Source organism: Momordica charantia (genome assembly GCF_013281855.1).
Source record: "Momordica charantia cultivar OHB3-1 chromosome 1 unlocalized genomic scaffold, Mcharantia_2.0 BLBB01000001.1, whole genome shotgun sequence".
NCBI classification, from domain to species: domain Eukaryota; kingdom Viridiplantae; phylum Streptophyta; class Magnoliopsida; order Cucurbitales; family Cucurbitaceae; genus Momordica; species Momordica charantia.
The window spans coordinates 13776705-13918426 of record NW_028275157.1 but is presented as its reverse complement, the minus strand read 5'-3'; the positions used below and the strand labels follow the sequence as shown (position 1 = coordinate 13918426).

At 31.8% G+C, this 141722-nt stretch overlaps 17 protein-coding genes and 2 non-coding genes across 32 annotated transcripts in view; 13 read left to right on the top strand and 6 right to left on the bottom strand.

The window, feature by feature from the left end:
* Positions 1 to 4702, bottom strand: part of LOC111013859 (protein EMB-1-like) — a 5046-nt gene extending 344 nt beyond the window's left edge. Inside the window, exons 1-2 of one of the 3 annotated variants that reach the window (XM_088122291.1) lie at positions 4526 to 4702; positions 4190 to 4376 (exon numbers count right to left, since the gene is read on the bottom strand). In XM_088122291.1, the coding sequence (XP_087978417.1) occupies positions 4190 to 4376; positions 4526 to 4640 (302 nt within the window). In that variant the 5' untranslated portion in view covers positions 4641 to 4702. Of the gene's footprint in view, positions 1 to 489; positions 889 to 3938; positions 4377 to 4525 lie in introns of those variants that run through there. The other 2 variants (XM_022288389.2, XM_022288376.2) reach the window with 2 other exon arrangements.
* Positions 4703 to 8211: 3509 nt separating this feature from the next.
* LOC111013849 (metallopeptidase M24 family protein) lies at positions 8212 to 13111 on the top strand. Of its 2 annotated transcripts, XM_022288378.2 has the most exons (10): positions 8212 to 8292; positions 8417 to 8534; positions 8678 to 8762; positions 8845 to 8994; positions 9082 to 9235; positions 11784 to 11999; positions 12088 to 12224; positions 12307 to 12398; positions 12496 to 12675; positions 12784 to 13111. In XM_022288378.2, exons 2-10 carry the CDS (start codon positions 8444 to 8446, stop codon positions 12867 to 12869), a joined length of 1191 nt encoding a protein of 396 aa, XP_022144070.1. In that variant the 5' UTR covers positions 8212 to 8292; positions 8417 to 8443; the 3' UTR covers positions 12870 to 13111. The 2 variants fall into 2 exon arrangements, with proteins under 2 accessions (XP_022144070.1, XP_022144071.1); XM_022288379.2 differs by lacking the exon at positions 8212 to 8292 and having other exon boundaries at positions 8299 to 8534.
* A 13573-nt stretch (positions 13112 to 26684) lies between these two features.
* Positions 26685 to 30745, top strand: LOC111013786 (pyruvate decarboxylase 1). The gene is made up of 6 exons (XM_022288309.2): positions 26685 to 27291; positions 28023 to 28189; positions 29043 to 29693; positions 29941 to 30058; positions 30145 to 30333; positions 30486 to 30745. The coding sequence occupies exons 1-6, from the start codon at positions 26767 to 26769 to the stop codon at positions 30654 to 30656; spliced, it is 1821 nt and encodes a 606-aa protein (XP_022144001.2). The 5' UTR covers positions 26685 to 26766; the 3' UTR covers positions 30657 to 30745.
* Positions 30746 to 35323: 4578 nt separating this feature from the next.
* LOC111013814 (pyruvate decarboxylase 1) lies at positions 35324 to 38831 on the top strand. Its single transcript, XM_022288330.2, has 6 exons — positions 35324 to 35791; positions 36499 to 36665; positions 37325 to 37975; positions 38065 to 38182; positions 38293 to 38481; positions 38578 to 38831. The coding sequence occupies exons 1-6, from the start codon at positions 35378 to 35380 to the stop codon at positions 38743 to 38745; spliced, it is 1707 nt and encodes a 568-aa protein (XP_022144022.2). The 5' UTR covers positions 35324 to 35377; the 3' UTR covers positions 38746 to 38831.
* A 13889-nt stretch (positions 38832 to 52720) lies between these two features.
* Positions 52721 to 57207, top strand: LOC111013816 (pyruvate decarboxylase 1-like). The gene is made up of 6 exons (XM_022288332.2): positions 52721 to 53218; positions 54247 to 54413; positions 55542 to 56192; positions 56302 to 56419; positions 56502 to 56690; positions 56951 to 57207. Exons 1-6 carry the CDS (start codon positions 52805 to 52807, stop codon positions 57119 to 57121), a joined length of 1710 nt encoding a protein of 569 aa, XP_022144024.1. The 5' UTR covers positions 52721 to 52804; the 3' UTR covers positions 57122 to 57207.
* Positions 57208 to 65691: 8484 nt separating this feature from the next.
* On the top strand, positions 65692 to 69124 carry LOC111013817 (pyruvate decarboxylase 1-like). The gene is made up of 6 exons (XM_022288333.2): positions 65692 to 66283; positions 66836 to 67002; positions 67409 to 68059; positions 68141 to 68258; positions 68338 to 68526; positions 68828 to 69124. The coding sequence occupies exons 1-6, from the start codon at positions 65726 to 65728 to the stop codon at positions 68996 to 68998; spliced, it is 1854 nt and encodes a 617-aa protein (XP_022144025.2). The 5' UTR covers positions 65692 to 65725; the 3' UTR covers positions 68999 to 69124.
* Positions 69125 to 72124: 3000 nt separating this feature from the next.
* On the bottom strand, positions 72125 to 73059 carry LOC111013818 (transcription factor bHLH140-like protein). The gene has a single exon (XM_022288334.2). The coding sequence runs from the start codon at positions 72992 to 72994 to the stop codon at positions 72368 to 72370; it is 627 nt and encodes a 208-aa protein (XP_022144026.2). The 5' UTR covers positions 72995 to 73059; the 3' UTR covers positions 72125 to 72367.
* Positions 73060 to 81872: 8813 nt separating this feature from the next.
* Positions 81873 to 85546, top strand: BAG4 (BCL-2-associated athanogene 4). Of its 7 annotated transcripts, none has more exons than XR_002601756.2 (7): positions 81873 to 82408; positions 82910 to 83208; positions 83295 to 83474; positions 84165 to 84378; positions 84666 to 85055; positions 85153 to 85256; positions 85349 to 85546. XR_002601756.2 is itself a non-coding variant. In XM_022288370.2 (4 exons), exons 1-4 carry the CDS (start codon positions 82186 to 82188, stop codon positions 84363 to 84365), a joined length of 903 nt encoding a protein of 300 aa, XP_022144062.1. In that variant the 5' UTR covers positions 81874 to 82185; the 3' UTR covers positions 84366 to 84611. The 7 variants fall into 7 exon arrangements, 2 of the variants coding, with proteins under 2 accessions (XP_022144062.1, XP_022144063.1); XR_015791563.1 differs by having other exon boundaries at positions 85335 to 85546; XR_015791564.1 differs by having other exon boundaries at positions 85150 to 85256.
* Positions 85547 to 86353: 807 nt separating this feature from the next.
* Positions 86354 to 86426, top strand: TRNAK-CUU (transfer RNA lysine (anticodon CUU)). The gene has a single exon. It is a non-coding gene; the product is annotated as a tRNA-Lys (tRNA).
* Positions 86427 to 89306: 2880 nt separating this feature from the next.
* Positions 89307 to 91323, bottom strand: LOC111013845 (myb-like HTH transcriptional regulator family protein). The gene is made up of 5 exons (XM_022288372.2): positions 90735 to 91323; positions 90377 to 90453; positions 90244 to 90280; positions 89988 to 90099; positions 89307 to 89884 (listed from the first exon to the last, which is right to left on the bottom strand). Exons 1-5 carry the CDS (start codon positions 91003 to 91005, stop codon positions 89578 to 89580), a joined length of 804 nt encoding a protein of 267 aa, XP_022144064.2. The 5' UTR covers positions 91006 to 91323; the 3' UTR covers positions 89307 to 89577.
* Positions 91324 to 101501: 10178 nt separating this feature from the next.
* On the top strand, positions 101502 to 102968 carry LOC111013819 (uncharacterized). Of its 3 annotated transcripts, none has more exons than XM_088125357.1 (2): positions 101502 to 101936; positions 102438 to 102968. In XM_088125357.1, the coding sequence occupies exons 1-2, from the start codon at positions 101642 to 101644 to the stop codon at positions 102833 to 102835; spliced, it is 693 nt and encodes a 230-aa protein (XP_087981483.1). In that variant the 5' UTR covers positions 101502 to 101641; the 3' UTR covers positions 102836 to 102968. The 3 variants fall into 3 exon arrangements, with proteins under 3 accessions (XP_087981483.1, XP_087981479.1, XP_022144027.1); XM_088125353.1 differs by having other exon boundaries at positions 102300 to 102968; XM_022288335.2 differs by having other exon boundaries at positions 101592 to 101936; positions 102360 to 102968.
* Positions 102969 to 104521: 1553 nt separating this feature from the next.
* TRNAS-CGA (transfer RNA serine (anticodon CGA)) lies at positions 104522 to 104603 on the bottom strand. The gene has a single exon. It is a non-coding gene; the product is annotated as a tRNA-Ser (tRNA).
* Positions 104604 to 104695: 92 nt separating this feature from the next.
* LOC111013852 (plectin-like protein) lies at positions 104696 to 108701 on the top strand. 3 transcript variants are annotated; one of them, XM_088125971.1, is made up of 6 exons: positions 104696 to 105043; positions 105213 to 105355; positions 105459 to 105559; positions 106062 to 106135; positions 106221 to 107713; positions 108205 to 108701. In XM_088125971.1, exons 1-5 carry the CDS (start codon positions 104878 to 104880, stop codon positions 106328 to 106330), a joined length of 594 nt encoding a protein of 197 aa, XP_087982097.1. In that variant the 5' UTR covers positions 104696 to 104877; the 3' UTR covers positions 106331 to 107713; positions 108205 to 108701. The 3 variants fall into 3 exon arrangements, with proteins under 3 accessions (XP_087982097.1, XP_087982093.1, XP_087982091.1); XM_088125967.1 differs by having other exon boundaries at positions 104697 to 105055; positions 108245 to 108701; XM_088125965.1 differs by having other exon boundaries at positions 104697 to 105055.
* Positions 108010 to 110420, bottom strand: OSH1 (gamma interferon responsive lysosomal thiol (GILT) reductase family protein). Its single transcript, XM_022288381.2, has 5 exons — positions 109983 to 110420; positions 109532 to 109597; positions 108623 to 108760; positions 108435 to 108527; positions 108010 to 108340 (listed from the first exon to the last, which is right to left on the bottom strand). The coding sequence occupies exons 1-5, from the start codon at positions 110271 to 110273 to the stop codon at positions 108179 to 108181; spliced, it is 750 nt and encodes a 249-aa protein (XP_022144073.1). The 5' UTR covers positions 110274 to 110420; the 3' UTR covers positions 108010 to 108178.
* Positions 110421 to 113588: 3168 nt separating this feature from the next.
* Positions 113589 to 115513, top strand: LOC148213305 (uncharacterized). The gene is made up of 2 exons (XM_088121949.1): positions 113589 to 114210; positions 114572 to 115513. Exons 1-2 carry the CDS (start codon positions 113688 to 113690, stop codon positions 114631 to 114633), a joined length of 585 nt encoding a protein of 194 aa, XP_087978075.1. The 5' UTR covers positions 113589 to 113687; the 3' UTR covers positions 114634 to 115513.
* Positions 115514 to 120307: 4794 nt separating this feature from the next.
* On the top strand, positions 120308 to 121906 carry LOC111013836 (uncharacterized). The gene is given in 3 exon segments (XM_022288358.2): positions 120308 to 121223; positions 121225 to 121368; positions 121559 to 121906. Coding segments are annotated over 3 exon segments (948 nt in total). The 5' UTR covers positions 120308 to 120620; the 3' UTR covers positions 121760 to 121906.
* A 59-nt stretch (positions 121907 to 121965) lies between these two features.
* On the bottom strand, positions 121966 to 124353 carry LOC111013838 (uncharacterized protein At5g01610). The gene is made up of 3 exons (XM_022288359.2): positions 124062 to 124353; positions 122863 to 122917; positions 121966 to 122560 (listed from the first exon to the last, which is right to left on the bottom strand). Exons 1-3 carry the CDS (start codon positions 124146 to 124148, stop codon positions 122190 to 122192), a joined length of 513 nt encoding a protein of 170 aa, XP_022144051.1. The 5' UTR covers positions 124149 to 124353; the 3' UTR covers positions 121966 to 122189.
* Positions 124354 to 130943: 6590 nt separating this feature from the next.
* On the top strand, positions 130944 to 131918 carry PYL4 (PYR1-like 4). Its single transcript, XM_022288391.2, has one exon. The coding sequence runs from the start codon at positions 131119 to 131121 to the stop codon at positions 131743 to 131745; it is 627 nt and encodes a 208-aa protein (XP_022144083.1). The 5' UTR covers positions 130944 to 131118; the 3' UTR covers positions 131746 to 131918.
* A 7857-nt stretch (positions 131919 to 139775) lies between these two features.
* Positions 139776 to 141722, top strand: part of TBL34 (TRICHOME BIREFRINGENCE-LIKE 34) — a 2641-nt gene continuing 694 nt past the window's right edge. The window contains exons 1-3 of the mRNA XM_088117229.1: positions 139776 to 140524; positions 141201 to 141397; positions 141616 to 141722. The exon at positions 141616 to 141722 is cut by the window's right edge and continues 55 nt beyond it. Of these exons, the coding sequence (XP_087973355.1) occupies positions 140021 to 140524; positions 141201 to 141397; positions 141616 to 141722 (808 nt within the window). The 5' untranslated portion in view covers positions 139776 to 140020. The remainder of the gene's footprint in view (positions 140525 to 141200; positions 141398 to 141615) is intronic.

Here is a 141722-nt window from a genome sequence, read left to right as displayed (position 1 = left end):
TACGTCACATCAAAGTTAGAAACAATCTCCTTTTGTTAGTAAATATATGAGACTTTCTGAGGGGTTATATGGAGTCAAATCTTAGGCCATGTTGATTTGTCAAGGTTGGATTAGAAAGCCACGTCAGCATCATTTTAAATATTTTCAAGTGTTGAAATAGAGAAACATGAAACCATTTTTGGTATTACGAAAGTATCATACCTCTCTCAATAAATCCTACATTTTGATGATATCTACGTCATTTTTAATGTCATTTTTAATATGATGTTGATATGACAATGAAATAAATGTATCAACATCATTGACGTAATATGATGTTAATATAATGATGAAAGAATTGCTGAATATCAGCAGTAAATATACTGCTAATATGTTTGAATATAATAAATAATAAATAAAAGAACTGTTAATATAGGCAGTAAATAAAAAGAAGTATGAAATCCTGTAATATTAGAAATATAGAATGTGGGAGAGTCGTTAAATCGACACCTTCAGCAAGGTGTTCCTGAGCTTCGAGACTCTTGCCCCCAGTTCCACCAGGGACGACAGTCTCCCCTTGCCTGGCCCTGGCGTCGAGTTCACACCTCTCCTGCTCCGACGACATCTCTCTCTTCCACCCTTTGGAAAGTTAAAACTTAAGCTTCACAACAGAGAATAATATGAAATTCCTACGCTCCTCTCCCTTCGACGCAATGGTTTGGTTTATATAGGAGATGAGAAATGTCTGTCTATGAGAAAAGGGAAAATGGACACTTTGGGTGCCTACGTGGCAGATAATGAGCTGTAGAGCACTCCTTGGCTGACACGTAGGTGATTACTCAGTCAAAAAGATTCTCACACCCACTGTCCCGAGGATGACACGTGTTGAGGGAGAGATTACCTGGTAGGGGTTCCAAATCCAACGTATGCCGACCCATCTATCAACTTTTGTTTTCAACTTCCAGAACTATGCTCAACTTCTCTCATTTGCTAATACTGATACCTGTTCTTTAAGTTTAATATAGAGTTGGGATAATATGAGGAATTTTTGGTGTTAATATATTTAACTATGTTATTGCTCTTTGCTACCAATCAATGTGCTGAAAGTTGATTATATAAAAATTGAAAATTATATAGATAATAAACCGGCAAGTATTAACATAATAATAGGTCTATAATTTTATATTAGTAATATATAATATGGCATTATAAAAATATGAAAACAATAGCGAAACCAACCCGTCAAAACGAGCATAGCTTAGCGGTGGTATGCAATCTGAAGTTGTATGAATAAGTCCCTTGTTACTATTTTTGAATTATAAATTATAATTGTTGAATTTTTCGTGCAATTATTAAATTCAAAAATATATAAAAGTATTTTCTTGTGGAACTTTGAACGTCATGATTAGCCAACTCTTTTAGGAGTGTTTGGGATGTAGGTTCGACATTTGTGACTTGGACATCTCCGAGTGTTGTATAGCCTATATTTGGGGTACATGATTGTGTAGCTTGAGCTTGGATAATTTTGTTTTTATTTAGTGAATTGTTATACACTTTGATTTTTTTAAAAAAAAACTACTCTTTGAAATTTTTTTTTATTTCCTTTAAATTTGGTATTTCTTAATTTATATATTTCCTAACCTCAGTTTTTTTAAATTTTCTTCATTGATTGCCAAACAAAAATTAGATTATAAACTCACAATCAAATCCTACCTTCGCAATAATTCGAAGCAAAGTTTAACATTGATACCATATGTTCAACAAAATGTTTAATTATAAAAAATGTTTTACAAAGTTATGTTATAGATTAGGTGGTCCACATTATGAGTTATGACATTGTAAGTATATAGCGGTAGATGGAATTTGAAATAACAATTTCAATAAAGCGGACTCTCAACGACAAAACTTTAGCGACACCAAAGAAAAACATCGTTAAATATTAAGTTTTAGCGACACCTTTTTAAAATGTCTCACTAATAGTGACTTTCAGCAACATATTTTTAAAACGCGTCGTTGAAAGTTAGGCTAATATTTCGGCAACACACAAAAACTAAAAGTCATTTAATATTTAAGTGACATGATTTAAAATGTGTCGTTGAAAGTATAAGCATGTACTTCCAATTTGATGGGAAGTCAAAAGACATAGTCACCTTTTGCACATCAACAAATAAAATGTTAACTGCGACCAGACAATCATCCAATATATCATGCTAGGGATAGACTCAAGTTCTATGAACACTTTGTCTCCTCCGGAATTTGCTCCCTCTCATCATTGTTGGAAGGTCACACTGCGATCTATTATAGCACCATTGTCTGCAATCGCATCTTTGTACGTACTGGCTACTTCAACAAGATCTTCAAACGATGATCATCTCCTCTTGCTTGATATGGACATACCTGCACTGCCCATTCTTGTACTTTCTTGACAAGTTAAGTCATTCTCGTGGAAGAAATATAGCTGCCTAATCTGATGTTTAAAGTGTGGTGATTGAATTTCTATTCTATAATCCCTTTTATTATGCTATCTTAAGATTAATTATGTGCATGTGGCAATCAACTCATGGGTTTTATGTCCATGTCTATACGTGGTCCTGAAATAAAATACCTCGTATATGAATCTTACAATTGCTTCATGAAACTAATTCCTACCTACCCCTAAGGTTTTAAATGTCGATGTCGATGGAAATGTCGATTTATCCCTCATGTGATTGTCGAACCCACGAAAACATGGATATGTTGATAGAAATGTCGACGTGTCAACCGATATTTAGAACGACGCCTACACCACAAGTATATTCCAACTATAGCCTACTACTCGGGAAACAATAACATAAGAGTGTCCTTCCTATGTGGGTCGGTTGATACACCCACAGTTAGCAAGTTCTACATCGGTTTGGCCACCTAGGACGACCTTGTACGCATTGTAAGCATCCTCTTTTTCCGCTAATAATGCCACATAGGACTTGTGTGTACTGCCCCACTAAACCCATAAACTTGATTGTGACATCCATAATACGTCTCGTAAATGATCTTGAACGACAAATATAACATAGAAAGTTGGTTTATTCTTCATAACCCTAATATAAAAAGTAAAATCAGTTTAAAACTAAATTTTATTAATTATAGAGATCTTTAGACCCAAAAATAAATTTTATTAATTATGGTAGTTTTCTTATTATACAATATTATCAAAGTTAAAAAGCACTTGCAAAATTAGCAAAAAAAAGAAAAAAAAATAATATAGTTATTTGTAAAATTTGGAGCCCCAACTAATGCCAAATATAAAATAAGTCCAATTTACCCTCAGCCTCTCTCATTTTACCTGATAGTTATTAAACCATTTAATTTATTACCATTTAGTTTATGATATACTATTAGGATACTACCTCAAAGTCATATTTCATATTTTATATGCCTGGTAGTTATTATACCATTTAGTTTAATGATATACTAGATACTACCTCTACCTCAATTTAGTTTATAATATAAGTTATACAATTTAGTATCTGATATAAATCAAAATCATACCATTTAATCCCTCAATTGATATATTGTATATTATTAAGTCATTGATGTATCAAATAATATATTATTTGATTACTGATATGTATGTCGACACATACATTTTAACATATCATTGATAGACGTAGTTATATGAATTTTATATATTCATATACCTGATCATTTAAATATTGATATCACCTATACATCATAGAAACTTTTTCGTTAATACAAATAAAATTATTCAAAGAATTATAATATATATGGACATTTTATCGAAATGAAATTATTCAAAGAAACTTTGTGAATTTTTCTAAACGTTATACTTACTCTCTAAAATAAGCCGTTTTTGGTAGTAACTCAATTTAAAATCCCACGAATTAAAATCGCCACGACAGTAGAAAACTATAAAGAAAATTAAAAGAGAACTATTATATTAGATACAAAGAGTCAAAGCCTTGTTCTACGACACCATACATCAAGATAGCCAAAACGACCAATAAGAGGTCGCCGGCCGACGTACACACCACCAAAAAGGAAAAACAAACAGAACACAAATTACAAAGCAACCCCTAATAATTTACATAATACCAAAAGTACACACACCCAATATATATATTATTCAGGTACTTCCGAAAGGACGACGGCTCGAACCGGGTCATATTTGAGCAGAAATCCGGTTCAACGGTCCTTGTCCTTGGTCCGGAACTTGGACTCGTCGATCTGGATCCCTTCCTCGTTGGCCCGGTCGGTGCCGAGGCCTCCTTTGCGGCCCATTTCTTGGTAGCCCTCGTGGCCCATCTGCTCCCTCCGGGTCTCTCCCCCGCGCTGGCCCATCTCCTGATACCCTTCGTGGCCCAGCTGCTCCTTCCTCGTCTGCCCTCCCCGGCTCCGCCCTCAACGTACACCCCATAAGCATAACACACAAGTTCAATAATAAAATAATAATAATCATTAACTAAAACTGATAATGATGGATTAGATAAATTTAATTTAATTATTATTAGAATAATAATCGTGAACTTGAGATTTGGTAATTAATTACCTTCAGCGAGGCGTTCTTGAGCATCGAGGCTTTTGCCGCCGGTTCCTCCGGGAACCACCGTCTCTCCCTGCTTTGCTTTTGCGTCGAGATCCGCTCGTTGCTGTTCCGATGCCATCGCTTTTGTTTTGATTTACCACTACAACTGGGAACTGGGAACTGGGAACTGGGAAGTGTGAAGATATTGGCTGAAATGGATCGGAGTTGTGGTTTTTATTTATAGGCGCAAGCAGGAGCGTGGGAAGGGGTTTAAGAAACGGACACGTAATACGGCAAACGCGGCAATTTGGGGTGCAATTGGACCAATTTCTCTCATGCACTCTCTCCACTCACGACACCTGTATCCTTGGGTTTTTTTAAGTACTACTTCACACAACATGCAAATTCACCTGTGACTATTAATCGGTGTTTATTATCTATAGAAATATTATGTCTAAAGCGGACAATAATATCATAATATTTTGGAGATACTTAAAATTATTTGGGTGGGTGAGTCTTAGAAAATAATAGTCGTGGAATGATTATAGTTGAGCTCTATATCAAAAAGGCGGTGTATTCTAGAGAAGAGGAGTTAGACGAAGGGATGATTATTTTAAAGGAGGCTAGATAGTACTTGAGAGAATTGTTGGGAATACAACCAAAGGCCCGACTTAAGTAAGAGAAAAATCGTAGGTATATAGACGAGGGCATTTATTTTCAATTGCTATGAGATCTTATTGGTGAAACATAAGTAAAGTAGTCAGGGTATTAACATTCATATAAAGTTACATCTTAAAATCAATGAGAGAATCAAAGTAGCCCAAACCTATTATAAAAATTCTTATTATATTTCTTATCTTATCGATGCGGGATCCTTAATAGGTTATATCGAAAGCAACAATATCATACCATTATAAATATATTTTAGGTACTTAGAATACATTATTCTTAATAACATGGGCTCTTCAATAAGGATCTAAATATTCTTCGTTTTTGTCGGTTTAATTTTTTGTTGTGTATGCTCGTATTCTATATCTTGTTTTGTTGTTGTGTTGTTTTTATGGTCAGATTTTATGGACCCTTTGTCTCGCTTGATCGTCTCAACCTTTTCAATTTACTTTCCCTACAAATGTTATGGTTAACTACTAATAAAAATGCCAAAGCATAAACTGGGGTTATGACATATATGATTAAAAATATAGCGGGTCAACATGAGATTCCTACACATGCTAGCATGTGGTAAGATATTTACATATGTCTGTTCCATTTGATTAGGAGTTTTTACAAAAAAAAAAAAAAAAAGGTTGGTAAGATCTTTTTTTTTTCATTTTTTTTAAGTACGAATTCGTGGGGAGTAGAGAAATTTGTAGATGCCTTTTTTGTTGTTTTTTTCTTTAATTACATCTCGTTATAGATTCGTAACTTTTTGAAATTTTGATCAATAATATATATATAGATCTTAATTAGTTAGAGGGTTCACGTTGGCAAATATATTTTGTTATTACTCATCATATATATGTACGCCTTAATAATTATATTAATAGAAATAATATTGAGAGGTTATATAGATTCGGCCATTCCATTTTTTATTTTTGAAATAAATAGGAGTGATGCATCAAAGAGACTCCTTATATTATTTTGGGGGAAAAAAATGAGGAATTAGATAAAATTGAGGAAATGGAGGTTAGATTTGTAGACTACTGAATATCAATTTCGAGCTCAATTAAAGAGGATGAGGTATGACACAGAAAAGTAATATTATTTATTAACGTCTCAATGAGAGTATTAGAACAAGAAAGTGGTGAATCAACATTTCAATTTTTTTTTAAATTAACATAATAAAATATATATCAATAGAGACATGATATTAATGATAGTAATAATTTTTAATTTATTTTAGAAAAATGAGATATTTATTTGTTATAATTATTTTTATTTTTTATAATCTTCTAAAAACACCATCAATATCAATATTTGATCGACATATATATTTTTTTCGATATTTTTGTAATTTTGTTAAGTAATATTTTAACTTTAGGAAGTCAAAATATGGAACCATACAATTGAAGACTTTACTGGGGAGAAATATAGCCTGTTTGTCTCTTTCGGAGTATTTTAAAATTTCAAATAATGTTATAAAATATGTTATAAAATTTTACTACAATTTAATTAAATAATAAGTGTACCCAAGTCTCCGTCATAGGGTGAGTATAGGTGGATCGGAGTCGATTTTTGACCAATCCCGACATCGAAAATCGATATAGTCGGTTTCCAAGAAAACGATGATTTTTTTAATCATTCTTACGCCGGCCGGCCGATGGTCGGCCGGTCGGTTTTATCGGAAAACCAACACTTAAAAAAATTGAGAAGGGATGCGGGTCGTAGAACGACCATGAAGTGGATGCACGATGAAAACTAGAGAATGAAAAGAGAGGAGAGTTCTTGAGTAGATGCGCCGCTGGAGAGGAAAAGAAAATGACGAAAGAGAAAGGCAGAGAAATGGGGAGGAGAGGAGAAAAAGAGACAAAAGAGAGGAAAATATAAAATAAAAACAAATTATAAAAAAGGATACGTGCCTCTAAACCATTTTCAAAGCTGCCATTCTTTTTTTTTTTCCTTCCTTATACTAATAATAACAAGTCGGTCGGAAAAGATTTCCGACCAAACTGATCGACTATATCTCGATTTTTTTACGTAAAACCAATTTTGATCGAAATTTTAATAAAATCGATCGATCGATGTCGGTTCGATTGGTTTTGATCGATCGGATCGATATTTCGATTTTCAATACTCACCCCTACCAAGTTGAGATAGGAAAGAAGATTCTTTTAAATAGGATTTTTCAAAATAATAATAGAGAGTTATAAATTTTTAACACCCTCAACTCTATAAAGTTTTATTTTTATCCTTAAAGTTTTTAAATTTGTTTAAAAACTCTCCCACCTGTTTTTTGGTTAAAATTATGATGGAAAAGTGACGTGACAGTGACTTGTAAAATAGCGGTATCCGTGGCAATGATTTCAAAATTGATTAATGTTCCTTGACTTTTAGGATATATTTCAATTATATCCTTTATCAGCTAAAAAGTTTCATTTTAATACTAAATCATTGAAATTGTTTTAAAACAACCCCTTCATTAGATTCTCTTAAATTGAAGATATATGATTTAGTGGTGAGTTAATATTTAAGGATGAAAGTTATCTTCACGTGTTCGTTAATTCTTTTATTTGTTATTCTCCTCATTTCTATGGACCCACACTTTCAATCAACTCCAATTTTTAACAAATTTTATTTCATAAATATATACGTAACATTTATTTTTCAACTAATTGCCGCATCATATTTTTGTCTTCATTTTAGATAGATAAACTGATTATACTGTTTTGAATCATTTCATGTGTAAAATGAAACTTTTGAAATGAAAATTAAATAATTGAAACCTACTATAAAGATCAGAGACATAATTGAAACTTGTCACCTATACTACGTGTACCACTATTTTACAAGTTAACGCTCCTTTCTTTTTCCATCTTCATTTTGACGAAAAAGTTGACGTAAGAGTAATTGTGAAACAAATTTAAAGTTTTGGGTAAAAATAAAAATTTTAAAAGTTTAGGGGTAGTGTTGAAACCTACCCTAAACTCCAAGGATATTTGGTATAATTTTACTTAATTATTTTTAATAAATTAAAGGAAAGGGAGAACAAAAGTAGGAGAAGAAAACCCAAAACCCTAGCGGGCCTAACCAGCTCAAAACTATTCCTATATAAACAAACGCGGCCATAGAAGAAGGTAACCCTAGTTTCTTCTCTGCTTTCTACTTCGAGAGTTACAACTCCCTTCAATTACCTGCGTTTTTGTTGAAATTTGCTTGTAAACTTGGAGTTATTCTTCCTGAATCTGTCGTCTCTGATAGTTGAAGAGTTTCTGAAGCTCAAAAGCAATGTCGGACGATGAAAGGGAGGAGGTGGAGTTGGATCTCTCCTCTCCGGATGTTGTCACGAAGTACAAAAGTGCTGCCGAGATCGCAAACAGTGAGTTCTCTCTCTTTCTGATGAAATATTTTCCGTTCGATATTTTCCTCAATAGCATGTCAAATTCAGCTCGCGGCTTAATCTCTCAACTGTTCTGATATGTGGATTATGACCTTGTTGGTGGAAACGTAAAAATTTTGCAGAGGCATTGCAGCTGGTGATATCTGAATGTAAACCTAAAGCAAAAATTGTTGACATTTGCGAGAAAGGAGATTCCTTCATTAGAGAGTAGGTTTTAGAATTAAAACTTCAATTTTCTCCCCTTTCTTGCTGATCGTATTTTGTTAAGTATTGTTGTTTGAATGTGAAGGCAAACTGGCAACATGTACAAGAACGTTAAGAAGAAGATAGAACGGGGCGTTGCCTTCCCAACTTGCATCTCTACTAACAACACAGTTGGCCACTTCTCACCTCTGGCTAGCGACGAGACAGTGATGGAAGAAGGAGATGTACTGAAGATGTAACCAACTTATACATTGATTCATTGCTGTTTTTCTCGTGGGGTATTTAATGACGGCTGATTGATGATGGGTTTTTCTTACGACAGTGATTTGGGGTGTCACATTGATGGGTTCATCGCTGTAGTTGCTCACACTCATGTTCTGCAAGAAGGTCCGGTGACTGGAAGGGCTGCTGATGTTATTGCAGCCGCTAACACTGCCGCTGAAGTTGCATTGAGGCTTGTTAGGCCAGGGAAAAAGGTAATAGTTCCTATTACTGCTGTCCGGAACCCGTGCTGTTAGGAGAACTCATAATTCAGAATTGGATGTTTATATATTATATATGTTTTAATTTCTAAAATCAATATTCATATGCATCAGAATTACCATCCCTGTTACTTGATTTGCAGAATGATCAAAGCAGTGGTTGATCATACTAGAGATTATGCTGATTAATTGTTTGGATTAGAAACAATTGATTTAAGCTATCATTGTATTTACCTTGCAATGTGCATCTCTCATTCCTTCTGATCGGTCCCTATATGATGAACTTTGTCTTAAGCTATGGTTATACACTATGTGAAGCTTTTGTCATAGTTACTCTGATAGGGAATAAATTTTCCAATATGGTTGAAACTTATTCAAACTCGCTTTTGTGAGTGAGGCATTGTTTAAATAATTGGTAGTTTTGATCATACAGCTGTAAACTTGTTTATGTTCCAGTTGTCATAGTGGTAATTGTTAATCAGAATTTGAAAGATTCATCCCCCTTAAGAGTACACTGGAATATTGGTGTAGTGTTTGAGGAACTCTTTCGAATTGTCTAGTTTGTGGGAAAGAGATTTTGATGTTCTACAACATCAGTGGCAACTTTGCCGAGGTGATTAGTTACTTGTTGATTACCTCTTTTCCCTGTTGCCCATATTTAGTTTGGTCATTATTGGGATGTTGTAGGTGGACATACTGTGTATGGCTGATGCCTATGTTCTCATGGACCCATATTTTTTTGATAGAAGTGTCTACTTTCTACTGTTTTAACGATTGTAATTTATGCCTAGTAAATACTGTATGATTGATGCTTTTGCTCTCATGGACCCTAATGGGACAGTCAAGTGAAAGCATTATTGTTTTTGGGTGAAGCTCACAAAACATACTTATGGTTCAATGATCTTATTTGTTTTGACCATCATGTCATTTTAAGTGAATTTGGTTGTTTTCAAGTTATATGATTGATGGTTGAAAATAATTTGAATTATGTTTCTGATAGAAATTAAGTTAATTGAAGCAACTATTTTTCACTGAACTGAATAATGAAGGCAACTTTGCCGAGGTGATTTGATACTTGTGGATCGCCTCTTTTCCCTGTTGCCAATATTATGCACGGTCAATTTTGGGATAATCATTGGAAGGCTTGCCATGATGCCTATGATCTCAGTTGTCCAAATTGTCGTACAATCATTTTCATGATAATCTCTTGTGATGTTGTGAAATGGAAGTATGTTTTCTGTAGAAATTAAGCAAATCAAAGCAACTATAATGCACTAAATAGTGAAGGCAACTTTGCCGAGGTGATTTGAGACTAGCGGATTGCCTCTTTTCCCTGTTGCCAATATTGTGCAGGGTCAATTTGGGATAATTATTGGAAGACTTGCCATGGATGATCCCTATGATCTCAGTTGACCAAATTGTTGTAGAATATACATTGTCCTGATAATCTCTTGTGATGTAAAATGGGAAGCATGTTTTTTTTTAAGAAATTAAGTAAATGAAAGCAACTATAATGCACTTAATAATGAAGGCAACTTTGCCGAGGTGATTTGAGACTAGTGGGTTGCCTCTTTTCCCTGTTGCCAATATTGTGCACGGTCAAATTTGGGATAATTATTGGAAGACTTGCCATGGATGATCCCTATGATCTCAGTTGACCAAATTGTTGTAGAATATACATTGTCCTGATAATCTCTTGTGATGTAAAATGGGAAGCATGTTTTTTTTTGTAGAAATTAAGTAAATGAAAGCAACCATAATGCACTTAATAATGAAGGCAACTTTGCCGAGGTGATTTGAGTCTAGTGGATTGCCTCTTTTCCCTGTTGCCAATATTGTGCACGGTCAAATTTGGGATAATCATTGGTAGAGTGGCCATGGATGATGGCTATGATCTCAATTGTCCAAATTGCTGTAGAATATACATTTTCATGATGAACTCTTATGTTGTCTGAAGGGTGGGTAGAATCACCTTGGCATTCTGCCAAAATTAACAAATAATTTGCTTTCTCATAACTTTTGAATCTCATTTAATTTAAACTTCAAAGCAAGCTATGATTATGCTGATAGAGCTTTTTGTTAGGGGTTTAAGATATTCTTTTGAATCTTTATTTTCCTTTCAACGTTTGTTCCCACAACTTCTTTTTCAGCAAAATGTTGTGGTAATTAGTATAATTTATCTCTGCTGTGTTGTCTGACAGCCCTATATGATGAATACTTTATGAAAGCTATGGAATGTATATTCCAAATGAGGCTTCTTGTCATAGTTACTCTGATAGGACATGTCACTTTTGTGGACAATCTATCGGTTTTTCCCATATTTATTGACTCCATAAGTAGCTTTCATAACTTGGGTAATACCAAAAGTCATTGATTAACACAGTTGCTTCTTTTTTGTTTTTGTTTTTTTATATATGTATAAAAATTATAAATGCCTGCTTTCTTGTGGGTTGTATTTTTTTTCGTACTTCCATTTGATGCTTGACTGATTTCTGTTCGAAAGCTTTTATTGATTGATTAAACCAAACCCCTTCGATTTCAGAATAAAGATGTAACCGAAGCCATTCAAAAGGTTGCTGCTGCTTATGATTGCAAAATTGTTGAAGGTGTACTTAGCCACCAGCTGAAGCAATTCGTGATTGATGGAAACAAGGTTATTCTCAGTGTTTCAAATCCAGAAACAAGAGTTGATGATGCAGAGTTTGAAGAAAATGAAGTTTATGCAATAGATATAGTTACAACCACAGGTGAAGGCAAGGTAATAAAGTTCTTTAAGTTAATCAACTGGAGTAATGTATCTTAACTTCTTATCATGTGATACTAAATATTTCTGAACAAATTTGCAGCCTAAGCTGCTGGATGAGAGGCAGACCACTATATATAAGAGAGCTGTGGACAAGAACTACCACTTGAAGATGAAAGCATCTAGGTTTATTTTCAGTGAAATAAGTCAGAAATTTCCCATTCTGCCTTTCACTGCTAGGTTGGTTGTGTTTTGACAATGAATATTTTTTGGAAGGCATTTGCTTCTGCAATTCTGAAGCATAGGTTTAACACCTTAATAGGGCCTTGGAAGAGAAAAGAGCTAGGCTGGGACTAGTTGAATGTGTTAATCACGACCTATTGCAACCGTATCCTGTCCTCCATGAAAAGCCTGGTAGGAGTCTTTTCCTTCTTTTAATTATATCCATTTTTGTTGTGTGTCCTTTGCATGGTTATTTTCTTCTATTCTCACGGTAAGGGTTCATTTGCAGGTGATTATGTTGCCCACACTAAATTTACGGTCTTACTAATGCCCAATGGATCTGATCGAATCACCTCTCATGCTCTGCAAGAGCTTCAGCCCACAAAAACTATAGATGATCCTGAAATCAAGGCTTGGTTAGCTCTTGGAACGAAGTCGAAGAAAAAGGGTGGTGGGAAGAAAAAGAAAGGTAATGTCAGGAGTCCACACTAAGAGTTCCATACTGTTTCAAACCATAATTATAAGAGGATGTATGGTTTATAGTCATGTTGAGCCAAGTTTTCTTGACGCCTTTCAGGTAAGAAAGGCGACAACAAACCCGATGATTCAAGAGAGGCTGAGCCAATGGATGCAACTACAAAAGATGGTGCATCGCAGGAATGAGTTACTTCTTTTGCACTGCTCTCTCCCATCCATCCATCTTTTCAATTTTGGCACTGTTTTTTTCCTCTTTTTTATTGTATGTTGATCAGCCTTAATTATGGATATCGTTAGCCTGGCTTAGTATGGGTTACCAGACATCAAAGGAATGCCCTTTTTATTACTTCCCCATGTATCATCTACATATTTTTACTGGCAAAGTACACAATTTAGCCTAATAAACACGCCTTCGTACATTATTTTTATTGGCAAAGTTCATTACAGGAACTGAATAGCCAGGTTGTTTTGGATAAGAATCTTTAATATTCCGTTGAAACCCAGTTAAAAACTAGTTAAATTTGAAGGTATGGCTCTAGATTTACCAAGTTTTGTTGTTCTGTTTATCGAATTAATTACTGTTTTGGTTGCTCAGCCTCATCAAAGTATTTTCTTAGTTGTAACTATTTTAAATACTTACTTTAAAAATGTTCTCGGCTTTGATGTTTTATTCTGTACTTTTTAAAGTGATTATTTTGATTTTTAATTTGTAAAATTTTAATATAATTTTGTATACGGTAAAAATTTTTTAAATACAATTTTATAGTTACATTTTAAGAAATTTATTAATTGAAATAATTAAAAATATATGGTAGAAAGAAAATCAAGAGGCTAAAATATTTTTTTTCCCTTCTAATATAGGGACCAAATAAGGAGTTTAGAAATATAAGGATAAGGATTAAAATAGAAAAAAAGTAAAGTATAAGTATCAAAATGGTTTCCACCTCTTTATTGTGTATATACAAAGAAAAACTTTTTATTTTATTTTATTTAAATAACAGCAATGGTCAAGGAAAGAGTTAGCTTCCAAGGGGCTAGAATTCCTAATTTTGCACAGATCGTGGGTGGCTTCCTCCAACCAATCTTTGGAGCATAATTTTTTTTTTTGCACTTTGCAGATGTGTATGGGAGTTTGAACTAACGACTTAAAAAAACATCTCTATTATTTAAAGGGGCAACTTGAGATATGGCAAAAAAAAAGTTAGAAAAATAAGCACACATTTTTTTTTTTTTGCAAAAAATGGAGCCCACGTTCTAAATTACAAGTATATCTTGCAGGTCCGAACCAACAATGATTGACTTCTGATATACTAATGATTGACAGATATACTCCTGAAATATATGTGATATATGTTTGATATACATATGGTATTAAATTGATTTACTTCTTATATAACTATGATATCTACTGCTATAGGTGACATAGAATTGATTGACTTCTTATATACTATTGATTTACTTATGATATAACTATGATTGACAGATATACTACTAATATATATGTGATATATGTTTCATATACATCTAATATGAAATTGATTTACTTTTGATATAACTATGATAGATACTATTATAGGTGATATAGAACTGATTGACTTCTGATATACTATAAACACGAAAAATGAAATAAAAAAACATCGTCGAAAATGTTGATGTCGTTCGTCCCAAAAGACAACATAAACCAACGCCAAAAGTATTGTCTATGGAAAAACGGAAAGCTTCAAAGATATTATCTCCGAAGACACGACAATCACCAAGAACGAAGATTGATGTTCCAAGCTTTTACCTAAAGATTATACAAGAATGAAACTTATGCTTTTCTAGACTATTGGAACTTATGCTTCTGGAACTTTTGCTTATTCTTTTATAGAATTTTAAGAATGACATTGTTAGTCTACTTTTGGTTTATGCTATTGGTTCGTTTTGATGTTTAAACCTTTAAGTTTTTGGTTGAAGGACTTTGCTGCTGATTTGATATTGATGTTGATACCCAAGAATGATGTTTAAACCTTTTAAGAATGACATTGTTCCTGATTTCATTTTGATCTTTAAAACTTTAAATAAAACTTAATTGTACTACTGATATATGTATGATGTATACGTGATATATCACTGATATATTATTGATATACAGAAAAACCCTAAGTTTCTAGTTACCTCTGATTTCTAATTAATTGCTCATTCATCTTCTTTCCTTCGATTTCTCATTCACAGCAAGTTCGAAAATCACCATTGACGTTCACATTCACGTTCCTTTCAAGTTTTCTTTCTCATTTTCAGTAAGTATCAATTTTTTTTCTCATTTTCCATGAATGCCAATACCTACTGATTTCTAATTGATAAAAAAAAAAAACAGAGGTAAAATAGTGATTTACTATTTTACAACTGATATAGAATTGATTGACTTCTGATATACTAATGTTGTCAGATATACTCCTGATATATATATGTGATATATGTTTGATATATAATAACGAAAAGAAATTGAGAAAGTTTACACGCGATAACTGAAAAGGGTAATTTGGAAATACTGAAAATTTTAAAATCAAGATTTTCAAAAAAATGTTATATCTGAAAATATGAAAAAGGCATGCTATTTTGTTAAATATAGAAAACTTATATGCTACCAATTACAAATCCCCTTATTTAAATGTCTATTTGAAAGTACTTTCTTTCGAAAATGAACATTTTACTTCGGAATATTTTAGTCTTTGATTTAAAAAAAAATCTTTCAAAACACAAATTAATTACCAAAGACGTTGATATTAATGAACTTATTTTTAAACGAAACAAGGAAATAATTGATAAAATATAGGGCAAAAAATGTATTTTTGAGGTTTGAGATGTTTGGTCCCTGAAGTTTCAAAATGAATACTTTTGGCTCTTAGGTTTGAGGTAGGTGTTTAATTGGTCCATGAAGTTTCAAAATAAACACTTTTGGTCATTGAGTTTAAGGTAGGTGTCAACTTGGTCTCTAAAGTTTTAAAATGAACAATTTTGGTCCCCGAAGTTTGAGAAATAGTTCTAAATGGTCCCTGATTTTTTTTTACTGTTAATTAACTAATATTAAAATGACGTGACAAATTAGAATTAAATTATTTATTGTAGTTGCTGATGTGGCAAATTATATTGATTAAATAATATATGTCTGATATATTATTATTATATTGGAAAAGGGTAGGAGAAAGAGGGAGGAATAATTGAGGAGAGGAGAGATAAAGTACCATCACCTACACATATATCATTTAATAAATATGATTTGCCACATCACCAACTACACTAAATAATTTAATTCCAATTTGTCACGTCGTTTTAATATTAGTTAATTAACCGTAAAAAAATCAGGAATCATTTAGAACTATTTATCAAACTTCGGGGACCAAAAACGTTCATTTTAAAACTTAAGGGACCAAGTTGACATCTACTTTGAATCTCAAGGACCAAAAGTGTTATTTTGAAATTTTACAGACCAATTAGACACCTACCTCAAATGTCAAGAACAAAAAGATTCATTTTGAACCTTCAAGAACCAAGGACTAAGTAGATACCTACCTCAGATCTGAATGACCAAAAATATATTTCGCCCTGAAATATACAAAACGGCCCTTACGTTTTTGTTTCCTTAGGTCGATGTAATAATTTAGGAGTTGTTCTACCACCCACGAATAAAATATTCCAAAGCCACGTCCGCAAAAAATATTTTTTAAATAATAAAATCCAGGAAACTTAGAAAATAATATAACAAAAAGTAAAATTGAGCAGAAGCATGTGCACGACTTCCTTGACGACCAGAAACACGTGTTTCCTGCTGTTTTTTTCTAATTTGTCTTTTCTTTTCTTTTCTTTTCCGAGTGTCCGTGCATACTCATATTTCAATTAACAATGCCGGTAAATAAATATGAATTAATTCTCAAGATAAGTGATTATTACAAGGATTCAATCAATTCCTTCCTCCTCCCATCATCAGCCTCCTAGAAAATATTGTCCAATAAAATTGTACCCTAACATTGAAGTTTTATCCATTCGAAAATTATACTTGGACCAAATGTTGCAATGTTTATAAGTTTTTTTTTTCTCACAAAAGAAAGTGAGCCACATGAAGACGAGGGAGAGTTGTGGCGCAGCCTTCTTCCAACCACACCACCTCCTCTCCCATTGTCTCCATCGCCATCTTTACTAGTTTGTATGCAACTGCATTATCTTTTTGTAGAATTAAATAATGTGTTCATTTGAAATGTAAACTTTATATTTATTTTTCAAAACTTGTAAATATTAAGTTTTAGTCAAGATTTTAAATTTCGATATCGATAGAAATGTCGAGGTCTCAATTTCATGGAAATATCGATATCAATGATATTTCTGTAAAAGTTAGAAAAAATAAAAAAAAATCGTAAAAAATATTTAAATGAACAAATAAACATTTTCCTATTTCTAAATTAGTTAAAATTATATGGAAATGTCGATGTCGAACCCATGAAAACATGGATATGTCGATGCAAATGTCGATGTGTCGACGGATATTTAAAACAATGGTTTTAGTGTTTTTTGTTTTAATATATTATATTTTATAATATGAGAGTGGTTTATTTTATAAAGTGTTTTTATTTATCCAGAATTATAAAGTCTCAGAAAGTATATAATTACGTATGATTTAGCAATTTTGTTATGAATTCAATGTTTGTTTGAGAATAATTTAGAATTGTATTATGATTTTGAGAAATATTGTTTTCGAAAGAGTGATTTTAGAATGGTTTGTGAAATTATTGAGTTTATTGCTAAATTTGGGTTTCAAACTACTATATTTGTTGAAACCAAGTGATTACTGGTATGATATATGGATGTGTTTCTATAATATATTCATACAGATACGTCTTTGAGACCCCTTTAGCTCTACGCACTCATATGACCAGAGTTACTATGCTTCGTGTTTGAGGTTACTCGAATCTAAAGATTTTATCTATTGTACGTATTGAGATTACTCTATATGTCTGAGTACATATTTTGATGCTGAGTTTCAATAGTCCTTGTTTTGTACAAAGGTAATTACAAGTTTCCTATGAGTAAATTATCTTGAGTTATTAATTGCTTTTATTCTATGGTGTTTTACAAAGCTTTAACTCATGTTCATGAAAATAGTTTTTACGACATTATTTTCTTATTAACTAACTATTATAGTGCATTATTTATTTTTACGTTGTGTACTTTTGGTTTCAAAGAAATAGTTGATCTAACTTTTTGCATATCATTTGATAGGTACATATAGTTTGACTTGTCAATAGTTTAGGTAATACCTTTTGGCTGCATTGTATACTTAGAATGTGGGTAAGAGTTTATGTATATACTTTTTGCAATGCATTTGGTGGTTGTAAAGTTAAATTTCTATTTAGAGTTTAGAAGAATAGATTCCATAGTTAGTACGAGATGATTGTCGGCACAATTCATCTCTAGCTAGTAAGATATTTTGGGATAGGTCACGCTAGTTTAGAAATTCAAACAAAATATTTTCATTCTAGAAAAAAACAAATGATTTGAAAATTGAATAACATTAAGGTTAGTGTACTAAAATATAATTAAATCACGAACTATATCTTTTGTTCATTTTTTTGTTTAGTAATATTTTTGTCAATTTTGTTGTCGTGCACTTTAAAATTTTTTGATTTTGTTCCATATAATTTAAAATTTTCAGTACAACACGTTTCATATAATTTAACTTATCAATCTAAATTAATTAAAAAAAAAAAGAACTTATCAATCTTAAAATCTGTCATCTTCTACAACAAAAAACGGTCTCTGATGATTGAAAATTTTAAAGAGATGATTTTGATGAGTGTTTTAGGATACTAGTAAAAATGTGATAAGCTATCATCTTTTTTTTCTTCCCTATATTAATAAAAAAAACTACTAATATAAAATTTAACAATGAGTTCATAATATATTAACAAAATTTGAGATAACAGTAACGTATACTAATACGACACTATTAGTATTATAGGTTAAGAATCCGACAGAATGTCCGATTGTTAGTTATTCGTATTGTGTCAAAGGTTAAATTGTCGGGTGCATAAGATTGAGAGTAAGTAAGACCTTCACCAGGTGATTTTCACGTCTTCCAACCTTCTTCAAGACTATTTTTAACTCGAGACGAGACTATTTTTAACCTACAAGTTATTTGAGTGACATAACGTTAGCAGCCAACCATTAATTTCGAAAATGGTTAAAACTAATAATTTTTGGTATGAAGACATTAGAAATTTTAAAAATATAAAGTTACAGCTATTACACATAGCAAATATAATATGCCTAATCTATAGTATATATAAAATGTGGGATGAGGAAAAACTTCTATATACCATTTTTGCCCTCTCATTATAACTCTCTTCACTTCTCTTTTGATGGCAATTGTGTCATTTAAATACAAACTTTTTCTCTCTCAATTTATCTCTTCTCGATCCCATCTCTCTAAATTCCCCTATTTTCTCTTATTAATCTTCTCTCTCTTAATTATTCTTTCATTAACTTTATCTTTCTCATTGATTTTTTTTAACTCCTTTCATCTACCACATACCCTCCCCCAATCCTTTCATCTTCCTAATCCCCTTCCAATTATCACATACCCTCTCCCAATCCTTTCATCTTCCTAATCCCCTTTCAATCCATATATAAATATGTGTTCTCTCTTTCTCATGCCAACCAATAATCAAGAGGTGGTGGATGGAACAAAGTGGAAAATTTTCCAAGTGGTGTGAAGGTATGAAAATTGCTCTCTTGCTTTAGCAACGACAACAACAATGCACATATGGGTGATCGAGAGGAGAATTGATAGTGAAGAGAAACCAAATTAAAGCTGAGTTGATGACATCAGTTCACCTTCCCCAAATTTATCATTGTTCAGATTGAAATAAATTCTAGAGTACGATGTGTCGAGATAGTGGTCGATGGAATCGAGATAAAGTAAAATTCGATTATTCTTATAATTTGGATAATAAGAATGCTTATGAGTTTGATTTTTATTTATTTATTTTTTAAACTGATGCTTTTGATTTATATATGTGAAATGTTGTAATTATCTTAGGGCAACAAGTTTTATCCCTCTCAATATCATCAGGTTGGATCTTTTAGGGTTTACTCTTTCTCTCACTCTTACCTTTCTTTTTCATTCTAGAATGAACAAACTCAATGATTTAACGTCACACAATTTAACAAAATAAAATGTAAGATAATAATTTATAATCAAGAAAATTAGAGGTAAATTAAGAACGTTCATTCATTAAAAAAAAAAAACTTGCACGTTGGTGTTTTTTCATCTTTGTTACACTTTGTACTTACTTTTCATGCTAATCTTTCATCATCTTCTTTTATTACAACAATATCATACCTTGAATTTATATTTATATATAATCACTTTCTTTCTTTAAAATGATAATATTATAAACTTAAAAAACACTATTTATTTTACTTTAATTTAGAACTACAAGATTCTACGTGCAACGCACGTGTTTCTTACTAGTATTATGAAAGAGATCATTCAAAATTTATAAGTATTTACGAATCTGACATGACATGTCATATGGAATTCAATTATTGAGTTTATTTGTTCAAAATTATTAATTATCAATTTTTTTTTTTTGTATTTTGTGCAAAAATTTCATACAAAATTATTCTAAAAAAATTCATGTCTCATTAAATTATTATTTATTAATATATTTAGACATATAAACATGTACGAGAATTCTATTAGTCACTTGAAATTGAGTCTATCCATTAACAAAATATGACTCACATATCAATAAAACTCATTTATTCCAAGTAACATATCTAAGTGACATGCTTATGTGTCTGAATATATTAATAAAAAATAATTTAACGAGAAGTGAGACTTTTTTTTTCTTTTTTTTCAATACAACATGTGAGTAGAATATTTGAATAACATGATTTGTTAGGTGATAATATATGCTTTGATTAATTCAGTTATATTCATGGTTTTAAATATCCATCAACCACGTCGACATTTTCATCGACATATCCATATTTTCATGAGTTCGACATCGACATGAGGGGTAAATCGACATTTTTATTATAGTACAAGAAAATCGACAAAATATGAAAAATATAAACAAAATGTCACTGATATATACATAATATTAATATTAATTATTTTTAACTAATTTATAAATAGAAAAATGTTTATTTGTTAATTTAAATATTTTTTACGAATTTTTAATTTTTATAATTTTTACATAAATATCTATCGACATCGATATTTTGTCGATATTTTGATAAAATTGAGGGTTCGACATTTTCATCGACATCGACATTTAAAATCTTGTTATATTCGAATTGGAGGTATGTCTAAATACATTGAAGGTAGATTTGAGAATCTAAACAAAGAGTTAGGTATAAAAAAAGAACAGATATATATATTTATTTATTTATTTTTATATAGCTACATGCAGAAATGAAGATTTCAACCTACCATATTTAAAAGAGAAATATATGTGTTACCCAATTTACTATAAAGTTTTATTTAAACTTCTATGTCTAGAAAGTGGTTTTTTTTAATTACTATTTTTGTTTGTTTGTTTTTTTTCCTTTTCTATTTATGGAGTAAATTATTAACTTCGAAATCTGTGATACCGAATCTCTGACTGATACTGATAGGGCGTTGCTGTCCTCAACTTGCTAAACGTCGCAGCCTTGTGGTAACTTTTATTTCACTTTCATTTATTAAAGCAAAAAGTTTTAACTATTTTAATTTATTCTTTGAATTAAAGCTGATGTGATCTCCCTCCAACCATTTTTGGAACTTTTATATTGAAACCATTACATTAAATATTTTTCGATTGATATTTTTATGTATTATGCGATATCGACATGAGAAATTCCTTGTCGGGTAAGTTCCGACCCGCACGAAAGGCGTAACTCCGCTTCCTTCCTTATTTCACTTCTGCTTTAGGGACAACCTATTTCATGGGTTTCTCACCCTCGAGTACAGAGCTCTTTCCTTTCGGACCTCATGTGGATCTAGCTTTCAACAGCGTAGAACACGTTATGAGAGATGTTGAAGGGGGCTGTCGGTTGGTGGATTCTCCGAAATCACCTCTTGATCTTGAGAAAAAAAAAGCCATCCTTCAATCAAGGCAAGGGGGGGTCCCGACCCACAAATGAATAGGAAGCGAGGCGAGGGTCTTTCATTAAGGAATAGATCTATATTTTCGTTATATTATAAAAAAATTTATTAAATACAAAAATATCAACAAAATATCACTAATGTATATAATAATATTAATATTAATCATTTTAAACTTATTTATAAATAGAAAATTATTTATTGTTAATTAATATCGATATTTTCATGAAATTGAGATCTCGACATTTCAATCGACATTAATATTTAAAATTTTGATTGAAACAATGAGGTTTAATATTCAAACTATGGCTATGATCTCGTATTTATGAATAGGGTGAGGTGATTAAAAGTGAATGGAACCTTATTCAAACATTAATAATATAAGATTTTTTTTATACGATGTAACCATGTTTAATTAAAAAGTAAGATAGTATAATAATAAAAAATGGATACCTTTCAAATTATTTAGTAAAATAGGACAGATTATTAATTTTTTTTTTAAAATAAATAGGATAGATTTTTTTTGTTTTTATTCAAATGCATCTCTATATATTTAAAAAGATAACGTCGGCAGTTCACGGCTTGTGACCCACGAATGTCCAATGCCTCTCTTTTTTCGCATTAATCCAATTTCTCTTTTTCTACAGTTTTTTATGTTGTGATAAAAATTCCATTTGCTATTTTTGTTTCTTTTTTGTTAGTTATGTTTAATTTTTTGTTATTATCTTTTTAAAACTCATTTGCTGTTTATTATGCCTATTAAAATTAGTATCACAACTCTTCTTCTTGAGATAACAACGCATTTGTTTGTTTATTGATATCAAGTAAAATCTAATCAATATAAATATTTTCTATTCTAAAAATAAAACAAACTAAAAATAAAAATTTTTATAAAAATTGGGAGCTTACTTGAAAACCTGTCCTTTAAAGTTTAGTTCTAAAATCAAAAGTTGAGAGATTTAGTATATATGTTTTCTTTTATTGAGAGTGAAAATTTTAATGTGGTTGATGGGCGAAAAACGTGATGTGGTTGATGGCGAGCTTTAGAGAAATCCACGTGTCATTCGGAACGAGTTGTCGTCAGACAAATAAGGCCTGCAACAACATCCTCAACATTGGTGCGATGCGCCTCCTAAATGATTCTGACGCTCAAGTTAGTAATCAAAGAGAAATATAGTAGAGAACACTTTAGGAAATTAGTGAGAGGGTGTTGCAGTACCTTGTGGTGGTGGTGCTTCTTCCTTTCTATAGGTGCTTATGACCGACAAGGGAGGACGTTTCGTATGTTGCACAGTGGGGGCTGGTTGTTGTACGATAATTAAACGGGCAAGTGAGGACATTCCTGGAGCACAACGATTATCGTATTATTACCCGTTTGTCTTTCCTACAGATCGCATCCGCAGGTCGCTGCGGTGCGCCTCCCGTACAACGTAACAAACGTGGTTGCACCCTTGTTAGATCTTATCTTAAAAAAAAGTTTTAGGTGAAACGAAATAATTTATTGTTTTAAATATAATATATTAAATCTAATTTAATAAGTTAAAATAAGTTGTAGACTCTACCGAACCTAAATATGTTTTACGAAATTTAATTCGATAATATATTTTGTCATATATAAATTGTGGTCCACAAGATTAAAAAAGAAAGATCAACCAACGCCAAAGCAAACATGACTCAGCGGTAATTCCAACCATGAGGTTGTGAATTCGAAAACAAACCAATTGTATTAGAGAAAAGAAACTGTGAGCTTGAAATGAGTCTCTTCAAGAGTATATTACACGTTAATGCGTTCAAAGTTAACTTTTAACACTAGTCAACATTAATCTAAATTCTTAAATTTATACTAACTTACACCAATAAAATCAACATTTATCTATAATTTTAAAGATGTCTTAGAAATGATCATATCAATTTTTTTTTTGTATATTTTCAAATGAAATATCTCTTACATAAATACCATTAAACCAGACAGTGATATAAACGGGAAAAAATGAGAATTTATAGACATTTAATTTTAAGGAGACAATATTTAATTGTTATGGTTTGATTTATCTAACTATTTTTTCTTGTAATAATAAAAATAATTTAAAATTTTTAATATTTATTTTAATATTAATATATTTCTTTAGTGGGTTGAAGAGATTGATTTTCTGAGGTCCATAACTTATGTAAAAATGTATTATTAAATTAAATTACATGAAATATATATATATTTAAAAAAGAATTGATTCGGTGGAGATTAAACCTTTTTAGAGGATACATTATTAAATAAAATGTGGTGTATTGTATTTAAAAGAAATTTTGTTGGGTCTAAAATTATTTTTTAGAGATATATTCAGGTAAAACTAAAAAATAAAAAATAAGAATAATTAATATATATATTTATTTCTTGCTAAATAATTTGAAAGGAACAATTTTAAACTCGAGATCTGACCAATTACCATTCGGTCAATTCGATTTGAGGCCACCACTTACTTCACTATTATTATAGAGATATGGAGTTCGAGACAAAGAAAGATCAAATTAAACGAGCTGTCCAATGAGAAATTTCGACTAATTACTAAATGTCACGTGACAAAATTAAAATTATATTTAGGATCAATAATAAAAGTACACGTGTCCTAAATTAATTTTAAAATCGACGAATCTAATCATGTCACGTGAGCTCACAAGCTCTCGAATTAAAATTCGCATCTGAGACAATTAATCAGAGGATCATACATTAGAGATTGTAACACCCACATACATAAATACAAACACAAGTTCATTAATTCGGGTTTTCTCTTATTGAATTTCTCGTCGAACAGGAACATATTAATTTTTTCTTTATACTTTATTAGGAACCGTTTTTATGCTATTAGTCATTCTATTAATTCTTCCAAATATGAACCACCAATTTACCAATATCATTAACCACGTAATTCAATGAGAGGGGTCAAAATTTTATGTGGATGGCTTATTTTGCTTCTTTTGCCGGCAAAGTGATGCACACTTTTACAAACCTTCCATTTCTCACCAAACATTTTATAAAATTTATCCGCATTCTTTAGCAACCTATCACATCTGTCTTTTCGTATGATCATTTGCCAAATATTTAGCTCCACAAAAAGTTATTATTATTATTTTATATAAAATTTAATAATTATGGAGAAATTGACGAAAGTAAATTTAATAATTCTTTAGCTCCACAAAAAGTGAAGTTGGATATTAAGGATGAAAATACTTAGCTACAAATTGGTCAGTAGAAGATTTCTGTTGACCACATTCAATTTTTTATAAATATGAGAGGTAATGTAGGTAAGGAAAGAGGAAAGAGTTATTTTTCTTTTATTTTTAATCCAAAAAATAAATAGTTGTAAATTCTTTTATTTTTTTTATTTATTTTTAGTGTGGTCAGCTAATCAATATTGCTAAGTATCGTTCATTAACAAGTATGAGCGGGTTTCTTCTCTTGAGAAAGATGGATTGATCAAGCAAAGCAAAAGATGTAAAAAATATGGTGTGTGAAGTAGAATTAGATACATTTTGAGGATTGAGTTTTAGGCAGAATGGCAGGCTCTAGCCCATTTGTGGTTCAAGAGCCAGAAGCAAACAAGTTCTAAACGGGGGTGTGTGATAAACATCTTTCATAGTACTCTTGAGACACATTTTTGATAGGATAGAAGAGGACGATTCAATGAAGGCAGACTCCAACCTACACTAATATGAAGACTCAGGGTGAACAACCAATTAGCCTACTAGATTGAAACTACTTAACTAGAGGAGTTGAGACCACGCCTAGGACAAGACTTAAAAGTATCGAAAACATGTGGTGTCATCACCAATACAAGCATAGTTCAACAGTAAAAATATATACTAATCCCTTTGAAGTTTGAAATTGAAAGTTTTGAATGAAAATTGATAAACTTGATGAAATTAAAAGTTTACTATGAAAATTGATATAACTTGTAAAATTAAGAGGGGAAGCTAGATTGAATTTTCCTAATAAAAAAAAAAGAAAAGAATTATATGGTCTGTGCCATCTCACAGACCACAACCATTGAAATAATAATAGATGTCCTATTTTTTATCTAGCTATCTTAGAATTTGACATCTCAATAACAATTTAATCACGGAGCCTCTTTGGTAAAGTTCCGTTTCTTGTTTTTCCATTTTCAATTTTATTAAAGAAATCAAAGCATTTTACAACTATTTATGTTTGTTATTTCTCTTTTTTTAGAAATATTCTCAACATTGTATAGAAATTTCGAAAGTAAAAAAAAAAAAAACAAGATTTGTTTTTGTTTTCGGTTTCTAAGGATCTGTTAGGTTGAAAACTTGAATTCTGTTTTTTTTGTTTTCAAATATGCCTTTGGCAAGATTTTACATATTCGTTTTTTAAAACTATTTTTCGGATTCTTTGATCAAAAGAGTAGAAATTCTGAAAATGATTTTTTTATGTTTTCCATTTTCAAATTCAGAATTTGAAATTTTTAAGATCCAGAATTACATTAAAAATGATAAAAACTTGGATAAATATATTACTTCATTTATAAACTCAGTTTATCTTTATTAAAATTAAAATATGTAAAATATAATATATTCTAAATTATATAACCTTCTAAAATAATAATTATACAAAATTCAAATAAATTAATTAATATAAACTTAGATTAAACTAAATATTTAATTACTAAACACCTCTTGAACAACTTTCTAAAACTGGGATTCAATTACTAAATCTGCTACCAAATACATATAATTTTTATTGAATAGCTCTGTGATTACCAACCAACCAAATGCACCCTAATTTATTCCAAAACATAAACAAAAATATTATTTTATAAGTTTCTTAACTTTTGTTGATATATTCAGCTATATATCAAACCATCAATCCGTTGTAGTCTCTTGAAATAATTTATCCCCCATTTTCCCATTCACCTTTTTCGGCAGTCGCTTCCTCCTGATTCAACAGCCATGCCATTGCCGACGAAGCTCGAAAATGGCTTCCCCACAGAGACACCCACGCCCAAGCCTCTAACTAATGGCGCAGCAGCACCCACAAATAAACCCATTCAAATTCAAACCCAATCCCCACCCCCATGGACGCTCGGCCACTACCTTGCCCGCCGCCTCGTCGAGATCGGCGTCGGCGATATCTTCTCCGTCCCGGGAGATTCCAATCTCCTGCTGCTCGATTACTTCGTTGCGGAAAAGGGGCTGAATCTCGTCGGCTGCTGCAGCGAGCTCAACGCTGGGTACGCCGCCGACGGCTACGCCAGGCGCCGCGGCGTGGGAGCCTGCGCCGTGACGTTCACGGTGGGCGGGCTGAGCCTGATCAACGCCGTCGCCGGAGCTTACTCGGAGGATCTTCCGGTGCTGTGCATTGTGGGTGGGCCCAACTCCAATGATTACGGGAGCAAGAAGATCATCCACCATACAATTGGGTTGCCCGATTTCAGTCAGGAACTGCGCTGCTTTCAGAATGTCACGTGCTATCAGGTACTACTACACAACTTTACACCTGATTTCGGAAAATGATGTAACAAAAATGTTTTTCTTTTGTTTTTAACGAGGGTTGTCAAGTATTTAATAATTTAATAATGGTGAGGATAAAATTAAGCTGCTGAGTATTTTTAATTTCAAAATGTATCAAAATTAAGGAAAATATACTTCGCTAAACAATGAATTTTGTGCTTACCATCATTATAATGTTTGACAATTAAGAGAAAAAAAATGTAAAAACAGATTTTTTTCTTTTTTTACAACAATTAATGAGTTGTCAAATATTTACTGGTGTTAAAGACAAAATTCTCTCATTACCATTAAGAAGCTGAGTATTTTTCGAAAATTAAAGGGTAACATTTGGCTCTTTACTAATGAGAAGAAACCTTATCATTACCGTCATTAAATGTTCGACAACTAAGATAGAGCCATGCAAAACAATGAACTTTTTGAAAAAATAATAAGTTGTCAAATATTTATCTGTGGTAAGGATAATGTTCGAGCTAAATATTTTCCATAATTTAATGGAAAATACTTGGTTCCTTCGCTGTGAGGACCAAAACTCATCCTCACCACCATTAAAAAATTGACAACTCATTTATTTTTATAAAACGTTTCTATTTTTGCATTTTTCTTTTTCAGTTGTCAAATATTAAATGATGGTGAAGACAAGATTGCTCATGAGTCAAATATTTTCCAAATTTAAATGATGTGGTTTTGGTGCTTAGGCCATTATTGATAATGTCGAAGAGACGCAATGGGAGATAGATAGAGCAATTTGCAAGTGTTTGGGAGAGAGGAAGCCAGTTTACATAAGTATTTGCTGCAATTTGGTGGCCATTCCTCATCCTTCTTTCTCCATGGAACGCCTCATCCCACTCTCCCTCCATCCCAAGTAATTTCTTTTCTCTTCATAAACCTATCAAATTTATATGACCAACACTAAACTCTTTGAAAAATTAATTTTAAGCTTTATTAGGAGTAGACGACTCAATTTAAACATTTGAAAGTAGTACTTAGATGTAAAATAAAATAAGTTTAATATATATCAATTAAAAGTATTATTTTAACCTATCATATGAACTAAAATAGTATTTTAATCCACAAATTAAACTAGAGGAACTTTTATGGAATGAAAATGATTATTTTCTTTTTCATAAAATTTGATAAAAGTTAACTTCAAATCACAAAAATGATTGCTGTTTAGATTTATTGGAACTTGAAAGACTATCAAGGTACATGAATCAATATGATATTTTAACCAAATTTTTAACCAGTCTACAAAATTAACAACGAGAATCTATCAAACAAAATACTTAGCTCGACCAATTTCAATAGTCTCACTATTAAATGTTTGACCATAGAAGGGAAGAATTAAAAAACAGAGTTTTTTTTTTTTAAAAATAATGAAGTATCAATTTTATTTAATTCTCACCAATAAAGAACTAATATTTTCCCGCTATTAATTTGCGACACTTATTTAAGTCATCATTGAAAGTTTAAGTAAAAACTTAATGCACCTATCTAAACTTTAAAGGTAAAAATTGACTTTTTTCACTGGTTTTTATTTTTTATTTTTAAACTTTCATTTAAAAAATTGGTTAAAAACCTTCATTATTCCTTAAACGAGAGAACATATGTTTAGTACCAAAAGTAGAGCTACATTATATATATATATATATATATATATATATTTAAAATCATCTTATTTTTTATTTTTTTTTATATTATGTTGAATGATTCCACAGGCAAAGTAACCAGATGGGTTTGGAGGTAGCGGCGGAGAAGGCAGCTCAGCTTCTAAACAGTGCCGTAAAACCAGTGATGGTCGCCGGAAAGAAGCTTCGACCCGCCAAAGCCCAAGCCGCGTTCGTGGAGCTAGCCGACGCTTGTGGCTACGCCGTCGCCGTCACGCCGTCGGCGAAAGGCCTCTTCCCGGAGAACCACCCACATTTCATCGGAACTTACTGGGGAGCAGTCAGCACCGCCTTCTGCGGCGAGACGGTGGAAATTGCCGACGCCTCCATCTTCGCCGGCGCCACTTTAGACGAACTCGAAACCGTCGCCTTCTCGCTTACGTACAAGAAGAACAAGGCCATTATTGTAGAGCCAGAACGTGTTGTGTTCCCTAATGGGCCCAGTTTTGGGCCCATTTTAATGAAGGACTTCCTTCGGGCCCTAGCCCAGCGTCTCAAGCCCAATCCGACGGCCTACGAGAATTATCGCAGGATTTATGTTCCGGAGTCGGGTCCACTCCAATCGGAGCCGGGCGAGGCCTTGCGGGTCAATGTTCTTTTCAAACATATCCAGAAAATGTTGTCGAGTAACATGACTGTGATTTCTGAGGCCGGTGACTCTTGGTTTCACTGTCAAAAACTGAAGTTACCGAAATCATGCGGGTAAAAACCAGATTCTCTCTTTTATCTTAATTTTGTATAGCAATTTTATTTTTAATTTTCTGTTTTTTCAATTGAAACCAGACTTTAAAAACTAAAAAAGGTAATTTTTGTTTCTGAAAGGTAAAAGTACACTAAAGAAATTGTGAGCAAACCACTAATTTAAAAATATAAAATTATTGAAAAATTTTAACTTTAGGATTAAATTAGTATTTTGAGTGTAGTATAAAGTGACATTGAAGAAATGTAGGTATGAGGTACAATTGCTATATGCATCTATTGGATGGTCTTTGGGTGCGACTCTTGGATATGCCCAAGCTGCACCTCAGCAGCGGGTGGTTCTTTGTATCGGTGATGGAAGCTTTCAGGTACATTTTTATTTTATGTAGATTTAAATTTTATTTTACTTTATAAATTTCGATATTTGAATAAATTGAATGATTATGGTGAGCAGATGAGTCCACAAGATGTATCGACGATGTTAAGGTTGGGACAAAAGAATATAATATTTTTGATAAATAATGGTGGATACACCATTGAAGTAGAGATTCATGATGGCCCTTACAACGTCATCAAGAATTGGGATTACACCGCCATGGTCAATGCCATGCATAATCAGGACGGCAAATGTTGGACTGCCAAAGTAGGATATATATTCCCGACATCTTTTTACTTTTATTTTCATATAAACGCTCTAAAAAATCGAAATCAAGCATATTATATTTGTGAGGTTTTGTTTTTATTTTTTGATATGCTTTTTAATTTGTTTATTGTATATTTTGGGTTCGTGTTTAGGTTCATACGGAAGAAGAATTGGTAAAAGCAATTGAGACAGCAACGAAAGATCGAAATGATTGCTTATGTTTCATCGAAGCTATTCTTCATAGAGATGATACTAGTAAAGAGTTACTTGAATTTGGTAGCAAGATTGCTGCTATTAGTTGTCGCCCTCCTAGACCTTTATGAAACAAGAACAAAATATTTTCAACTCTTGAATGATTAGATGTGTAATATTATCTTAAAATTTCAGTCCATGTTTTCGTTTTGGTGGTTCATATTGATTATGGTAGTGTTTTTTTAGTATAATTTGTATGGAGGTTTCGAACTCTCAACTTTGTGTTTGGATATATATATGTCTTAATCATCTGAGCTATGTTCTGGTTGGCATATTGATTCTGACAGTTAATTCAACTTTTATCAAGTTGTAAATTTGATATTATATATGAAAAATTGGTTTCTCATTTACACATCTAGTAAGCCCTCAAACCACTAGATTGAATTGACCAAATCATCATTTTGATTTGTCAACTATTTTCAGCCTCTCCATGATTTCACTTTATTTATCTTTTTATAAAGGAAAATATATTGGTCGAATTTCGTTTCAACTCTCAACTAGAACAAATTTAACTTTTGCCTACGCAAACATTTGTCACCATTGAATCAGAAAATTGTAGTAAATCCTTTTTCGATGAACAATTTTGCCACAATAGGACTATCGGGGGAGACTATTGCTAACAAAAAAAATTAGGTAGACCTGATCACATATGTCGAGAGAGACTATCGCAATAGGACTGATTAAGAAATTTGTCATTCATCGTAGAGATGGTATATATATGCCTATTAAACAAAAATTGTCGGTATATGTAGATCTATGCTGATGAAATTTATTTCATCAGCATATAAATAATTTCACGTGAATGGTAAATAAGTTGAAAGAAGAAATACAGCTCAAGAGAGGAAGTTGAATATTAGAACAAAAATATAAAAAAAGATATGGCCACATTAATGGGAGAATAACACATGTTTGATCACAAAAATGACCAAGCTTGCGAACCTCGATTCGGACGGAAGGATGATCTTTAGAACGAGTTCAAACGTGCTGAGCAGGAGACCTGCAAAAGAAAACACTCCGACGTCCAAGTCAAAAAAAATCTGAAATGCATTCAAGGGTAAATACAGTGTTCGCATACCTAGGATAGAGAAAATGGTCTCTATATATAAACAAGGTATCCAACATGATTCCCGACAAGACCTCAACGGCTTTTTAAGGTAAGCGTGAATCACGTCATGCTGTGGTGGAGTTTGTCGGAATATGTGGCTGAACAGGACACATCCAGATCGGTTAGACCAAAGAATGAGGACGGGGCCAAAAGGAGATCTTGGTCGGCTCGACCATCATGGGCGTCGGCTTGATAGTCAGTCAAAATACCAAGGTGATAAAACTTGACTTCATAGACTTAAAGCCATGTGTAACTTTCTCCTCCAATCAGAATATGCCATGTGTGAGGTAAAAACTCACCCCAATAGCATACATCACCATTAACCTCCTTTGGGTGAAACCAACCTAGGTTTAAGATACATTTTAGGTCCACGATCAAATCACACTAAAATAAATTAAATGTGCGAATATGAGTTTAACTCAGCGTTAATTGACATTTGTCTCTAACCAAGACATCATGAATTCAAATTTCTGATCCCGTAATAAAAAATAAATTAAATATTAAAAGCATTATAAAAAAATAATCATTTCTAGAGTATTGAAAATAAGATCAATGATAGTAATTGCAGAAGATGAGGAGGAAAAGGAAAAAGGCCTCAGGCTGAAAAGGTATTTTTGCCGAAGAAATGAATGTGTCGAGAAAAACATACCAACCGTTGCATTTTTATATTAAACGCTTGTTTTAATATTTTTCACGACGAAAAAAATATCATCCGCAAAAATCCCTTATTTCATTGTCATTAATTTTCGTGCTTTTACAAAAATTTAAATTTTAAAAGTTAATTATGGCAACAAAATTGATTTTTGTCGAGTAATGTGACAATGGTGACGAAAATGAATTTCGTCGGCAGAAGTTACTTTTGCCTGGTGACCATTACATTCTGCCGCCAGAAAATTATTTTTGCCTAACATATATAAATTTATCAGAAATTAATTCGTCATCAAAAACAAAATTTTTTGTAGTGCTAAAATCAATCTAATCGACCCATAAATATGAGAGGTTGTTTGTTTTGGAAAAAAAGGTCGTCAAAAACAAAATTTTTGTAGTGCTAAAATCGATCTAATCGGACCATAAATATGAGAGGTTGTTTATTTTGGAAAAGGAACCCCATAAAGATAATTATATAAATATCATAAAATAAATATGTATTTTTAAATTTAATAGAAAGCTTAAATTTTTTACAAAACAGCCTAATTCAAATCAAATTAAAATATTGTAAAACAGGTTAGTTTTAACCTGAGTGTTATATTTAAAAAAAATAAAAGATTTACTATATATTTGTAATATCACTTTTTTTTTATAATAAATCAAAGCGATATAGATTTATGCTTTTCCATCCTCGAGGTCGGAGGTTAGATCCCCACCTCCTTAATTTGTTGTACTAAAAAATATATATTTATATTTATATAATTAGGTAATGCCTATGTGTAATTAATACCAACAATAAATAATGTGTCACTCTCGTGTAGTTTGGACCAAGAGAGAGCACACAGTTTATTCATTAATTCGCCCACCTAATAAATTAATGGTAGAAATTACTAATGTGATGATTCAAATTACACGGCACCACGTATGATTTTTCTAACAACATTTTAATTTTTAGGGAAAAAAATCAAAATTTACAACTTATAAATTTTCAATTCCATGGACCTTAAATTTATATAAATATGTTGCATATTTTATTTTTTTATATAATTTTCACTAATTCGCTTACTAATCTTAACGAAAAGTAATGGTAGAACTAAAAAAGCTAATTAATTTAATGCAAATAAAAATTTGCACATAATTAAGTTTGATTAATATATAAAGTCCTATTAAATAACTTCGCTAATAGCCTAGTTTCTCCCGCCGGAGTTGCTCCGAAACCTAAACTTCACACTTACAAATTTCAACCAAAAAATTTACTATATTTGAAACTTATCAAATTTCGTCCCAAATATATATATATTTTTTCAACAATCCAAAAGATAAAAAATTGTAAAATTAATAAAATTTATTTTTAAGGGTTAAAAAACTCTGCCTGCACAACAATCATCTGTTCCGTTAATGTGATTTATTTTTAATAACTGAAAATGATTAATGCGAGTAATAATTTAAACATTAAATATGAAGCCAAGAGTCAACGATATGTTAGGCTTTGCTTAAAAAGATTGCTAAAAAATACTTTCAAGATTTACCATTAAAGGTGTGGTATGAAATTGACCGACTTCAAAAAAAGATAGCATCATTTCGTTCTTCTAAATTAATGAGTTTTTAAAGATTTATAGGTTGGATTTGGTAAAGATTAAATCTTAAGTAAAAATTGTTTTCTTTTTCCTTCTTTCTTTTTTTGATACATGTTTCGGTCTCAGCCTTTAATATAAATAGAGGTATTTTTTTTCGATTTATTTTCTATTGTTTAAAAAATTTCTATTTTTTAATCCTCCTTTATATCTTAAAATTTTAAGTTAACTCCTCAAGTTAGTCAATATTAAATTTGTCTGACGATAAAGTTACATATAATTCCTCAGGAAACGACTGCGCAGGGGCTTGAACAGACTTCCCGCTTTGATACTATCTTACAGATGAATAAACCACCACTTAACCCAAAAACTTTAAGCTGATGGATTGAGTAAATTTAATTAATTTATATGGATTATAAAAAAGATAAAATGGTCAGTTTCTTCAAAAATCATATCGTCGTCCAAACAAAACCCACCCTGGGTCAAGTTAGAGGTCATGGAACTAAAATCGATTCTCATATAATTTTTACTGCGATCATTGAATTCTTGATTGGAAAACACATCGAATTTAATTCTAAAGATTGGTTATTGGGTTTCCATCCAGGGCGAAGTTGAGAAAATCTAGATTATGGGCAGGGATAGTTCCATTGATTCCGACGATGAAGATGAAAACGAAGCCATGTCTCGGGAGAATGTTCTTGTAGGAAGCCATAGCGAAGACGAAGGAAGTGGAAAATGAGTAAATGCTAGAAGAATTGGACTAATTTAGATTTTTTCTTCCAATTTATTAAGTTTGATGATGGATTTTGTAGAGGGAGACGGATGAATTTTGTAGATTGAGAAAAGGAGATGAAAAGAGGAGATTAAAGGTGTAGGTGGAGAGAGAAAGAGGAAGAAAGTGGGAAGAGAATGAAGTAAAATGACACATATAAGTTTAAAAAAAAATAAGAAAAATACTTGGCTCCTCACGAAGAAGGAAGAATCTTATCCACACTATTTAACAACTACGAGAGAGAAATGCAAAAACAAAAAATGTTTTTAAAAAAGAATGGGTGGTCAAATATTAAATGGTGGTGTAGACAAGATTCCTCGTTAGGGAGAGCCAAGTATTTTCCAAAAAATAATATAAATTTAATAAATGACATCACATCAGCATTCTGTTGGCCAAGTCAGTATTCCATTAGTTGAAGTTTGACTTCAGAGACTTTTTAGAATCATTTTCAAAAGGTCGGAGACTAAATTATCATTTTTTGAAATTTAGTAACGAATAGAAATCTTTATTCAAAATTCAGGTACTAAACAAAAAAAAGTCTAAAAGTGCATTTTATTTTTTATTTTTTGCAATCAGAAAAGTAATTACATTATTTGCAATAAAATATTAGTTTTTGGCTGTATTTGCAAACGGCCTTTCTTGTTCCTCTATAAATTTATCGGACGGGTGCCTTGTGACTACGAAGCCCCAGCTATGGCCACCGACGCATCGACGCTAGGCCACTATCTCGGCCGCCGCCTCGTTGAAATCGGCGTTTCCGATATTTTTGCCGTTCCGGGAGACTCCATTCTTTCACTACTCGACTATTTCGCGGCGGAGCAAGGCCTGAATCTCGTCGGCTGCTGCAGCGAGCTGAATGCCGGCTACGCGGCTGATGGCTACGCCAGGCGCCGCGGCGTCGGAGCCTGCGCTGTCACCTTCACCGTCGGCGGCCTCAGCCTGATCAACGCCGTCGCCGGAGCTTACTCCGAGGACCTTCCGGTGATTTGTATTGTGGGTGGGCCCAACTCCAATTATTATGGGACTAAAAACATTCTCCACCATACCATTGGATCCCCCGATTTCAGTCAAGAACTCCGCTGCTTCCGAAATTTTACCTGTTATCAGGTTGTATTAGAAGCCCCCAAAAAATGTTTTAATTTTTTAGAAAATTTTCAAACCACTTATTATTATTAAATTAATTTTTTTAATGTTTTTAATCCGGACAAACATATTTTTTACCCAATTTAACCAAACACTACGATTCCTATTTCTATTTTTATTATTATTAACAAGCACTTTTCATCATTCATGAATTCTATAAAAAAGAGTACCTTAGCTTTAGTGCATCATTAACCAACAATAATTAAACATCCTTCTCAAGAACAATTATGGATATGCATGAAAGTAAAACTAACATCCAAAACTAAAATAGATTTATGTAGATCTATAATCGGGTGGACGTGTCTCTTTATCAACTATGTAAATAGTGTTCGATTGGTAAGGAATGCAAACAAAGTCGCATGTTGGTTGGGAATGGATAATATCCGTGGTATATAAGAATGAGATCTTAATTGATATTACGTCTTTTGGGTGAAATCAAAAGCAAAATAGTGAAGTTATGCCCAAAACAAACAATATTATATTATTGTTCAAACAAGAGAGTATCGAAGTTTAAGAAGAAATATCATATAGATCATCAAAACTAAAGAACATGTTTATAAAATTATCGAGATATAATAATTGTTCTTTAATTTATTACTCAACGATGAATTAACATAAAATTAAATATTCCATGTATTGGTTTGTTTTTGGTCTTGTTGTGGTGGTGTTAGGCCATTATTGAGAGTGTGGAGGAGGCACAGTGGCAGATAGACACAGCAATTTGTAAATGTTTGGAAGAGAGCAAACCAGTTTACATCAGCATTTGCTGCAATTTGGTCGACATTCCTCATCCTTCCTTCTCAATGCAACCACTCATCCCACTCTCCATCTCTCCCAAGTAATTCATTTCTCTATCACATCAATCAAAAAGAGCTACTTACAAAACATATAATATATCTTTTAGTTATAAAATAGTTTTATCTATGAACTAACAATTTAGTCTATTTAATCTTTTAATTTGTAATAATTTTGTCATGCGAATTTAAATTTGTAGTAATTTAGTTCCTACACTTCAATATGTAATCATTTGGTCTGTCTAATCCAAAACTTATTACAAGTTAGTCCCATAGTGAAAAATATTGTTGAAATTTAATGAGGTTTGGTATATATAAACTGATAAACCGATGAGAATGACCAAATCAATTTATTATTACAAACTACAAAGATTAAGTCGTTGACTAAAATTTTACAAATTTTAACCATCATAGGTGGTCCGTGGATCGAAATAGACTAAGTATAATATAAGAGAGAATTAGTTCAAATCCTATGATGAATATTTATTTTAGAAAGTAATTTTTATATGTTTCCTTAGAAACAAATGTGGTAAGGTTGGACAGTTGTCCCTGAGAGATATCAAAAAGAAAAAAAGGAAGTTACAAATTTTAAATTATAATGAATAAATTGTTACCGCATAAACTAAATATTATAAAAATTTTGAAATTATTAGTTAAATTAAATGGAAGAATAGGGTATTAATTTCTCAGAACGATCTCACAGGGAAAGTAACCAGATGGGTTTGGAGGTGGCAGTGGCCCAGGCGGCGGAGCTGCTAAATAGCGCCGTAAAACCAGTGATGGTCGGCGGGAGGAAGCTGAGACCCGCCGGAGCCGGGGCGGCGTTCCTCGACCTCGCCGACGCTTGTGGCTATGCCGTCGCCGTTACGCCGTCGGCGAAAGGCCTGTTTCCGGAGACTCACCCTCACTTCATCGGAACTTACTGGGGAGCCATCAGCTCCGCCGTCTGCCGCGAAACGGTGGAAATAGCCGACGCCTCGCTCTTCGCCGGCCCCAATTTCGACGACGTCGAAACGCTCGGCTTCTCGCTTGCCTACAAGAAGAACAAGGCCATTATTGTAGAGCCCGAACGCGTTGTGTTCCCTAATGGGCCGCGTTTTGGGCCCATTTTAATGAAGGACTTCCTTTGGGCTTTGGCCAAGCAACTGAAGCCCAACCCAACTGCTTATGAGAATTATCGCCGGATTTATATTCCGGAGTCGGGTCACGTCCAGTCGGAGCCGGGCGAGGCCTTGCGGGTCAACGTTCTTTTCAAACATATCCGAAAGATGTTAATGAGTGACATGACTGTCATATCTGAAAGCGGTGACTCTTGGTTTCACTGTCAAAAATTGAAATTACCACAATCATGCGGGTAAAGTAAAACCCACTATCTTTCTTGACATGTAAATATGCTAAATAGTCTTTTTAACATTGAATTATAGAAAAATATAAATATTGCAGGTACGAGGTGCAATTGCTATATGGATCAATTGGATGGTCTCTAGGTGCAACTCTTGGTTATGCACAAGCCGCACCAGAAAAGCGAGTGGTTCTTTTTATCGGTGATGGGAGCTTTCAGGTCTAATTTATTCTAGTTTAGCATTTTTTTTAATGTTTTATTGAAAAAATTTATAAACTAATTAAAATGAAAACATATGTAAATGATTGATCATATTTGCGATGGGATAGATGTGTCCACAAGATGTATCGACAATGTTAAGATTGGGACAAAGAAATATAATATTTTTGATAAATAATGGTGGATACACCCTTCAAGTAGAGTTTCACGATGGTCCTTATACTGTCATCAAGAATTGGGACTACACTCTTCTCGTTGATGCTATGAACAATCATGTTGGCAAATGTTGGACTACCAAGGTAAAATCTCAATATTTTTTTCATATATATATAGTGGCATTACTTTATATTTTTAATGAGTTATTTTTTTTATAAATTTTAAATTTTTATCTCAAGGTTGAAACGGAAGCAGAGTTAGTGCAAGCAATTGAAACATCAATGAGAGATCAAAATGATTGTTTGTGCTTCATAGAAGCTATTGTTCATAGAGATGATACAAGTAAAGAGTTACTTGAATTTGGGAACACCCTTGATGCTATCATTAGTCGTCCTCCCAAACTTTAGGGAAAAAAAAAGACTCATCAACTATATCGAACCTCACAATATTGTGTCAATAAAGTAACATGAATTATGTCATTCCCGTTTATTCATGATGTTCGTGAACATGGTTAATATTCACTTGTTTGATTTTATTTATTAAAAATAATTTATTTAATTGAATTTATATTATTATGTGCTTTAAATTTATAAAAACAACTCGTTAAATATATTTTATTATTTATAATTAGTTTAAGGGTAAAAATATAAGATTAAGAGTAATTATTATTAATAAAATAAGTTAAAATAAAAAAAATGTATGAAAGGTCTAAAATTAGTTTGGTTTATATGTATAGCTATGCAATTTTTTTTACATTGATAAAAATATATTCAAATATAAAATAAAACTTAAATCCATCTATAATTAAATTTTAAATTGCTACTAAAAAAATTAAAATTAATTTATGTATTTATAATTTGTCAATGTTTTATCATTTCCTCCATCATTAAAATCTTCTTAATTAATTATTTTCTGGTTTGTTATTAGGATATATAGGTTTAAGTTTCTTAATTATTTTATTAACTTTTATCACATACAGCTTTCAAATTGGTGTGGAAATGAATTGAAGACACAAATTTATAGTTGAAGAGAAAATAAAAAAAATGATAAAATTTTTTAAATTCCAAAACTTTCACATCATACAATTAAATATAAGTATATATACAAATATTTATTTATATAATTAATTTATGTATACAAATACAAAATTTTTTACTTTCTACAAATTTTCACATTCCATGCATTTAATCTATTCATTTAATCTATTTGAGTGTATATAAATTGCATTATCTTATATAACGTTTTTAACGAAGTATAGGTTACATTTTATTATTTTTAATATGTCAATTAAAAATATATAAGTAATTTTATATTTCAATTTTGAACAAATTATTTCACCTAATTTAGGTTCATCATTTTTTATTAAAGTACAGTGTTTATTTATTTAAAATTATAAAGATTTTTCAACCTTTTTTTAATTATATATTGATCAACTCCAAATATTGAAAAATTATTTTACTAATTTAATTTCATATTATAATTATAACTATTCTTTGAAAATTCTTTTAACTGCTTGGGGAATGAAATGACAAAAGTTTTGTGTATTCCAACTTTTTATATTACGAATTATTATTGATAATTGATTAATTAATTAATTAAAAATCTTTTAAGGAATTGATTTACAAGATTATATTTCTTTTTTCTTTTTCTAAAAACGGCACGTAAGCTTGTAACTGTAATCAATAAGTTGTCGTTTTTCACCAAACGTTTTAAATTAAAAAAATATTGATTATAAAAGAAAAATGAAAAAACAATAATAACAAAAAAAAATTCCAATATATCGTAGGTAATAGACTCGTTCCTTAAAATAAATTTGATCATTTTATAATTGATTGACCAATAATAGAAATTGTAATGTTGCAAGCCTAAGATATTTAGATATCTTCCCCATTTGGAGAGTTTTTTTAGAGTAATTATTGAGAGCACTAAATATAAGAATAAATGGAATTTGAGTTTTTAAACAAAATGATGGAAGAAAGCTCATCTACATTAGAGGACAAAAAGTTTCAAAACGTTAGAAATTCTATCATAAAATATAATTAATATAAAATTTTAAAAAATACGTAAGAAAAATCTTTCCATTCCAACATTTTACATTCCATAGGTTAAGTATTATTGATAATTAATTATTAACTAATTAATTTACTATATTTATAATAAAAAACTATGTGTAGGTTAGCTTAACAAATTATTAATGCATTTTTTTAATTAGAAATAAATCGTTAACTAATTAAAGAAAGATAATAAATAATTAATTAGGTAGTGGCATGTCTAGCCATTTATAAATTGAGAGAAGCTCATATTAGTCCAAATATATTTTTCTAGAAAACCTTTTTAATGTAACTAGTCAACCATATATAATTAAATTTTGTAGTTCTATTTTAAAGTATAAAAATATATTTAAAAAAGCATTACAAATTATAATATAAATTATTTTATTTGATAAGTCTTGAATTTTAAGAAAAAGTGTTTACAAATTGTGCATGTTTAGTGTTTTCTGAAATTAAATACGTAGGTTTCATGCATTGAATCCGGTATAAATGAGACTATTTCTTAAGAAAGATTTGTACACTTGGTTGAGGATAAATAGATGGAATTATGAGGAAATATATATATTTTATAGGGAAAAAGGAAGGAAAAAGCAGCAATGCACCTAGATGACACAGAGGCTATCTTAAAAGCTAGCAGCGATGCGTCTAGCGCATCGCCAACACTCCAGAACTTCAGCAATGCGCCTGGCGCATTCTCCACCTACAAATAAGGATGTTTGTTGACCGGGCAGTTGGAAGAAATCTCAACCCATCCCTTGATCCGTGCAACCAAATCCTGTTAAGCCCCATTGTAGCTCCTCCAATCAAATACCCAAGATTTTCTCCACCAACTTGCAAGGTTTGGCTTATAAATACCAAGTTCCATCAAGCTTCAAAGGCATCTCACTTGACATTTAAAATTCCAGCTTGTTTCCTCTCTAGAATTTACATTTCTAGAATTTGTTTTGTCTTTAATTTTGCTCAACATTCCTTGAATTATTTTTATTGCAATTCCTTTTGTTGTTATCATTTTCTTTAGATTTTGGTTCTCGATTTTAATTTAGCTATTGTAATTACTTCTTAAATTTAATATGATATTTTATTTCAATCCACTTCTTATTATTTCTATTTTTCATGTTTTTATGAGTAGCTAATTTGTTTTTCCAACCCTCTTCGACTTAGTTTCCATCATTTTAATTACATCTATCAGATAGCACGGCGTTTACGCTCAAATTGCTTATCTTGATTGAGTTAATTAATCTAGTTGATTTTATTTGTTGGCCACTTGTTTAAATTACAACAGTTGAGTTTAATTCTGAAAAAGTTAGAGTCAACGGAGTTCATCGAGATAAAATGGGAAGTTACCTAGACATAAGAACTTAAACAAGATCCTAGACATAGACTCTCTTACCCATTAAACAAGCGCTATGGAATAGGAGTTGAACCAGTTTGCAATTAGAGAGTAAATTTAGTGTGAGATTCTGATAGGTGTAATTCAATTCTCTTCGAACTAGTCAGTAGTATGAGGGTTGGTTTCAAAATTATATTATTTTCGTGTGTTTTTCGTGTTCAACCAATCTCACCAATTTTTATCACAAACTCGATTGCTCATTCCAAAAATTTGCAAAATCAATTTTAAAAGAAAACTAGTCCATGTGGAGACGAACTTGGAATATTTCCAGATTATTACTTGACAGTGTGCACTTACACTCGTCCCTCTTGCTATGTAAATATTTGAAATAATACAAAAAAAAAATTCTTGATAATACAAATTTAAAAAGACAAATAGGTTGATTACATATGTATTCACCAATAATCTTTCATATTTCTAATAATCAAATATAAAATTATATTGTTTCATCAGAAAAATGATCAACTCCGCGAACATCGGCTAGCATGAGTTGGACAGTGAGCTTCAAATACTAGGCAGAAGACCTGCAAAACAGAGTAAGCACTCCGATGTCAAAGTCAGTGAATGTCCGAATCAAGTCGAGAGAGAGAGAATCGAATATTCGCGTACCTTAGGATGAAGGAAATGAACTCTATTTAAAGAGGAAGTCTGTGACCGTGTTCACGACAAGGCCTCAACGACTTTTTAAGGTAACTATGAAACACGGCGTGATGTCACAAAGTTTGTCGGAGAATAATTAAGCTGAGCCGAAGTAGAGGAAATCAATTCAATCGACTGTTTGGGAATTATAATCTAACTATTTGGTCGGCTCGGCCGCTTAGTTGCTCGACTCGACATGAAAGATCAAGGTCGAAGTAGAAAACCTTTGATTTCAAAAGAAGAAGCCACATGGATTTTTGAGTATCCAGTCATGACATGCCACGTGTGAGTTGAAAAATCACCTCCAACATAGATATTTATAATTGTCTAGATATGTTATTATTTAAATTAAAATGTCACTTAAATGATTAATTAAATTAAAAATATATTTATTTAAATAATACAAATTAGAAAATTTTAAATAAAAACTCAGACTCTTTCATCCTCCTCTCACTCTCACGTGATCCTCTTCAATCTCCCTCTCTTTTAGCAATTAAGTGTCACTAACGTCCTCCTACAATACAATAATCTAATTCTCATAATCTTGATATTCTCTTCTTTTGACTCTTCAAAAAAACAAAATATATATATATATATATATATATATATATATATTGATTAAAGGAGAAAAACATATATGAAAAAAAAAGAATGGAGAAATAACTTTTTATATAGTGGTAAGAAATAATGAATTATCAAATTTTTGAAAATTTCTTATTAGTTATAATTAAAAATAACTCATAAAGTTTTTTAATTAATTTATAGAAATAAAAGAGACAAAATTTCACCTATTCTTACTTTTTATTATAAACTATTTATATTCTAACTTTTAAGTTTAACATTTATTAAATAATAAAAATTATTTTATGAAAAAAGATTAAACTCAAAAGAAAACTAATGAAACAAAATAGTTGGGAGAGAGAAAGTTAGTTAAATGGGTGGAGGAAGAGAAGGTGAAGAATTAAAATTTCATTAATAATTATATCATTAAAGATAAAATCATTAATTTTATAATTAATTTTTAGGAATAAATGGATAATAATTATTTCAAACTCTTCAGGATCGAATTCACAACCTCTAGATTTGAGATATATATCAATTATCGCTAAATACACATAGCTTGAGTTAGACATATGTTTACTTTGTTATCGTGAATAGTAAATATAAATCTTCCCCTCTTCGTATGTATTCTAATATTAAAAAATGTTAAATATGTATTTTAGTTTTTAGTGTTGAAAATATAATCTCAATTTAGTTTCTATATTATCGTAAAAAAGAATTAATTTAATCATTACATTTTCCAAATTTCAATTATGTCTTTTTTTAAGTATAATATGGTGGGGGGATTCGAACTCATGATTGGAGATATATACCAATTATCGCTCAACTATGTTTGCTTTAACAATTTCAATGATGATGGTGCAACGGGTGAATATGAAAATTGGATGAGGAAGGCCAGAAAATTTTCCAAGTTCTCCTCTCAATGGTTTTTTTATCCCTCTCTTATAAGTTAGATTTCTTTTTTTAAACAAATTGATACATCTTAAACGCCTTTCTATAAAACCATAGGACATGTCGCTTTTTTTCCTTTTTAGATTTCAAAAGTTTACAAGTTTAAATTCTATTTTTGTTCTTGATTTTTAAATTGATTCTACTTTAGTTTATGTGCTCTCTAATTTTCTACTTTAGTATAATTTTTAAAATGTCAATTTTATTTTCTGAATCTTTGTACCTTTTTATTCCTACTGCTACTCTTGGATTAAAAAGATTTGTCTAGTTAATCTAATGGACCAATATATAATTCATGTTAATATACATTTGATTTGAAGTCATATTATATAAACAATTATTTGAAATAATTATATGTCAAAGCGAGTAGCTTAACGATAATTGACATAGATTAAAAGTGCTCTTCAAACCGTGCTAGATAGTCATCCATCACACGGCTCTCAAACCCAACCAGTGGTCTATCCATCTTGAGAGTGCAACTTTCAATCAACCTCAAAGCCCTGCAAGGGATATGAAGCCCTTTTCAATGTCTTCCCCGATGAATGGGAGAAAGACATACGTGGATTAGTACAATTATTGCCTGCGTAGTATTGGGTAGTTGGTCAGGTAAAGGTTGACCAAGCCGATGACGTTTAGTTGGGGATTCCAGCTTTTTACTTTTCTAAAAAAAATAAAAGCTTTGACCTACCCCCTAAGCAGAGATGCAATCAGTGCCCCTATCTTTGAAAGGAATCCCTAATACATGTCTTTTTCAATCAGGTTCTCAAACCAATCAGGGAACTTCAAAAGACTAAATGATTGAGTCCAAAACTATTTCTGGCGGAACCTTCCGAGTTTTTAGAGAAAAACCACGCTGCATTTTTACGAGAGTAGTTTCCCATCATAGGACTTTCCATCTATAGATTGAGCCATTACCATGGAGCTAATTCGGTGGCTCAACCCAGCATTCATTCGCAAATCGGTTTGAGACATAAAGAAATAAGTAATAACGAAAGAGACATATCAGAATTCGCTCCTAGCTAGTGGAACAAGAAAGGGATAAGCAGGTTCATTTTACCATAAAAGCATAAAGAAGGAAAGAAAACTGTTACGAAGTAAGGTCAGCTGGTTAAGGAAAGCTCAGGGGCCTTTTTTTGCTCGTTAGCGCTTTAGTTTTCAATAAAGACGTTTAGATTGTGAGTTCAATCTCTCACCCACATGTTGTACTAAAAAAATTGAAATAATTACATAACTAAACTGAATGTAGTGACGACCGAAATATGAAGATTAATTTTAACTAGTTTATTTAAGTTACTCCTTTTAGTAATATTTATTTATCTTTAAAGTATTACAAATTAACACAAATAGTGCAAATTTAAATTTAGTACCTTTTAAAATGGTGGGTTAGTATTTCACATTTTCATTAATTTGGTAACTTTCAAAATTTAGGTTATTGGGATCTAAATATTATTTTAATAAATAATTCAACTAAACATAAACTTACTAAATCCGTTTGAGAATTTGGATTTGATACTAGTGAATAAAAACGAAGACGTGAATATAGTGAATGAAAACATACATTGTTTGAATATCATAATCTAAAAACAAGAAACTGAATTTAGATGGTATACCAAACTAGCATGATACTCCAGCGCTCCCATTATATTTCTGTTCTTTTAGTAACACTTTATCGAATTGAATTACGCTACGCTGAACATAGAGTAAGAATTTCACAAGAGAAAGTTTCACACTGAAGGTAAGATGTTTGTATTTTACTATACTATGATGGCACTCAAAGACCCTATTTATACAAAAGTGTATCCTAATTTTAGAAGAAAAGAAATCTAAACTTAACAAAAATATTGTAACAAAAATCCACAACAACTTTTAACCATACATATTCTTGTTTTGACTATGACTTGGTGTGTGGCTTCAACTTCCTTGCTGAAGTTACATTAACATCCCCGCAAACGAGCGGGTAGGTCAAGCACTCCGATTTTGGATCGTAGTAGGTGGAACTGAGAGTGAGTGAGTGGTTTAGTTAGGCAATCGACTAGTTGATCAACAGATGTTACATAACGAACTTCAAGAGCACCGTGTAACACGTGATCCTGAACAAAATGGACATCTATTTCTATGTGCTTGGTTCGGGCGTGGAAGACTAGATTAGTTGCTAGAGCACCAGCACTGATATTGTCACACCAAATAATGGGCGGAGAACTAACGTTGAGACCAATTTCACCAAGGAGTTCATATAATTTCAGCGGAAGCATGAGCAAGAGCACGATATTCGGACTCAGTGCTGGAGCGAGCAACAGTCGTTTGTTTCTTTGACGACCACGTGACAAGAGTGTTTCCAAAGAAAACACAATAAGCAGCAATTGATTTGCGATCATCAATGTTTGATGTCCAGTCTACATCAGAATAAGCTGTGAGAGAGACCGTGTCATTTGGTTGGATGTGGAGGCCCATGTCTTTTGTACCACTTAAGTAGCGTAACACCCGCTTCACAGCTTGCCAATGTATGTCGGTGGGCTGTTTGAGAAATTGACTCAGGTGATTAACGATATACGCGATGTCTGGCCGAGTGTTGGTGAGATATTGAAGGGCGCCAATAGTGCTCCTGTACAAAAATGGATCACTCATGGGTTCTCCATCAGAAATTGACAAGTATTTGCCCAATACAGTGGGGGAGGGAGCTGGCTTTAAACCCTCCATATCCAGGCTACGCAACACGTCATCTATGTATTTTTCCTGAGTTAAAAGAACTTCGGAAGGGAGATGAGTGACCTGGATGCCGAGAAAATAACTTAGCAAGCCAAGATCTTTCAACGCAAACGTTTTATCCAATGTGGCAACAAGACTGTCTATTAAAGCAACATTATTTCCAGTGACAATGACATCATCGACATAAACCAGCAGGAGGATGATGGATGGACCTTGGTGATATATGAACAAGGATGTGTCTGATCTACTGTTGGTGAAGCCCCAGGAAAGCAAGGCAGATTTGAGAGTGACATTCCAAGCTCGAGGAGCTTGTTTGAGGCCATAAAGTGCTTTACGTAGTTTGCAGATATAATTCGGATATCTGGGATCTGCATATCCTGGAGGTTGGGACATATAGACATTTTCATCTAACTTGTCGTTGAGAAAGGCATTGTTGAAGTCAAGTTGTCGTAGGAGGCTGTGAGTTATGGGTGATAGGCAAATTTGGTGGGCGTGGTTGAGAGGTGTTTGATGGTGGGTGAGTAGCAGGTTCAAGAGTAGGCAGGCTACCGAACCATGTGTGAAGGTTTGGAGCAGCGGTAGAATGAGATAAAAAATTGTCAGACACAGTGGATTGTTGAAGACTAAACCCAGAAGCAAATGGATAATCACCTTTATTGAATTGAACATGTCGTGAGATGAAGACTCTTCGTGATAAATCATAGTAGTAAAATGATTAAATGCAGAAAGTGTGTCACTTTTTAACTTCAAATGATAAATCCATACAAACCGACTATGGTCATCAAGAAAATGAACATATTATCTATACCCATCAGACGACATAACAGGTGCAGGTCCCCATTGATCAGTATGCACTAACATAAATGGAGCAGTAGCTCGTGAACTAGATAGAGGGAAAGTCAGACCATGAGATTTACCATATTTGCATGTTTCACAAAAGTTGACATTATCATGAACTTTCACGGGCAGATTACAACGTTTAATTAAACTTCAAAAAACTTGAGAAGACGGATGTCCAAGTCGACGATGCCAAACGTCCTTGGATACCACAACATTTATACTATTAGACGATTTGGGAAGAGACACATAACAAATAGTTTTATTAGCAGCCTACTCCAAGCCACAGTCAACTGGAGTCGAAGTACTCCCAGTGACTACTCCAACTATATTGAGGCGGTAAAGTCCATCTCTAAGAGCCCCTTTCAGCACCACCTTGCCCGAACGTATATCCTTTACAAGACAAGAATCAGCATGAAATTCAAGGTATACGTTATTGTATTTAGCGAGTTTGGATACGCTAACTAGATTTTTAGCTATGTTAAGTACGCACAACACATTTTCAAGCATGATCAACCCACCGTCAGAAACTAAACAGGATTTACCAACATGAAATATTTTTAATTTATTGTCATTACCTAGTGCAACTCTTTCCATACCTCCATATTCAGTAGGTTGAACCATACTGTTGTAGTCTGCGGTGACGTGATTTGAAGCACCACTATCCACATATCAATTCAAGTCTACCACTGTTTCTGGATTGGCCAAAAAAGGATTGTTATTTTGTGTTGCTGTGAAGGCATAAGATGTACCTTGTCCAGGGTTGTTGTTAACCCCCTGGTTAGAGTCGTCGTTGAAGTTTTTACCCTGACTTTGTGTATTGTTCCTGTACTCCTTATCAAATCGATGGTAGCACGTTAGTGCTGAATGTCCAGGTTTACCACACACCTGACAAATTTGTCGACTATTGTTGTTGTTCCACCATCCTCTACCTCGATTTCGACCACCCCCCGACTGTTATTGAATGGTGGCCGAGAGTTTTGATTTGGACGTTGGTTTCCACCACTTACATTTCTGCTACTATTAGCCATATTCACAGAAACAGGGTTGTTAAAAGATACTGTATTTTTATGAGAATTTTGAAGTTCTAACCTCTTCTCAAATACCAACAATTCGGCTTGCATTTCAGGCCACGAAATGCCTCGTTTTCCTTGGATCGTTGCTACCACAGGATTATACTCTTCATCTAATCCCAGCCGAACTTGAGAAATCAAAGATCGGGTGGGTACGAGACTTCCAGCTTGACCCAAATTGTCTGCATGAGACTTCATAACACGCAAAAAATCAGTAATTTTAAGAGAACCTTTTCGAGTTTGTTGAAATGGCTGACAGAGATAATCTTCTTCCGCCTGAGACTATACTCCAAAGAGTTCTTGTATGGCAGCCCATAAATCACGAGCATTTTCATACCCTGTTGCAACTTCTAGAGTCATAAAGTTGTACAACCAGCAGAGAAGTAGCTGGTCGGTAGTTACCCATGACTCATATAGTGGATTGACAGCTGCTTCTGTTGCTATAGAGGAATTTGATGTTGTAGATGTGTTCGTTTGGCTTGTTTCCATATTACCAATCGACTGTTGCACAAACATGGACGGACATGGGTGCTCGCCGGAGAGGTGTCTCTCTAGTTCGTAACTTCGTAATATGGGTAAGGCTATGTTTTAGGTGGGGTGGGTAGAGGTGTTGGAGGAGGCATTGTCCATTACAGCTCAGCCCTATAAAAAATCAAAGGTCCACTTCCACGACCTATCTTGATATCAAGATAGCTTATATAGTCATTATTCAATTCTGGTCCTTCAAGGAAGTGCTCCTAACTCTATTTCACCTTTTGAGTACAACATGTTGGAGAAGGAATTCGAACTCACAACCTCTTAGTTGGAGGCATATGCCAATTACACTGAGCTATGCTCGCTTTGGCTCTCTAAATGGTTTACCTTTTTTGTTAAATACAAATATCTTCTTTGTTACTTGTTTGTCATCGATCTTGTCAAATTAATTCAATATATTACATCATCATTTACTTAATAAGGTAAATAATATAGACTAAAAGAATTATAGTTTAAAATTTAAGAATGTAATAATCTTTTTCAAAGATAGAAAGAGTATAGATAAATTGAAAATTTTAAGGACTAGACTTATTTTTAACAAAAGAAGAAAAGAAACCTGCCTCCACGTAATTATCTTTTCCGTCAATGTTGTTTATTTTAAATGACTGAAAATTATTAATGGAAGTAATTTATACATTAAATATGAAGCAAAAAGTCAATTATATTTATTAGGCTTTCCTTTAAAGGATTGCTAAAAAATACTCTGAAAGTGCATTAAATGATTTATCATTAGAGGTGTGCTATAAAACTTACGTGGCTTCAAAGGAAGACAACACCATTAAACTAGATTTATTTTTATATAATTAAAGATGGTAAATTTTGAGAAATTTAATATTCAATAATTGTAATTTGCATTGAATTTTATTTGTTGTACTTAACTATAGTTAGTTTGTTATTACTTAAGTTGCTTTCTGTTAAGGGATTAACTCTGTTAATTAGTTAAGTCTTCTTCTTCCATATATATATATATATATATATATATATATATTTTGCAAAGGTAAATTCTTCTATATATACTCAGAAAAGCTTAGTTAATGCACTTATATGAACAGAGTGGATGGAATTTTTAGCTGTGTTGCAAATTTTATGCTTTGAAAAATTATTGAAGAAATATTGTCGTGTGTCAAATGAGTTAAAAAATATATATTTAAATATTTTTTTCTCTACTTAACTTTGTAAGTTTTTGCAGGTTATTTAATGGTAGTGTAATCAAGTTTAGTTTAAGAAACTTTCTATTAAATTGAGTTTTATGGTTATTTTTTATTGAATAAAGTGATAAACATTATGATATTTATCAGGATTACAAATTTAAATTTATTAAAGAAATATGTTCTATAATATAAACTTAATTAAACATATTTTATAAAAGAAAAACTTAATAATACATAACAGTTAAAGATTATTTATTTTACCTGAAAAAAATATATTTAAAAAAACGAAAATAAGCTAATGTTGAGATTCAATCGCACTACGATAAAAATATATATTAAATAAATCAAAATAAGTTGGAGTTGAGACTAACAATAAAAATATATTTAGAAAACAAAAATAAATAAAAATATGTGTAGGAAGTAAAAATATATTTAAAAAATAAAAACAATGAAAATATATTTAAAAAATAAAAAATAAAACGTGTAAAAGGACGAATCAAACTCAAGACGTCGATGTGAGGCACAATGGGCAAAGCATTTTTCTTAATTCATTAGCATACTATATTACATTTAATATAAATGTGGATCAACAATTAGAATTTTTCTTCTCTCTTATATTAGTAGACAAAAATTTGGCGGGCATTAAACAACTTTCTACGTGGCACGAGAAGAAAGGTTACTAAGGTTCGAGGCATAGCACATTGTTGCACCAAAACCAAAAAATTGATACTTTTTAAGGATTCCCATATTAATTAAAAAGAGATAAAAGTTTATAATATCCCATCATTACTAATTGTTTTTGGATAGAACCACGTGAATATTAATAACTAACTCACCACCATTCTGACAAATACTTTGAAGTATTATAGAGATTCTTTCCTGGTCCTAAAATAAAAAGTTAAAAAGTACGTTTAGATATTTTTTAGATTTCATCTTGGCTTATAATTTAGGGACAAAGGTAGGAATGGCTAAAATAAATAAGACGTTTTAAAAAATGATTAAATACATCAGATATTGCATAAATGGCTAAGTCACATTTTTTTTAAAATATTGAATAAATATTTTAGACCAGTATACCCCTTAACAAAAATTAGGTATATATGCTAAATTTTAAGAATTTATTTGATAGAACGAATAAGAAGGGAATCAACCTGTATCTAATAAAATAATTGACAAATCAAATTTAAACCCCTTAAAATTGATATTCTATCTTTTGAAACCAGATTATGAAAATAGATTTTAAAATTATAAAAAAATTGTTAAGGTAGATTTTGAAATTTATAGATTTAAAATCTAAAATTCGTAAACAAGGAGGGTAATTATTTCTAGTAAAATTTATGAAAACTTAGGATCCTAACTGTTTGAAGAAGGTTGGATTTAGAAAGTTGAATTTTGGGGTTTTTTGTAGCAACCCCTCCTTTTTGCCCCACATATTCATCTCTCCCCCAACTTACATCTTCACGTGTAGTCCTCCACCGTCCCACTCTGGCGTCGGTCAATCATGTTTCGGTCAGTTGCCTCCTTCTGATACCGATCAGTTTCGTCCCATTCCAGTCAGTTTCTCCTCATTTCGTTCAGCTGCCGTCGGTGTATGACTCGTTGACCAATTCTGCTCCGCATGCCGCTATCCAACATTCCGCACACCGTCGTTGTTGAGATCTATCCCACATCGACCGACAGTCCACTGGTGAGTTGCCTCTTCAATAACTTAGTATTTTGTTTTGATTATGTAACTTTGAATGATGGAAAATGAAGAAAGGAAATGTTTAAAAGCTTGTTTTTGCCTTCCTGTAATTTAGGGAGAAATATATCTACACGTAATCCAACTACTTTATATAGTATATACATTTTATTATTTTTTCAATTAGTACATACATGTATTGACCTCCTAATTTTGATATTTCTTCAATTAGTATATACATGTATTTACCTCTTAATTTTGATAATGAGTTGCATTGTGATATAGATATATTGACATCCTAATTTTGATATATACATATACTAACCTCTTAATTTTGATAATTGAGTTGCATTCTAATTTTGATAATTGAGTTGCATTTTGTATATATATATATATATATATATATATATATTTGACATCCTAATTTTGATAATTATTGAATTGGTAATGACCTTCTAATTTTCGTAATTAAGTTATATAGTGATATATACACGTATTTCTAAATTTAATAATTCACCCTATAATTTTGATAATTGGATTGCATGATGATATGTGTTTGCCTTCAAAGTTTAAGCTTAAATTTCCCTACAACTTAGCCCAACACCGTGGGTTAATATTAAATTCTTTTGATAATAAATTATTAGTCATCAATATGCAGAAGATTAGATATTTCGTTGGAGAAAAAAAAAGAGAAATTTATAATTCTTCCACCCAATTTCTAATATTCTCCTAAATTTCCCAAGTATTATGCAAGTAAATATAAATGATTAGCGAATTCTTCTATAAATTTACGAGCCCCGTAGAGCAAGGTGTTGAGATCAGAGTAGCAAGATACATTAATTAAATTCCGGTTTTCGGGTGCCTCGTGATTCCTAATTTCCTAAGCCTCAGCGCTATGGCCACCGCCGCATCGACGGTGGGCCACTACCTTGGGCGGCGGCTGGTTGAAATCGGCGTCGGCGATATCTTTTCCGTTCCGGGAGATTTCAATCTCCTGCTGCTCGATTATTTCGTGGCGGAACAGGGGTTGAATCTCGTCGGCTGCTGCAGCGAGCTCAACGCTGGGTACGCGGCGGACGGCTACGCCAGGCGGCGCGGCGTGGGAGCCTGCGCCGTGACGTTCACGGTGGGCGGGCTGAGCCTGATCAACGCCGTCGCCGGAGCTTACTCGGAGGATGTTCCGGTGGTGTGCATTGTGGGTGGGCCCAACTCCAACGATTACTGGAGTAAAAAGATTCTCCACCATACCATTGGGTTGCCCGATATCGGTCAGGAACTACGCTGCTTTCGAAATGTCACGTGTCATCAGGTACTGCTAAAACCCCAACTATTCTTCTGTAACAGACCATAGGGGTGATAAAAAAAAAGCACTTCAATTATTCAAGTAAAACTAGTCTATTTCAACTTATTATTTATTTTTAAATAATTTATTGACGGGATCTCATTTTTGCATCCGATATAGTAGTCATGTCTACTATAAATCATTGTTAGATCTTTTTTTAACGTGAGATCCTTAACATCAGAGAAGATGTTACTGATGTTACTGTCGAAATTTTAATCGAAAAATTCCATATTCCATGATCTCGGAGAGTGCCTTGTTGTTCTAGGTCACTAACATACCTCATAAAACTATATATAGATATATTTTATTTTTATCGCATTCAATAGTTCTATACGGATTATTTATTTTCCAATAACTTTTTAAATTTCTACCATATTAATATTAATATATTTTTTTGTTATATAATATTTTAAATGAGGGACGAAAATAATCCGAATTCACCCAAATCCAAACATTATTTCATTGTTTGGTTAGGTTGAATTTGTTGTTTAACAAAGGTCATTTAAGTTCGATAGATGTGCAATTCGAATAATTTGGTTAGATCTAAAAAGCACTTCAACCCAACCCAATCCATAAAACATCCCTAATTGACAACACTTATCTATACACCACTAAGTAAGAACCCTAACTCGGTTTCCCAGTGTTCAATCTTTATAGTGGAGCGAGCATCTATCTTGTTGATGACCACCATTAAAAAATCGACCCCGATCGACTTCTTCATTTTTGTAAAAAATGTGAAGAATAAAAAACAACAAATCTCTCCATTTGTGTTCTCTTAAAAGTGGCTTATGGCACTCAGTATTATTTACCGTCTGGTGATGGGAAATTGAAGGATCAAACTAACCCTCTCCGACTTTTTATCCACTAGATTTTTTAGTCACTAGGAATGAGTGTGTAAGCAAGTATATATTTGTCCTAAAAATATAATTGGATTCAAAAATGACCAATACTTGAATTGATTTTGATTTGGTTTGTGTGTTTGTTGTGGTGTGTAGGCCATTATTGATAATCTTGAAGAGGCACAGTGGGAGATAGACAGAGCAATTTGCAAGTGTTTGGAAAAAAGGAAGCCAGTTTACATTAGCATTTGCTGCGATCTGGTGGCCATTCCTCATCCCTCTTTCTCAATCCATCCACTCATCCCACTCTCTCCCTCTACCAAGTAATACTTCAATTTCTACTCTTTTTAAACCTCAATCAAGATTACAAAATCAATTTCATGTTTACATTAAATAAAACCATACAACTAAAAAATGTATATATGCTGATTGAAATGTTTACTTAATTCATTTTGATTATTAAAATATATTAAATTAAATTAACATAATTAATTATTCTATTGTAGTAATTAATTTATTGATTAAAAATATATTTAACTCATCTTTGTTGATAAAGATGTGTTAAATTAATGCAATTTAATATTTACTGAGATGAATAATATATTTAATTGATATATTTTAATTAGTTAAGAGTTTATTTTTCAATAACTGTAATTAATTGTTGAATTAAAATTATTAATTATGGATTATATAATCAATTAATTTATATTTATTTCTTTGAATTAATTTTGGTTAATTCATTAATTAATGTATCATAATTATATAACACTTTAAGGAACAATTCTATTGAAAAAAATACATATATCATCTATTCCGTACAAAAATTTCATTTACATGCACAAATCACAATCAAATACCATTTGATTCTCAAACGTCTTCTTCTCATGTATGTGTTATCCACAGGTATCTTTTAAAGTCTTAAATCAGACATTCCCTTAACTAAAAAGACCCGAACTTTGCTGACTTACTATTTTGTGCCCTTTTAGGTTTTAAGGGATAATGCATGTACTTTTAAACTCATTTTTTTATATAAGAAAAATATCATCCTAATTTAATTTAATTCTACGTACTTATAATTATTTTTGGCAACGGTATATTATTATAAATAGTCCTTGCATTAAATAACTCAAATAAAAGTTAAAACACCCAACGAAACTCCATACTCCATGGTCTATTTAACTATATCATGGCACGTGTTGTAACGTTATATAGTTTAGGAATATAAGCATATTAATATGTGTCTACCTCCTATTATTATAATAATTTTAAAAATATTCTAACAATTTCTTGTAAAAATATCAACATTTTTATTTTATTATTATTTAAATACAGCATAAGATTAATTTTTTTTCCTCTTTTCTTTTTAATTTAGACCGTACTATTTAAAAAAAATCAAACTTTCAACTAAATATTTATTTTATGATAGCTACGTGGGTGAACTAATTTCTCAGGCCAAGTAACAAGATGGGTTTAGAGGTGGCTGTGGAGAAGGCCGCTCAGCTATTAAATAACGCCGTAAAACCTGTGCTGGTCGGCGGGAAGAAGCTGCGAGCCGCCGGAGCCGAGGCGGCGTTCGTGGAGCTCGCCGACGCATGTGGCTACGCCGTCGCCCTTACGCCGTCGGCGAAAGGCCTGTTTCCGGAGAACCACCCTCATTTCATCGGCACTTACTGGGGAGCCGTCAGCTCCGCCTTCTGCGGCGAGACGGTGGAAATCGCCGACGCCTCGCTCTTCGCCGGCCCCAATTTCAATGACGTCGAAACCGTCGCCTTCTCGCTCGCCTACAAAAAGAACAAGGCCATTATTGTAGAGCCCAATCGCGTCGTGTTTCCTAATGGGCCCTCTTTTGGGCCCATATTGATGAAGGACTTCCTTTGGGCTTTGGCCAAGCGACTAAAGCCCAACCCAACTGCTTATGAGAATTATCGTCGGGTTTATATTCCGGAGTCGGGTCCCCTCCAGTCGAAGCCGGGCGAGGCCTTGCGGGCCAACGTTCTTTTCCAACATATCCAGAAAATGTTGACCGGTAACATGACTGTGATTTCTGAGACAGGCGACTCTTGGTTTCAGTGTCAAAAACTTAAATTACCACAATCATGCGGGTAAAAAAAATCAGTTTTCTTTTTAAATTTACTAACCATTTTCTTTATTTAAACTCAAGAACTTAAAAAATCTATTTACAATATGAAATAATATTGAACAAAAATGTAGGTACGAGGTGCAATTACAATATGCATCTATTGGATGGTCTCTAGGTGCAACTCTCGGGTATGCACAAGCTGCACTCGACGAGCGAGTGGTTCTTTGCATTGGTGATGGGAGCTTTCAGGTCTAAGCTTATTTCATTTTGAAATTCTTACTTTAATTTTTGATCTTTAAACTTTTAGTAGCAAAAACAATTTTGTGTGCAGATGAGTCCACAAGATGTGTCAACGATGTTAAGGTTGGGGCAAAGAAACATAATATTTTTGATAAATAATGGTGGATACACCATTGAAGTAGAGCTTCATGATGGCCCTTATAATATCATCAAGAATTGGGACTACACTGCGTTCGTACACGCCATGCGTAATCATGATGGAAAGTGTTGGACTGCCAAAGTAAAATCTCAATACCATTTTTGCAAAAGATGTCTTCATTCTCTAATGAATTTTTATCTTTTATCTTGAGAAGCCAGAAAAATGTTCCAATACAACAAATTTCTTTGGTGTCATCCAAGTTCAAATCATATCGACCGTATTTTACTAGTTTTCTCAATGTTAAATGAATAAGTCAATCGAGAGAGAAGTATCATCAAAATTATTTAGTTTTCATTTTTCAACCTAAATTTATAATAAAATTTTAATGATTTGGCTTACAGGTTCAAACAGAAGAAGAGTTAATGATAGCAATTGAGACAGCAATTGAAGATCAAAAAGACAGCTTATGCTTCATAGAGGCTATTGTTCATAGAGATGATACAAGTAAAGAATTACTTGGATTTGGAAACAGGATTCTTGCTGCCAACAGTCATTCTCCCAAACTTTTATGAAGAAGAGAAATCATTTAAAAATTTTGTTGAATTTTGGATTTCAATAATGTGCAACACTATTTAAAAATTTTTAGTCAAGTGCCATAGTCAAGTGCCATGAATCATATTTATCAACTAAACATACTCTAAAATGTGTCAAATCAAATAATGTTGGTACAAATTGAAGCTATAATAGAGTTTTAACGTCAATTACAGAATCAAGATAGATTTTATTTATCGAATAGCATGCAGTGTGAGTCGTTCTCTCCCAAAAATTTACAAATTTCTTTTGGTAAGTCAATATGGGAGAGTCAAAATTGATAAAGCTTACCCAATTTATGGGAAAAAAATTATTTTTTCCAAATATAACGTTAGATGTAATTCTCATAAACATTCCAATTAAGTAATATTGAAAACTAAACTATAATAAAGTCATTAGGTATAATATTAGTTTACGTTTAGTATAAATACTAAAAATGTCGTTAATAAATCTAAAAATTATGACTTTATATATAAATAATTTTGAGATTAATTTGTCCAAAACAAATATAAAAAAATTATCTATATAAATATAATAAAATTTGAAATATTTAGTAGAAGTTTTTAATAAAATTAAATATCATTTGATATAAATAGCTAGAAGGAAAAACAAAGCTAAAACTAATAGAGTTGTGAAGTACGAAGTTGTGTAAGTTGAATTTTGTTGACTGATTTTTCACTAGAATTTTAACGTTGTCTATACCATTAGGTTAATCACGTCAGTTCTAAAATTGAGATTTAATTTAAATTATTTTATAAATTTTATTCAAGTAGCTATTTTAATTAGACAGATGTGTAATAATAAAAACATTATGTTAAGAATATTAGAATCTAAAATATTTTTCATACAAAAACTTCAAGAATCAAAATCAAATGGTTGAAAAGCTACCAAATAAATCAAATAAAAATAATTATTAATTAATTTGATATAATTTAAAAATAAAATTAATTTGTGTGTATTTCTAATTTTAAATAAAATATCAACATTTTATCAAACTTGCTGTTCAAAACATTGATAACGTCATTTAACTAAAATTTAAATTTTAAAAATTAAAAACATGCATAAAAATTTAAAATAATAAACTAATTTTAAGATTAATTATAAAAATCATATTAAGAATAATAATCCATAAAAAAGATAAAAATCAATGGACATATAATTAAAAAGAAAAATAGAAATTTACCTCTCACCAATATTTGAGATTGCTACACAATAATTACTGTATATAGTTCAACTCTATTCAATTTAGAAACAAAAATATAAAAAATCGAGAGAGAAGTATAGATTATATATAGATATATATGACTCAGGAAAGGAGTGAAAAAAAAGTCATTTTGTGGCTATAGAAAATAAAATAGTGACAAAACTTAAAAAAGGAAAAAAAGTGGCATAAAATTTTAGAGATTTCAAGACTTTTAATATTCAGAATTTAAATATAATTAAGTATTATAATTATTGAAGTAATTTATGTAAGTTAAAAATACAATAATATTATATTTTATAATTATCTCATAATATTTTAAATTAAATAACCAATCCTACTTATGATTTTATTTTTATCTAAATAATTAACACATTCATAATATCAATAAAATTCATAATATCTAAAAAAAATTTGGATAGACAAATAATAATAAATATTCAAAATATGAAAATTTTAAAGAGAGAAAAATAGATTTTGTAGAGAGAAATTTAGAAAGAAATAAATTTTAGAGTGAGAAATAAATTTTCTAGAGATAAATATAAGAAAAAAAAGTGGAGTATTAGAAGAAAAATCAGATTTTGAAAAAGAGAAATATGTTTTTGAAAACTAGTTTTTTTTTTTTTTGAAATTTACATAGAATTTCAAAACCAAAAACAAAAAATTGGATTAATTATCGAACAACCTGTTTTTAAAAAACTAAAAACAAAAAAAAAACAAAAAAAAATGGTTATCAAACGGGCCAATAACAATTGAAAATAGAAAAAAACAAGTATGAAATTTAAAAAATATAGAATTAAAAAGAAAATCATTAATGATATTTGACTCCAATAATCTAAAAAAATGATATTGAAAAACTTAAAACTATCCATATATATATAGTAAAATGTGAGAAAATGAAAATTACATATATTTAAAATTTTGAGAAGGACGAAAAGTCCTTAATAAAAAGTTTTTTTTTTATTTAGTCTTAATAAGTTATTACTATTTAATAGAGTGGGTGTTGAGGGATATTTAAGTGGGTGTTAATTATAAGGATGTTGAAAAGTTTTTTTTTTTTCTATTTTTGGGTGTTAGGTGTACAAAGTCGGTAGATGAGTTTTTATTAATTTTTTTTAATTAATAAAAGGATAGTTTAGGTATTATACAAAAAAAAATCAAGATTAAATTTGTCTAAAAAGAAAATTCTTCCCCACGTTAAATCATACATGCTAATTATAAAACATAGTTTTAATAAAAAATCATACATGCTAATTATGATTAGATTAAATCATACATGCTACAGATTTAATAGAAAATTGATCACATGTCGTCTAGAGACCAAGACATTTAAAACAACATTATTTTTTAAATTAGTTTTGATTTAGAATATTTTAAAACATAGTTTTATTTTTAATAATATATATATAAAAAAATCTCTTGTTCTTCGGAGTTTAAGTGGGTACTAATTATAAGGATGTTAAAAGAGAAAAGAGAAACAATTTTACCAATTTTCTTCTGAATTTTGTTAAGTTTTTAGAGTCCAAGAAACTTAAATAAACAAAAATAGCCGCAAGAAAGAAGAAAAAAAGAAGAACATAAATGCAAGAAAAAAAAAGAGATATATTTCTTTTCCTTATTTCCAATTTTTACAATTTTACTTCATTGTTTTTTTGTTTTTTTAAAAAAAATTTTACTTCATTGTTAACTTCATATATAGTTTACGTTTGACTTTTATAATCTTGTCAATAAACCAAGGTAATTAGTTGATGGCTATATGTGTAATTAACACCATTATGTCAAATTCCTCAAAAAAAAAAAAAATCATTCTGTTAAAAATTAATTACCACAAATAATCTAGCGCAAGTGTCACTAGCTGGCGTAAATGGCCAAAGAGAGTACACAAATTCATTAACTGGCCCAGTTGAATTAATGGTTAGGAACTTATTATTAATTTTGCAAAGTCAAATAATAAATTACTAATGTAAACAGAACTTAGTAAATGTGTTATAAAACAACTTAAGTTAAGCTTGGATAAAACTTAACTTCTTTGAAATTCAACGTTATTTCCTCCACAATGCAAATACTACGTATATAAGATTATAATTCTAAAGTTTATAAACGCAATTAAAATTTTGAGTATAAAGATTAAATAAATATGATCATAAAATTTTAATGGACTGAATTTCGAGTCTAACCTTAATTACATTTTTGCACGCATATATGAAAATACTTAATGGTTATTATTATTTTTTTAACATAATCCCAGAGTAGCGGGGATTTGAAGGATTAAATGTGAAAGAGTTTTTATATTTAGAGTTTATTTAAGTATTTTAAGGGGAAGTTTTTCTTTTTAGTACTTAACGTGGGAAGTGAGGGAGGTTTCCTTCCTTGCTTGCGTTGGTGCAAAGGAGAGCTAAGAGTTATTTAAAAAATAGCCCAACTAAATTAATGATCATTTAAAATTCATTACGGCTCATAACTATTTTATTTTTAGCTTTTTACTTTTAAAATCTAAACTCATAAATACTACATTCATTCGCTTACAAATTTAAATATAATTTATTAGATAATACACCAATTAATTGTTTATTGAACTTAAAAAGAGATAAATAAAACAAAAAATATTACTTCCACCTATATATATATTTGGATAAAATACACTTTTAGTCCCTGAGTTTGAGGGTATGTGTCTATTTAGTTTCTAAGTTTCGAAAAGTGATAGTTTGGTCCCTGAAATTAATTTGACCGTCAATTGACTAAATAACAAATAATTTCTTACTAGGAATGTTGACATGGCAAATTATATAAATATTATATATATTTTTTTGGTGATTAGATGATGAGTTGGCATCTTCATCTTTCTTCCTTTTTATTTTTTTCTCTCTTCTTCCTCCTTCCCTCTTATTAGGAATTGTCATGTATCTTTTCCATTAGTTAACGGTCCCTTCTTGAAACTGGGATTAATAGACACATATCCTCAAATTCAGGAACTAAAAGTGTATTTTACCCTATATATTTTTATAATTCGACCCTAATTTAAGGATACTTCAATGGGTTAAAGATATATCCTCTCGATAAAAAATGTTGGAGTTTAGAATCACTACCTTTTCAACTAAAACAAAAATTTAAAACCGAAAAAAACAATGTCACACAAGAGAATGCCTAATAAATGTACTAAATAAACATTGAAGTTACAATATTATTAACAACATTGACTTATTAAATCCAAAGATAGTTATGAGATTATACGGAATAAATGTAGGTACGAGTTGCAATTACAATATGCATCTATTGGATGGTCTCTAGGTACAACTCTCGGATATGCACCAACTGCATCGGAGGGGCGAGTGGTTCTTTGCATTAGTGACGGGAGCTTTCAGGTCAAGCTTATTCTATTTTGAATTTCTTATTTTATTCTTTTGATCTTTAAACTTTTAATAGTAACAAACTTTTTATTGTACGGATGGGTCCACTAGATGTGTCAACGATGTTAAGGATGGAGTAAAGAAACATAATATTTTTTTTTTATAAACAATGGTGCACCATTAAAGTAGAGCTTCACGACGATACTTATAATATCGTCAAGAATTGGAGTACACTGCGCTCATACACGCCATGCGCAATCATGATGGAAAATGGGTTGGACTGCCAAGGTAAAACATAAGTACCATTTTTGCAAAACATGTCTTCGTTATTCGATGAATTTTTATCTTGAAAAGCTAAAAAAAATGTTTTAAGTACAATAAATTTATTTGGTGGTCGTCCAAGTTCAAGCCATAGTGACCATTTGTTTAATTATTTTATTAGTTTCTCAATGTCAAATGCATAAGTCAATGATGATAAACAAGCGATTTAGTTTTCATTTTTCAACATAAATTTTCAATAAAAATTTTTAAGATTTGGCTTACAGGTTCAAACAAAGGAAAAATTGGTGATAGCAATTGAGACAACAATTGAAGATCTAAAGGATTGTTTATACTTCGTAGAGGTTATTGTTCATAGAGATGATACAAGTAAAGAATTACTTGGATTTGGAAACAGGATTCTTGCTGCCAACAGTCATTCTCCCAAACTTTTAGGAAGAAGAGAAATCATTTAAAAATTTTGTTGAATTTTGGATTTCAATAATGTGTAACATTTAATTTCAATTTTCAGTCAAGTGGTATATGAAATATGTTTGAACCATATTGAAATTGTTGTGGAGTTTTAAAGGTCAATTGCTGATCAAGATAGACTTCCATTTATCATGCAATGTGAGCAATTGTCCCCCAAAAATTTGCAAATTTCCTTTGGTAAGTCAACATGGGAGAGAAAGCATATTGCTCCTTTCAATAATTGTAATAAGTTTTTAAAAACTAATTAAATCAAACCAATTATATTAGGCATTTTATAAAGGGTGAGTTTGGTAATAAAAGTAGACTACTTCAAAAAGTATAATTAAACATATGGCAATTTTAGCTTCCCAACTATTCATTTGATTTGTCTTTTTTAAAGAAAAAATTTATTGGTTTGATTTTGGTCATAATCAACCTATTAAAATCTTAGAAGTTTGTTAAAAGTCTAACCAATTTGAGAGTGAGAATTAGATGCCAATAACAAAATCGATCAATAGACACTAAAACAACTTATTTTCACGATTTTTTTAAAGTTATATGAATCGATTCATGCTATAAATTAGAATGTGACGAAAGTTATTTTCATTTATGCTAAAAGAATGGTTAAAAAAATGGAGTGATTTCTATTTTAAAGTCTTACATTATTTATGAAAATTTATGGCAACCATACACAATTTTGAAATAATGTAGGAACCAAACAAACTTGGTTGAAAACTCATGACCAAAAGGGTATTTTTTTTCTCAAAATAATATATGTTTTTTCCATATCTAGTGTCAAAAAAAAATGTATGGTTTCAAAATCTATTTAAAATGGTTGAAATTATTATGAAGGCTTTATTATTAACTTCATATATGGTTTACGTTTGACTTTTTGAAAATTTTGTCAATAAATCAAGGTAATTAGGTAATGCCCATATGTGAAAGTGTAATTAATACCATCGTGTCAAAATAAAATAATAATAATAATAATAAACCTCATTGTGTCAAAAATTAATTTGGTCCAAGAGGGAGCACACAACTTATTGATGGTAGAAATTATTATTATTATTATATTTTTTTTTGGGAAGGAACCTATTATTAATTTAATAAGTCAAATAACATCATGTAATAAATGTTATAAAAAAAATATAGTTAAGTAGAATAAAATATAGTTGCATTCTTTGAAGTTGAAGGTCACTTCACCCACATTTTGTTGTACTAAAATAATTATACGTCATATAATTTAGTTAGCAGTCTTAAAGACATATGCTACATAACATCACAATTCCAAAGTTTATGAATGCAATTAAAATTTCTAGAGTTTAAAAATTTAATAAACATGTCCATCAAAATTTAACCTTAATTATATTTTTGCATATCCATGGAAATACTTAATTACTATTATTTTTTAAAATCTTTTGGTAGTACTATTTTTTCACTCATTATTTAGTCTAAGACATATGTCAATTATCTTTGAGCTAAGCTTATCTGGATCCATATGAACTCTTAAGTAGTGATTAAAATGAAAGTGGGAGGTTTTTCTTTTCCGTACTTAACGTGGTGAAGTTTTTTTTTTTTCTGTTTAAAATTTGAAGTACTAAATATGAGGGAGGTTTTTTTTTTTTTTTCCTTTTAATAAACGTGAGGGGAAGGTTTGTTTGCTTAAAACATATCGGTTAAATAATAAAATTAAATGTTACTCTTACATACGTTGGTGCAAGAGAGAGCTAGGAGTTGTTATTATTATTATTATTATTATTATTATTATTATTATTATTATTATTATTATTTTGAGAGAACTCAGTTATTTAAAAATTAGCTCAACTTTCCCTAAAAAAAATATAGAAAAAAAAAATTAGCTCAACTAAATTAATGATCATTAATTTAATTTCTCTCCAGCTCGTCTCATGTCATTTCAAAATTATGCCCGATAATTATTCTGTTTTTAGTTTTATATTTTAAAAATTAAGATTATAAATAAAATAAAAAGTAGATTATTGTATTACTATATTTTTTATTTTATTTTGAAACAAGCGTCTATTACCATCTCAAATATTAATGGTTCATTAAACGTGTCAACATAAGCACAGTTCTAATTAATACCTACTCTTTTCTTTGAGGTCAGAAGTTTAAATTATCGTACTCCCAATTAATTGTACTAAGAAAAATTATTCACTATTAAATAAAACAAAAAAAATATATATTACTTTCAACTCTGTTTTTTATTTGTCACTTTTTAGAAATGTTTTCAAAATTAAGAAAATATTTAAAACTTGTTTTTATTTTTAAATTTTGATTTTGAATTCAAATACGACCGTAAAAAAACATGCCAAATAAATCGAGATAAAAATAGGTATAATTTTTGTTAGTACAACAGGTGGGGTGGGAGATTGAACTCAGAACCTTTTGATTAGAGATATATGTCAATTAACACGTACTTAGGTTAGAAAATGGAAAAACAAAAATAAAATTGTTATAATATTATCATTTAAATATTGATGTTATCACTTATCGGTACAATACGTCATATCAAAAATGCAAAATCCAAATACACAGCTGAGTTAAAAAAAAAAAAAAAGAAAACACCTTTTCATTAACAAGCAAGAATCTATCTTTTCTTTATTTTTAATAAATAAATTAAGGAAAAATTAGGGATCAGCCTATTTAATACAACAAATCGTGAGGTATGGAGACTTAAACCTCGAAACTAAGCTCATGTTTGGCCAACAATTTTAATTCTAATAAGTAATATTAATTAGATCCAAATCTTAAATTATTCAAATATCGAACTAACACTTACATAAAACTAACAAATGATGATCCAATTTGTAACCAGATACAAGCACATTTAAATTTTTCTATGATTTCAGGATCTCTATGTGGTATCGGTTCATTCATGTACCCCTCCTCTTTATTTGGACATCACATCCCCACCAACTTTCACCTTGATACTGAGAGAAGTTCTGCTCTAAAACCATTTTAAATCGTTAAATTAGTTAATGCATATCCTCCCAACAAAAAAAAAATTAATAGTAATGTTGGAGGTTGGAATACATTAAAAAAAAAAACGTCACACGTGAGAATGCCTAATCAATGCGCTAAATAAACATTTAAGTTACAATATTAACACCACTAACTTATTAAAATTGAGAAACAGTTATTATCTAAGTGGAAGTGCAAAAGATCCAAATTTGTAATTTAGCCACAAAATGAATCAATATATAAGAGATACCACGCAGAGGCAACAATATATTATCTATCAAAAATTGTGTTCTTGTCGCTGTCGCTGCCTTTTTGATTCATCAGCCATGCCGATCAACCTCGAAAACGGCTTCCAAACAGAAAACCCAGTGGCGCCAGCTCGCTCCAAGCTCAAGCCGTCCACTAATGGCGTATTGAAACCACTAATTTGCATCCAATCCCAACTCGCCGGAGCCCCAAATATTGCAGCGGCCGCCGCCACGCCGTCGACGCTGGGCCACTACCTGGCCCGCCGGCTGGTCGAGATCGGCGTCGGCGACATCTTCTCCGTTCCGGGAGATTCCAATCTTGTGCTGCTCGATTACTTCGTTGCGGAAAAGGGGCTGAATCTTGTTGGGTGCTGCAGCGAGCTCAACGCTGGGTACGCGGCGGACGGCTACGCCAGGCGCCGCGGCGTGGGAGCCTGCGCTGTGACGTTCACGGTGGGCGGGCTGAGCCTGATCAACGCCGTGGCCGGAGCTTTCTCGGAGGATCTTCCGGTGGTGTGCATTGTGGGTGGGCCCAATTCCAATGATTATGGGAGTAAAAAGATTCTCCACCATACCATTGGGCTGCCTGATTTCTCCCAAGAACTTCGTTGCTTTCAAAATGTTACTTGTTATCAGGTAATTTCAATTTGTGTTCTATTCTATTCACTACCTCAATTTTCAGATTTGTTTTTCTTAGCTAATTTGTAGTTTCAAAACATGCCCACGTCAACATTTTGATACACAAATACTCAAAGCTAATCGAAATGGATATTTTTTAAAAGTTGCAAGGATGATAGAACCTTTGAAAGTTAGAAAAACTAAAATGAGATTCAAAATTTCAACTTCTTTGTATATATATGTTTCAATTTTAGAAACTTTAAGACTCATCTGTTAAAGTTGTTGTTTTCTATTTCTCGTTTTCAATTTTCAAATTTAAACATTTAGCAGTTAACTATGTTTCTTATTTTTCATTTTTCAGAATGTTCTTAAAATTATACAGAAATTTTGAAAATAACGAGACAAGTTTCTTCTCTCTCTTTCTAATTTTTCATTTACTCCAAAACATAAATAAAAAAATTATTTGATCATACTTGAATTCATATATGTTGGATCATGAAATTCATTTTTTAAACAAAAGCAAGAAATTGTAGTGTTATTAAACGGACCCTTATTTACTTTCTTATGTAGGCTGTAATTGACAGTCTGAAAGACGCACAATGGAAGATAGACACAGCAATTTGCAAGTGTTTGGAAGAGAGCAAGCCAATTTACATTAGCGTTTGCTGCAATTTGGTGGCCACTCCTCATCCTTCTTTCTCGATCCAATCCCTCATCCCACTTTCCCTCCCTCCCAAGTAATATCATTCGATCCCATTTTACTCCTCACTTCAAAATGTCAGTGCTTCAATTTCATGAAAATATAGATGGAAATATTCATATATAATTCTATAAACATAGGAGAAATTAAAAAATCGTACAAAAAATATTTAAATTAACAAATAAACATATTTTTATTTCTAAATAGGTGAGAAATGATTAATATTAATATTATGTATATTAATAGATACATTATTGATTTTTTTAATACGATAGAAATGTCAATTACCGAACCCGCGAATTTATGGAAATATTGATAGATATGTCCCTGTGTTTGCCGATATTTAATATGCCCTTTAACTCACAAAATTTTCAAAAAAAAGAAAAAAAAAAGATTGTTTTCTATGGTTAATTTTCTGCCTGAATTATTTGATGATTCCTCAGGCAAAGTAACCAGATGGGTCTGGAGGCGGCGGTGGAGAAGGCAGCTCAGCTTCTAAATAGCGCCGTGAAACCAGTGGCCGTCGCCGGAAAGAAGCTGCGCCTCGCCAAAGCCCAGGCGGCGTTCGTGGAGCTGGCCGACGCTTGTGGCTACGCCGTCGCCGTCACGCCGTCGGCGAAAGGCCTGTTCCCGGAGAACCACCCTCATTTCATCGGCACTTACTGGGGAGTTCTCAGCACCGCCTTCTGCGGTGAGACCGTTGAGATCGCCGACGCCTCGCTCTTCGCCGGGCCCACTTTCGACGAACTTGAAACCGTCGGATTCTCTCTTTGCTACAAAAAGAACAACGCGATTATCGTGGAGCCGGAGCGCGTCGTGTTTCCTAATGGGCCGAGTTTTGGGCCCATTTTAATGATGGACTTCCTTCGGGCCCTAACTAAGCGCCTCAAGCCCAATCCAACGGCCTACGAGAATTACCGCCGGATTTATGTTCCGGAGTCGGGTCCACTCCAGTCGGAGCCGGGCGAGGCCTTGCGGGTCAATGTTCTTTTCAAACATATTCAGAAAATGTTGTCGAGTAACATGGCTGTGATTTCTGAGGCCGGTGACTCTTGGTTTCACTGTCAAAAATTGAAACTACCACAATCGTGCGGGTAAAATTCTTATCAAATTTAACACAGTGATTAAAGTATTGTGAGTTGAAGATATATGAATGACAGTTCGAAGAAATGTAGGTATGAGATGCAGATAATCTATGCATCCATTGGATGGTCTTTAGGGGCAACTCTCGGATATGCACAAGCTGCATCAAACGAACGAATGGTTCTCTGTATGGGTGATGGGAGCTTTCAGGTCGAGCTTATTTCAATATGTCATTCTTATTATATTTTGATCTTTAAATTTTCAATAGAGAAAATAACTTTATGTGCAGATGGCTCCACAAGATTTATCGACGATGTTAAGGTTGGGACAAAGGAACATAATATTTTTGATAAATAATGGTGGATACACCATTGAAGTAGAAATTCACGATGGACCTTACAATGTCATCAAGAATTGGGACTATACCGCCCTCGTTGATGCCATGCATAATGCTAATGGTAATTGTTGGACCACCAAGGTAAAATCTCAATATCATTTTTCCTTTTTTATTTTCATATACGCCTTACAAAATAAGGAAAACAAATATCTTTCTTTTTAAAAAAAATATGTTTTCATTAAGTAAGAAAATTATCTTAAAAGTTCTTCCAAAACAAGCATAACTAGTTTTCTCGATTAAATCAGAGTATCGAGGTGCATAAGTTAGTTGAGAGCCATGAAAGTTGTATAATCAAAATGTTGCATTGCTGATTTTTACGTTGCGTTGCTGATTTTTTTTTTCTCTCTAGTTTGTTTCATGGGTTCTAAATTTCAACTTGAAGGTTAAAACAGAAGAAGAATTGGTGAAAGCAATCCAAATAGCAATGGGAGAAAAAAATGATTGCTTGTGTTTCATAGAGACTATTGTCCATCGAGATGATACAAGTAAAGAGTTGCTTGAATTTGGGAACAAGCTTGCTGCCATTAATAGTCGTCCTCCTAAACCTTTATAATTCATTAATAACTAATTTTAAATCTCAATAATGTATCGCATTGTGTTAAATTTTTCTATAGATTATGTTGTTTTTCTTTTACCTAATCGCTTGTTCACACGTCTTTATTAAGATGGTCCCTTTAAGTTCCTAGCTTGTTTGATAATTCTCCTATTTCTTATTTCTATTTCCTCCTTTTTAACCCAGAGAAAAAGAATTGCACAGTCCCAACACCTATGTATTCAATAATGATAAAACAATATTTTTATTTATATTTTGAAACAAAATAATAATAGAAATGGGAATAAGAAACAACAAGAAACTTGCTTCTGTTGTTTTAAAAAAGTTCTATACGTTTCTAAAAAATAGAAATAAGAAACATAACTAGTTGTAAAATACTTATACAATTTATTAATAAAATTGAAAACGATACACAAAAAACATAAATAGTTGTCAAATACTTATATTTCTTAATAAAATTGAAAACGAGAAATAAGAAAACATGAACGTTATCAAACGAATCCGTTTGAATTGTGTTACATTGGGAGGAGAGAGAGGAAGAGAGAAGAGGGAGAGAGAATAGGCAAAGGAAATTAAAAGGAGAAAGATGAGAGAATTGAAGATTGGAAAGCAACAAAAGGAGAGGAGACAACAAGGACTGAATTTGTTTTATTGAGGTGATTGTTCATAGGGACTCACTGCAATTCCTTGGGGCTCCCCCCTCCAAACTCTGCCGCCATTGCCATCTCCACAGTTGCCAATTCTATATATAATGTTTTCATTGGATTGGATTGAATTTTTAGTCAAGTTTTTAATGCCATTATTAACTACAAAACCACTAGATTTTTTGGTGTATCAAAGCTCTCTTTGTTTTCCCTTTTACAAGCGAGCCACTGGAAAATGGGAAAATAGTTTGCAGGCATTTCGATTTAGTTCCTCACGATTCGGTAAATAGATTATAATCTAATGAAACATATTACATACGTTTTGGAAGATTTAACCAAATCACAAGAACCAAATTGAAACTAAACAAAACTGAAAAAGTAAGAATAGGATGATTTTGGGTGTTGAGGTCATAAATGTGGAGGAAGAGAGTGGTTGTTGTTCTACTGTTTTTGCATGTTTTACATTTATTGTCTTTGTGGTTGCCAATTTGCAAAAAAAGAGTAACGAATTAATATTATTAATTTCAATAAAACTGCTCATTCTGTTTCTCTCTCTCTTGTCGTGATCAGCTCTTGTTCGTTTGGTACCTTATCATTTGTAGGGAAATTCCAACCCCAACCTGTCACTTGTTGGGAAAATTATGTGAGACTGTGACTTCTAGTTTGCACATCCACATCTAATCTCTCAACTTCTTTTCTTTCATAATATCCATAATTTTCCAATCATAATAATATAATATTATCGTCTCTGCTTTCCACGTTTCATAATGTCAAATCTCATCCTCGACGACTCTCTTCCATTTCAAATAATTATACAATCTAGCTAAATTTGTGTTCCTATGATTAAAGAGTTGAAGATGATAATGAGATAATTTTATCTCTCTCTAATCTTTAACTTCTTATATTATTCTTTAATTTTTTTACTTCGGATTATAATAATATAATATTTTGTAAAACTGTGATAAATTTGAGTTGCTATAATTAAATTTTGAGGGCAGATGATAATGATTCTATGATTTTAAGTCATGGATCTTTTTAACTATCAAATATTTTAAGCCAAAAAAGAGAATTAATTCTAACTGTTAATTGATTTTGTATAAACTGCTTTATAATAGGTGTCTAATATAAATGGGCTGACATGGGTAATAAGTAAGATAGTTCTTAAAAAAAATCCATGAATCAAATCAGAATAAAAATTTATACAGACTAAAATGAAGGAGTATAAAAGTTGATAATCTAAGATTTAAATCTAATATTTGCAATTAAATATTCTCGCATATTAAATTAACCTCAAACCAAAAACGTAACTAAAACATATCAACATCTTTAAAAATTTTGTTAATTTGGCTCGTTTAATTTGACCCAATTTAAAGAAATTGGCATGCATATGCTAGATTATATATGTTGGTTTGCAATTATTTTCCAAAAATGTAAGAAGTGTCATTTCTAGCATTAATTATTATATTATTCATATCAAGTAATTAATTTTTTTTTCCTTGTGAAATTCCTAGGAACACATTAAGCGGAAATTATGTAATATTTGAAGACTTTCTATTTTAAGATTCTTTCATGTTACAAATACAAACAAATTTGTCTCCATCAACCAACATGTTCTAAACTATCTTATTCTCGTGGACATTAAGGCATCTTCGTGTTCCAAACAGCCCCTAACAGACGTGTCCGATGAATATTTTTATGTCTTAATTAATTTTTTTTTCCCTAAAAAGGACCACAAAGTTTAGTTCTTTGCAACCCGAAGAATTTGCAAAGATCTTGATTATATGACATTAATTAATTAAGCAAAAAGGTATAACTAAAGCAAGTACGAATTACAATTTTGTTTGATAATGATTTTGATTTTTTAAATAAAACTATGCTCGTTAATACTCATTTATTTTATGGTTTTTTTCCTTCATAATAATTGAAAGATTAACAAATTTTTTGTAATTAAGAAAACGATTATTGAACACCTTTCCTTTACTAATTCAAATTATAAACACAATTACAAAAAGGAAAAAGAAATTCATAGGAAACAAGTCACTATTTGATAAAAACTTCGCATTCTTAAAAAGTAAACTCACTAACTATTCTATGTGTTGTTTCTCACTTCTAAAAGAATACTTTCCAAATCCTAATCCAATATTTAAAATGAAAATCATTTAAAAAAAGAAAATATCTCACAAAACAAAGAAACTAAATTACTAAACACAAAATTAGAAAGATCACATCATTGTCCAATGGACCCTCAGCCTAATTAAAGTTGGAGATTCAAGAGATTGTCAATCTATCTTCAAAGATAAAAACAAGTAATTTAAATTTAACTAGTACGATGAAATCTCCACCATTGAAAAACAAAATAGAAATTTTCATACTAAGAACCAAAAGCCAAACATATATACATATTAACAACTATCAACCTAAACTTTGAACAGATCAAGAGACATGCAAAGGAAGATTAAACTTAAAATGACACAGAAAAATCTTTATCTCTCAATCGATGCTTCAAATATCCATCCCGAGAAAGAAGTAAAAGTAAAAACAATATCGGAAACTAGCCAATTGGGTGAAATTTCTTACAAGAGGTCTCAAAATATCCCAAATTTGTTCTAATTTAATTATAATCACAGCCTTAATTAACCCACTCTAAAGTTTGCAAAATACACATAGAGTAATTAACATAATTAAGTAGATACAAATCAAAGGCAAGAGAGAAAAAAAAAAAGAGCTAGAAGTTCATGTAAGCATCATAAGAGCACATGAATTGGTCTTGTCCTGAGGAGTAGTAGCCGGTGGGATCCAACTGCGGTGGCAAAAACGGCTCCTCCATTTTGACGACGTCGTTTGGAGTGTACAGAATGTTGTTGTTAATGTTATTCACGTTGCTGCAGTAATCGCCGCCGCTGGGGTCCAGAGGGAGGGAGGAGCTCGCCGTGGCCGCCGCCACGTCATAATCAACGAAATTGATCATGGTTTGATGAAGCCAAATCTGGGTTTTCAAGAATTTGACATAATGAATGGCCTCATCGAGCATAGAGACGGTGTCCATTTTGGTGCCACCGGGGACTAAGCTCTGCAGAATCTTGAACCGGTCGCTGATTCTGTGCCGTCGCTCTCTCGCCGCCACGCTTTGTGGGTCCGTCGACAGCTTCACCACTCCTTTGCTCCTCTTCCCTCCGCCGTCGCTGCAACCGCCGCCGCTCTTCTTCATCTTCTCTTTTTTGTTGATCTCTCCTCCGCCGCCGCCGCCGCCGGAGGACGAGCCACACGAGCTGGGGTTGCTCGTCGGAAAGCTGTAATCCATTTCCCAACGGCACCCACTTGGAGAAACACACCGATCAAAATTTTGGTACATAGAAAATAAGTGGAAGGTTTTTAATTTTTTTTTTCATTGTGTTTGTGTGTGTATATATATAAACGCAGAAGAGAGAGAGAAAAAAAGGGTGTCGTCATGTGAGTCAGCCGATCTCTGGCGTTGGATACGGGTTGTTTAACCCTACAAAACCCTAGATGGGAACCCGGTTTCGTTAGCCCAAAATAAAGTATATTGGAGTTAATTCTTGATCGATTACAAGTTTGGTCTTTAAATTTTGAAAGTCGGTACTTTTATAAGGCATCTATAATACTAAATTTTTTATTTTATGTTTGACAGGTATCCCTAACTTTTTAAAACGGTGGGGGTGGGGGAAAGCGAGGAAGAAACAGATGTAGAAATAGAAACCACCTCATAAAAAAAGGGGACTAAACAAGAATAAGAGGGATCCACCAAAAAGAAGATACTTCTCCTTCCCTTTTTTCCAAAAAAAAAAAGAGGATCCAGACAAAATCGATGAAACAGAAGAGATTTGAGTGAATTGAAAGGAAAAAAATAAAGGATGAATTCCACTTTAAAAGGAAACGCTATCGAAATATGAAAAGACCTGTTTATGAAATTTTTTACCCTCTGGATGAAAATAGAGAAAATTCAAAATTAGAAATAGATAAAAAAGAAAAATCTATCTTCTAGTTTGAAAAACCTCTTGTGACTATAGTGTTTGAATTTTAAATGTTGTGTTCTACGAATCTCAAAAGTTTAAAATTTGTCTTAAAAATTGAAAATTGAAAGTTTAGAGATATATTAGATACAAAATTGAAAATTTGAGACTTTTTATATTACTTTTAAAGTTTAGAGATCTATTAGATAAAATTTGTAGACATCTATTAGATAAAATTTGTAAACGGATGATTTATTTTACATGATGAAAATTATATATTTTATTGGCCTTTTAATTATCTCTTTTTCATTGTATGTGTTTGTGATTTAAGGATCTGAGTGTGACATTTCTAATTATAATATGGTATGTTTCCGAGGTTGTTTGATGATGATTTATTCGAATAATATATAAAAAAGTGTATTTCTTTAAGAACTTTGATTGCTTTTGATTTGTACTACACATATGTGTGTGTTTTTTTTTTCTCTTTTTTCTTTTACATCATATACCCATGACCATATCCATCTTTGCTTTCAATCAAAGTCACATAAAAATTTTAACTTTTCATAGTCAAATAGACAAGTGAAAAAAAAAAGGCCAAAGAACTTTGACCTTTCTCCACAGAATCTTAAGTAAATATGAATATACTATTCCGTTCCTTTGATCGTCCTCCAAAACCAACTCGTCATGTCCAAATTTTCTTGAAACTCACACTACGAAGATACCGTGTAGGTATATGAGAAAGAATTTAAAATCTATGTCTGATATCCAAAAGCAGACAAATTTTAATCTTGAATTTGACCGCTGTTAAGAGACAGTCAAATTGTATCGGTTACATTAAATAATGTCGTATAATTGCCCTTCCATTGGTAATTTCTTGAGGAGAAAATTAGAGAGTTTGGATTTAGTTAGAGAGAATGGTTTGTGTTTGTTTGTTTGGATGAGGGTTTAGGATTAGGTTAAGGAGAGAAGAAAGAGTCCTAGAGGGACCCCCATATAAAGGGCAACAGTGTCCTTGTTGTTCACAATCACAAGTCGGCAAAGAGAGGAAAGAGATTACTTTTAGTCACGTTTAGGGGTCAGAAAATTTAAAACATAGAAGAAAATTAAAATTAAAAAAAAAAAGAATTTTTTTTGAAGAGAAAGGGATTGGGGATGGTGGGGTTTTAGGGTAGGGGGGGTCCTGCGAGAGGGCTGCCTCTGAATTCAAAGTAGATTTATTGATCGTAGTTTGCAGGTGTGTTTGCCCTAAATCCAAGGACCAAATCGTTGCCGGACTTTTATCAATGTACGATTCTTTAAATTTTTCATTTTTCTTTTTCTTTTGTTCTTCGTTCATTGATTTTTACTATTTACTTGGGAGGGAAAGAAAAGGGAAAGAGAAAATAGAAAACTTCATTTTGTTTTGATGTTATATTTGTTGATAGAGGAGTTGGATTCGAGATTATGGATTAACACTCTAACTTCGAACGCTCCAACGAATACTTATAAAAATAATCTATAATCAATCTAGTCTTAAATTCAAGACACTCTGACGTATAAATCAGACAAATGATTTAATTAAGTATAGTAAAAAGTAGCATTTGTCAAATATTTATCTTGCTCCAAATCTCTCCTTTTATTTTCAGGAGTCTGCTTAGATTGGCGCGGGTGAATCCGATCGGGTTGCGATCTAGTTCAAACAACTCGGCCCACGTCGTTTTTTTAACCTCACTTGAGTGGGTTGTTTGGTTTTTCTTCTTTTGGGGTTGGGGTTGGGTTTTTGGTTTTGGTTTTATTTCGGTGTCCTTTATTATTACTAGAAATTGAAAAGAGGGATTAAAACATGTCTTATCAGCTCTTCTTTTAAAGGGGGGAATTTCAGGTTAAAGTGATGATTCTCAGGTTTTTGCTTGATTGGATTTCGTTTCCCGAGAAACAAACAGAAAATATTTATGGGTTTGTTGGGTTGGGTATGATTGTCTTCTTTACTTGCTTTCTCCATACGTAAAAAAGTAAAATCAAAACTCTGCAATTCTTTTCTTCTTCTTTCTTCTTTTCTTTCTCCATATTTATGGGTATGATTTTTTTTAGAATAGTAAAAATGAGGTGGAAATTTGTTGATATTACAATATTTAAAAAAGTAGAATAATAGTTTCCTGTAATTAAATTAGACTTATTTGCCAATAATTTCTTTGCTTTGTCTCTCTTTGGTAATTATTTATTTACTTCAAAGCCAAATATATATACCTACAAGTGGATTGCAAAGTTAACAACTTTAAGAGACAATAACCAAATTAAAATGGCCAAAATTTTCAACTTTTTTTCTAATATTACATCACAAATACGAAAGAAAATTATATTTTAATTATAGAATAGACAACAAATATATTTAGATTCGATTTAAATTCTTATGCTCAATCTACAGCGTCTAGAGGCTAACGAAGGACAATTTCAACTAACAAAGTCACAGTCGGTACATATAACAGTAACCCATCAAAATTCAACCCCAACCTAAGTTGCATTAAAAAAAAAAAAAGAAAAAATCATAATAAAAGGAGAGAAAATATATGAAATTGAAATCGAAAATGAAAAAATGGTGGGGGAATGAACAGTAGAAGGTTATGATTAGAGGACCCCTCCGATCTGAAATTATAGGACGATGGCATTAGTGGAACGACGTATCGGAAGCATGCAAATATTGCATTCTGGCGCTTTTCTTTTTGCCCAACCCAAACACTCAACTAAAATCCACACAAATTACCTTCCCATACCATATATTAAATTTTCTTTTTTAATTTGAAAAATTATGCAGTTGAACTATTTTGATTCATGTATTTTAAATTTTTTATTCACATTTTAGTTACTGTGATTTTAAAAGATTTATTTTAATTACCGTATTTTTTTTCCCTTGATATTTGTAAGTGTTTGGATAAGGTTATACACACCTCAACTAATCTCACGGATAGTAGGTGATCATTTAATGTCACAAAACACATATGAGTTAATTAATAAAGTAGGTGATCATAATAGGATTTGAACTTATTCCGTCTCAATTCACCCTACCCTTTCGGACCGACCAATGAAAATTACTGTACCTTTAAAAAATGACAGTTTAATTCTTATTTAAAAAATTTTATACTCTTTAGAAACCTTTTAATGTAAATGTATGGTTATATTAAAAAAAACGTGGGAAGTGTGAGGCTTAAATTCAAATTGAAAGAGAAATGAGATAAAAATGAAATTGAAAGAACTAAAGTAATCACTTTTTAAAAGTACATCAACAAAATGGATGTCTCAAAAATACATTGATTAAAATAAACAAAAAGTTTAAATCACAGAGATTAAAATAGAATTCTTAAAAATACAGACACAAAAATGAACCATAATCATGAAAATTTTGAAAGTACAAGAATTAGAATGAACTAAAGTCGATATCAATGTTCATGGAGTTTCATCTCGAAATTATATATATTTAATATAGGATTCTCGATCGTTAAAAATAAATGAATTAAAATAGTATTTAAACTTAATTTAGATTTGGAATAAAGAAGAAGAAAGGGGAAAATTGAGAGGTAAAAAATAATAATGGGAAAGGGAAAGTGGGAAAGAGAGAGGGGGGCCGAGTGAGGGGAGAAACAAAAGCACATGGGTGTAGCTCCGGCATTCGCGTTGGGTTGGTAGAATCCTAATTATATTATATTCTTAACTTCTTCACTTCTCCTTCTCTTCTACTCTTTTTTTTTTACCTGACCTCCCTCTGCAACCCTCTCTATGACCTTCCTTCAACCGCCCCCCACTCTCTCTGACCCATCACACACACATTTCCAACGCCCTTTCTTTCGCTACGTGATCGGTTGAGTAAAACAAAAAGCAAAGTCATGAATATACATCGAAAAGATATAGAGAGAAATCTACTATTCTAACTACGAGATGTTAAGAATCTCGTGTCGAAAAGATCAAGTAGCACTCGATAAAAAATTTGTAATTGCACGAGCTATACTCCAAGTATACATCATCAAGGGACTTAAGAGGTTTAAATAGACATAGGGTTTCATATCAATGTATATTTAAATTAAAAGAAAAGAAATGGATTCAATTTTCTGTCAATAAGATCTTGAGACGGAACTGTTAAGGACAATGATACTCTCGTACCCCGAATATCTCTACAATGATATGATATTGTTCGTTTTAGCTAGACATAACCTTCACGATTTTGCTTTTGATTTTACAAAAAATATCTTATACCAATGGGATTTTGTTTGCACGCTTCGTAACCCCAACAGGAACTCTATTAATATTTAGAAATTGTAAGATTAATAAGTAAAATAAACAATATCTCTAATTAATGATACGTGACGTTTTAGATTAGTTATAACATCTTTATTGGTGTTAGTAGTTCCGAGTAAAACCCGAAAGATAAAATTGTGCGGAAGGGATAGTATAGTATATTTTATAAAATGACGTATTTTTACCATGTAGCTATTTACAAGTTGGTTGGTTGGTTGTTTTTTATTTTGTGAACTAGGTTTCAGGTACGACTAAGTTATGGGGATTGAATTTTTTAAGGCATATTTTTTTCATCAAACCCATGGCAATGGTTAAAAAAAGAAATTAAAATTACCCTAGAGAGAGAGGGAGAGAGGTAATAATTAATAATGGGTTTTGAGTTGAAATTGGGGAGGGAGTGGTAAAAACCATGGGGGCATGAGTGGTGTGTACAGTATTGAGAGACAGAAGAAGAAGTTGGTACAAATTTGGATTAGCCAATTGATTGAATGATTCAATATTATTGGGTCCCTCAGTAAATAGTTCTTCTGATGTGAAAACTTTGCTAAATAGACCTTACCAAAACTTGGCTCTAATGAAAATCAATCCTTTTCACTACCTACATCACTCCACCTCCTCTATCATATATTTCTTTTTATTCATTTGTGTGACATATTTCCTCAACCGACCTCCTCTCCTTTTCGGTTATTTATTAGGGTCGAGTGCTCCATGTTCTTTCTCGTTTGATCGTTTTCTTTTCGTGAAAATTCTAGAGGATTTGTGTGTTTTTTGAAAATTAAGACATAGGGGTTCCACTATCGAAACTTTAAGCACATTAAATGACTGTATATGGGTTATAGATTTCCTATTAGTCGTTGATCCGTCCTTTAATTTTCATCTTTTTAAAGTAATGGGTGGAGATTTTGGACTTTCAGAAAAAAATAACAATATACTTTAATTGCATTAATGATAACGAGGTGGCTTGACTTTGAGCAAGTCTCTCAAAGTCAAAATATTTATATAATGTTGAAGAAATAAAATGAACCGATGTTATATTCAAATTTGTTATTAGATTGATGGTTTTTTTTTAATCATAAAGTTGTTAATTTTTAGATCTTTTTATTAACCATACTGTTTGATGGACGAGGAAAACACCCATATGTTTCAAAAGATAAATGAAAACCGAATGTTTTGTACTAATAATTTTCTTTCCATGTATCATTGAGAAATTTTGAAATTTCAAATCCCATGGAATTAATTGAAAAATGAGTGGTGGAGTCGGGATGAATAATTAGAGTATATAATCAATTGATTAATTAGTAAACCTTTTAAATATTTGTATTATTTTAGTAGAATTTTTGTCCAATAAATCATAATCCTAAAGTTTAGGTGTTTTCATATAAAATAGGTAAAGGGAAGAAAATGACATTTCAAAAGATAAATGCATTTATATGGCCAAACCTTAGGGAGGGAGTCGAATTCAAATCATTATGCAAAAGGCAAAAAGAAAAGAAAAATAGGTAAAGAAATGAATGTAGATTTAGTATAATGAAACGTAATTATATATTAAAATGATGGTCTAAATAGATAATTTATTATTTTAATTCAGCAAGCGATAGATTTAAAAAGAAAAAAGAAAACAAGAGTAGAGATTCGAACCTATAAATTTATTTTTTTGTTGATGATATATACCTTATTCAGTTGAACTAGATTTAGATTGCTCTAAATATATATGTAATTATATATTTTTTTAAATAAATAATTATAAATTAGTAAAAAGTAGAATGTTTGTCAATCAAATGGAAAATATTATTTTCTTCATGATATTGATAACTACTATTAGTGGTAAATACTAATGACCTATAATTTAGTGACAAGTTTTAAAAATAAACAATTTTTTTATCATTATATATATATATATATATATATATTGTGTGGTGCATTATATCTCGTTGTGGGATAATTTTTTAACCCAAAAACACCTAAACTAATTATAAATTAAGGGGTTTGTTCATATTTAATTTAGACTTAGTAAAATAAATGAAATTGTATTATTTGAAAAAAAAATCACGGCTGATAGCCAAATAAAAATAGAACATTCTTAATTAAGACGAAATATGACTATAAAAAAAAATCTAGATTTGTAATAACCTTATAAGATTTGAACATTTCACTAGTTATAATTGAAAGGATACTAGTAAATATTTTTTTATTTAATTATGAGTACGAATAAATAGATAAAATACATTAAAATATTTTAAATATGAACATTACAACTCCATTTACAGTCTTGGAGCTGTCATTGGAAAATCATTAACATTTTTTTTTTTTTTGCAAAATCATTAACGTATTTTATTATTGGAAAATATGGCACTTTTTTCAGGGAATCGAGACAAAACAAAAGGAAAAATAACAAATAGAGAAAAGGTCTTATTGGAAAAGGCAAGGCACATGTATAAAAGGCTATATTTGCAAAACTCAAGCTTTAGTGGGGCCCAATAAGAAGGGCACTAATGCGGCCCAGTAGAAGTTCGAGGCCCATCTTAGATATTTGCATTTTACATTAAAATAAATAAGATAAAAAAGATTATATTTATTGAAAAATATAATATGCAGGGATCAACCATTAGATTATTATCCCCAATTAATGATAGCCAGCGATAATTGGTATATATTTTCTTGGTTGTGAGTTCGATCTCCCACCTACCAAAAAGTCACGAATTGGAATCTTCCACCACCATTTGTTATATTAAGAAAAATCTCTCATCTTTTTAAAAGAAAAAAAAGGATAGATTCAATCTCCAAATCCACATTAGTTGAACTAAAAAATGTTAATTATTGATGATTTAAATGAGAAAAATGATAGATTCAATCTCCAAATCCACACAATAATTGAACTAAAAAATGTTAATTATTGTATGATATAAATCAATAATTATCTAGTAATGAAGATGAATGAATTAAAAAAAAATATATATATATATATGTATATATATATTTAGTATTACCCTCCAATTTGTAACTCTTTGTAGGAGAAATAATATATCTTTAAAAATGTATTAAAAACGTACCACTGATTTTTTATTATTTATTTATTTATCGTTTCAATCCAACCATTTCCGAATTTCCAATTTCAAAACCACAATTGGTATTAGAAACTATATGAACATCGCCCTTAAAATTTATAATTTAAATTAATTAAAATTCCAAGTTAATGACAATTCTTAAAAACAACAATTACCAGGTTAATTTTGATATATATATATATATATATATTTATTTATTTATGTTTTTTCTTTCTTTTGCAGATTAATTTTGAAATATTTCTACTTGGAAGGACACTAGGACAGATTTTTTTTTTCTTTTTTTGAGAATAGACACTAGGACAGAATTGAAATCCAATAACTTTAATTAAATGTTCATCAAAATTTCTAAATGGAGGACATATTGGGAAAGTTGACTTCAATACCAAGAAGTTATATCCTATGTCCAAATTTTCAATTTTACCCTTCTCTTTCACCTACCTCTTTTCTCCTATAAAGAGGAACCAATTTCTAATACTCTAGAAGAAAGAGAAAAGATGAGTGAGGGTGAAAAAGCAAGAAAGTAAAAATGTATTTTTTTAAGATCAACTGTATGGTTAGTAATATAATGTACAAATCTGTAATAATATATATTATTTTATCTCCGTATTTCATTATCCTATATATTGTTTAGTAGAATATATGGGGATGGAAGATTCGAACTCAAGATCTAGTAGATTGACTTATTATCTTATATCTTATTTTTATATCCCACGTGTTATTTTTAATATAATATGTAGGGGCGAATGATTGAAAGGAGTATGCTCACTTTGACTTCATATCTCACATTTATCGTATTAAATTAAAAAAAAATAATAAGTGAATTATCTTATCCCTCAAATTAACAGACATTATGTTATGTTATAAAAAATACACATATGTTTATGTAAAATTATATAAATGCTAAATCTATAATACGTCTAAGGAATTTGAAAAGTATTATCTGATCGGACCGACCAAATAATCTGGGTGGATAATCGTTTTGGTATTCATCTGATTAGAATTCAAGAAGAGAATGGGCGGACCAGAAATTTCTACAATTTCGTGGTAGCAATTCGAATCGTGATCAAATTCGGTAGCCTAAATTAAAATCCCTTTTGCGAAACGAAAATCCTCTCTTAAGTCGACTCCGAGTTCAATAAACCTCGCCAAATCTCTTTTGATTATTTGGGATTTTCGATTGAGGTTGAGAATCGAGAGATTGAGCGATTGAGAGATTGTACTGTGACTGTGAGTGTAAGAATATGACGGAAAAGAATTCGTATTCGAGTGGATCGGCCACTGCGCAGGACGCGAAGAACGACGAAACCGAGTGGGAGATGAGGCCAGGCGGCATGCTCGTCCAGAAGCGAGAAGTTGACAATGGCGCCGATGTTTCTTCCAGTGGCCCCATGATCTCCGTCAGTGTTACTCACGGCCATGGCCCTGCTAAGTACAAGATTTTACTCCCTGCCCAATCGACTTTCGGTACCGCTCTCTTTCTCTCTCTGCGAATTGAATTGGATTGATTCGGCCTTGTGGATCTGCTTTGTTGTATCGAAGTTTTAGGGTTTTACTTTACATGTTGAAAATTGATTGAATCAATTGAAAGCAACTGGTTCGTCTTTTTTCCTGTTGTGGGTGGAAGATAAGATGTGTCATCGTCTGATTTGTCTTGGATTTTAGCGTTTTTGTGAGTTCTTGGATGGGTCTCTTTTGAGTTTGATTTAACTGATGAGTTTCTGAGTTGGGATATGGCTTTTGGAACTTTAATGTACGTGAAAACTGACTGCCATATTGTCTTATTTCATTTGTTTGGAATTGGTATTGGAAACTAACTTGTTTGGCATTGTTGTTTTGTTCTGTTTCTGTGGATTGATGGGAACTACCATTCATGGTATCTGGTATATGCTGACCTATGTACTTATTGGTGAAGTTTGAAACTAGTTTCCATGTTGGTGATTTTGTATGTGCTTCTTTCTGTTGCAGGCGATATGAAGAAACACCTTGTGGCGAAGACCGGGTTACAGCCTGAAGAGCAGAGACTCCTGTTTCGAGGAAAGGAGAAAGATGATGATGAGCACTTGCATACTGCGGGCGTGAAGGATATGTCGAAGATTTTGCTTTTGGAGAACCACACAAGCAAACAGAGGAATGTGGAAGATGTACAGAGGAAGGTGGAAGATTTACAGAGGAAAGTGGATGATGTTAAGATGAGTGGTGAGGTTTCAAAGGCATTGGAAGCCATTGCTGAGGTTCGATCTGAAGTTGATAAGCTTTCAGATAGGGTAAGTCGCACACACGGTTTGTGAAAACAATTTTGGTTTATCATCTTTCGTGTGGTTGTTCATTTTTTTCTTTTTAATCTTTGTAGGTTGCTGCCTTGGAAGTAGCTGTTAATGGTGGTACAACTGTTGTAGACAAGGAATTTGTAGTATCAACAGAGCTGCTGATGAGACAACTGTTGAAATTGGATAGTATTGATGCTGAAGGAGAAGCAAAGTTGCAGAGAAAGGCTGAGGCACGCTCTTTTTCGTTCCATTCTATACTATTAGTATGTGATTAGCTGTAATTGCCCGCATCCATCCAATATCAAATAATCTTACATTGGGGGGCTAAATAAATCAATTCTAAGAGGGACTTAACACCATCATGGAGCTATTTGTCGGCAACCGGCCAATTTTCATTACATTTGCGTACAACTTTCCTAGACAGAGGGATAAGGGGAGAAGATAGACGAGAATAAAGTTCTTATTTTCGCAATTTAACTTACTGGGTTAAGTGTGATATCATTTTCAGCTTTCAAGGACGTTTTTATTTGTTATTCTTCATTAAAGGCTGTGTTGATTGGAATACTTAGATTCAACAAGACTTTTTACATTATATTTTAGTGTTGCTGTCCAGTACCCAACCTAGAGGTAAATTTCTACTGACAAATTGGCAACTTGGAGACTCCTGAACTTCTACATATAATGAAAATCTTGCTTCTTGATCATTGCTGTTGGTAAAATGCATGGTCGTTTTGTCTAATCGAACAGTGCTATTTTGCATCTATGATTAAAACTTCATTCAGTTAGGTCAGATTCTATTAAAGGCACATTTCTTTTTCCTTGCAGTCTGTTTTAGTGTAATTTCAAACATGTGCCAATGTTGCCATCTTATAACTCTAAAATTTTATCAATTCATATGCATATAAAGAAGCTCAACTCTTTTAAAGTCAACACTAAAGAGTGGTCTTGAACAGGTACGCCGTGTCCAAAACTTCGTCGACACACTGGATGCTCTGAAGGCACGAAACTCCAACCCAATCAGCAACAATCACAACAACACGGTTTCAGTGACAACCGAATGGGAAACCTTCGACTCGGGAGTCAGTAGCTTGACTCCACCCTCCCCAGCTCCATCTTCTACAACAGTAACCCAGGATTGGGAACGGTTCGACTAGCTCAAAAACACATGTACGAGTTCCATTCACTCTAGTCTATTAGTATTACAACCCGACGCAACCCCAACCCCATTTTACTCTAGTCTATTTGTATTAATCGCCCGATCACGTTGTGAGCAGTGTAGCCATGGCAAAAGCTATCCTTTCATAGAAATTAAGTTGCAGTGTTAAGGTTGTATTCAATGAAAAACAGGTTGTGAGCAGAAGAAAGAAGTGACCGGAATCACATTCTGGATTTTTGAACAACTTTTTGTCTCTCTTAAAACCTTGCTTTGCTTTGCTTCTCTCTCTCTTTTGCAGGCAAAGAGACCAAAGCCTCGGCCCTGTTGTCACTGTCATGACATGTCCTGTTTCTTGTTTCCATTATTATAAATTCGTTATGAATGCCTTCTGAGCCAGCGGGGTCCTTCCTTACAGTTGCCTCGTCCCATCATCAGACACAACTCATCCACTGGGTCTAAGTCAGAAGTCGAATGTTAAATGATGTTTTGTTTATAACCAAAAACCCACAATAAATTCCATAACCGCTGGACCCTTTACTCTCACAGGGCCCATTTTTCTTGCACAGTTTTATGATCAGCATTTAGTACTGTACCCCCTCTTCTGCTTCTGCTCCCTAACAGGTCTTGCCATTATTCTTGAATCTTGATCAGATCCCACCTCCTTCGGAGCTGCATATGTATTTTTATGGTACGCAATTTTACTGTCTCATCTGCTTCTTTTATTGTTTCACTCTTCTTAATTCTCCCACTTAATAATAAGTTGATTTGTTTTCTCTTGTCAGCAGGAAATGAAAGTCGCTCATAAATTATGTATGTTGTGATCGCATGCTTAAACGGTTGGATTTTGCAACCTCTTGTAGTGTAGCGGAATCCATGGAAATCCTAATTGGTAATGATCGAAAAATAGTCACAAATTGACAATTCTTTTGTTCACAACTTAAGCGTAGGGCGTAAAATTTTTCTTTAGTTTCTGTTTTGCAGGTTGGAGTGGTTTCTTTCTCTTGAGTTTGAGGGTAGTTGTAATCAAACAATTTGGACGATGATTGTTCAAATTAAAAGTTTGAGGGTGTGATTGTAATCCAACTTGATAGTTCACTTTGAGTACTGTGATGAGAGTGTATTTTATTTAACCTCCATTGAAGAATATTCAATTTATGAAATGATAAAATTTATTTACTATGGGACAATAGTAATTTTGTCTATATTAAAACTCACATCTTAAAATGATGAATTCATGAATTTATGTTTTGAAAAGATTATTTTTAGTAAACTACTTGTTTGATGAAAATAAACTTTTATTTGTATTTCTCTCTGGGTTTCGACGTTATTGTGATTTTCTTATAATATTAAAAAAAGTAAAAGGAAAAAAAGATAATAAATTTATTAAAAAAAAGTTTCCATCAGAGAGAAATGCTATACATATACTTTCGCCCTAGCTGTTTGGATTTTCTTTTCAATTTAGCCCATAATCTTTTGTTCATTTTTTTATTTAGTCAAATTCTTATTGTCCACAAAATATTAAAATTAACAAACAAAATAATAACGAAAGCTCATAATAGATTTTATTAATTGAGTTGAAAATACTTTATGTTCTAATTTGATGGAATAGATATGCTGCTCCCCTCTCAAATAAAATAAAAGATCGACTCATTTCATATGACTTAGCACACAAAGTAACTTATTTGTTAATATAGAGAAGAATACTAATAATAGACAATCTCACGAAAATTATTATTTTCATATTCATATATCATGATTTTTTAAAAAACATTTAGTGCTTGTAAATTAATTAAAAAAAATTAATACATGAATGATGAAATTTAAAGGTACCCAAATATATATTTAGTTTGCTCGTGACTTTATCACCACATTAGAAAAATTGCTTTCTTTTTCTAATTTTCGAATATATTGTTAAAAGTGCAATATTTTAGTAAAGAGTTGATAAAAATTACAATACCAAAATAAAAATACACTAAGACATCAGATGCCCGTCTAGCTCAGTTGGTAGAGCGCAAGGCTCTTAACCTTGTGGTCGTGGGTTCGAACCCCACGGTGGGCGAATTTTTTAATTTTAGATACTTTTTTTTGATATATACACTCTTTTTTTAATCTTTGTATAAATTAACATTTTTTTAAGAATTTTTAAATTTTCGACACTTTCTTTTTTCCTTTCACAGTCGCAGGTACAGATTTTTAAAAAAATAACTTTGTGGGATATTTTAGATAATATTTTTTGCAAAGGATATTTTGAATTTGACAATGATGACTAGCTTGTATGGTGTTTAGATGATCTAGGTATATATATTATAATCTTTGTATAAAAGAAAATATATGAGTCGATTTCGCGATGTTCTAGTTTCTTGTAATATTTTTAACGTTTTTTTTAGAATTTTTAGCATTTGTCTAACTTTTTATGTTGTTTGTTTTTTTTTTTTTTTTTTAATTTTTAGAAACGTTCCCAAAACTATAATTTCAATAGAAATTTTAGCGTGTTTCTTGTTTATTTTTTTAGTTTTTTCCAAAACATAAATAAATAATAAAATTAAAAAGTAATAATAACCTAAAAAATTTAAATATTAATAAAAAATAATCTTCATATAAAATTATTACTTTCTAATTTAAAATTTAACGGTTAATAGGATTATGTTTTTCTTTTTTATATTAAAAAAAAAGGAAATAAGAAACGGTTAAATCACCTATGAAGCTAAAAGTTAAAAGTCATGAGTGAGAGTAAATGTAATCTTTTATAAGATATTGCCATGCCTATATTTTTAACTTGATTCAATCTAAAGTCTACCAAAAATAAAATGGTCACGGAAAAGAATAGCATCATTATAACATGCTCCCATTACATTTACACTTTTCCTACCAAAGAAATAAAGTTTAGAAAATTGGTAACATTATACCTTAAAAGGAAAATAGGATAAAATTTTTATTTCGAGAACCCCATTTAAGATTCATAGTAATTCTTTGATTTTTTAAATTTAATTTTTTATACATAAAATATTAATTAAATATTTATATTTATAACTACATATGCTATCAACCGGCCTAGTTTGTAGCCCATTCAATAATATAATATATAAAATGAACGATTAGATGTTGGTTAGTCAACATTTTTTTTCTTGCTATCCATCATTAAAATTTTAATGAGAGGTAAATTTTTAATATTTTAAAAGGAAATATGAAGAGCTATCAAATTTTTAGTGGTAATATATAGACGTTGGACCTGTATTCATACCTAATTAATTATTAAAATCTCAAATTGTTCATGGAATTACTTTTTGTCAAATAGAATCAACTAAATATTCTTTTATGCTAGCACTCATTCAAAGATTTTTTTTTTTTTTTTACATATTTCATTATAAATAACCATATTATGAACTTTTCTTATTAGAAAGGAGTATTTTTGTCAAATATATTTACGATAATTTCTTGATCAAAAGGAATGGTTTACAAAAACTCTATAGTTATTTAAGGCTCATTCAATTTAGAAATTCTAGTTAATTAAAATATTTCACCAAGAACTCAAATATTTTTCCTCCCTACTTTACCCCTAGCTAAAAAAAACAATAATAAGACCTTAAGCACATGAAGCCTAAAAGAGTCATATAATAATATACATTCCTTTTTCTTTTCCTACATAAATATAATATACATTAAATTTCAGATATGGCAGTGATTAATTTAATTACGAATAATATAGCTCTTCATGCATTCTAGAGACACACACATTGAATAGTTTAATCAATTCATGATTTAACAAAAAAAAAAAAAACTTTAATTACATAAGTTTATCTAATTCATGTGTTTAGTTAATTTTAATCTTTTGTCTCAACCACAACAGGTTGGTATGCGCATGTATTGAGATGAGAGAATCTCAAGATCCTTATATATTTTAGTTTTTCTAAAAATAAGTTCTTTTGTAATTTATCAATATTTTTTTGTTTTACACCTATTTTCTAAAAACATTTTAAAAAAAATCTAGTCAAAGTTTGTAGACTCAAAAATAGTGACTTTCAAATTTTCATTTCTTTTTTTGAAATTTTGACTAAAATTTTAAAATTGGCTCTTAAATGGTAGGAAAAAAAATATGGAAATTAGTACTAGCTAGGTAAGCTAAAATACAACCATAATTTTTAAAATTACGGTTTTTCTTTACAATTTCAAAAGCAATACCAAAAAGTAATTAAAAACAATAAATAATTAGTAAAATACTTTTACTTTTTCAAAATAGAAAACCGAATTGAAGGAAATGTAAAAAAGTGATTTTTTTCCCTCATAATTCAACCATGAGCTGAAGCATCACTGGATCATAAAGCACAGAGAAGAATAATTCTTCTCCAAATCATTTTTTAAGAATTACGATTGAATATAACATGTAAAATTTATGTGTGATATTTTTTATTATGCATTTTAAAATGCCATTCATACAGACATAATTACATTGAAAAAAGAATTGTCCCAAATGGAAATTCAATTAAATGAAACAACAAGAACAAAACACGAATTAGAATATATATATATATGTGTGTGTGTATATATGTAAAGAACAAAGATTTTAAGCTTTACCCCTCTTAATTTATAGAATTGATCAAATATATCACGTATATTAAAAGTTGTATAAATGTAAAATTTTACTTCAAGTAAAAGTTCTAGTTATACCTAGTGGTAGAACAAAAAAAAAAAAAAAAAAGCATAATCGGAGCCTGTCAAAGATTGAAAAAAAAATGACCTAATTAATAATAGTTTATAATATAATTAAGTTGACTACTACTTCTCTTATTACCAATTGGTTTTGAAACAGAACTCCATGAATATTAATATAGTATCAGAATCCAAAAACTCAAACGAACATCCGGTCCAAAAATGAAATCCAAAATAGACACCATCTTATAAGTCTGCTACTATTTTTATTGTCAATTAATTTTGAGATAAAACCTACGAATATTTATAACACCCTTGATCGGAAAGTTTTGATAAGTGAAAGAAGGAAAAAGAATAGGCAGCAAAACCATGAATATATTTTGGCCTTAATATGATGCATGTCTGAATTTCTAATATACATTTTGAAGAAAAATGACGTTACACATGCACTTAGCTACAAGTGGGGATCAAATAAGTACCTCAGTATCTCACTTAGAATTTGATCTCTGAATTCATATAGTCAGATCCAGAGTACTTACTCTCTCTCTCTCCTCTTCCATCCTTCAAGGAGATATTGAATAATATGAGCACAAACTTAGACACAAATCAGTTCTACTTTCTGCAACTTTTTCTTCTTCTTCTATCCTCATTCTCTTGTGATCTATCTTCTCTTCTCTTGCTGCAATCTTCAGCGATAAACTCAAGTCAATTTCTCCATCTGGGGCTTTCAAATCTCGCGTCGTTTTTCTCGTCAACGTCGTGTTCTGTTCGCTGAACGAGCCTGCATTGCTGCCACCAAATAGGCTCGATCTCGCTTGAGGGACTGCCGAGGCCTTGTTCTCGTAAGCGCTCCAGGAAGACCCGCCAAATCTGTTACGTTAAGAATATGAATAAATGATTGAATATATAGTGTATATGAAAATACATTAAATTTATGCTAGGAAGTGAAACTTCTCGATTTGGATTTTCTTACCGGAAAATATTGGAGGGGTAGGTTTGGTTATAGCGTTGGAACATAGGGATTTGGCTGACAGTAAATATGTTGCGATCGCCAGTTTCTGCCATCACAAGCCTTTGATCCGCCACTACATTTTGCATTAAAAGTCAATAAATTAAAAGAAATATCGTCCTTTAATTGATTATTTTTTTGGGGGATATTTTCAGAACTGAAATAGAAATGGGGAAATTAATTAAATTAATGAAATATGTTGATTAAAATTAGTTGATACCTTGGCCATGTTCGTTGATCTTCTTGCTTCTGTACATCTGAAGAAATTGATTTCGTGAAGAAGAAAATAGTTAAATAATAGAAAAATTACATAATATTATCTATGTAAATTTTTCTTCAAGTGAGAGTTTAACCTGAAGGTGGCTCTTTACATGGGCGATGTTCAGTCCTTTGATGTTCATTAACTGAAGAACCAACTTAGGGGTAGCATCTGCAATTAATTACCAAAATCATCAGCATAACATATCAAATTAAGATCATAAATTGTAGAAAAAGAGAGAAATTGTGATTCATCTCCACATTACATTATTACCCCTTCAATAAATCACAAGGACATTACCTGATATGATATTCATGTTAAATTAGGACTCAATTCAAAAATTTAAGTTAACGGGTATTTGTAATTTAATGCGGGTATTTGTAATTTAATCATTTATTCATATTGACAGCCAGCCGGAGAGGGTAAAGGATGAAATTGAGAAAGAGAATTACTTTCTTGACCGCCTAGTCTTTCGACAGCATGAACGAAACGGTGATGGAGATCAGGCGTCCACCGGAGTCGGGGGAGTTTGGATCTAACGTACGGCCGCACGCTCGGCTTATTCTTCTGATTATGATCGTGAGTATTATTCTCTTCAATGGTGCTGTTGCTGGAGCTCCCTTCGTTTCCTAATTCCCTCTGATTATTACAATTCTTCTCATCATCTTCACTCCTACTTCTGTTTGAACATTCTACTGCTGCACCATCGCTCCCCGCTTCCATAACGATTCTTATAAACCGTTTCCGAAGAATCGTAACACAGGATCTGATATATGTATTATTCTCACGTACCTTTCTTAATAAAATGGTTTCTCTTTAAAAAAAAAAAAAGGAACACGGAGAGATCTGATAATTCCTCGAAACCAGAGGAGACGAAGAGAGAGAAGAAAAAGGTTTGGCTGCGGATTTGATTGATCTCTTGGAGTTTCTGGAGAGAGAGAGAGAGGAGAGAGAGAAACCCTAGGGAGACAGATGGTGATGGAGAAGACAGAAGACTGGTGTCTGTGTGAGGATATGTTGGGAAAGTTCAAATGAAGCTTCATTTACATGTCAATTGTCATGTCTCTGAGTTGCTAAAATTAGGGCATCATAATCATGTGCATATCATGCCCATACATACATATTATATGTCCATGGGCTGCCTCATGCATGTGAATCCACCCATATTCTATACTTTCTAAGTTGAAATTAATTAAAATCATATCATAGCATATAATAAAAAAAAATATATTTTTTGTTTCAATTGTGTGTTAGAATAATTCCAAAAGCATCTCTGTTTTAATAGAACTTGATTAAGAAATATCATAATCAATAAAACAACCCACAATGTAGATTTGTCCTTTTGGTATGAATCCAAAGATTAAAAAGATAAATCTGGAAGAAAGTCTCCTCCCCTTTTGTAATTATGATATATCTACAATTTCGTTAAATTGGAATGCTTTCATTTAGCCTACTTTTTTAATGGAATGGGTATCCTTTTCCAAAAACAAAGTTTTCCAAAACTGGGTATAGGGTAAAAATTGTAAAATATTCCCAAAAACTGTATTTTATAGCGTAATATATCTATTAGAGAAATTTTTTGTTATTTGAATTAACCTCACTAACCCAAGTAATTGAAGGACAAAAGAAGTTCCAATATTTTGTAATTGTGAATTTCAACAAAGTTTCTTTCAACAAAGTTTCTTTTAAGGTATATATATTGTTTTGCACTTAACAAAATGGTAGAGATCAGAGAGAAAGGCCCTAAAGATTAGTGTATGCATTTTATATGACTACAAATAATGTGAGAATTTGGGACAAAACTACAAATAATTTTTTACATTACTTTGGAAAATGTGAGAATTTGGGACAAAGCTACAAATAATTTTTTATACAAAGTTAATTAATGAAACACATAATAAATAATGAGAAGAATTTTGGCAATCAGGGAAGATGTTGTTCATATTGCATTTTTGTATATATTTCTATCGACTCTATTCACATTATAAACTAAGTTTGCAAGCATTTTTTCCAAGAAAAATAATATATACGTGGCTAAGTATGAGCTGTGTAACTACATTCTAGATTCTATAACTGGGACTCAGTTTTTGGTAGAACAACTACTATAAACTAACATATGACTCGAACTTGAAAAGTGTGGCTTACACGGTAGACGTGGGAGATCACCCCATACGTCTTACCATCCCGAAATCTGTAGGGGATAACATAGTTCAGTAGTACTTAAAACATTTATTTTATTTTTTTTATTTAAAGTTGGGAGGATTTTGTACTAAAAAAAATTAGGATCGATGATTTTGATTATAATTATATTTCTTAAAATAATGTAATCTTAATTAATATATATATATATATATATATATATATATATATAATGTGTGGATAGGAGGAGAGGAAACCATGAGGAAGGAAAGGGTGTGGTAGATAGATGTCATTCAAGGTCATGAGACAAGAATCACGACCTACATCTCTCTATCTCGTAGAGAGAAATTGGAGAGAATTTGATGAAAAAGAAAAAAAAATTAAAATACATATATACATGGCTAAATTTGTAATTCCACAAATAGGGGTGACGATTATTCTTTCTAGATAAAATAGCAACTAGGTAATTTTATTTTAATAAAATAGTGCACTATAGGATGAGTCCTTTCGGTTCAAATCTTTGGTACGAGTTTTCTACTCTCTCCATTCTTTTAAAGGCCTAATTCAAACTCTAATCCTATGTTTAACACAATAAACCTGATTCAAACTTAATTATGGAAATGTGTGGTTGACACTATATATACTGTATAATCTCTCTCTTTTCAGGTTTGGTCGAATTTCTTTGTTCAAAAAGAGTGGTGCTAAATTTACGCAACCAACAGAGATATGTGTCAAGTTTGAGTTTTTTTCTTTTCGTTTTTCTTATCTGGAGCAAAAGTTAAAGTAAGGCGTGGGTCGTAAGTTGGGAATGGTGGGTACAGAAAAAGGTAAGACTTTTGGGAAAGTTTTGACAAAAGAATGGGAAAGAAGAGTTAGGGTTTGGTGTTTTCATTCCTTCCACGTGCATTGCTAATTCATGGTTTTGATTTTGCCTTTTTTGCAGAGTGTAGAATAGGTAGGAAAAAGGTCGTCTTTTTGGCTTTAATTCACGGAAGTCTCGAGCCTTTGCAACCCTATTTTTATATATATATGGAGATTGTAGTTGAGTAATTAATTTGCTTTCTGTGCATGCACATGCAGCTTGGATATTTGTTAACTTATACCTTCTTTGTTTTCTCTTTTTTAATAATCAATGTTTCATCTAGTTTTCATATTTTTCTCATGTATTTTGTATATACATATATATATATATATATATATATATACATGTATATTGTTTTCATTTTGTTTTTGATCTTATAATGTGTGTTTATATTTGAGTCTTTAGTCGAATTTTGTAGAAATATAACATATTGGATTTAAAGAAATAATAGAGACTATAAAAGAAAGAAATTTGAGAGTGCCATATAAGTTTATTAAAAAAGTTTCACTTGTATGTTTGAATTTTAAATTTCATAAGCATCTTTATTTCAGGATAGAAACGTAGAATCGAATTAAATTAGGAAAGTGGTTTTCATTTTAGATGAAAAAAAATGCAATTATAGATTTCGTTTTTCTTTTTCTTTTCTCTAAGCACCGGATAGAATTGGCAATGCATATAACTAGAACTTTTAAAAATTTATCCACTAAATTTATAATTTAATCTAAGGTTTATTAAATATATTTGAGTATTTTCAAAAGACATGTTTTTGTTTTGATACATAACTAAGACTTCAAAACTATTCTTAAGAAATTAATTTTTTTTTTAAGAAATAGAAAGTGCCAATGAACATGATACACCCGGATTTGAAATCTTTACATCAATATGGTGTGGTTTAGAGTGTGGTTTGTTGGTGGGCATGTAATACCTAGGATTGAAGAGAATGTGTGGAGAACAACGGCATGTACATGGTTAAAGGAAAGTTTTAACGATTTAATAAATATTACCTATATTTACACATTCATTCTTTTGTTGATTAAAAATTTTATTATATTGTACTGCTCATTTGACTTGAAATAAATCTATAGCGTACAACTTACTGACTATAAATTTTCTTAAGCATCGGAGAGATAGACAAAGCATGTCAAAAGAATTTAAATTTGTTATTTCAAATCACTCACGACTAATAATATCTCATCTATTAGAGTGGTTTCATCCAATAACGTTAGTCAAATACCCTCTCTACTAAATATCAATCTTAGAACATGAGCCAAATTAATCCCATTTTCTCGTAGATCTCTCTAAAAGATTCCATAAATATATAAAATATATAATATACTTAAAAATTTTAATTATCTCTCTTAAATTACTTCAAAAAAGAGAGAAAAAAAATACAAGAGCATGCATTATGAGTCCCCACTCCCCCCATGTGGAAGTGGAAGATCAAAATCCCATGGAAAAAAAAAAAGAAAAAAACCAGTGGGAGAAAGTTTAGTCAGAAAAGATTCACTCACACACTCACTCCCGAGGCCTTATCCTGTTAGGTCAACGCTGTACAGTGGCTTTGTCTGGTTTATTTTTCTTTAAACAAATATTAATAAATAATTAAAAATTAAAAAAATTTGCATGAGAATGCGAAAGAGCCTATTTATGCGGATCTAACCCATAATTTGAGAATGAGTATGTCTGTCCTTTTTCGTCTTTAACTATATAATATTATTCCTCTCCATATATTATATGTATATATATGCATCATGCATGTGGCTTCATCCTCACATGCATATCATATACATCATGCTCTATATATATATTATTGGTAGGTGGGTGGTATTTCTATCACTATTATTTTATTACCAATTATATGATGCCGTATCTCTTTTTTCTTCATTATATATTTATATATGTATGTGTGACAGATAAATAAACAAATCATAATCATATTCCTAAAACTCCTACTTCCAAATGTGTCTGATCTAGTTTTCTGTTCTTTAATTATATATATAAAGCTTGCTTTTTAAAAAAATTGTTTTTAGAATAAATTTGAAAATGAACACGGTTCTAGATTAGTAAGCTTGGATATTAATTTCCATGGGAGAATTTTCATATCTCTTTATATATATATATATAATATTCATTATAAATCCTAATTATTTTTCTTTGAAAAATATACCCTCGTTGTGAGATCATTTTTTTAATAGAATCTGATCCTATCAAGACTATTGGAGATGATTTCCGAGATGAGAAGAGAAATTTGTAAATTACTTTTGTTTTTATATTTAATTAACGTAAATTAGGAAGTAAAGAAGATATGTGATGGAGCTGAACAAGATATTTAATTTTAAAATTTTCCATTAACATGTCTATCTATTTTTGTATTATTTTGATCAATGTGGGGCAAGTATTATGCCAAATTTCTCCATAAAAATTATATTAAATATTTATTTTGACCAATGTGGGGGCTTCGTTTTGCAAAAATTTCTCTATAAAAATAATAATTTATATTGGAGTCGTCCCAATCAATACGTATGCATGGGGTTGGAGGAAAATATAAAACGACAACACAAAAATATATTATCTTAATTCTCAGTCAAAGGTTACTAGTTATCTTATATTCTCGCACATTCCATTGGTTTCGCCAAATTCCTATTTAGGTTTCACGCATTTGGTAAAATTTCTATTGACTCATCCATATTTTTATAGATGGAAGGATTTCACGCCAATATGAGAGACGGTTAATATTGTTATGGGGTAAAGTAGGATAAATTTTCTTATTTTAGATGTCATATGCAATCCACTTATCTAGATTGGGAGGTTAGTGATTTTTTTTCTTTTCTTTTTTCTTTTTTGAGATAGTGACTCAACTAGAGTTGTGCGAATGGCGGAACATCTCGAACTAAAAAGACTTTGTTTCGGAAAATTATTCATCTAAAATGATGACTACACGTTAGGTGTACGTTGCGATACTGATCTATTACTTTACAATTCAAGCTCTTGATAGTTGTTATCAGGCAGATCCAAGAAACCATGTCTCGTAGCTCCATTTAGCCATGTGGATTGGGTTAACGAAGACCAAGCTAGGTTGAGCATACCTAAGTAGTTCATATGAGAGACAGCCAACGGACAGGGTGCTGACACCGCATTCCCAGACCACGATAGACCTAGAGAGTCCCCCGAGATGTCGCCGCGCCTTCCGCTACCGTACTTAGAGGGAGAGAGAATGTCAACGGTCTCCTCCACAACCCAACCCCCAAGTGCGACCCTTTATGTCCTCCTCAAAATTTCTAAGTCGCTTTCTCCCTCCATATATAAAGAAAAAGGGAAATCCCTTATAGAGGTAAACCAATTTTTCCTTATGCAACTCCGGGTGAGAATTCGACACAACACTCTCAAAGTAGAATCTTACACTGAGATCACTGTCATTCTACTTTACTTGTGTTAAGTTTGTAAGGTGATTGCAAACAAAGTCCCACATTGATAAGAGAAGGGAATGATCATGGATATATAAGAGATGGCAATTATCTCCATTGGTATGGGGAATTTAGGATGAAACCAAAAATAAAGTCGTGATGGATATACCTAAAGCGGACAATATCACACAAATATTCATATCATCAACCATAACAAATATTCTCCAGATACTATAATTTTTTTTATAAGATATAAAAATGTCAATAATTAAATATGTTAACACAAATATCACTATTATGAATCTAAATACTAATAATAAGAATATATAGTCGATTTTAACTTAATTTAAATAATTTATATGATTTTTAAAAAAAGATTTATTGGTTTCCATAATTTTAAAAAGAGTATAATGTGATATCGATTTTTATTTGGCCTCAAGATTTTTTTATTATTATTATTTTATTTTTGAGTACAAGGCCTCAAGATTTCTATAAATACTTAGTTTTACCCATTCTATTTTTATTTCTGTCACAATGTCAACGTGATATTTCCTCTTCTATGATATTTATATTTGTAACCAAATTCCCAATTTTCCTAATTAATTAATCGATCAATTCACCCAAGACTAAGTACTATATGATTATTCTTTTTAAAAATATAAAATTGCTATATAAATTATTAACCATAGCTTCATGGTAGAATTCCTATTGGAATTGAATATTATGGTAGTGATTAGTATTAATCTATTAAAAAATTGATTTCGTGAATAATGAAAGAATCTCTTAATTTTAAAATATTCATAATTTAAATAATAAACTGCATGATCATTATATTATATATATATATTCCATCAATCACTTTCCAATACCGAAGGTACATTTTCAAACACATTTCAATTAATTAGCCTACTAGCCCTAGTGGTATTATTCCAACAACAAAAAATAATATAATATTTACATATATTATTCTGTGATGATATATACTCTCTCTCTCTTTTTTTTTTTTATCTCTCTATTAGAGAAATTTAGAATTGAAATTGACAAGCACCTACAACTAATATAATAATGTACTTAAAAAAAAAACTAATATAATAACACGATAAAATATTTGCAGATCATTTCTTTAATTTAATAATTTGAATGTTTTTTTAGACGAAAATACAATGACTTTCTTACAAGGTGTTCGATGCTGCATATTTCTCTACGACTTCTGTATTTCTATTCACATCCTGTAAATCATGTTTCATCTAAAATAAAATTTAACTAATTTTTTTTAAAAAAAGAAACTGACTTCGTGTTCGACTGAGAATATTAGATATGTAATATATGAATTAAATTTACCCAACTCATTAAATTAAGTTTTTGGGTTGAGTGGTAGTTTATTCATCCTTAAAATGGTATCAGATCCTCGACATTACCTTTGATCCATCTCTAGGGAGCTTTCTAGCTTCCATCCTCTTCTGATCGACGATTTGTCTATCCTCGATCCTTAGAGAGCTTCGCCTCTCGCCACATCGTCTAGGTACATAAAAATCTACTCACTCTTCCAATGAACATCAAGTATTTTCCGGTCGTTTCACAGTGACCAACAGGTGACACAAGTAAAATTTAAATAAATTTGGTTGTGGACAATCAAATTAATTTTATAATAAGTCTCGTTGAAATGTGAATATAACCCAACAAGGTACTTATCTCCAACCAAAAAGCTGTGAGTTCGAGTTCTCACTTCGTTGTACTAAAAAAAATAATAACTACGCTCAAAATGAGGAGAATAAACATGTTGTCATTACTGTAGCTACCCTAAGACTAATTTAATAGACCTCTTTTTTATCCATATTTCTCTATCTAAACCAAAGGTAGGTCAATGACCTACTAACAATGTTCAACCACCAAAATCTAATTAAATATATAGTGCTTTCACACAAGATTTTAAAAACTTATCGCTCACTTATATATCTTTTAAAAAGACGATGACTTAGTCAACAATAGTCCATAGAAGAGATTTCAACCCACAAATTTGTTTAATCATCAACTCCCATATGAACTAGTGTGTATAATATGATCTCACTAAAGAAAATTAAAAGATTGGGCAGTCAAATTAACAAAAAGATTGTTAAAAAAAGTCACAATACAAGCTCCATGGATTTTAACTTTTCCTTTTGGTTTTCATGTGTTTTTTCTCCTAAAGAATCTCTCCCCAATTTAATTAAATCATATTGATTAGTCTTTGTTAATTAATTATATTTATATTCTCCAAGATGATGACAAACTTTGGGTTGGAAATTCCCACATAAGTCATCCTTCACTTCTCTCTCCCCCTTCAATTTTAATTTAACATTTTCTTCTCACTTTAATTCCCTCAACAAAACCTCTTGGTTGACGATGCTTCGATATTTATAGCCTGAGATAACTGTGTATTTTCCAATATAGTAAGAAATTTGAAAGTTTTCAAAAATGGCATAATTTAAATAAAATTCAAATTTAAATGTTTATAATTTTTTTTAAAAAATGTTGTTCTTATACTATATTTGAAAAAAAAAATGGAAATCAATGACAGTTTTTAGAATACAAATCCGATGAAATTACTTGTGTCAAGGAAAAGATCTCCAAAGTTTTTTTTTTTTTTTTAATGTAAATGGCGCTATAATTCAAGAAAAAATATACAACTGCCTAACCCTTTGTTTTTTTAAAATAATATCTAATCATTTGAACTATCTTAATAATTAGTTGACAAGTTTATAGAAGTTTTAAAATTAGAATGAAGAACATTGTATTGTTGAAAAAATATATAAAGAAACTAAGAAAGGTTTTAGAAATTATATAATAAATTTACATGAAATATAATAAAATTTAAGATTAATAACCGAGCATTTTAAATTAAATAAATATTCTAGCTCAAAAAAAAAAAAAAAAAAACTTTCAACGAATTGATCTTCTCGGCCCAAAATGTTTTATCTCTTGCGTTTGGACCTACCCTAGTTCTAAATAGGTCTCCGTAAATTGGGGTTTAAACCTTTGACTGGGCCTAAACATGGATTGGGCCACAATCATGAATATGTTCGATTATTAAGTTTAAAAATATTGTGATGCACTTGAATTAATTCTTTTTTGATCTTTTATAAAAACCTTTCTTACGAACTATTTATTAAATACGGAGGAATATACATAAATAGCATGAACTAATTTTTCATTTTAAAATTAAACTTAAATGTAATATTAAAGGTAATATAAAACACATTAAGATAGGTTATACTTATGATATTATATGTAAATTAAAAAATTTAGAGTTATGCATAATTGAATTTTCTGAAATATGTATATTCAGTTGAAAAAAAAAGTGAAATTAAAATTCTACATTGCTTCTTATTCATGAAGAACAAAGGAATAGTCAGCACTTACAATATTTGTATGAGAAATCATTGAGAAATCATTGTTTACGTTTAAGTCTTAAGAATTTAATAATCGTCACGAGTGAAATTACTCATCAAATGTTCATGAATTAAAATTAAGAAGCGACATAGATCGAGCCACCTAAGTCAAATGGTCCAAACCAAATCATCCAATCAAATCAAACCCGAGTCGACCAAATCAAGTCGAGTTGGTCCACTCTAATTAACTACCTCGAGGAAACTCCATGTATAAATAAAAGGAGAGACCTGGAGCACTAGATATGTCCTCACGATTCTACTTTCGCTATTTTCTATGAAATGTTTTGCTAACTTAGGTATTAGAGTATGTTGAACATAACACGATACCGAATATAATGTACAAATTCTCTTACGTACAGATCTTTGTCAGAACAATTGACACGATAGATCAAAACCAAATGATGCCGAATATAATATACAATAATAAAGTTCATCTCTGTTTGTTCAAGTTTTTCTAAGTTAGGTTTTTCAATGACAAATGCATGGAAAGTAAGTAAAGGAAAGAAAGTGAGAGACAGTAATTAAAAAAAGAAAAACATGCATTATTAATGGATTAAACATGAGATGTTTAAATAAAAAGAACTTGATAAAGTATCTATTTTAGTTGCTTTCTTGAAAAGCACTTATGGCTAAGAAGTGTTTCTAAATTAATTCAACTTTTGAGATCTCTATTAATATTTTGACTAATTTCACTATGGTAAAGTTGGTTTTTGAAAAAAAAATCACACAACAATTAAAATTCCATTATCAAACCAAATCAATGTCTAGGTATAACAATATTTCAAAAGAATTAAAAATAATTTTCTTAAAAAATCCACAATGTTTTTTTTAATTATTAATTTACATTCTCCTCATTATTCTTTTTAAAATATATTTAAAAATATTTTCTGGTCAACACTTATCCTGCACTACAACCATTAAATTTGTAACAAACAAAAGAAAAATGCATAAAGTGAGATACTTTAGGGTAGTGTTTTCTTCTCACATTTGTAATAAAGAAAAATAAAATTATATTGCACCAACATCCATAGATTCAATAATCATAAAATAATATTTTTGTTTACGAGTAATAACAAACAAGAAACTTGTAGTTTATTGTTTCCAAAATTTCTATATAATTTTTAAAATGTTTCTTAATAAAATTAAAAACAAAAAACAAAAACATGAGGTGGATGTTGACCATGTGAACACTTATTGTCAGCTTGATTTTTAGGTGGACACGTGTCACTCTAAATATCAATAAATTCCACGAAGGCAGAGAATATTTTGGAATTTTCACAACTGTTAGAGAGAGAGATTGGGTTTGATGAGTTACAAAAGCCTTCTTCCACTGCCCCTTGTGACCAATCTCTGCCCAAAAGGAAAAAAAAAAAAAGTGAAAATTTGGAGGTTTAATAATGAAGTGCACGAGATGTCCATAATTTTCCAGCTGTTTCACTCCCAATTTTCAACCAACTTTTTTTCTCTTTTAATCTTATCTCCAAAACAAAACAAACCTCATTTTAGTTTCACTTTTCTTCTCCGATATGGAACTCCAAGAAAACCACCAACCAAGCCAAAGCTACGGCCACCATATTGCCCGGAAACTCAACTTCAATGCGCCCCTTCTCACCACGCGCCGCTCCCCGGCTGCCCTCACTATTTCTGCCGCTGCTCGGAGATCGTCCTCGACCTCCGATAGAGTTCCGTTTTCTTGGGAGCAAGCTCCGGGCAAGCCGAAGGATTACGTCGAGAGATGTGATGCTTCCACTGATGATGGCGCCGCCGCCACCCCTCGCCCGACGCTTCCACCCGGATGGTGGCGGCCACCGGTTCAAACAAGTAAAGTTTACTATTCTTCATTTTATCACTCTTTTTTTTTATCGTTAAATTTCTGACAAGTAAGTTAGAAAATATAAGGAAAAAAAATACTAAAAAGTTGTTAAATTTCTATTGGAGTGAAGATAGGTATTATTAGCTAATTAAGTCATGTTGTGTTGTTTGTTGTTTGTCGGTCAAGATAAATGTATATTTTCTTAGTATAAATAGATGGTATTATACAAATTTTCCTTTTTTTTTTTAATTCAACCAGAGCATATGTTATTACAAGTTGAATGTTGATAGACGAAGCACTCCATCAAATGATATCTTAATTGTGTTTTGAATGTTTTCTTTTATAAATTTTTATCTACCGTAAATTTACAGGAAGAAACTTTAGACATTTTCATCGTAATGGTAATGGTGATGGTTATGATGTTAATGTAGATAGCGGTGACGACGACAATAACTCTAACAACGGTAGCTATGTCTTGTCGGATGTTGTGGATGTTTTCTCATTGTCAGAGGCAATAGACATAGTCGAAAAAGCTGAGAAAGCCCATAAATTTTCCGATGAATTAAAGCTAAAGCAACTAAAATACGAAGAGGAAGAAGAAGAAGAAAGAAGTAATAGTGGTTGTAACTATAAGCTATCGTCAAATTTCATGATGGAGCGGTTTTTACCGGACGCAACAGCATTGGCAGCTTCCTCAGTGTTGAAGTTGAAGTTGAACCACCATGGATTGTCCCCGCAGAGAGTGGCAAGACGACGACAACCATTCTCTCCACCGGAGGGATGTGGTCTAGATGTTCTATTCCCATGGCGAACAAAGCACCAACTGTGTGGAGTAAAGAGTCCGGTAAGGCACGGTGGCCGGAGCTTGAAATCGACATCTTCTGCAAAACAAAAGAAACAACACTAATTAGATATTTACTCACCCCCAAATATCCATAGTTGTATAAAGTTTACAAACATATAATATACAAATTAATGCACAACATAATTTTGTGTACAAGTTGTAATGTTGGTATTTTTCTTCAAGTATTCACATCCAATGAAGCAAAATTTCTTTTTAATTATTTTGAATAGTACACAAGGAGCACAAATCGATTATCTTTTGATTGAGATACACTTGAACTATATTTTGGTTGATATTTCTCTAGTAATTTGTGAATTTATGATTATATATAACTTTTTGAGTAATATAAGATGTGCAAAAGCATGATCTCATTTGGTGAAAAAAAAAATTAGATATTAAATTTTCATCTTCAATGATAAATATAGGTAGAATAAGTTAGAATGATAAAAATTAAGCCCTTTGATTTCACATCCCTAGATCTAAAGTCCAACAATGTATTAAAATTGAGGGAAAAAAAACTAGCATTAGTTTTTTAAATAATTTTGAACCTACACTAATATTGCAAAATTCACAAAAAAAAAAAAAAAGTTGTAGTCATAGGATTGGTCACTTATTGTTGTAATATGAGTAGTACTCTCTCTATTACTTGTTAAGACATTAAATTATTTTTATTTTACAACGGTACGGTCCATTTTATGCTTAAATTCACACGAATTTAATTATAATCCATTGTTCAAAATACTTTAGGTTAAAACATTGTCATTTGTTTTGAGTGATCTATGATCTTCTTATTCTAATACTTACAACATTTTGCTTTTCATATGCTCCAGGTTGGAGACTATATATGGTAATTTTATAAAATGGTTCTCTACATTATTTAAAAAATACAATCCATTTTTTTTCTAATGATATAAATATAGTTTCTTCTTTAAACTAAGAAAAATTGAAGTAATTTAGACCATTGATTTCCCCATAAAAATGATAATGTTTGACCAGTATACAAACAAACTACAACGACGTTATCTTTTTAATTTAGTTAAGAAAAAGTTATTATTTAAAATCGACTCATTAAAATTATAATTTAGACCTTTCAGTTTTTAATAAAAATTTGGAAAAAAACGTCAACAGTAGTTTTCGAACCTGCGCAGGCAGAGTCCAACAGATTTCGAATCCGTCTCCTTAACCACTCGGACATATTAACTTTTCGATTAATAAGTAGCAAACTTTTGATTTAATTGTTTATATTTATAATTTCCTAATAAAACCCTGGGAAGACACATTTAGAAGTTTTTGTTTAATTAGTTAAATGAAATTTAATCCTTGTAGATTGTTGGGTTATTGGGCTTAATTCCGTTATAGAAAACGAGATTTGTCAAAATGGGAACAAATAAAATTCTAGGTTAAACTATTCACATTTAGATAAATATCCTATTTATAATATGAAAAAAGGAAAAATATACTGTTTTATTTCTTCATTTTCTTTCCAATCTTGAAAGATTCATGAAAGTGAGGCATGAACTTTTTACACTCTTCTTATTTAGATGCAAGAAGATTTCTCATTAGTTTATTAGACTATTCTCCTTAATAATATTATCACATCATCTTTTTTAAATTTCTGGAGTGGATTAAGGAAAGATCTGGAATATTCTTAAAAGAAATAGTATTTTTAAATGAAAACTAATATTTAGGGTATTTAATCGAATTGAATTCAGAAAATGTTAAATGTTAGAAAAAATGTTGAAAAAACGACGTCGACAGCAGGATTCGAACCTGCGCAGGCAAAGCCCAACAGATTTCGAGTCTGTCTCCTTAACCACTCGGACATATCGACATTTTTGTTTAATTCAGAATTCGTATAGTATATTTTTTGTTTTAAATATTGATTTTGGCGCCCAAACGAAATTGATTTTTCTTCGTTGGAGCCCTAACTAAATAATTGAGATTTCCCCCCAAAAAGGGCTCTCCACTCTCACGCCGGCAGCAATACCGACGCCCCCCACCCCGGCGGCGTGCAGATCCGGTGCAGCACCTGCGACTCGAAGCCACGAACGACCCACGACGATCGGAGGTGAGATCTGTAGTTGATTCGTTGTTCGATTAGAGGAATGGGAGATTTCTCAGGAAAGATCAACATTGAGGAGTTGTTATCCTATGGCAATGATCTGGTTGCACTCTTGAAGGACCAAAAGGACGTTCAAACCTTGAATCAATGTCTCGAACATGTCAAGGCTCTTCAATCTTTTTGCGATGATGATTTCAGTAATGTTCACAGTTCAGTTCAAGGTCTCTCTCTCTCGTTGTATGATTTCGAAAGTACAGTTGAGCTATGTTTAGGAAAGCGAAGGACAATCTTTAGTGTGAAAATTTGTAATCATTGCGGTTAGCAATTTTGGCAATTAATTTCATATCATTTGTTTTAACGAGTTACTAAACGAAGCAGATTATGAGAAGAAAATCGAGGCATGCCGGCAGAAAACGGAGGAGGCGAAAGCGAGAACTGTTGCAGATGCTGAAATGGATGTTCTCGAAGAGGAGCTCGAAGAGGAACTTAGGAAAGAACATTTGCTCATGGAGGAGATTAGATAAGTATAAAATTAACTTTTAACTGTGAAATTCTTCATGTGATTGTTTGTTCCTAACGTACTTCCCTGCCTCATGTATGATGCATCTGTTTTTCATCAACACACTTGTCACCAGTGAGATTAATGAACTAGACTGCCAAAGGATTTCTGTTCAAGAAAGGAAGCAGGCGATGAAGAAACTTGAGCAACAAGAACTTAGAGCTCAGTGAGTATATTTTCTATTTTGAAGATGTTTTATCATCTGTAATTGTGACTTTTAAGTGTTAATTTAGTAGCAATTAATTAATTCACATGAAATCCGCCAACCCTCTTCTTTTGTAGCAATTAATCGTGACTGTTCATTTAGTAGCAATTATTCAATTTCTTCGATGAATATATGGATACTGCCAATCTAAATGTTTAATATTCAGATCTTAAAGCCATGGCATCCACCATCCCCATAATTTAAACAAAAATAATTTAAAGTTCCTTCTGTTATACCTGCGATCCATTTCATTTGAATTGCGCTTTTGGAACAAGTAGAGAAATATTATTTTGTTCTTATGACTGTACTTTAGTTCTGTGTCTGCATTTAAATTTCTTTTCCTGTGTTGACAATGGGAAATTTGTCTAAAAGATATTTAAAATAAAGATGTACGTGAACGTGTATGTGTCCAGACAGTTCTCTTATCTTTCAAAGTGATGCATATTTTCTATTTTCCTTGCAGGAGGAAGCTTTCAATGTATGCTTCGGTCACTGATATAATTCCAAACATGGATGATCAGTCTAAAATTTCTGGCCGTATCCTTTATCTGAAATTACTCAATTTTTTTCTGTTTTATTTTTCCTGTTGCTATTACTTCACCTTAACGTTAATCAACTACAGATATTGTGGATAGAAACAAAAGGGTGGTGCAGAAGTTCGAATTGGACCCGACTAAGACATCTGCTTTTGATATATGCAATAGCATTTGGGATATGATTAATTCCCCTTAGTACCAGACATCAATTACATTGTGAATTAGCTTGTCATAGCCTTCTTCTTCTTTCTTCATTTCATGCTATTAAAATAGGATGTTTGTTTTGTTGTATATGTATGTTTAAAGAACTAATCTCTGAAGTACTGTGTCGTCTATGATATCTTATTGTAAATCACATCTCCTTGCTAATTTTTGGATCAAAGAACCCACCTTCTAGCAGTTGTTTTGTTTGTATGCATCTTCTGTACGAAACAAGACACCATGACTTACTGAGTGAGTTAACTTTTACAAACTTTGCCCATTAGTTTGGCTTTTATTCTATTTCTATATTGGAAGTAAGCAATTCACTCTAACCCATAAGTTCTTTATGTTACTTGATTAACATAAGTTGCTGGATGAGTTACTCTCTAGTCTGTATTGTTGGCTTGACCTGCAGGCCAAGGGTACAGCATTCCCATGGTAAGGCTTGCAAATATAGGTTGCAAACATTTTATAAGGCTGCTTTCTTCACTCCTCACATCCATTAATGGATATGTATGGGATAGACCAAAACAACCGGAAATGTTTCAAAAAAAGTCAGGCATACGGTGTACAAAAAGTTCACGCCCTTCTTTATCACAAAACCCTTATCACTTAGTTTTCGACTTTTCAGAAATATATTAGCCAATAAATTAGTAGTAGATAAGCAATTTCGCCGGCATACCGTTGTGTAAGCTGCAGTTTATGTTGAAGTTTATGATTTGTGAGCCATAAACGAAATATCTAGTTGCATTGTCTTTCTAGTTGAATTGTCTTTATGTGATGCATATATTTACTTCAGTTGTTTGCATCTCTTTACATTATATTGCTTCTAACAAGGAGGCACATACGGTTGCTATTGGAGATAAGGTGTCACATGCTTTCTTCAACCTTTTAAATTGAAGTGTTAATAGTTCCTCTTAAGCTTTCTTGCAAAATTCTATGTTCCATGAATTTCAGCCCTTTGTAGTTTTAAATCTTTTGTATGACTGATATGAAGAGTATGAGGCATGTTTTGATTAAGTCAAGAGTGCCCATTATGACAGCTTTAGTTTTTTGATACAACAATTTATATCTAATCCTAATGGTTGTTAAAAATGATTAGATCATATAATCATGGGTTGTAAAAATACATTACTATGATGGGATGTCGTTGTATCGAACTCTTGTTCTAATTGATGATATTGTATGTTATTGATAGTAGTGATTGGTGCCATAAATGATACTCATATGTAGAACTAGTAGCGAAGGAACAAGTATTGTTCAGAATATAATTTGGACAGAGAAAATCAAAAAAATTCACCACTGAGCAGGGCAGACAAGATCCAGCCATCTATCAGATTCGGTTTCCACAAGTTTCATAAACCCTTCGGAATATCAGGTTCTATTCTTTCCCTTGTGCTATTATAGATCTTTATAAGTTGAATTTGCCAATGAAACTTATAACTCAAGGACACAATTATACAACCTATAGAACAGATCCTGTTCAAGTAAGGTCGTGAATTTGCCTCTGAAACTTAAACCCAAATTTTATTCCAATCTCTGGTATGTAAAATAGTGTAGATTTGTTTTGTAGATAGAGTTATACTTGTGTTACTTTTCGTGTGAAAGGACAAGATGAGACAGTGAGAGTTTTAACTAAGTTCCAAACTTTATGCTGTCTGAGCAAAGCCGATATATCATCAACACAAAAACATTAGCACTACCTCATTGTAACTCTGCAACTGAAATTGATACGTTCTGAAATTATCATCTACTACTGTCATTTTGTAAATGGAACTTCTCCATTGACTGTAGCATCTAATTTTCTGGCTTGTCTGATCTTGAGATCTCTCCTAGCCAGTATTTAAGATGTCGAGTTTCGCGTTGCAGTTGCATAACAGACTTGACTTCCACCATCGACATTCTCCAGGTACTGGCGGTCGTCGAGCAATATAGCCCTGCAAGCATCTGGTGCAGGACTGCCTTTGTAAGCCTTGCAGATGTAGGCCATGAAGTTTAGGTAGTCCTGGTTCAACAAAAAAAAAAAAAACAGCTTCATTTTAGAGAATCACAGGCAAAGAACAAGGAAGCCAAACTGGCTCGAATTGAAGCAGACCGACCTCTTGGAGAGGGTGATCATTGACAATGACCCATGGAACAAATCGGTGAGGTGGGTTGAGGCGAGTGGTTTCAGAAGCATAGTTCTGTTCAAGCTGCGTTTCAATGGCTTTCCATATCAGACTCAGTGGCTCAGCAAAGGAAGAAAGAAACAGAGAGAAGATGATGATGAAAAAGAAAGAAATATTACCACTTTTCCATGGCCATTTCTGTAGCAATCTATTGGCACAGTACTCAACTTGGCAATGTCAAAACACTTGGTCCATTCATTGTGTCTATTTTGCACTGTAAATCCTTCAACACAATGGATGAATCTGAAATGCTTTTCCTTCGCAGGCCAAAAAACACATATTGGCAGACTTTTCAATTCACATAAATGTGAGTCTGAACATATGAATCAATATATTGATGGAAGCCACAATTATTCATAGTAATGAAAATGTCAATTGAAATGATAACAAGTTGGACTAAAACTTTACTCCATGAGAATTAACATTATCAATAAGCATTGTTCTAATTTATTTTACAAGAGTACAAATGGAGGTGAGACTAGGGTAGGTGTGACAAATCAGAGACTTAGATCAAATCTTAAATTAATTAGACTTGTGAGTTATTTTTTTTTGATATGATATGATTAGACTTGTAAGTTGAGCCATCATTAATAGGTAAACATTCATTTGATATTAGAAATTATCTATTAAAAACACTTTTATGCCCATATTCATATGAAAAAATTAGGTTTAAATACTATTTTAATAAAAAAATATTCATTTTGGTTTTTATGCTTTTTAAAAATGACTATTTTAGTACTTTGGTTTTATTTTTATTTTATTTATTTTCATTAAAATTTTAGCATGACACTACATTCACCAATTTTTTTTTTAATGTAGCTGTAAATTTGTATTAAAAAAATTACTATTGTGCATAAAATTTGAGTTAAAGTTTTGTAAATAGAGATCAAAATGATACTTTTTAGAGCATCCTAAAAGTATAAAGATCACAATAAACAAAAAAAAAACACGTAGAGCAAAATAATATTTAAACAAAAACAAATGAGAAGCAAATAATACGAAAAGCAAATGAAGTAGAAGTGGTTTACTGTATCAGGGTAAATTGAAATTGTGCAAGCTTCAATGCTGTTCAACATGCATTCATCAGGTCCATGCTGCACCCATACAGTTACATTTTTTAGTTACGATAAATGTTAAAAAAAAATAAAAAATCATCAATATCTGATATAGTAAGTAAATACTTAGATTAGAATGGGATTATTAAAAATTAGTTAGACAAAGTTCTGGTGAGTTATTAAAGAAAGTTGACCAAAGAAAAATATTAGCATTTATAAATCTAGTTGAAATGGTGGGTGCCAGCCAGCAGACTGCAGTTCTTGCAGTAACAACATTTAATAGCATGGTTGGGTATTGGTCCATCATAATTACCAATATTTTCAATTTAGCCAATGGTACACGACAATTTTTTAAGTCTCGAGATTGAGGAAAAAATTGAAAAAAAAAAAATTCAGTAAAATTGGAAACTGTAAAATGGGGGACCTGGCAGAGGAAGGCGCCGTCGTCGGGGCGGATCCAGGCGTTGCCCCAAGGGATCATCCGGAGATGGACGGTGGAGATGAGGCCGTTCTGGAAAAGCTTCACCAAATGGTAAACTACGAAATTTGCACAGAATGGGCAGAGAGATTCGTAATATACAGACACTGTAACTTTGTCCTCAGAACCCCAACAGAAAGATGAAGAGAAGATCAGCAGCAACAGAACCCACACGGCGCCGACCCGTCCGCCAAAACCACCCATTTCCTTTACCGGGTCGACCCGATTCCACTTCATCCTCTTCTCTCCTCTCCAGTCTCCTCTTTTTTCATTACACTCTCACTCTCAGCTTTCTCTTTCTCAATTATATCTCTTTTGCTTTAACTAATTTGCTTTTCCTTTTTCGCTTTTCTTTCTTTTCAGTCTCTTATTTTTTGTTCTTCTTTTTTCAATTTTAATTTATTTTCCTTCTTATATTCTCTCAAAACGTTGGTTTTTTTGTTATTGTACTTGTAAGAAGGGATCATTTTGCGAACTAATAACTTCTTGGTTTGAGATATATGTCAATCACCGCTAGTTATGTTCGCTTTGCCTATTACACAAATTACTCGTACACTTGTATATATTTATTATTATTCTTCAAAGAGAAATACATGAGATGTTATTTTTCTCTCCAAGTCAAACTTAATAAGAAGGGAATAAAATGATAAAAAAAATAAAGATACCAAAATAAACATTTTCAAAGTATAAACACTAAAATCCAAAGCTAATAGTACATGGACCAAAATAAAAATGTTCAAAATACATTACCAAAATAGTATTTTAACTTTAGAACCAAAATATATGCATATCCATTATTGCATTGAAAAGGGTTAAACAAAATAAAGGTGTAAATTATTAAATTTTCATGGAAGGATAATATTTAACCAAAAACAAAATAAGAATCCTACTCATTCATACGATTATGGAAAGGGGTGTCATTGTAGGTTTTGAAAAGTATTTATTTATGTAATTTGATATCAATAAGTTGATTGTGAAAATTGTTTAATATCTGTGGATAGTCTAGAAAAGGGTAAATTTTAAAAGTATATAGTTATGTAGTCCAAAAATGTAAGCAAAGTCGTAAATAATTAATCCAATCTAAGGTTATCCAAATCTAAAGTGTGAGTTAGATATCCCAAAAGCTATATTATTGGCAAGATTTTATATCTAAAGTTTGTTCAAACAACTTTTTCTCTTTATTCCCTTTCATGATCCAACAAGATTTTAATTATATATTAAAAAAATCCCATTCGATACTTGGCTTCTAAAATAAGATTGATTTAACATTATTTTCATATTGAAGAGATATATACAACCCAATTTGGTATTAGGGTTACATTAAATTTCTCTATACATACTACCTTGTAAAAGTAATTTGACATGTTATAGGAAGATAGAAGAAGAACGAACCAAACTATAGAAGCATATACTAGGTCGGAGAAGAAGTGCACGAACTAGGTAAGCACCGAAAACCGTCAACCCGAGTCAATCCAGGTCGACCACGACAGACCCGTGGTCGGGGTCGATACCTTCTCGGCCAATCGAGAACCCTCCTTTGGTTCTCTTCGACTTTTGTACAGCCCGATCCGTACTTGTCCTATCTCAACCTTTGATCCGACACTAGGCCACGACGAAACACATGGGCCCAAGAGTACATATCTTTGAACACACTAGGATTCGATTTATGTAAATCCTAAAAATATTAGAATTCAACTTCTATAAATAAGAGGATGAACCGAACCTAAAGGTACGCTAAAATATGTTATAAGTCTCTGCTATTTGCTATGTTAAAATATGCTACAAATCTCTACTCTTTGCTACGCTGAAATACCATACTCTCCATACTCGACTACTCTGATTCTGACTTAAACACGGAGTCTGTGTGGTAAAAGCAATCCTTATTCATTCTCGATGGTAAAATCAACGCCAGTCTTTAGTGCTATATAGTTTTTCAAGTTGGTCGATCCCTTTTATTCTAAAAGATTTGTACGAATTTGGCAGAATTCCAAGATGTCAAATTTCTGCATCATGACACCAATTTTATTTCTTAAAAAAATTATAGAAAATGGGTTACATTTAGAAAAAAGAGGGGAAGTATTGAATTAAAACATAAATATTGGGATTGTTGGTATTATGAACAAAAATTTGTTCTTATTTTTATTTATTATCGATAGACATTGTAATTTGAAAAATAATCTAAACTAGTATTCTTTTTAGTGTAGTAGACTCGTTTTAACAAGGATGCATTTTTATATTTTACGAATTTTTAAAATTTGACCACCAAAGCCCGATCGGGATCTAAATGATTTTTTATGTATGTCTAATGTCTTTAAGCTCAGTCGGATCTAGGGAAAGACAAACATATACCCACCTACCAGTTCTAAGTGGCAAGATCAATGAAAGAAAATAGGCTCAAGAGAACAACCCGTTTTCTTCTTCTTTTATATCCCATAGATCAATGAAAGAAAATAGGCTCAAGAGAAGAATCTGTTTTCTTCTTCTTTTATATCTCATTGTATACATCATAATAGAACCCTATTTTTCAAATCTGAAAGTAACCTCTCGATAGTCCTACACATTTTAGATTACGTGGAAGGAATGGAATGACTAATGTGACGTGAAACCTCCACAAAGAAAAAACTCTTTGGACTTCCTTATCCATATGGCCACCCAATCCGTGACAACCCCATAACAAAGAATGCTTATTTACTTAAACACGAAATTCAAAATTTTTCAAGAAACAATTTTAATTCTTATAAAATTTTACCCCATATTAATTTAGCTAAGATAATTTGTCATGAGACTAGTTCTATTTCTATTTATCGTTTCTTTTATCTTCAAGAAACATTTCCAACAAGAAAATAGAGTTTCTCTTGTTTTTTACTTTTGCTTATAATTTTTTCAAATAGATAAAAATATCATTTTATCAATTTTATTAAGTTTGCTTTCTTATCACATTTTTTACTTATAAAATGTATAGTAAATAAAACCTACATTTTAAATATTTAATTTTGAAAAATTAATTTTTATATAAAATTTTTACTTTTTTTTAATTTAAAATTTTATAGAATAAAAAGGCTACCAAACATTGTTTGTTTCCAAATATAATTGGACCTTTTTATTAGAAAAGAAAAACAGAAAACGATAAATAATAAATAATACATAAAAATCAAAGAAATAAAAACAGTAATTATCAAATAATTATTTTTCTTTATTAAAAAAAAGAGAATCTAGAAATGAGCTAAACACGTCGACAAAGTTAAACAAAAAATGGTCTAAATATTTGGAGCCCATGAATATTAGACTTTTGCGGCCCAAACAAACAACGGGGCCCAGGCCCAAATGGGAAGTCCCACTAACTTGGACAGATTCCATCCGGCACAGAATCCAAGACATCGAATAAAACTCCCACCGACTTTTAATTTAAATATTCCAAAAAATACGCCACGCGTTGAAGTTTCATTGGATAAAAGAAGAATTCCCATCAGACAAAATTTCAAAAAATACGTGTAACCTGAAAAGAGCCTCCTTTTTTTAATCCTCACCTGAAACAGGACGGTCGTCCAATTCCTCAGCCATCCAAATATATATATATAAATGCAAAGTTCCACAATTTCGTCGACGCCTCTAATCGGAACCTTCCAACTGAAACAGTAAAATTGAAGAGAGATGGAAAACAGAGTTGCAGAGGAAAATCCTCAGAACTCCATCGGAGGAGAAGAAGAAGAAGAAAAATCGAATGGGTTCCTGAGGAATTTAATCTCGAACATGGTCTCTGAAGAAAATAAAGATGAAGGAGAAGAAAAGGGAAGTGGGTTTCTGAGGAATTTCATTTCGAGCATGGTTTATGCAGAGGGAGATGAAGAAAACGAAGAAAAAGAAGAAGAACAGAGTGTTTCTCGGGAAACAGGGGAAGTGGGAAGCGGTAATGGATTGGCGGTTTTGGAAGATCAAGGCGGCGTTTCTGAGTCGGCGGAGGAAAATGGCGGCGGCGGTGGCGGTGGCGGCGGGAATGGCGGAAAGGGGATCGGCAATATGATTTCTGAGCTGTTTCATTCAGGTAAACGAGAAACAGAGGAGAAGCCGGAGGAAAATGTAAAGACAGAAGAAGAAGAAGGCGGCGGCGGTGGTGGCGGCGGCGGCGGTGGCATTATTGATAACATCATTTCCCACTTGCCTGCTTCACTTCAAGGTCGGTATTTTTCTTTTAAAAAAAAGGTTTAAATCTGGTTTTGGTTTATAAATTTTTATGATTATTTTGTTATATTTTGGTCCTAAGTTGATAATTTTTGTCTATGTAATCAAAATTACTAGTTTACTCACTCACTTATAGCTTTATTATTTTAATTTTATGCGGAGTAGACTTAGAAATTAAAAAATATATATATATTCAAATAAACTAGGAACTTATTATACATGAAAAGAAATCAAGGATCATAAAGTTGAACGTAGAGTTATGGTATATAAACCTAAAAAAATGTCATTCAAGTTTAAATATTTTTGGAGATGGATATATTAATATTAATGGTGGTGTAATTTGATGAACGAAACAGGTGATGCAGTGACGACCACTGATGAAGCTGCAATTTTGGTTCACTCCATTATCCATGAATAAGTGTTTTTTTTTTTTGGTATTTTGTTAATTGCTTATGTTTTGTGTTCATAGGTCTCTCCTAGCTTTAGATTTTGGTTGGTTTGTTTGTTTTTTTATTTTTATTTTTAATTTAATTTGACATAGATAGGATACCAAGGAATTCATTTTTGGAAAGATTTTGACTATCGTCTGTAAATTCAAGCTATCATTTTGATTTTTGGACTTGACACTCCGTTTAAATAAAAAGATAAGATAAGAGAAAAAGACATTGATATTTGACTATTTATTGTATTTATATTCTACTTAGAATCTATTAACTTCTGGGTCTAACTTGTAATAAACATTAAAAATAATAATAATAATAATTTATGATGCAGTTGATTTGAGTTTATATATTGAATGGATCCTTCCATCACTTGCTCTATAAAACTAATCCAAATACAATTTGTATATGCTAAATTGGCTAAATATAATCAAACCTTAAAATTTAGCATAGGGGTTTTGAAAGCATCAATTTCTCAATCCACATAAGAAATGGTGACAACATATATTATTCTTTCCCATAAAATTCCATATCTTTGGACAATGTTTCTAGCTCTTTGTCCATTTTGCCCACCAATCCACCCTACAAAAATGGGCATTGATGGAACTTGATGAGGTGTTTGATTTGGCAATGGATTTGAGGCTAAGTTGCTGTGATTCAAGCATCATCTCATGGCTGGCCCCTATATTACCCAAAACCAAAAGGGGTTTTAGGCTTTTTGCATATGGAGAAGAAATGTTTTTCAAGTTTGTGTTTCTTCCCATTTTGATCTCATGTGGAGAAGAATTTGAATTGGGTTTGTTTGTTGCCTAAGTATATGGTTTTATCTTCGGTGTTTGTATCTTTGTTTTTTCAGATTGAATATATGAGCAGTAATTGACATCTACTCATTTTTTGTAAAGTTCGAAGGTTCGAATCTTGGTGTCCCAATTTGTTGTACTATAAAAAATTAAAAGATCTAATAGTAATTTTTATGTCTTTTCAAACTTATTCTAATTACAAGTAGTAAAGTTAAAATTCACAAACAAAATCATGGTATGGCGTAAAGTACATATTCTATTAGTGTATTGAGTTGGACATGATAACTCATAAAAATAGAAATAAAATTTTACCTATGTCACGTTTTATTAGGATGTTTGATAAATGTTTTAACTTTGAAAAGTGTCTAGTACATGCGTCCATAACTTTCAATTTTGTTTTCAATTGGTTCTCAAACTCTTTTTTTTTTATTATCATTATTAAATCTAACATTGAAAGTTTAGAAACTTATTAGAAATTTTTTGAAGTTTAAAAACCTAGCAGACATAACTCTAAAAATTCAATGATCAAATTTATAATTTAACCTAATTTATTTGACTAACAAATGGGGTATTGGTGTTGTAGAAAATAAAGCTATTAAATATTACTATTACATTAAAAATTGTTCACTTTCAAACATCACAACATCATTCTTTTAACATGAACTTGATTAAAAAAAACTTTTGACACGAGACTTGAAATTGAAGTCTGTATTTGACCTATATCTTTATTTTATCTTGTTAATACCCTCTAATCAAATTGTATTGGTGGGTTGTTTAGATTATTCATTTCATTAATCTATTTGATTGTAAGTTGGGATATAAAACTAAACCCCTTTTATCATAAATTGGAATAGGAATCAATCAAAATGAAAAAAATGCTACTCCTTTGACATTGTTTACTAACAAATTTTTGGAATCAAAATTAGAATTTTTTTTTTATAAGGTTTGGAATTCGACCTCTCTTTATACGCAAGGTCATCAATCGAAAATCAAGACAAAGCGAGCACCCAGGGCTATGTTCTTTCCTTCTGGATCTACCTCTTTGATCTGTGATGCATGAGTCGGAGGGATAACACAGTCACCCGCTATTTCCAAACATAGAGTAAGCTTCACCCATCCCCCATTTTGGAATTCCTTTCGGTAGTGGATCATGTTGTTTACTAAAACTATCTGGAGATCGGAATAGTAATCAAATATATAACAATTACTAGTATATCACTCTTTTTTCTAGCAACTATAAATATATTAGTGTGATGATTTTTTGATTAAAATATTTAACAAATTTTAATTTATTTTATTACTATTTTATTGATAGTTAATATTTTTTATTATAACAATTTATTTAATATTAATAAATAATAAATAATTAAAATAAAATTACATCAACCTAACATAATTCTTATTAGAACCATCATCATTTAATAAAATCTTAATAAATTTTATTATTCTAATATTTAATAATCATGAATTATATTAAAAAATTATTGTTATTAATTAAGATTAACAAAATAAAATTATATAATTAAATATAAATTTAAAATATTTTATAATAAAATCACATCTAAATTTTTATTAGAAAAAAAAGAGTAATAATATAAATAAAAAGAATAAAAAAGTGTAAAATAATTCATTAAGAAGTTGTGGATCTCGTTAATAGAAAGAAATAAATGATAAAAGTTATAAATCAACTATAACAAATGGTGGGACCACCGAATAAGAAATAAGAATGAAATTGATGAGATTGCAATGAATGAAAATATCTCATTTGAGAGAAAGTGATTACAAAGTTTAGAGTGGATCCGTATAATTTAGTAAACACGGTCAAAGAAATGAAAATTTGGATTATCGGTACTTCATTTTCATTCGTTGCAGGTAAACATGAGCTAATATATGAACACTAATTAAGTGATCACAAACTTAAAGTGGAGTTCCATTGGGTTTCCATTGAATTGAAGTTGGCTTTGAGTTCACTAATCCTTAAAAAGTCATATTCCAATCACTCAACATCACAAAATGAGAGAGAGAGAGAGAGAGAGAGAGAGAGAGAGAGAGAGAGTGGATAAAACCAGTTGGTGAGATGTCAAAGCAAAGGCAAAGGCAGTTAGGGATTGCACATGATCAACTCCTATTTACGTTAATCTTATTTATCTTCTCAATACTTCCACTTAATCTCTCTAGGTTCATTGTTAACTCTACACTTTGCTCAAATTTTAGCAAAACACTACTTTCATATACGTCAAAAAAAAATGAAAAGAAAAATATATACATAATCATGTCGAAAAATACCTCTAACACTACCTCTAAACTCAATAATGTATAGACTCAAGTCAACGTGAGCTTACGTACAAGCTCAAGGAGAAATTATTAGTTTCGATTGAAATAATAGTTTACTCATGTAGTTCAAAAATTTGTAACTACTTAGTCATCGAACTTCAGTTTCTCCAATATAGAAAATATCATTATGATGTAATATGGTTTAACATGCATAACAACCACCAAAGGGGAAAAAAGACCGATTAATGGGATCCAAGTGGTTGCGTCGTTAAATCCCCGAATCATTTTAATGAAATTACAAAGATTAAATCTTTACAAGATTAAATCGTACATGGATCAAATGATCACCTCTAATAACTTCTCAAGAGGAATAAAGAGGAATAGAGCGGTTATACGAGTATTAAAGAATACAATCATTATAGAGACAAAAGGAGCCTTTTGGATAAAGAAATACACGTGGAGAGAGAACACAAATAGAAGAAATGATAGAAAAGGCAAACCAACCGTTTGAGTTTGAGGATGGCCCCAATTGACCAACTTCCTCGGTGTATTTTAATGAAGAGAATCTATTTGTAAACGATAGATGGGGAAAGCAAAATCCAAACTTCATTACTCTTATTTAATTTTAATGCTCCTCAAATCCCAAAACGCTCCTTCTTCTCCTTCCCATCTTAACTTTGAACCACTTTCACTGTATTTGGTCCTCATTTCCATGCCTTATAATTGGCTAATCCTTCTTGGTTTTCACTGTTTTTGGATTACCAAAATGGACCCACATTCAATTCAGCTCTTAATTCTCTGATTTTGGGGATTTGATGGGATCGCTTCTAAAAGGGCAATACCAATAATACTCCAAACGTCCGTCTCTTTCTTTATAAATTAACTCTGATTTTGACTCTTCAGATAGAGAGAGAGAGAGATTGTATATATAAAGTGAAGATTAGTTGAAGAGTGGAGCCTGCAGGTGAAGAAGAAGAAGAAGATGAAGAAATGGCGATTTTCGGGTTATTTTAAACGCTCATTCCTCTTCCCCTCTAAGCTCTTTTTTCTCCATAAGCCTAAAGGTAATCTTTCTCTTTCTTTCTCCTCTCTCTCTCTCTCTCTGTAATTTGATTCAGAAATGGGTAAAAATTGCAGGGAATGGAAATGGGCTGCTGAGCCTCTACAAGGACATAGAGTCTTGTGGAGAGTACAGAGATATTCAAGTGATGTGGGATATGATTCAGATTCAGTCCTGTGCTCCCCACAGTGTTCATGCAAACAGAGGAAGCAGATTCAGATTGGGATTTTCTTCTACTTGGAGATCATTCTGCTTCCAGCCAACTTAAGGAACACAAAATTGCTTTATCTTCTTCTCTGCACTGCACCACAGAATGTTAATATGTAAAGAGAAATAGGAATCACTTTTTGGAAATGTGAAAGCTTTTCATTCAAGATCATAAAGCTTGCTTGTCTTTGATTGCAGCTTTGCCCATGTTTTCATATGATCTGCAGATGATGAGAGAGAGCTTTTGATCGAAACCCACATGGGAAATTTTCATCAGAATTTGCTGATGTTCATGATCTGCAGAACATTCTGGTTCCTGTTTGGTTTTTGGTCTGTTTCTTGTTGTGTTGATGGTCTGGTTTTTTTTTGAAATTCTGGTCCTTGGTTTTGAGCCATTCATTTGCAGAGACTGCATTGGACAGGAATGTAATGCCAAGACCTTATTTTGGAAGGAAACTATTAGCTATCGAACTTATTATATATTACCCATCAAAATTTTAGGATTGATCTATGAGTGCATGCATCCACCAATTATATATCTCATCTTTTTCCCCTCATGTGAGCTTGTCTTTTTTTTTTCTCTTCAAAACTACATTTTACTTGCCTTTTTTTTTCTCTTCAAAACTACATTTTATAGTCATGATGGCCATCTACCTTAGAAATTATTAATTCCTATGTGTTTTCTGACACCAAATGTTGTAGAGTGAGGTAGTTGTCTCGTGAGATTAGTTGAAGTGCGCGTAAACTGACCCAGACACTCATATGGATATCAAAAAAAAAACTACACCTTACAGCGACTCGTTCCTCGCCGGTATCATCTATGAAATATACTGAATTAACTGAAAACTGAAGATTCTCATAAAAAATGTGGGTCAAATTTTATAAGAATGTTGAGATATGGTAATGAAGAAATGAATTGTGGAAGACCCATTTGAACCCATTTGGAGAAACTGAGGTCCATTCCATTTTGTTTTGGTTCTGTTTCTTGTCTGCCACCTTTTTCTTGAGCTTTCCCATGTCCTAATACTCATTAATGTGAGAGAAATAAATAAAAATTGTCATTGGGAGGAAAAGAATATGCCTTTTTTTTTTACCAGTTAAGTGAGGAATCTGAATTCCTAAAAGATACTGGGTTTTCAGAAGAATCTCCAGAAATTGACATTAGATGATCGAAATGGCTAAAGACAAATTTGATGCTCACCAGATAAGACCTAGTTCAACAACCTGTCTGTTTCCACAGCTCACCAAGTTCAAATCCAAAACCATGTCTCATTCATCTTTTTCTGATATAATATAACCCCAGAATTATTCCCAGAAAATTGGACGAACGAAGATGAATAAGCTTGAATCAACATGAATGTAATCCGAATCTTTCTTGATATTTTACTCAACTTGAAAAATGGAGGAACAAAAGGCTATGATAGCTCCTCTAAACGATGCTCTGTGATTAGAAATATATACGCAGAAAAAATAAAGAAAACATCACCTCACAAAAGCTATGGAGCATGGCGACAACCTCATTCCATTGAAACAGAGGTCCATTTTCGAAGCCATTTATTACGCTACAGCCTCTGTTTCTAATTCTGACCCCTTTTGACGCCAGAGTATCATTCTCTGCAACACCATGGCCACGAGCGTCTCGCACTCTCCTGATTTCCACCCAGAAATTTCTGTTTCGCCGCAGACCCACGACGGCCTTTACTTCTGGCAGTTCATGGTCGCCGGGTCGATTGCCGGGTCCGTCGAGCACATGGCCATGTTTCCGGTGGATACTCTCAAGACCCGAATGCAGGCCCTCGGCGGATCATCCCCAATTCAACCCATCGGGGTCCGGCAAGCACTGAGCTCAATTCTGAAGCTCGAAGGTCCCGCGGGGCTCTACCGGGGCATCGGAGCAATGGGTCTCGGCGCAGGACCTGCACACGCCGTCTACTTCACAGTATACGAAATCTGCAAAGAGGGGTTTACAGTTGGAAATCCGAACAACCCAATAGGCCATGCCATTTCTGGAGTCTGTGCGACGGTGGCGAGCGACGCCGTGATAACCCCAATGGATGTGGTGAAGCAGAGGCTGCAACTGGAAAGCAGTCCTTACAAAGGAGTGGGAGACTGTGTGAGGAGGATTTTGGTAGAGGAAGGAATTGGGGCGCTCTATGCCTCTTATAGGACCACGGTTTTGATGAACGCGCCGTACACGGCTGTCCATTTTGCCACTTATGAAGTTGCAAAAAAGAGGCTTGAAGGAGATCTCGCCAGGCAGTGACAACGACGAGAAGCTTGTTGTTCATGCTACGGCTGGTGCAGCAGCAGGGTCTCTCGCTGCTGCTCTCACAACGCCACTGGACGCTGTGAAAACTCAGCTACAGTGTCAGGTACACAACTATTTCCTATTGGCCTCTAGTGGATTCCTTGTTTCCCTATGCCCTAAAGATGGTATAAACCCAAAAGTGATACTAATCCTAGATTTTTAGAAGTTTCAAATACGTATTTGAATTTGAAATTGGGATTCTATATCAATAATAATATGGCATGAATATGAACTGGTTTTTGCTACACAAACAGGGAGTGTGTGGATGCGACAGATTTTCAAGCAGTTCAATTGGGTACGTACTTGGGCGAGTGGTGAAGAAGGATGGGTACAATGGACTGATGAGGGGGTGGATTCCAAGGATGCTCTTCCATGCACCTGCTGCTGCAATTTGCTGGTCCACTTATGAAGCTTCAAAAACCTTCTTTCAACAGCTACACCATGACAATAGTTAAAAGAAGCTGCCCCATTTACAGCAGTAAACTCAATAGCAATACTTTCACAATAGCAGGAGAGAAGAAAGAGGTTACAATAATAATGTGAATACTGAGTGTTGTATTCCAATATCAGTGATGTTATATAATAAAATAAAATTACAACTATGAGGCGTGCGTATAGATTGAGAAATGAGAAATAACTGCAATCCGATTATGAAATGATGTCATTTAGAATGCAGATTGGCAAGTCTTCTTATAGATCATTCAACCAGAAGTTTGAAAAGGAGAAGAGCACTGCGTACCACTTTTAGACATCAGAAAATAGCAGGTAATCGGAATATGGTTGGGTAAGATTCTCGGCTTTACAGTAATTCGTTCAAGATCGAAAGTCTATAACAAGGTAAAGCTTAAGGTATATATACCGACCCAACCACACACTTCCTACATTTTAGAACTTATCAACACTTACACCATCTCTAAGGACCTCGTAAGCCTCTCTTTTCCTGGTTTTCTTCATTCCAGCTGTGAAGTTGAGCTTTGGTCCATCAGAAGCAATACAAGACACCTTTACCCATATTATCACTTTCGTTTTCATTCCCTCTATGTCAGCTAGCTTTCCTTTCTCCAGATATCCAGTTACAGTGGTGGAAAAACGCAAGACTGATGAGTCTTTATAGCCAACTTCACAGATTTCTGGAATGAAAACAGTCAACTTTCCTGTCTCCTCATTGAACTCATAGTTGGTTGCATCACGAGGAAAAATTCCCACAGCTAAGTCATAATCCTTCAGCAGGTCCGGCAAAGGTTTTTGCATTTTTCCTATTAAGCCCAAAATAGATCAATCAAAATAATGTACTAATAAATCCTATTAATTTATAGGTATATTAAGCACACTGATGAGATGTAGTCCTGAGCCAGGAGATATGACGACTACTTTCGCACTGTTAATACAACTTCATAAAAATTAAATAACTTGCAAATTTATGCACAGAAATACACAACCCATACTTTAGAGGCCTACTCTAGCATGGCATGTGGTGCCCTTCATGCAATTGGAGTATCACGTGATAATATATCAATAATGCGAACAGAACCTACAAATCAACAAAGAAAGGACTAACCTTTTATTTTATTGACCAACCAGTTGGTTCCATCTTGAAGACTGGTTGATAATGACTGATAATAGAAGAATAAAAGTAAGGCAATAGATATGAGCTTATGATGAAGTAGTTATGAATAATGAATCAAAAGTACGGGGTGCAAAGGAAGGGAGCAAAGTATAAATTTCTGTGGTACACGCACAAATCGACAATTCAGCCTGAAAAAAATTAAAAAATAAAGCTAGGGGAAAATTCTTTTTCTTGGACAAAGAAACTGGCATTAGACCCCTGATATACCAGCCGAGTAGTACATAATATGATATGAAACTAGACATTCTAGAACATCAGAAGAAAGACATACCAAATAGTTCTCTTCTCATTGAACGGAATACATCTCTGACAAAAGTCAAATAACACTACCATTTGTTAAATTACTCAAGTTACAGAAAAATTCCACGCAGTTTTGAAAACATACAAAAACCCCCCAATACATTTTGGAATTTGACATTACATCCAAAAATTCTGCTTTTCAAGGAGACTGTCACTCTAGCATAGGAATTATGAGCCATATAATCTTATGTCCAAAAGATCCAGGCGAGCAGTTTATCAGATAAATAAGGGAGGCTTATGCTTCTTCCTAGTTGAAAATGAGACCACCATCATAACTTAGACATTGTTGTCCAAGCAACAACTGGCAGTACAGAATTAGACATCAAATAAAGGGGGCTGTGAGCTAACTTAGGCATTTAAATGGCGTAGTAGCAAATATCCCAATGCAATAGTGTAGAATTAGAAACCGTATGAACGCCCCCAAACAGAATTGGGAAAATTGGCGCGCTAGCTCCGCCAGCTAAGATGGCAATTCGACCAAGCAACATGACAATCCTATCCCAGAAGAAAGGGCCAAGATTATCCTATTCAATTTCAAACCCTAGGTCATTGAATCAAATTGCTTTTCCAGAATCTAAATCCACAGAATAAAAATTGGCATTGGCAAGCATCTTGCCAACACAAACGATCGAAAATTAAATATGTAGAAAGTGTTAATTAAGGGAAAAAAAATGAATCTACGTAACCGACATCATAAAAGCCCCAATTGTGAAATAAAAACGAAAGAAATAATCAGCAGCGCGCAACAAAGGAAAGGGCGTAGGAAACGAAAGCATTGAGCAATTAATTAGGCAAAAGAAAAGCTGGAGAGGAGAGAAAAGTGGGAGTACATTAATATCATCGCCGATGGAGCCGATCTCTTTGGTCGCCTTCTGGTTGAACCAATAGGACCCTACTTTGTTCATAACCTGATCCATTTCCACCGTCGTTCCGACGATCAATAGAACGGAAAATCAATAGGACTCGATCCTTAACGAAGAAGCTTCAGCCAGTTGGGTCAATTTCGAAATCGAGAGAGAGAGAAATGGCGATTAGAGAGAGAGATGAAATTGGCTCGTCTCGTCTCCCTCCCCACGCGTTCTTCCGTGCGACTTTTCTGAAAATTGAATTTTAATTTACAACTTTGAATTTTGTTATTTTAGTATCGCTATCTAATAGCATCAGCAGTTATCAATTATCATCACCTTTTTTTTCCTTTTTTTTTTTTTCCAATTTCAACCAACTACATGTCGCCAAAATTAATTGGATCTTAGTCTCGAGTTAATTACGACGTGTCGCTCATACACCGTTGGGCACCACCCGCACAATCGTTGGATATGCTTGGACGTTTTCTTTAACTATTGCTTTAATTTCAATTTCGTCACCAAATTTTAGATTAAACTTATAATTTCTCCCTAAAGACCTGAATTTGGATTCGTCCTAAATCGGTTTTACTTATTTAAAGGTCGAGAATACCAACTCGACAGGAACATAATTCATCACATTTACTTTTTCTCTTAAGGTTGAATGTATAAATCTCTATACTTCACCTTTATTGTATGGAAAAGTTGTGAGATTGGTGATGGGAATGATGATTGTTAAAGTTTTAACTAAATTATTTTGGACCAAATTTGAAAGTAAACTTAGTAGACGGCGAAAATCAAATTGAAACTTTTAAAATTTGAAACAAACTTCAAGCTATGTGAGCTGAATTGGTAATTAAAAAAAAAAAAAAAACAAAACCATTCCATTGAACTCTCATTTTAATCTCTAATTTTATATATTTAAAATGTCTAATCATTTTGGTCTTTTGGGGTTATTATATGGTTCAACCCACCTCAATCATTCCATGTGGCTTTCCATATATTTCTTTTAACAATTTATCTTCTATAATTTGAAATATTATGAAGGAAAAAAAAACATATATATCATTTTCTATTTCTGTTGAATTAGCTGAAATTCACCAAATTTAAATTTTAAACTTTCCATTTCATCATACTAAATTCTAAATTTGAATGAGAGAAACAAATATTATTCTAAAAACATCTCAAACTTCAAAAATTAAATAGATCAAATGTGAACTTTTAAATGGGAAAATTTTGAAATTTCTCTCTATAAGCCTCTTTTAAATACAGTATAATTAAAATTGTAAATATGCACAAATTTTCCCCCATTCATCTTTCTTCTCTGCGTGTAGTAGAAGTTCCATGTTGAACCATATGCAGAGTTTTATGATAGCAAATTGCATAACTAAAATCTATGCAATTTAATCTTAAAAATAATAATTATAAGACTCCGTCAACATTTCTAATGTCCATGAGCTTCATATTGACATAAAAAATGTATCGACAGGAAAAAAAATCGACAAAATATAAAAATAAATATCAATAAAATATCACTAATATAAAAATAGTATTAATAACAAAAAAAAAATTTTAACTTATTCAAAAGGTGAAATTCTTATTTGTTAATTTAGATATTTTATAATTATTTTAAATATTATCGATACTTACATCAATATTTTTATATAATTAAAATTATAATTTACGTGAACATCGACATTTAAAATCGAGAATACATTTTAATATACGGTGCTCATGGATCCTCACGTCTCTCTTGAATTTCTCAATGGCCTTTCCAGAATGAATAGGGGTCATTGCCCGTTGGTGCCTTCCAAGGAAGCAGCTAACAGTGGACGCTAACTTCAAAACAAAACTAATTAATCATTTTAAATCTTCACCTTCGAAATTTTTATATTTATCTGGTTCTTTATATTTTCAAATGTTTTACAAACACACCGATCATTTGATATTTCCACTGTTGTTCTTGGTATTGTATTTAATATAATTTATAGACCATATGTTTTTTATTTTGACAGGTTTAGAAAATAAATTTACTCAATATTGTTGATGAGAGATTCTAGTAAGGTGTCATGTCGGCTAGCGAGATGGACTACGGATAAGATGAGTTGGTTACCTACAAATAGAAACTTACACCAGAGTGATACTAGGTCACGTACAGAAACTTAAGTCAACATTTAGTCCGAGTTTGTGCTGAGCTTAGTTTAATAAAGTTGTATAAGGATTTTGTACTTTTGAAGAGGTGGGACTCGGCCACGTTTTTTAAGGGAGCTTTGGAAAATAAAGTCCTACCATTTTAAAACACATCTCTATCTAGATCTGGTGTCAACACGATTCCTATGGGTGTCAATTGCCTTTCATAGGACTTGTGTTCGTGAAATCTCATCGAGTGTATCACCTAATTCTAGGTTGGCATCGAGTCTTACTGTCTTTTAGATCCATGATAGGTGACTTTGGCAGTCCTACTTCATCTTTCACCAGTCGAGTTGAGGCTAACTACATATTTTTGGATAAACAGTCTACGTAGCAGGCTCTAAACCTACCTATATAACAAATATAATAATAATAATAAAAGTTGGCGGCCAAAACCAATTTTAATTTAAAATTGCAAATAGGAGAATAAATTGAAGTTCAAAAAGTTAATTATCTAGGCAGAGTCGACAAATGTCCTCAACTAGAAAACTATGAATACATTTTCTTAGGTATTATAAATCAATTATGTAGCATCAAACTAGAGCCAATGACTTTTTAAGATGAATTCTTCTTTTTTGAATGATTGCTAACTAGGATAAGATTTTAATTAGGATTTTTTTATTAATCAATACCATTTGGTTTATTCTTTCATAGAAATTGATGTGTATTTTAATTTTTTTATTTTAAAATAATATACCATGTCAACCTCCCATTATAAAAAGTTTCAAGTCACTCATATTTAACAATTTAAATTTCTTTTAAATTAAAAATTAACTCAATGTGAAATATACAAATTTTTACAGTGGTATAATTTAGAAATTTTTACGTAAAAGTTCTTCAATTTCTTTTGTGCGTAAGACTTTTAACGAAAAAGATTACCAATGTTTGTGTTTATTTTTCGATCCTTTTCTTCGCATTAAGGTTTGGTAGGAGGGATGTAGGGTTCTACTAGGTACCATTGATTCATGATGTTGAAATCTTATAATGGCCCAAAAATCTTACTCATTCAATGGTTGATATTTTCCTTTCACTCTCTTACAAAAAAATATATATATATATATTTAAATATAATGTAACACCAAAAACTTCACATATAAAATTTATTTAGATGTAGACATTTTAATTTCGTCCCATTAAAATGTTTGTATTTAGATTTTTAACTCAGTTAGTAAAGAGATTTTTTCCCTCTCTTTTTCTATAGCAAAACGTCAAAATATTGAAAATGTTTTTTTTTTCCTTATGGGAACAAATTAGGCTATTTAAAGTTAATTTAACTACAATAATTTTATTTTTACTTATCTATTATTTAAAATAGAAAAACATATTAGTGGGAAGTATGTTTATAGATCTTAAAATTCCTCTAAAATTATTAAAACATCTAGGTGTACTAGGAAACAAACTTATACGCAACAACAATACCAATATATATTGATCGTTGTTTTCAGATACACTTGTTGGTTGACATCTCTACTAATTCGTCGATACAAGCTCAATATATATTTGTGTAATTTTCATGAAATAGCTGCAGAATCTCTTGAATGTGCCTGTGGCAAATCGACTTTAGCCAAAAAGTTCGAGATTTATGGCAGGTACTTTCGAATAGTTTGCAGCTATCGCCCAAGCAATGGACGAAGAAGGCTCGTAAGATCACCTCAACCCACCTACTCAGGTCTTGTATGATACAAGAAGTTAAAATATGTTGAATAAAGAAAATAATAATAGATAAACAAAAAAAAAATTGAACGGATCTTTTTTTAACTCAACAATTGTAAGAGGAGATATCGAACTATTGACTTTTAAAATAGTAATAGGGCGTTTTCCACCCAGCTATGCTTGAACGGGTTATTATTAGACAAACCTTGAAGTTCCAAAATATTATTTTATATAAATTAGAAACTTTAGAAGTTTCATTGATGTCACATCATTGGATCATGGCCATAAAAAATGGTCCCAAGAGTCTTTAAACTCAAGAAGAGTAGGGCATGATCCTATATCCACTAGCATGCATAATTTATATAACTCACATGGCTTTCAAAGTTTGGTTTCAAAATTTTGGCTCCCACCAAAAACTTTGCATTTTGCGAATGTTGTTGAAAGTAATTGAAAGTTCATTTTTTACTTTTGAATCAAAATATTATTTGACTTTGATATAAATATTTTAAAAAAAAGGGTCATCCATTGGATTTTATAAATTATTCTTTGACAATGAATGCCAAAATAAAATAGCTAGACTTAATTTTGTATAACTAGATAGGATCAAAAAATGCAATCAAAATCAATAAATAAAAATAATAATTACAAAAAAATGTGAGAGCATTGTTGTTGAAGCAAATAAAATTTTTCATAATTTTCTTTTTTTCTTTTCTATTGGGGAAAGGTTATTTACAACAAAATAAATTAATTTCACCATTTCTTCAAATCAATGAACAAATAGAATAATGGGAGCAAGCTAGAAAAACAACAAATAGAAAACAAATACAAAGAGATAATGAGTAAGGTAAAACTAAAGCTTATGGCCTGAGCAAGGTTAAATTAAAAAAAAAATAATAATTAGTTCATTCACACGTGAAAGTAGGGATTTAAATTTCGAACATTAATCAATATAAAGTGAAAGTCTAAAGCAAACCTTAAAATTACCAAAATTAATCAATATATTCACACATTACCATGAGAGATCATATCTCTTGTATAAGATAGTTGATAAAAGTTAGGATACATTGTCATCTTTTAGAGTTTCAAACACTAACTTTCAAACAAAATCAAGCTCAACTTTCCGTTTGGTTGATTTTGTTACTTAAGTCAATACATGTATTTCTTTAAGAATAATATTTAAATGTTTACCCATTAACATCTGATTTTCGTGGTAACCATCAATAAAATTTTGACAGTTTTTTAGTTTTTCGAAAAAAATGTAGAAAAAGAAAAAAATTGTTGATATTTTATGCACTTCTCTTCCCTATTTATAAGAAATTTAACAAAAATCAACTGAAATATGAGTATTGATCGATAAACGTCCAAGTATTTTTCTTACTCTGAAATATATCTATAATGAACGGTGGCAATCTCGAGATCCTTTATTAATGGACACCAATAGGGACAAGATGGCCTCAACTACTAGCCTAGTTGATTTTAAAGAGGACTTAATACCTAGGATTTATCCTCCATGTCCATCTTATTGGTTGAAGGGAAGAAAGAAATAAAGTTAAATGTGACGTTATTATTATTTTTTAGTACAAAAAGTGGGAGTATAGGGATTTGGATTTCGACCTCAAGGAAGAGTAGGTATCTAAACGTTTGCGATATTATAATATTTTCTTAGTATATTACATTATAAAGTATGATAAATTTTTTAAAAAGAGACCTGATGTTTTTTTAATGCAATATATAGAGATTGGAATTTAAACTCACGACTTTTTGATCGAAAATAAATAGTTTAACCAATTGAACTATACTCATATTGACAAAAAAAGACTAATGGTAATGTATAACTAAAACCAGGATCACATTTTAGTTAACGGTCGATAATGAGTCATATTATTATATATATATGGGATTGGATAATTTCTCCAAATTGCCATAATATTTTAATTATGACATTTTAAACCTTTTATTTATATATTTTTAAAAAGTAATTATAAATATTTTGATCTTATCCTTGGGATTACGCTTTATTCAGCAAGTTGATTGCCTAATTGGCAGTCTGATTACCAGTTGTCAAGCCTCTTGCGCACTTTTTTATTCGCTAAATTACTATCTTGTCCCTCTTTTTTCTGACCGTGAATCATGAGCTCAAGTCAAAGTCGTAAAATTTTATTCAAATTCATAATTTAAAGTTTTCTTTATTTTAGGTTCCATGTTTTTGACTAATGGAAAATTATAAATAATTTTAGGAACTCTCTTCATGAAATTTAAAAAGCAAACATTTTTTTCCTAAAAATGAATGTTATGTTATTCCCTTTTTTTTAATGAAATATATATTTCTTATTTAACATAATTATAAATAGAAAAATTATATTTCTAATACGATACTTAATTGAATGTTTCAAATTTAGCTCTACGAACAGTGTCATATCATTTGTTAATTACGTTGCTTCATAAAGAATTCGAAGTTATAGGTGAATATTCGAGTCTCTCGCTTATGAGAGATAGATAATTTTTTTTGTCACATTAAAAAAAATTACAAATTTTGTTAAACATTATCGTATCATCGTAAGAAAATATGAAAGAAAAACTACACTATTTTTTTCTATTAAGTAGCCAAAAGATAGCTAACGTTAATATTTGAAATGAAGCATTTTTTAAATCTCAATGGTAAAATGTGTAAGAAATTGAAAAGATTGAATATAGTTTCATGATCAAGAGGTAGAAAATTTAATCATAGAACTTTGAGATGATATGAAGATGTCTTATCGTCCAATGATAAAAATACCTATATTTAGATGATTAAAAAAAAGAAAAAAGAATATTTTTCTCTCTGCTTTTTAACTTTACAAAAGGAGTAAAAACAAAACAAAATAGGAATAATATTACGAAAACTTTATTATTATTATTTTTTTACTTATATAAAATATTTATCCAGTCTGAAAATCAAATTAAAAATTATCATATAGGATAAAAGGAAATTCAAAACGGAGAAAAGGGTATTTGGGTAATTTCGATCGTCCAAGTTGGCCTACTGCCCTCCCTCCTCTCACAAGAACTTCGCATAAACTCCTCCGTTTCGTCTTCAACAAAATCCAATCCCCAACCAAATCGGTTGGAAAAAGTGAAACTCTGCCATCGCCGCCGCCTCCGATCTCGCCTCTATTTAAACGCGCCACCGCTCCCCGTAAAAATCCCCATCTCCCGCCGGAAAATGCCTCCCAATCCCCCAAAACCCTCCACCGCCTCCCACCGCATAACCCACTTCCCCGCCGCCGCCGCCCCGGATTTCTTCAAGCGCCCGGTTTCTTCACGCGCCTCCACGGTCCCCGACGCGGTGGCGCGTTACCACAACCACGCCGTCGGCTCGAACCAGTGCTACTCCGCCGTCGTCCAGGAGATCGGCGCCCCGGTATCCACCGTCTGGTCCGTCGTCCGGCGCTTCGACAACCCGCAAGCGTATAAGCACTTCGTCAAGAGCTGCCACGTCGTCGTCGGCGACGGCGCCGTCGGTAGCCTCCGGGAAGTCCGCGTCATTTCCGGCCTACCGGCTGCCAACAGCACCGAGCGGCTCGAGATTCTCGACGACGAACGCCATATTATTAGCTTCAGTGTGGTTGGCGGCGAACATCGGCTTTCGAACTACCGGTCCGTCACCACGCTCCATCCCGCCGGCGCCGGAACCGTCGTGGTAGAATCTTACGTCGTCGATATTCCGCCGGGGAACACCGAGGAGGACACGTGCGTGTTCGTCGACACCATCGTCCGATGCAACCTTCAGTCGCTGACTCAGATCGCCGAGAACTTTGCCGGCGTCCGAGACCGGGCGTCGCCGCCGTGAGCGATTCGAAATGGCCGCATTTTCTTTTTTCTTTTTTTTTTTTTTTGTTTGGGTAGCTGGATACAGAATGCGTGAGGTCGTTTGTTTAAAGCCGAATTAAAAAAATAATGTTTGAGTATTCTTATATCAAGTAATTGCTTGTATTATGATTTATGAATCAATTTTTTCTTCAATTAGTTTTAGAAAATAGCAATGGGAAAAATGTTTTCCATTTTCAATAATCCTAACCTACAATTTTTTTTGGGTATGTTCTCTAAAATATAAAGGCGAGGAGAGAATATTTGGGGTGGAGTGGAAGGTGGCTTTAGAGGCAAGATGGAGTTTTGGTAAAAGAAAAAAAGAAGTTTGACATCAGATTAATTTATTAGGCTAAGAAATAGACTAAAGACTATAAATGAATCTAATTGGTTGAAATGAACAAAATGACGTCAATTGAATAATGGTCGTATTATTGCATTAGTTAGTTTTAAACAAAAATCTTTTTTTAAAAAAATTTGTGAGCATACGGAAACAGTTACTTACTAAGGTAGGTGGCTATCGTGATATTTGAACTCATTCTTTCTCAATTAATCTTAATCCCTTTCGGACCAATGAACTAGTGATAATGATTAGTTATAAAGAACGGTACTAATAGAGTTCTTGGTTGAACATAAGTCTTTACTGAAGAAATAAGGGAATTAAGTTAAATGGATTGAGATTGAATCGTACAAGAGAATAAAATAAAATAAGATATAGAATTTTGTTTGAAAAAAATATTATTTACTTGACTCAACGTCAACACGTCTCGAATAAATTTCAGTTCATCGAAAAAGTGAGCTTTCACTCAAAACTACCCGATACAATTGAGGTTATTTTCACCCGTTTGAATAGCTAACTATCAAAATGGTACTATCAAAATCCAACTTGAATGAACTAAAAACAAGTTTAAGAAAAGCCAAAAGAAGGTGAAGGCAATGAGTTACATAGTGAATCCAAATAATGTTTTCTTTCAAATGATTAAATATAATATTATATATAATATATTATCAATATTTTAACGTGAAGTTACGTACTTATTATAAAATATTTTCTTTCTTGCTATCCATCACTAAATTTTTATATGTATTTATTTTTTAAGAAAAGAAAAAAATATATTCTTCCACCTCCTCGGTCCATCATTATATATATATATATATATATATATATATATATATATATTACTTATTTGACAAAAGAAATTACTTTGAATTTTTAAGTTTGTAATCTACCCTCACATCTGAAATTATAAGACAAATTATAAGACTTTATTTAATAAAAATTCTAATTTTATTTTCTGTTTTTAAAATTCACAATTTCTTTGATATTCCTTCGCTTTTTTTTTAATATTTGAATTTTTAACCAAATTTGAGAAAACTATATATATATTTTTTAGTTTTCAAAATTTGGTTTAAATTTTGAGGACATTTAAAGAAAGTGGATAATAAAACTAAATAAAGAAAACACACAAGTAAAACTAATATTTATAGGATTAATATTCAAAAACATATAACTAAAGGCAAAATTATTAAGGTAAAGATAAAATGGATTATTTTTTAGTTCAAATGTATAAATACTTTAAGTTTTTCTTAAGAGTATGTGAAAAAATGCACTTAAAAAGAGTAATGTTTAAAACATTCTTAAAAAATAATCATTTAAAAAGTTTTGAAAAGTGGGACGATAGTATGCAAGGGTGCCTTTGAAAATTTTGTTATTTTTCATTTAGTTAACTACAAACACTAGCAACAAATTAATTCCTGCACGTCTCAACTAATTCTTCTCTTAAATTAACGAAAATTATAAATATTTTAAAGTAGCACACTAAAAAACTAAGGACGAAAGAAAAATATCTGAAGAATTAGGTCCCAACATGTACCGTACCTGAATACGACAATACATCTCCACTCAAAACTAAATCAAGACTAGAGGAAAAAAATCCGTTACAATCATTTTTTAAAATGAGGTCCTACATTAAAAAGTTAAATTAACACATTCTTGTTACTCAACATCATCACCAACTCCATTACCTTGAGATCAAACCAATGAAACAAAATTAATTTTTACCAAATTTTTTGTCTCTTTCTTTTTAGTTCATCATAAATGAACAAAATTAATACAGTGTGGAAATTAATTTAATATTGCAATTAAGTAATGGGGTTTAATGGGTGATGGAAAATTGGCTAGGATATATATATAATGTGTTAGGTTTAGTACAACCTAGAAAATTTTCTTCATGAGGTACCAAAATAAAATTGGGGAGAGTTGAAAGAATTGTACACCAAAAAGGAAAAAAAGAAAAAAGAAAAAAATTGAAGAAGGCTATATCCTGCCAACTCTGCAACTTGGCCTATTTTTTTTTTCTTTTTTTTTTTCTCTCTTCATCTAATTGGCTGTTCTTTGCAACTTGCACATACATATATATTTATTTATGTTTGTTTATTTATTTATATATAAAAAAAGAATTGTTGACGTGTTTGAATGAGACTGGCTTCTGCAAGTTGGTGTGCAAGTTGAGAGGAGGCAGCTTTTAATGATCCCTCATGTTTTCTCTCTTCCCTACTTTCTTTTTTATTGTTTTCTTTAAATATTCCATCAATTTCTTCCTTTTTTTTTTTAATTTTCAATTCACTTCCCACTATTGATTTGCGTTAAATTACAAATTTAGGGGTTTTTTTAATAATATTTTTTAAATTTATTTTTAAAATAATGCTGGTTTAAATAAAATTACATAAAAAATACATTTTTTCAAACTTATTATAAAAATAACGTTTTTTAAATTATTCCGACATTTGGTCGTACGACCATGCCATTTTCAGCACTTGGTTTTTTTAAAATCAAGACATGGTCGTCTCTCAAACGACCATGTATTGACATGCATTTATGGTCGTTTCTATTTTTTAAAAAAGTGTGGCGCCAATAAAGCGCCACGTCCTTATGAAGCAACCAACTACCAAAAATGGCATAGTCATTTCTTGAGGAGACGATCAAGTGATAGAATAATTTTAAAAGCATTACTTTTTAAACAAGTTTCGAAAGAAGCATTTTTTCTCTACTTTTATTTTATGTAGCATTATTTTAAAAATAAATTTAAATAAAACGTTATTTTAAAAAAATCCACAAATTTAGTGGGTTGAAATCATTTTTATAAATGCACTCGCTAAACTTTAGCGAGCTTATCTAATATCGAATCAATTGATAAATAGTTAGATATATTACGTGATAAATATATTAATGATAACGATTATATAAAATCACAATTCATTATTCAACATAGAGAGATAAACTTGGTTAAGATATTCATTCTACTCCTATGCTTTAGAATTTCTTATATTTTAGTTGTTATATTTTCAATAAATCTTAAAATTAATCTCTATTATTATTTTGTGGTTAACTTTTCTTTAACTAGTTCTATTATATGAAAACATATTCGAGTGGTATCTTTTATCGAATGAAAATTGTTGTTATTACTTTGTCAAGATAGATAAAAATTAGCTTCAAACTATAGTATAACAACTGGATTTGAACATGAGAGTACATAAAATAAAACGAGTCTCGAAATATAGGACCAGATCATATTTTAACCACTAAAATTTTTAAAATCTAGAAATTTAGTAGATATAACAATCCACTCAACTTTATATTTTACCTTTTAATTTATTAATCTCAGTAGTTTCAGTTATATTATTTTTAAAATAGAGGAACTAATTAGAGGCGGGAGAATTTGAATTCAAGATAAATATTTAAAATACCAAAAAAATCTTATTAAGTTTGAGTTGATTTGAGAGAATTTATAGTTCTTATTTGTTAATAAGTGTTCAAAAAATTGATGTCACATTAATGTTATTTTAACTTATACTGTTTCAATTCCAATCCATATCAATGCCCCACCCATATTTCTTTCATATTAAAAATCATTTATTTATAACATGGATTAAGAGAATTATAAATTAAGGTACAAACACAAAATTGAAGATTTTTAGAGATAAATTTTATGCAAACAAAATGTGATTGAACTTTTTTTTTTTCTTTTTTGAACACTTTTCAAGTATTCATTTGATGGTTCATCCATCTCTCTCTTCTTTTTTTCCTTGTTTCATGGGGCTTTTCCAAGTGGTTTTGAGATTTTGACCAAACCAATTCAATTTGGACATGCAACAAAATATAATTTGGCCTTTTCTTCTATGAATTTTAATCAAGTTCAAAGAAAATGGGTTGAATACTTTTATATAAATATAGGCAAAAACAAATCACACCTACTACTCTATTTTTCTGTTTATTTCATGGGGTATCAAAGAGACTTAATGAAAGTTTCATCACAATCTAATTGCAAATTTTTATAACTATTAAGTTGTATGGTTAAAATATAGTAGCCATTTTTTCATTAATTACATTGTAAAACATTGAGAAATAAAAAAATTAATCGAAACAGAATTCTATTGAGACCGGTTCAGTTACCAAAAACATTTTTGTATTTTAGCTTGACAGATGAATCTAGACTATTCTTACTGATGTAGGATTTTAGATGAGGTGAGAAGACGATTTCTAGTTCGAAATGGACGTCTAGTCAGTTGAGGTGATGACCTACGAATAGAACTTTGCGTCAATATAGTACTCGACTACATACACTCTAAAGCTTAAGTTAGTACTTAGTCTACGTTAATATCTAGCCAAGCATAGTTAGGTTGCATAAAAAGTGCATACTTTTGTGAGAAATGGACTTCGTTTTTTATGGTGGAGTTCTGGGAAATGTTACCCGGCCCTGTCATTTCGACGATCTGTCATACCTGTTGCTCATTGAATTTAACACCAGTGCATCCGCCATTTCAGGTCAGTACAGAACTGGGCTTATGTTGGGTTAGTTAGAGACGACTTCGTTTGTCTCATCTCTACTCCCTGACCTATCCAAACTGTAGCTTGAACACGTGTCTCCAAATAAGTGGTCCAAGTAGCAGACTCGGATTCCCCCTTCAATGTCGAAGATGTTAACTACTCCATCTCTACTAAAGTGTGAGCTTTTTACTTCTAATATTTGCTCCTAAGCTGCTTGTTTAATAGGCATCATAATTCATAACTTTGTTGCACATGGCATGGCCTAGCAAAGGCCAACTTTTGCTTCACTCTTGGTTGGTTGGCCAGATTGAGAATCCTAGATCTTCTAGTAATTTGTTGGGTTTAGTGCATATTCTTAAAAAAAGATTATGAATATATATGTGTGATTATGGATATAAATTTTGAATAAGAAAAGAAAAACCATGAAAAATAGTGGTCCAAACTTGGAAATTAACTTAGATTAATTAATTAATATTGTGTTGGAGAAGATGGGGGATGGGTACAGGCTGCCAAACTTGAACATGGTATTCTATTTTCTGTTTGGATATTTTCATAAAATTTTTGGAAATGCTTTGAAGTTTCTTTACGACAAAGAATCCTGTCTGAGGTCCAAATCTCATCCAACTTTGGCCTTCAAAATCATTTGTATATTAAAGCTTCATTTTATTATTATTATTTTTTTTTTTTTTACCTAACTATACTTTCAGGTTTTGATTTATTTTTGGTTTATTTATTTTTAAAATGTTTATTTTAGAGTTTTTTTAATAATGTTTTATTTTTAAACTTATTCTAAATATTTATCATCCACCAAACTATTTTCAAGAATAATGCTTGGAAAATTGAAGGTCGTCTCTTGCCACTTCACACTTTTCGAGTTGCATGGCACCTTGCTGACGTCATTTTTTTTTTCTAATCCTAGCCGTTATGTCTTCAAGAGAAGCATAACAAATAGTATAGTTTTGTGGTGTATCTTGAATACGAGGTTTCTCCCTTCATTTATAGAGGGGAGAAACCTAGAGTTGATAAAAACTCTAGAATCAATAAGGACTTCTTTTGAATACATTAACTAAAAATAGTTTGAAATCTCTTAGGATCTTCTTCAAATTCCATAGATCTTAGGATCTTCTTCCATCACGAGCCCATATCGAGGTAAGATGAGTTCGTGCATGCTGACTTCAGACTGACCAATCCTCTTGTTTGTGACTATGACTACTGGAGGACGATTGATCGAGCCATAGACCAAGCCAATGTAACTGGCTAAGTCAACCAATCAATTGAATACGACCTTGTGGCCTGGCCGAGCCAATCGGACCAGTCGAGCAAGGTTGGTCGACCTAATGGCTTGATTAAGGGGACCAGTTGATCAAATGTTGGTCGGCCACAAGGCCTGGTCTAGCTGAGCAAATTGGCGGACCAGGGCTGGTTAGCTATGAGGCTAGCTAGGCCGAGCTGACCAATTGTTCAGCTACAAGGTCTGGCTAAGCCAATCCATCGATCCATCGATTGGCCTCGATCATTGGTTCTTAAGTTGGGTCCGCTTCCTCGATCTCGACCTTTTGAGTTTTTTGATGCTCATTGTAAGAATGAGAATAGAAATTAGACGAAAAAAATAGTTGTTGTACCGTGGAAGAACCACACCCTTGAAAGCAATTTTGACACAACCACAGTGCTAAATCGTATATACGCCAGTTGCTCCCCAAGATTAACACAACACCCAACTCAGACGACGTGCACTCGTCAGAGCGGATTGGGATCGAAAAACTAGCCCATAATTTTTCTTGTAAGAATCGTGAGAAAAAATGATAGAAACTTATAGACAAACTCCTCTATATCTTTTTTATAAACGTTACAATTCTTATAAATCAATATCACGAAAATAAAATATTTAATTACAGAACGAATAAACGTTTAATAAAAGGTTTTCGAAACATAAACGATTTTCTACGGAGTATTTTTCTTTTCTGATTCCCAACACTAATTTGAAGCTCAAGTTTGGGTTTATCGGATTTCAGTCATACTTTCCATCCCCAGTAACATCACCGAAAAGTGAAAAGTAGATTATATGACAAAGTTATTTCTTAACTAGAAAAAAATATAATAAGTAACTGAGGACATTACAAAATAAGCAAAATACATCCTAATTGGTTCGAAAATGCACTATATATATATTAGTATTATTTTCGGCCACTTAATTTCTTTAAAAAGTATGTAATTAAGGTGAAATGTCAAATTTAACCCAAATTTCTTTCTTTTTTCTTAAAACAATCAATTGCATACGGTTTTTTTTTTCTCTAATTGTTGTGATAGCCTAACCTAGCTAAACAACCAAGTAAAGACTATGAAGTAATAAAAACCTAGAGTTTTTTTTTTTTTTTTTTTGAGATAAACCTAGAATTTTTGTTGATTTAATTTATAATGTTCAATCTTTAGCTTAAAAAAAAAAAATCTAGATGCGCCAGCTTCAAAGCCACAAAATTTATTGTGGTGATTGAAATTACCAAATAGTAAGAGAAGAAGAACAAATTCATATCTTTTAGCTTATATGAATATAGCTCAAATCTTTCCATCTTTATTGAAGTGCCTAAAGACTTGTGCTTTGTGCTTACTAGCAAAAAATTAAAAACTATAAATAGAAAAAGTTTTCTGAGATAACAAATGGTGTCACAGTTAACTTTGAAGTTCTTATATAATTGAGTTACTGAGGGGAGGGTGTACCTTGTTAGTATAGGTAGTAACTATCATTTCTTTTAAGTCTTTTCTTAACCACGCTTCCATGGTCTCAAGATCCATCTCATTCGTATGTGCTATCGATTCATTCATGTACCCCTCATCGGCCATCACATGCTCACTAGCTTCCGCCTTTGTTTGTCCTCGAACCATATCGTACTCTGATACCATTTGTAATGTCTCAGGCCCAGGATTCGAACCCATATTCCAAATCTTAATCCGAATATTAAAATTCGATATTGATGAAATGGTTACTTTGCACTAGACATAAAACCTACAAAAATCTATTGAATTGTTGACTTTCATCGAGATTTAAATTGGGAAATTTTGGGCTGCCCACTCCTTAGTAGTGTATGTGTGTGTGTATATATATATAATGTATTTTAAAAAGATCTCCCTCCTCTCTTTGTGGTCTTTGAGCTACTTCAAATAATGTAAATAAACCAAAAAAAAGTCCCTGGTAGAGAGAGAGAGAGAGAGGAAAAGATGAAAGAGCATGGAGAGCCAACTGAAGTGAAAGAGCATCCATATCCATCCCAAATTTTGCTTCAAAACAAACTGAAACAAATTCTACTCCAAGATTCCTATCTGGAAACCAAATTCCCCCACCAACCGCTTTCGAAACACACCAAACTTAAAAAAGCAATCAACTTATGAATCTCCATTTACACCAACACGAAGGGGAAGGAGACCCAAAAAAAATATGGCAAAAAAATCCCAATTCCCCACTCCCACATTCGGATTCCCAATCCGAACCACCTTCCGAGCCGCCCTCGCCCTCTTAATCGCCCTCCTCTTCATCGCCGCCGTCTATCTAGCTCAGAACAGAGCCCAATTTCAGTCTCTGCAGAATTACCGCCCCGCCGGCTGCGACCTGTTCTCCGGGAAGTGGGTTTTCGACAACGAGTCGTATCCTCTGTACAAGGAGCGGGAGTGCCGGTTCATGTCGGACCAATTGGCGTGTGAGAAATTTGGGAGGAGGGATTTGGGGTACCGGAACTGGCGGTGGCAGCCGGAGGAGTGCGACCTGCCGCGGTTCGACGCGGCGGCGCTGCTGGAGAGGCTGAGGAATAAGAGAATGGTGTTCGTCGGAGACTCGCTGAACCGCGGGCAGTGGATTTCGATGGTGTGCCTCGTCGGCTCTGTTCTGCCGCCGGCTCTGCAGTCGATGCAGAGTAATGGCTCCTTGATGATCTTCAACGCCATTGTGAGAACTTCATTTCTTCCCTTTTCTTTTCAATTATTATTTAAGTTTAAAACCTAACTTGGACCTTATAAGACAAGCCTTTATATTTTAAAAATTACATGAATAGATTATAATTTTTTTATAACTGGTTGGGATAATCGAATTCTTAATTAGAGACAAGTGTCAATAAATGCTGATTTAAGTTTATGTTGCATTCTATTGGAGCACTCTTTAAAATTTAAGAATATGAAAAATATAACACCTAATGTATTTGAGAAATTAAATTAATTAATTTAATCTCAATTCATCATCTGTGCTATGTCTATACAAAACATGTGATGTTAAAAAAAAAATGGTTCATTTCAAATTCACACCATATAATTGCAATCTATATTATAAAATTAAGAAAAAGCCATAGTAGTTATAATAAGATTTTTAAAATCATATGAATCAAACGAAAATAAAATGTCAACCTAAACTGTTAAGATACATATTTACAATCAAAAAGATCGGAAGTTTGAATCCTCACCTTATTTAAGATAAAAAAAGGTAAAAAATAGTCAGGAGTTTATTTTAATTAACAATTATAAAGTAACTACAAGTTTTTGGTTATTTTATAAATATTTAATTTATAATAAGGCTAAAATGATGTTGGTTTTTGTTTTTGTTTTTTTTTTTTTAATTTGTGGAAATTAAGGAATACAATGCGTCGATTGAGTTCTACTGGGCCCCATTATTGGTGGAGTCGAATTCGGATGATCCAGTAAACCACAGGTTGCCAGATCGGATTGTCAGAGTCAAGGCCATTGAGAAGCACGCACGTCATTGGGCCGAGGCCCACATACTCATTTTCAACACTTATCTTTGGTGGAGAAGGCCGAGGATTAAAGCCCTGTAAGTCCCCCCTATTGGGCTTGCTCAATTTTCAAAAAGTTTCCAATAAATTTTCAAAACGCCATTATATAAATAGGATATATCAAAATGCCCATGATTATGGATCCTTTGGTTTTCCCCCCTCTAGATTTGAATTTGATGCAATTTCAAATTATGAGCCAATGTCATTTACACCCTTCTCATCATAAATGTGTATTAAAGGTTTCGTTTGTGCTTAGATTTGGATCGTTTGAAGATGAAGAAAATAGCAACTTAAAAATAGTGAAGATGAGGCGTGTGTATGAGATGGCTTTAAGGACATGGTCGGATTGGCTCGAAATTAATA

Coding starts and splice junctions, on each gene's coding strand:
- LOC111013849 (XM_022288378.2), top strand. CDS start 8,444: ATGTCGGACGATGAAAGGGAGGAGGTGGAGTTGGATCTCTCCTCTCCG. Junction 8,535..8,677: donor TGCTGCCGAGATCGCAAACA/GTGAGTTCTCTC, acceptor AAAATTTTGCAG/AGGCATTGCAGCTGGTGATA. Junction 12,676..12,783: donor TGGTGGGAAGAAAAAGAAAG/GTAATGTCAGGA, acceptor GACGCCTTTCAG/GTAAGAAAGGCGACAACAAA.
- LOC111013786 (XM_022288309.2), top strand. CDS start 26,767: ATGCCATTGCCGACGAAGCTCGAAAATGGCTTCCCCACAGAGACACCC. Junction 30,059..30,144: donor TCGGTGATGGAAGCTTTCAG/GTACATTTTTAT, acceptor TATGGTGAGCAG/ATGAGTCCACAAGATGTATC. Junction 30,334..30,485: donor GCAAATGTTGGACTGCCAAA/GTAGGATATATA, acceptor GTTCGTGTTTAG/GTTCATACGGAAGAAGAATT.
- LOC111013814 (XM_022288330.2), top strand. CDS start 35,378: ATGGCCACCGACGCATCGACGCTAGGCCACTATCTCGGCCGCCGCCTC. Junction 36,666..37,324: donor CCACTCTCCATCTCTCCCAA/GTAATTCATTTC, acceptor ACGATCTCACAG/GGAAAGTAACCAGATGGGTT. Junction 37,976..38,064: donor AAATTACCACAATCATGCGG/GTAAAGTAAAAC, acceptor TAAATATTGCAG/GTACGAGGTGCAATTGCTAT.
- LOC111013816 (XM_022288332.2), top strand. CDS start 52,805: ATGGCCACCGCCGCATCGACGGTGGGCCACTACCTTGGGCGGCGGCTG. Junction 54,414..55,541: donor CCACTCTCTCCCTCTACCAA/GTAATACTTCAA, acceptor CTAATTTCTCAG/GCCAAGTAACAAGATGGGTT. Junction 56,691..56,950: donor GAAAGTGTTGGACTGCCAAA/GTAAAATCTCAA, acceptor TTTGGCTTACAG/GTTCAAACAGAAGAAGAGTT.
- LOC111013817 (XM_022288333.2), top strand. CDS start 65,726: ATGCCGATCAACCTCGAAAACGGCTTCCAAACAGAAAACCCAGTGGCG. Junction 66,284..66,835: donor AAAATGTTACTTGTTATCAG/GTAATTTCAATT, acceptor TTTCTTATGTAG/GCTGTAATTGACAGTCTGAA. Junction 68,259..68,337: donor TGGGTGATGGGAGCTTTCAG/GTCGAGCTTATT, acceptor CTTTATGTGCAG/ATGGCTCCACAAGATTTATC.
- LOC111013818 (XM_022288334.2), bottom strand. CDS start 72,994: ATGTACCAAAATTTTGATCGGTGTGTTTCTCCAAGTGGGTGCCGTTGG.
- BAG4 (XM_022288370.2), top strand. CDS start 82,186: ATGACGGAAAAGAATTCGTATTCGAGTGGATCGGCCACTGCGCAGGAC. Junction 83,209..83,294: donor TTGATAAGCTTTCAGATAGG/GTAAGTCGCACA, acceptor TAATCTTTGTAG/GTTGCTGCCTTGGAAGTAGC. Junction 83,475..84,164: donor CGTTCCATTCTATACTATTA/GTATGTGATTAG, acceptor GGTCTTGAACAG/GTACGCCGTGTCCAAAACTT.
- LOC111013845 (XM_022288372.2), bottom strand. CDS start 91,005: ATGGAAGCGGGGAGCGATGGTGCAGCAGTAGAATGTTCAAACAGAAGT. Junction 90,281..90,376: donor ATGTAAAGAGCCACCTTCAG/GTTAAACTCTCA, acceptor CAATTTCTTCAG/ATGTACAGAAGCAAGAAGAT. Junction 89,885..89,987: donor TACCCCTCCAATATTTTCCG/GTAAGAAAATCC, acceptor TTAACGTAACAG/ATTTGGCGGGTCTTCCTGGA.
- LOC111013819 (XM_088125353.1), top strand. CDS start 101,642: ATGGAACTCCAAGAAAACCACCAACCAAGCCAAAGCTACGGCCACCAT. Junction 101,937..102,299: donor GCGGCCACCGGTTCAAACAA/GTAAAGTTTACT, acceptor GTAAATTTACAG/GAAGAAACTTTAGACATTTT.
- LOC111013852 (XM_088125967.1), top strand. CDS start 104,878: ATGGGAGATTTCTCAGGAAAGATCAACATTGAGGAGTTGTTATCCTAT. Junction 105,056..105,212: donor TGTTCACAGTTCAGTTCAAG/GTCTCTCTCTCT, acceptor TAAACGAAGCAG/ATTATGAGAAGAAAATCGAG. Junction 105,356..105,458: donor TGCTCATGGAGGAGATTAGA/TAAGTATAAAAT, acceptor TTCATCAACACA/CTTGTCACCAGTGAGATTAA.
- OSH1 (XM_022288381.2), bottom strand. CDS start 110,273: ATGAAGTGGAATCGGGTCGACCCGGTAAAGGAAATGGGTGGTTTTGGC. Junction 108,528..108,622: donor GAAATGGCCATGGAAAAGTG/GTAATATTTCTT, acceptor ATTGAAACGCAG/CTTGAACAGAACTATGCTTC. Junction 108,341..108,434: donor ATGATCACCCTCTCCAAGAG/GTCGGTCTGCTT, acceptor TTGTTGAACCAG/GACTACCTAAACTTCATGGC.
- LOC148213305 (XM_088121949.1), top strand. CDS start 113,688: ATGGAAAACAGAGTTGCAGAGGAAAATCCTCAGAACTCCATCGGAGGA. Junction 114,211..114,571: donor CTTGCCTGCTTCACTTCAAG/GTCGGTATTTTT, acceptor TGAACGAAACAG/GTGATGCAGTGACGACCACT.
- LOC111013838 (XM_022288359.2), bottom strand. CDS start 124,148: ATGGATCAGGTTATGAACAAAGTAGGGTCCTATTGGTTCAACCAGAAG. Junction 122,918..124,061: donor CCATCGGCGATGATATTAAT/GTACTCCCACTT, acceptor TTCTATTATCAG/TCATTATCAACCAGTCTTCA. Junction 122,561..122,862: donor GTTGGTCAATAAAATAAAAG/GTTAGTCCTTTC, acceptor TGGGCTTAATAG/GAAAAATGCAAAAACCTTTG.
- PYL4 (XM_022288391.2), top strand. CDS start 131,119: ATGCCTCCCAATCCCCCAAAACCCTCCACCGCCTCCCACCGCATAACC.